Source organism: Neoarius graeffei, chromosome 7 (genome assembly GCF_027579695.1).
Source record: "Neoarius graeffei isolate fNeoGra1 chromosome 7, fNeoGra1.pri, whole genome shotgun sequence".
NCBI lineage: Eukaryota > Metazoa > Chordata > Actinopteri > Siluriformes > Ariidae > Neoarius > Neoarius graeffei.
The window spans coordinates 5,076,687-5,198,582 of NC_083575.1; the positions used below are offsets into that span (position 1 = coordinate 5,076,687).

A 121,896-nucleotide genomic window follows, 5' to 3' on the forward strand; every position below is an offset into this window, starting at 1 on the left:
TGGACCCACTCCGCGGTTCCTGCTGGCAAGCATGCAATGAACTGTTCCAGTACCGCCTGGTCGACAATCTCCTCGGCGTCGCGGTTGTCGGCCCTCAGCCACCGCCAGCAGACGTCCCGGAGTTGCTGGCCAAACGCAAACGGCCGGCCAACTTCCTCCAAGCGCAAAGCGCAGAAGCGCTGACGCTGCTGCTCAGGGGTGCGCCCCACACGCTGGAGGACGGCCCGGCGGAGGTCCACGTAGGCCAGCCGGTGGTCGGCAGGGAGCTGTAGAGTGGCCAGCTGCACCTCTCCCGTTAGCAGGGGGAGGAGGCGTGCTGCGCGCTGCTCCATCGGCCACCCCGAGGTCTCCGCGACTTGCTCGAAGAGCGTGATAAATGCCTCGGGGTCGTCCTGCGGGCCCATCTTGGTTAGGGTGGGGGGGGACGGGCCCGCAGTGGGAGCGCTGGTGGACCCCGCCGACGCGAGGAGGTGCTGGAACGCCTCACGATCTTCTTGCTGGGCCAGCACCAGGGCCTCGAACCGCTGTTCCTGTTCCTTTCGGAGGGTGACTAGCGCCTGGTGCTGGCTTTGCTGAGCCATGGCGAGGGCGTGGACCAGTTCGGCGAACGGGGAGGACTCCATGGGGCTGATCGGCTGCTGCGCTCCAGTCCCAGGTTTCAGCACCACTGTAACGGTTCGTAAGGGTGGGTGGAGCACAGAGGACGGCAGGACAGAGATCAGGTTCGAAAATAGGGCTTTTATTGCCACACTTTTCAGTGAACAACTTTAAACAACACAGACACACACACACGACCGGCGTCTGGTTCGGGAATGAGCTCCCTTTGCTCTCGCTCTCCCTCCTTAAGTAGGGCGCGGTCACTGGGAAGACACACAAACACAGGTTAATTGCCCTCAGGTGTAGTGATTCTGCCACTTACCTTCCCTGACTCCGCCCTCCTGTCACAGACAGGCGCTTGACCACGCCCCCACTGCCACAACATGATTATATATAAAATTTACTACATGTAACCTACTATTTTAATGAACATTCCTACTTAGCACTGCTGTTATATTTCAAGTAATTTTCTTTGGTGGAATGTAATATTGTCAGTGATGTCAACACTTGTCAAATAGAACTTTGTGTAATTTTTATGAACTATTTAATATTAATACATTTTATTTGCAAAATTTATATCAGTAATGCTGGTATTACTGATACAATGTACACTATATTGCCAAAAGTATTTGCTCACCTGCCTTGACTCACATATGAGCTTAAGTGACATCCCATTCCTAATCCATAGGGTTCAATATGACGTCGGGCCACCCTTTGCAGCTAGAACAACTTCAACTCTTCTGGGAAGGCTGTCCACAAGGTTTAGGAGTGTGTTTATGGGAATTTTTGACCATTCTTCCAGAAGCGCATTTGTGAGGTCACACATTGATGTTGGATGAGAAGGCCTGGTGTTGAGTTTATGTTCCCATTTTCATTTTGGTTTGATTGGTGACGCCTCTTTTTCTTTGATTTTGATGCGCTACCAGTGGAGGTTTGCGCCACGTGACCCTAATGAGATTTGTTTTCAGGTGAAATCATTCAATAAAACTGGTGAGCCCAAAGTGCGGGTGCTTCACTCAAAATGGAAAACGTGTCTTGTGTGTTGTCACGTTAGAACGCTGTGCAAAACAGCAACTCTGTTAACACCTGGCTCTCAGTCTCCGCTCTAATTCATCCCAAAGGTGTTCTATCGGGTTGAGGTCAGAACTCTGTGCAGGCCAGTCAAGTTCATCCACACCAGACTCTGTCATCCATGTCTTTATGGACCTTGCTTTGTGCACTGGTGCACAGTCATGTTGGAAGAGGAAGGGGCCAGCTCCAAACTGTAAAAACAGTCTGCATGCCTAGGTGCTTGATTTTATACACCTGTGGCCATGGAAGTGATTGGAACACCTGATTCCGATAATTTGGATGGGTTAGCAAATACTTTTGGCAATATAGTGTATATTAAATAATTAAAGTTTATAGTTCAATCATTCTCTTTAGTAGATAATTGTTTCCTTGACTGGACATCTCATCTCATTATCTCTAGCCGCTTTATCCTGTTCTACAGGGTCGCAGGCAAGCTGGAGCCTATCCCAGCTGACTACGGGCGAAAGGCGGGGTACACCCTGGACAAGTCGCCAGGTCATCACAGGGCTGACACATAGACACAGACAACCATTCACACTCACATTCACACCTACGGTCAATTTAGAGTCACCAGTTAACCTAACCTGCATGTCTTTGGACTGTGGGGGAAACCGGAGCACCCGGAGGAAACCCACGCGGACACGGGGAGAACATGCAAACTCCGCACAGAAAGGCCCTCGCCGGCCACGGGGCTCGAACCCGGACCTTCTTGCTGTGAGGCAACAGCACTAACCACTACACCACTGTGCCGCCCTTGACTGGACATATAGTCCTTTTTAATTCAGTTGTTTTCTCTGGGATCTAAAATTTATTTTTATTCAGTACATGCTTATTTGATCCCTTTAACTTGATGCAGTGTGATAAATATGCCTATTACAATAGGAGTGTATAATGTGGAATAAAACAATCGGTGCTTTGGATTATATATTGGAATTTTTTCTTGTGTATAAGGGCTCATGGGTGTATGTAAGAGAAAAGTACAGATTTTGTAAGGGCATGGGTAACTAAACGTTGACATGTATGTAAATACCAGCGTGACGGACTAGTGTCTGAAAGCGTTTTTTCATTTTACCAATGAGCTCACTATATAGTCCTCTATATAGTAATTCCCTATATAGGGAGTAGGGAGTAGTGAACGAGTGAGCAATTTTGGACACAGGGAACGTTGGCAGATGTTGGTCACTTTGATTTCCGCTATACGTTTTAAGCCTCGGTCACAACCGGCCGTACATGCTCCTACGGCCGGTCTACGTGCAAAAAATGCAAGAAATGCACGGAGGGCGCGCGTGAAACGCATGGAGGGCACACGTGTGACGTGCTGATTTTCGAGCCGTAGACTGGCCGCAGAGGTTCTTTGTCATGTCAAACAAACTCTACGGGCGCTTACGTTTTTTTCAGGTTGCAAGACAAACTTACGGCCAACGTGCGTCTTTCTCCATGAACAAAAAAAACGCAGCGATTTGGGAAACACCAAAAATCGCACTGCCAAAAAATCGTACGTCCGGTTGTGACCTAGACTTTACTTCTGTCCTACGATGTCTTGCACAGGTCTCAAGGAATCTCGTTTACAGCCATTGCTTTGACATATGGACTGATACATTACAGAGCATATTTCAAACTCTCAGAACTTGCCATAGCAGCGTCAAAATAGTGATAAAAAATGCATTCCTATATTTAATAAAATTAGATAAATAGAATTTTGATAAAAAAAATTTGCCTTCAGTTCTCCTTTAACTGTTGAGTCACCACCACCCCATTAAAATTAAATCCAAATTCATAATCAGAATTAACCCTCAGCATTCAAGAACAAACAGGAATTCTCAGACTGCACTGATAATTGACCTGTCTCGAAGTGCAGCGAGATTTCTCAAACTGATCTGGGAATTACAGAGCTGCAGCAAGGATTCTAGAAGTGCACAGGAGGAACTCGACAGCATTGCAGTGGAGATCCTAAAAATAAGCTGAGAATTCTAGAACTGCAACAGCAAGTCAAGAAATGCAGCGAGAATTCTGAAAGCGCACTTCGAAATATTGAGGTTTCTTGAAATGCAATTAGATTTAGAATTTAGATTCTGGTCACACAATAGCTCACGATGGGTTTGCGAATACTTGGCGATGAAAAATTGATCACATCGCTACCAATCATGTGATGCACGGCGAATGTTCTCAGAGTTGTTTTCTCAGTCCGTCTCCGCCACATGACTGGTCAAAAATATCGCGAAAAATTTCAGTGTATGCACTGAAATTTGGTGGCGATGTTTTCATTGGCAAACTAAGCACCAAATACTCGCAGATGGGTTTGGGAAAACTTCCTGAAGCTCTCCCTGAGCATCGCCATCAAAATGCCTCATTTTCATCACAAAGCGTCGTGAGCTGTAGTGTGACTGCAGCCTTACAAATCTGGAAGTGCAATCAGAATTTTGGAGTTGGCAACAGATTTCTGGAAATGCATCCAGAATAATGGAGGTGCAGTCCAAATTCTAGAAATGAGATGAGAATTCTGGTAATGCAGTTAAGAATCTGGAAGCGAAATGACTCTGGAGTTCTAGAAAGATTCTGGAAGTGCTATGAGAATTCAAACAATTCTAGATTATCAGAATGCAATTAGAATTCTGGAAGCTGCCACAATGGGAAGTGCAGTGGGAATTCTACACGTGACATGTAGAAGTGATACGAGACCTACACTGAGTCCACGATTCTTGGCCCATGATGAGAATTCTAGAACTGCACCGATAGTTCTAGCAGAACAGTGAGAATTCTAGAAGTGCACTGAGATTTCTCGAGCTGTATTGAGTGTTCCAGCTCTACCGACCGAGCTCTAATCATGAGAATGAAAGGGCACGTTATCTCAAAAAGAAGATGTGCCAATTGGCTGGACCAGGGATGAACGGTAGGGCATTAAATTTAACCAGCCACATGGTGCTCACTAAAAAGATTCTTCCTCACGAATGAATTTATTCTGACCGCTGCATGCTCCAACACTCATATAATTTCACATAATGGTCAGAAACACTCGATCTCTAGGGACATGGAAACAGGCGAGAGGATGATTAGGCATGTTTTAAGGACAGACTGCATTCATATTCAGTTCAGTGGGTGTCATTGGGGTTTTTTTTCCTGCTGTTGTTGTTTTTGCACATGGACTCCATCCAGGACAGGATTTCACAGTCTGAGTTGAAAGCTAATTCTGAGTGACGGCTCAGAAGAACTGCCTGAAGCTGCCCCTGCTTAGCTCTGCTGAATACACGCTTTAAACATTCAAAAGCCGGAAGACTTCTTCAGTGTTCCCTCCAGCAATTCTGTTACTGCATTTTTCTCTCAGAAAGGGTTCGAAGTAGAGACTTTCTCAGAGGATAAGAAGAGTGGCCCAGGTAGCAAGGCATGCTTTATATTCCTGACAGCTTCTCGGTGTTGAGATGAAAATAACTCGGAGTTTGTCCTACATACGAACACTTTATATTCATTTCAAAATATCGGGCTAAACGTGTTTTTCAGTGTACAGGACACTGTTTTAAAGGAGAACTGAAGGCAAATGTATCAAAATTCTATTTATCTCATTTTATTAAATATAGGAATGCATTTTGTCACTGCTATAGCAAGTTATGAGTGTTTGAAATATGCTCTGTAATATATGAATGAATGAACCCTTTATTTTCACTAGTCACAAGTACCAGCGAAATTGACCATCAACCTGTCCTTACATACACAGACAGAGGGGGAGTAGACAGGACAGGAAGACAGGGATGAAAAGAAAAAATACAGAGTAACATGAGAAGAGGGGAGGAGAAAAAAAGCAACCCCCACACTTTGCTCCTGTGAGGAGTACAGTGTGGGAAGATTAAAAAAAAACCTCAGCACATAAGCACAAAATAACACAAGTACACTTTACAACATGAAAACTCGGGACTTGAGGGGGGGAAGGGGGGCAATCAGGGGTGGGGGGAAAAGGGGGGTAGGGGGAGGGGAGGAAGTAGAGGTAACCCAGTGCAAGCAAGCAGCCGTCCACTCCTGCAGCCATGATGGCGCTGGTCACGCACCCGCTTATCACACTGGGGGGGGGGGTGTCCATATGCCAAAGCAATGGCCGTAAACGAGATTCGTTGAGACCTGTGCGAGACATCATAGGACGGAAGTAAAACGTACAGCGGAAATCAAAGTGACCAACATCTGCCAACGTTCCGTGTCCGAAATCGCTCACTCGTTCACTACTCCCTACTCACTATATAGAGAATTACAATATAGAGGACTATACAGTGAGCTCATTGGTAAAATGAAAAAACGCTTTCGGACACTTGTCCGTCACGCTGGTATTTACGTCATTACTGTCGCACAATTAAAACATGCCAGATCAGTCGGCTGGTGGGTTTCAAAATAATAAATACATGCATGTGTTTTTGTGATAAATCCATATTATACTGAGTGCATTTCCCACATTAATCAATACACAGTACCTGCAGCTTTCAGTTCTTTTAAATCAAGGCTGAATACTTTCTTTCTTCTTCGACGCTGCCTTTTATTAAATCACATTTGAGACTTTTAATTTGATTTCTTTCAGCGTGACCGCAATGCATGATGGGATATATTGCTTTGGTTAGTGACCATCGTTGTACTTTTCGTGATGCATTGTGGGATACTTTGAGTGCACTATACAGGGTGTAAATAATCCTCACTAAGGTTTTGGACAGCACTACAAAATGGCGTCCTCACTATATAGTGCCCTATATAGTGAGTAGCGAGTGATTTCGGACACAGGGGTTGTCAAAAGACGCGCGCGCCCTCTTTTGAATGCTGATGTAATCAAGCTGGAAGTTTTATTTGTTTTGATAGCAATCAGGAAAGTTTGAAAAAAGTAGGCAGCAATCGTCATTTAAACTCATTTTTGTGCAATATTTTGTTTGGAAAACAGTTTTCAAAATGGTGGCACTGACACCTGGCTGACACTTCACGTTTCGAAGTCTCGCACAAGTCTTGTGAAGATCACGCGGATAAGCGACACCTGCCGTGGACCAAACGAACTAAATTCAACATGGTGAAAAACCCAATAGGCCGATAAGTATAATGTTTAATTGCAGTTAGTTGCCAATATGAGTCACGATATACGGTTACTAAAACTGAAAACATAATTGAATAACATGTTAATTAAGAAATAAAGCAAGTTTAAAAATTACTTCAGTTCTCTTTTCACATATAAATTATAAAAAAGTGACTATTTCACTTTTCTGTCTTGTTTTCAGACATAATCTGAAACGTATCATGCTACAAAAACCAAACCAAACAGGTATGTGTATAATTCAGGCATAGTTTAACTCTTGCAAGCTGAAGTTTATCCAGAGTGCGATCAGAAACGTAACCTTCTGACTTTTGACTAAATTTAGATTCATTTTCAGATTAACTTCATGACACTTAATCCAGGCTGGAATAAAGATACTCCTTATTCCAATATCCTAGTAAGCTAATAATGTCGGAAATCAACACTCGCCTGTGATTCATTTGTGTATCTCTTGTGAAAATAATATTAGAATGAGTATTAGCCTGCTAGCTGTAAACACTTATCCCTTAGTTACTTTGCTAACTTAGACTTTTTTTTTTCAAAGATGTTCCATCTGTACAAGTAGGCTGGTGGTTTCCTAATGATTTAAAGAAAATATTAGAGAAATATTAATCTGATTATGATCACAGACGTCTCACAGCAGCATTGCCTCTCCACGCCACGCCGAGTTAGCTCACTAATGAGAGAGAAAACTGTTGTCCTGTTAAGTGATTCATTGATTGTGAGGACAGATCACTACAACATTACATTTTACCATACTGTCTTTTCCTCACACTTGTTGCTGTCAAAGCAAATGAAATGTTGAGTTTTACGCCACACTGACTGATGTCCTTTGAAACGATTGCACATGCAGGTTTCAGCCACCAGGGGGCTCTTTAACACAGCCTGTTTAAACCGGGAACCTTGTGCCTTTTTCAACAGTGTCGAAGGTCTGTGCACGTTTCTGCTTCGAATCTCTAACCGCTACTCTTTCACATCTCCTTCAACATATTTCTGATCGCAAAAAAAAAACAATCGCCACGATGCTCCGTAACCTTGCTTGTGTTTAAAGAGTTATATAAATGTACACGGTGTCTGGTTCGGTGTGAACAACCAAAGCCAGGATGATGAGAAATCTTCTTTACAGCAACACTGCGGGATCTCTGTGTAAAAGAGGCTGGTGAGGACGCAGTTTTGTTACAGCTTGTTCTCTTCTGCATTCGTCCTGCTAGCATGCTAGTTGCGCTAGTTGCCTTTTGGTTCGTCAGTAAATCAGTGAGTGAGCCTAAACGTTCAGAATAATTTGGACAGTGTTTTATTTTCGTAAAATATGAAGTAGCTTTTTCTTACAACATGCACAGCATCATTCAGAGAATACATTTGTTTTGACGTCATGTAAAACTCATGCACGTTTCATACAGAGACGTAAACTTTGCTTCTGTGGTTGCTATGGTTCTTTTTTCATTAAAATGCAGAAACCATTTTGTTTTTTTCTTACAATACATAGCATCATTTGCAGTTTTCCAAGACGCATCCTAAAGGCAATTGAAGTCAATCAAGAGACACAGACTTGTTCTTGTTTCATAAAATATGTCGCGTGTTGAATGCTTTACGACAGAATTCAGTCACTTAAGAAACTGATTCTTGCTACTGTTGGGTTTCTCATCTGCAGTGTTTTTTTTTAAGATACACTCCTCTTCTTCACCATCCTGCGCTCATCCGTTAGCGTCGCAATATGCGAGTCGCTTCTTGAAACCCTGAGCGTCTTGCGTTTGTCCATCCCCTGGCCGAGCGTCCCGTGCAGCTCCATGAGCTCGAGCTCGTGTCTGGCTGCAGTCTCGAGCACCTTCTGCTTGTTGTAGTAGACGACAAAGTTGTTGATGATGGGGTGGACAGGCAGCGCAATAGCTACTACACCGCACAGGAAGCTGAGTGCTGCATTGCACCTCCCCAGTGCAGTCTTCGGGTACACGTCTCCATAGCCCACTGTCGTCATAGTGATGATGGCCCACCAGAAGGAGTGTGGGATGCTGCGGAACATTGTCTCCGGGTGGCTGTGCTCCATTGTGTATCCAAGTGCCGAGAACACAAAAATTCCAACACCCATGTAGGTTAGCAAGAGCCCAAGCTCGGCGAAGCTCCGCCTTAGGGCGTACGTCAGAGTCTGAAGTCCAGATGAATGGCGTGCTAGTTTTAGTATGCGTGCTACGCGCATCACGCGTAATGCCTGCACGGCCCGTTGGACATCCGTGAGGTCCATCGCAGCGGTGGCACCAAGATGGGTCAGAGCCAGCACAATGTAAAAAGGCGCAATCGCAGCCAAGTCCACCATGTTGAGGAAGGACAGGACGAAACGTGTCTTTTCAGGAGCCGAGGCAAAACGTAGCCCGTATTCCAACGTGAACCAGCACACGCAGGCTGTCTCAATGGCGTCCAGAGTCGGGTGTTCGGCTACGTGGCCTTCTGCGTCTTGCACTTGCAGCTCTGGAAGTGTTGCCAGGCACATCACCAGCGAAGATGCCAGGACGAACAGGAACGACGCTACTGCGATGGCGCGTGCTACCCAGGACGACTCCGGTTTCTCCATGAGCCTCCAGAGAAACTTACGGATGCGTTCGGACCGGGTTGCCAAAGGCCCTCCGTCGATGTCCAGGTCGTCCAGGATGGCTTTGACCTTATCAGCGATTTCAGCCAGCTCTTCCTCCTTCTCACGCACGTTGCTTTTGCAGCACTCATCCAAGCAGCTCGAGTCGATCCTCCAGAACTCCATTTCCTTCATGAAGCACATGGGGCAAATCCCCTTCTTCATGTGCACCTCTCCGAAATAATACACCTCCACGATGCACTTGAACGAGTCCGGGTCACGGTCGAAGTAAAACTCGCCTTTGGACGGCTCGTAGTCGTCGCACAGCGCGGAGATGGCGTCGAATCCGCGCGTCGTGCAGCGCGCGAGCTCCGCGAGGCGACTCTCCGGGTAGCGGTCCAGCATGTCCCCGCGCAGCGCGAGCCTCACGCCGCCCACGTTCACGGCGATCTGCTTGTCCCCGCCGTCGCGGTACGCGGGCTTCGGTAACGTCCACATCGTCCGCGGTTTAGAACATGTCAGAGGGAAGAGCGGAGAGCTGCGCGCTCCGGGAAACTCAGCACCGGCGCTGCAGGATGCGGAGGAGCGCCTTCCGTCTCCGCGCGCGCGTTGGCACTGCGCTCCGTGCGCTCCACTCCACAGCGCGCGACTGGGACTCGGTGAATGTGCGCGCGCGCGCGCGTGTGTGTGTGGTCCGCCCCCTTGAGCCGAAGCCCCTCAGATCTCCTCCTCACAGAATTATGAAGCATTTTATAGAAAATCCTTTACATTTAAATATAGATTTGTAAATTTAGAGAACTGCTCACTAAAGCAACATGTTTATATTGAGGTTGCAGATGAGGTAGAAAATCCTTGGATATAATTCAGGGGCGGATCTAGAAAAATATTTATGGGGTGGCAAGAGGGGGGGCAGGAATTTTTGAGGGGTGGCAACGTATTACAGACGTATATATACTGAATTTAATCACAGTTATCACAGTTTGATGACAAATAGTATGTACACAGTACAAAAGGGCACGGGCTGCCATTTACAAACTCATACAGACAAACTTAATCTCATGCTTTTATTGTTCACGAAGAACACACATTCTCAGATGAGGTCTATACCGTTTCTGGACAGTTTTACACTGTATATGCAAAAGAACAGACACTAAAAAACAACAACAATAACACTGCTTCAAGTTCAGCATGATTTAAACCATTTACACCAGTGTCACATTTTATAGTTTTTTTTTCTCACGCTTTGTAAAGGCTCACCAGTGAGCATAACATGAACTTGTCATGCCTACAACAGCTGAATGCGGCGATTTCCATGTTGCTCAGCAAAACGCTTCACAAATTTATCAAGATCTAATGCTTTTGTGTGCTTTGATTCAATGCTGAGTACAGCCAAACTTGATAGTCTCTTTTCTGTCATAGTCGACCGCAAATAAGTCTTTATGACTTTATGTAGGATTCAAAGTAACTTTAAAAACGCACAATGGAATTCAACACGATATCACTTTAGATCCATGCATATATTTGAAATTTATGATATTGTATGTAATGCACACACATCTTGAAACATCGATAAAGGACATTTATTGTCAAACTCAAGAATTAATTCACAATAAAAAAAATTCAAAGTGACAGTTGGTCCATGTTCGGACCGTCATGCTGGAGATTCTGGGTCTGTGTCGTCCAGGGGTCTCAGCAGCAGTGACTGAGGGGGTCAGGAATCTGTCACGGAGGTGAGCTAGCCTGATGTGCTGATCCTGAACTGGCGTCGTGACTCGAGGCTGACCAGGGCGTGGACGATCCCTGGTGCTCCCTGTCTGTCTGTAACGCTGACTCAAACGGGAAATGGTCGAATGATGAACACCGAAGTGCCGGGCGACCTCTGTCTGTGTACTTCCGGCACGCAACATCCCGATGGCCTGTTCACGTTGATTTTGGCTTAGGCGTGGCATCTTCAATAATGGCAATTTTCCCATCATTTCCCCCGGGTATTTATAGGCAAGATTGTGTGTGTACAGTGTATGCAAAATTTGTTTGAAAATTAAAGCCTGTCCATGTCATTGACTACCCGAGTCATAGCTATTGTACGTTATTGAGTACAACTCCCTTAAATTCTGATTTGAGCACAGATTTGGAACTTATTCGGGCGGAACGAAGTTATTTTTCCATTGTGATATATTTCTTTTCTTCTTGAGATAAACTCAGCACGAATTCAGCAAGTTTTATCAATGTGCGTTTTTAAAGTTACTTAGTGTAACTTTACAATGTTTTCCTTGACAGACGTTGAATCAATATTAACTTTTGTGGCCGACTTTACACAAAACTAATGTCAGACCTAGCTAACATTACATGTATAGTTAGCTAAATAACGTTCTCCAACCTGATTTTTATCCTCTCAAAATCAGCATCGCAACTATACTAGCACTGTTCATTCATTATAATTTCATTTCTTGATAGATAGTTAATCAGCTTTTACCTCTTTCCTCGCGACTCCTGGCTCCCTCGCTTCATGCCTCTCAATTTTCCAAAACAACCAATCTCTGGCGTTATCTCGTGCTGCATTCGCCGCAGTCGGACATTGGAAATTTGCACATGTAAATGTCAAATTGGCCGTAATTTTTCTTTGAATTCGTCGCTGCCAACTGGAGTGGCAGCAGGGGTGGCAAGGCTTTCTTTTAGGGTGGCATTTGCCACCCTATGCCACCCCGGTAGATCCGCCCATGGATATAATAATAATAATAATAATAATAATAATAATAGACTTCATTGCATTTATTTAAAACAATAATACATCACAAGTGATGATTGATAATTATATTATTATGATAGATATTACTGAACTTTATTTATTCATCACCATTCTTGTTTTTCGTACTTTTCATGCACATTCACCTGTACAAAGCATGTTACATTTTTATCTGTATATTGTATAGTGGCTTTATTTTATTCTATTTTATGTTGTACAGTGTCTTTTTCTTTTCGCATGTCTGATAACTTGCTGCTGGAGCATAATTTCCCAGCTTTGGATCAATAAAGTAAATCTGTCTGTCTATCTTTAAGGCATGAACTTTTTACAGAATCTTCTTCTTCTTCTTCTTCTGGCTGCTCCTGATTAAGGGTCGTCACAGCAGATCTTTCATCTCCATTGCTCCCTGTCTACCACACCTGCCACTTTCATGTCCTCTCTCACCACATCCATGTATTTCCTCTTTGGCCTTCCTCGTTTTCGTTTGCCTGGCAGCTCCATCCTCAACATTCTCCTTCCAACATGCTCTGCATCTCAGTCTCATCTCTCTTAGCTTAATTCCCAAGCTCTCCACACGTGCTGTCCCTCTGATGTGCTCGTTCCTTATCCTGTCCAACCTCCCATCGCAAACCTTAACATCCTCAACTCCGCCACCTGTTTCCAATCCATACATCACAGCTGCTCTCACTGCTGTCTTATACATCTTACCTTTCACTTTTGCTGGGACTTTCCTATCACAAATGACTCCTGAAATCCTTCTCCAACTGCTCCACCCTGCCTGCTCTCTCTTTCTCACCTCACTATCGCAGCCCCCATTTTCCTGCACAGTTGACCCCAGGTACTTGAATTCACCAACTTTCTTTACGTCTGCTCCTTACATCTTTTTACAGAATAGATTTCAAAAATAATAAACAAACAAACATCAGCCACTTCCATGCAAGTTATGAATTTCAGAAACACAACAGCCGATGTGTCTTTAGTTTTTTTGTTTGTTTGGTTGGTTGGTTTTTTTGTGGACGTTTACACTTTTGATCCCATATGCACACTAAAAACTCACAGCTTGTTAAAAAAAAAAAATCCCCAAACTCACACACATCACAGAACTTAACGCTGAGTCCAGTGAGCGCTCCTTCAGCTCATCAGCTCAGGGTTGGTTTGTGTCTCCATCTAGTGGTGGCACACTGTAATTACAGAAGCCTATCTTTTTTTTTTATTCTGATGAAGCAGGCAAGCAAGTTCACATCACATCACACATCACATTATCTCTAGCCGCTTTATCCTTCTACAGGGTCGCAGGCAAGCTGGAGCCTATCCCAGCTGACTACGGGCGAAAGGCGGGGTACACCCTGGACAAGTCGCCAGGTCATCACAGGGCTGACACATAGACACAGACAACCATTCACACTCACATTCACACCTACGCTCAATTTAGAGTCACCAGTTAACCTAACCTGCATGTCTTTTGGGAAACCGGAGCACCCGGAGGAAACCCACGCGGACACGGGGAGAACATGCAAACTCCGCACAGAAAGGCCCTCGCCGGCCTGTGCGGCTCGAACCCAGGACCTTCTTGCTGTGAGGCGACAGCGCTAACCACTACACCACCGTGCCGCCCGGCAAGCAAGTTATTGAAGCAAAATAACTATTGTAATAATAAATCATCATAAATATCCTTCTGTTACAGGATACTAAAAGGTACAGGATGTATATCTCCTTCACCTTACAAAAAAAGGTTAGACTTTAAGGAACATTAATGTGCCTTGAAAGATTTTAAAAAAAAAACAATTACTACATGCACCTTCTCAGGGAAACTATATACACATTAAAGAAATAAGGTACAAAAAAAAGGACAGTTTGGTGCCTTTATTTCTGAGAGTGTACATTTTTCTGACATATTTGTACCTTTTAGTTTATTTGGGTATTTTTGGAAAAATGTAACTGAGCCCTGTCGGTAGTTTTTTGGATTGTGTGTGGTTTACATTTGAGATTGCTGTTTATGATGCTAAAGAATTATGCAAACATAGGGCACGTGACTTCCGTTTACCCACAGGAATGCGCTTCTCAGCTGATCCTCACGGATTCTGCCTGAATTTCTCACTGAAAAGCAGATCGAGAGAAATTAGCAGTGAGAAGTTTAAAAATAAAACAAAAATCCCCCTCAGGATTCACAATGAGGTCCAAAAGCCTTTCCTTTTTACATGTTATATTATCAGCAACATCTCGAGTGAAAAATAAACTCGAAAGTCTTGACATGAATCTCAGAATTTCTGGCTGCATCACAACTGCGCGCGAGTTGTACCTGAGGATATTCTCCACCAGAGGGCGCCAGATCTCCACCAGAGGCTTTCGAAAACTCATCAACCAGACAAATATGATCAGGAACAGAAGGGGTGGACACACTTCCTGAAAAGACACTGAGAGGAACTCGGCTGGTAAATTACTGGATTTAAAAATAAATAAATAAAAATCAAGAAAAAAAATCAAACGGAGTGCAGGAAGCTCACCGAAGCATATTATTTTTGCACAGCTCGAAACACGTTCCAAAAAAAGGTTGAAAAGTAGCAATCTGGCAACCCTGTCAACAATGACTCAAATTTCAGTTGTGATGATGCAGGCTAAAATCCTCATTGCATCAGATACTGTATCATCAATATCTGATGTAATGATTGTATTGCACCTCTGACCTTTGGGGTCATAGCCTCTTTACTGGCGTTCATTGTGTGTGTGTGTGTGTGTGTGTGTGTGTGTGTGTGTGTGTGTGTGTGATTTTTTTTTTCCCCAGAAAAGTCTCTCCTGTTGCCCAAAAGAGGAAGATCAGGAGTTTAGCAAAACTAAAGTGCTTTAGGGAAATAAAAGTTGAAATGTAAATCTTCCTTTCATTTCATGGCACTCTGATTTCTGTAAAACTGCTTTGTGAAAGTCTCTCCAAATAAAAACACTGAATTAGGTTTCCACAGATCAGTCTTCCCTCCTGTGGGCTGAAGTGACTCACCTTTCAAACAGGTTTAAAACAGCACGCGCACAAAACTACTGGAGGAAATGACGTCATCAGACTAGACTCAGAATCCGAATGAGAATGGAGTTGATTTCAGAGGCCGTTTTCACACACAGGGGACCTGCGTCAGTGGTTAGAGCTTCACAGTAAGTTACAAGAATTTAAAAATAGACCAAAGCAGTAAAATGAATAGATTCTTAAAAAGTAAGAATTTGAAATATACAAATTTGAAGAATAGACATTTTAAGGATGTGTATGGGTTGTTTTCACATGTCCAGGTGAAAGGATCATCATCATCATCATTGTAAAGATTGCTCGGACAGCCTGATAAATAAAGTGAACACACTCGTGTTAGTTTACAATATGGCGACCAAACAAACAGTAAACAAAAACACATCTGAGGACTGAAGCGTCTCCTGAACGTCAAAACGAAATAACGGGAAATGGTAAGGAAAGTGATTTGCGAATCCAAACGAAATAAATCAGAGGAATTTACAAACTCATCAAACTAAGTGATCACTGCAACCTGCCCTTCCATCACAGTGAAAGGTTCAAGAGCCACTTCTCTCATAGTCTTTCAGTAAAATTGGTTTGTGGTGGTTTGGGTCCCCAGTGTATCAGACCCACCTTCAGATGGTTTAACCCCATCATTGAACTGAACTAAGTTTGATCATAATTTTGCCTTCTAAGGCACCAATCATAGTAATTTCAGGTTTTTTTTTTTAAGAGTTAAGGATTGGAAATTATACAGCCCGTGGTCATAGATTAATTGGGGGCCATTTTGCCGTGACGCTAATGTCAACAAGGCTACTTTAAGTTAGTTTACAGAAGTTAAATAAAAACTCTAGAGCAGCGGCTACAATTATCTACACCTTAATTATCTTTTGGCCATTGCAAAAGTAGAAAAGACTTCAATACATAAATTGTGCATGAATAATTACTGAAACTTTCACTGTAAAAAAAAAAAAAAGTTGATTCACGATTACTTCGCGTATCAGATTACATGACACCGTTCCACAGTTATCGACACCTTTGTCCACAGTTATCGACATCCAGATGATTATTTAATTTTCCAAAAATTTGATATGGTAAGCCTGCAAGATGTGAGTGGCAGTAGAGAATTATTCCATTTGCTGCACAAAATTCTGTTGCAAGGGAGATGTGAGTGGACCGACTGTCCATCAACAAAGAGAATGACAGGAAACTGAATGTGTTTCTCCTTCACAAGCTTGAAAGAAATGCTTCAGAAATTCAAATAACAAATCACTGTCCATCCAACCATTGTCAGTACGACCATAAATGGCTTCTGGGAAATCCGACAAACCTATATTCCTGAATCTCTGGCCAGGGAAGACTATTAAAGGAGGCAAGTAATCCCCGAAGGCGTTGAAGCATGCCATAACTGTGATTTGACACGTTGTGTTGGAAACACCTTGGTACACATGTCGTGAGGATACAGATGTTAACACCCGATTACTTGTGATGCAAAGGAGAAATCCGCTCTCATCTGCATTAAAAATGCACCTGGGATTGTTAATAAGATTCTGAAAATCCAGTACCTCCTTCTCCAAAAATGAATTAAGGCCCTTGTACCAACTCTGAAGCATTTCAAAATTGACGGAGGCTCGTTCTCTCTCAAGAAGTTACGGAGCCTGTTCTGTTATGTCTGGATGTCTCTTGTGAAATGGGTAAAACCATCCTTTGCCTGGCAGATTGTTGGTAAATGGCGGTTTCCTCCCATCGATCTATAACAGTTGTAAATGTCACTTAATCCCACAGGGTGTCGATAATGGTGGACACCCGTGAAAGTCATCAGTATTATCGGCACCTCACGTGACTTCTCAAACGCGTGTTTAGATACAAAATGGCAACTGTCAAATGAAAGAGTAAGAAACAAAGTAGGTTTTGACGAGGAGATCATGAAATATCAGTGAATTTGAGAAGTAAAAACATGTCCATGATCTTTCCACCATGCTTACCTGTGATGATAATGTTCGGGTTTTCCAAAAAATTGCTGATCATGCTAAAAAAAATTTCCATCTCGGGTAACAAGCTGTGTCATCAGACGACAAGATCAAAGGGTGAGGCGGGTCTTCCGGTTGATTAATTAACCAATAATAACTGTTGGAACTGAAACTCACCTTTGTAAAAAAAAATTTTTATTGGTAAATCTGAAAAGGTGTCAATAATTATGGACTGTCAATAATTGTAGCTGCCACACTAGTCAAAAACTTCAAGTTTAAACTTTCCTTGGAAAAAAAAAAGCTTTGTTCTCTTTTGAAAAATGGGGCTAATACACTGGGGGTTATAACCACTGCATACTGGTAAAATCCTTTGCCCTTTCACACTTTATCACTTCACTGGGAACCCGGAAGAAACTTTTATCAGTTTCACAGTTTGTTTGATTCAAGCAGCCCAAAACAACACAAACGTAGGGCATTTTACCGACCATCAAGGGCACCCCAATGATAGTACCGCTTTGTGAACAGTGAGCTCAGCTGACCACCACTTCATGTCTTGCATATCTAATGAGGCGGATATGACGTCGGATGCAGCCCAGCAATTAGAGGTGCAATTAAACAGTGCCACTTCAGTGACAAGCAGAGGTGGACAGTATTGAAGTACATTTACTTGAGTATGGTACTTAAGTACACTTTTTGAGTATCTATACTTGAGTATTTTTTTGGAAATTTATGACTTTAACTTCACTATATTTGAAAGGCAAATGTCGTACTTTTTACTCCACTACATTTCTGTCAAGGTCCTCGTTACTATGAAGCAGCTTTGAAAGTGGATGGTTTTTTTTCTTTTTTTTTCTAAAATGTGATCGTTTTTTTTTTTTTTTGCAGGTGACACTGAGACAGCCGATCAGTAATCACTAGGGTCACGTCCATAGACTGTATAAAATCAAGATCAATGATTTCTCAGCAACATTATTTAACATGCTCAGTTGATGGCAGAATGGAAGGAGGCGGTTCTTCTGGGGAATGCACACACCCATGGCTATAGCTAGAACCCATGTTTCAGTTTTCTCAAAGGATAAAAGATTCGTTTTGTTTTAAATGTTTGTTTGCCAAAAACGAACCCCATCACGGCCTACAAAAACTCGCCGTCCAACCTGCGGAAGCATATTGAGGTCTGTAAACATTTTATTCCAAGAGAAAGCTAGCAACGAAGTTGTCTGTGCTTTTAGAGCTAGTGATAACATTGTAATAGCTATGCAGTCTGGTTAGTCAAATGACTTTCTTGTCAAAGACCAGACAGGAGAGGAGATCAAATGCACTCGAACCACAGTTTATTAATAACAGGGGAAAAGGGAGTTGGGAGAATGTGTGTGTGAAGTTCAGTGGCAGGAGGACTGAGAGGCAGGGATGGCTGGTGGGAGCATGGTGGTGACGTCTGAAGTCTCCCATCCAAGTACTGACCAGGCCTGACCCTGCTTAGCTTCTGAGATCAGACGGGATCAGGCATAGTCAGAGAGGTGTGGCTGTAGGCTAACAGCTCTTGGGTTTCAGGCAGTCTCCCAGCAAGCAGTCCCTCAGCAGGCAGGAGATAGAGAGCAGGCTGGAACACAGAGTCACAAATCAGGTAGCAAGAAAGGGGACAGAAATGCAGGGTCAGGTTACCAGGGCAGAAGAGTAGGGCTCCAGGCAGGGCTGCTCACACCAGGCAGATGGAGAGGCGGGCGAGCTGGAGATCAGGCGAAGGTACAGGAGAGGCAGGCAAGAGGCAGAGTCAACAGGACAGAAGGCAGATCAGGTTACCGGGGCTGGAGAGCAGACAGAGTCAGACGGAACAGAATATCTTCAGGAGTCAGAGTAGTAGGAACACAGAGCAGCTTATCACACTGAGAGTTGCAGACGATCTGACAAAGAAGCTTGGGAGAACTGCAGTATAAATACACACGGGGAAAGCAGGTGATCGGCAACAGCCAATGACAGTCACTGAAAGTAAATAAGAGGAAGTGAGTGTGGGCATGGCCGGTAATGCTGAGTGGAGATGTTACCTGAAGAGAGAAGCCCACAGGTAGGACCATGACAGAAACCCCCCCCCCCCCCCCCCCCCTCAAGGGACGGCTCCAGAAGTCCCTTGCCACAGATCCACAAAGACGGGCGGGAAGAGGGGGAATACCAGTGGAGGGTCAGAACTCCTCTGACCGGTCAGTGCCCAAGGCCTCAGGATCTGGTTCAGAATCGGACTTGGGGACAGTAGCGGTTGGCGCATCGTCATTCCGATAAGGACCCTTTGGTCGACCCCTCCGGTTGGCCGGCTGGTCCGGATGCAGGCGATGAAAGGTGCTGATGAGGGTACGGTCTACGATTCTCCCAGCAGGGACCCACATCCTCTCCTCAGGACCATAGCCCTCCCAATCCACCAGGTATTGGAGGCCCCTGCGCCGTGACTTCAGCAGTCGCCAGACGGAGTAGACTGGGCCACCATCAATGAGACGAGGAGGAGGAGAAGGTGCAGCTGGGACCAGCGGGCTTTCGTGCACTGGCTTAATCTTAGAGACGTGGAAGGTAGGGTGCACTCTCATTGACTTGGGCAGTCGGAGCCGGACAGCAGACTGGCTGATTATCCTCTGGATCGGGAATGGTCCGACGAACCGAGGTGCCAGCTTACGAGACTCCACCTGGAGGGGCAGGTCCTTGGCTGATAACCACACCTTCTGGCCCACCCGGTAGGTGGGCGCAGGCGTCCTCCGCCGGTTGGCTCCAGTAGAGTAGCTGGTGACTGACTTGAGGAGTGCAGCGCGGGCTTGAGACCAGGTGCGGCGGCATCGGCGTGCATAGGTGAGGGCGGCCGGGCAGGTGACCTCTCCCTCCTGGCTGGGGAATGGGGGGGTTGGTAGCCATACACGCAGTGGAATGGGGACAGCCCAGTGGCTGAGCTGGTGAGGGAGTTGTGAGAGTATTCCACCCACAGCAGGTGCTCGCACCAGGCTCTAGGGTTGCGTGACGCCATGCACCGAAGTGCCTTCTCCAACTCCTGGTTAGTCCGCTCTGACTGGCCGTTGGACTGGGGTCGGAATCCGGAGGTGAGGCTGGCGGTGGCCCTGAGTAGGTGACAGAACTCCTTCCAGAAAGAAGAGGCGAATTGCAGCCCCCGGTCTGAAATGATGTCCTTGGGCAGCCCATGGATGCGGAAGACATGCTGCAGGACGATCTGGGCAGTCTCTTTGGCCGACGGTAGTTTTGGGAGGGGAACAAAGTGTGCCATCTTGCTAAAGTGGTCCACGATGGTGAGTATGACCGTCATCCCGTTAGAAGGGGGCAGACCCGTAACAAAATCCAGGGAAATGTGGGACCAGGGTTGCATTGGCATGGGCAGGGGCTGGAGCAAACCAGCAGGAGGCCGGCTGGAGGGCTTATTTTGATTACAGGTAGGGCAGGCTCGGATGAAATCTCGCACATCCCTGCTCATAGTAGGCCACAAGAACCATTGGGCGAGCAGGTGGTAGGTGCGAGTGGAACCAGGGTGGCAGGCTAGACGGGAGTCGTGTCCCCATTGTATAACCTGGGATCGCAGGTCTTCAGGAACAAAGAGGCGACTAGCGGGGCATGCACTGGGGCTGGGTTGGTCACGGAGGGCTTCCCGCACTCATTCTTCAATGTCCCAGGTCAGAGCAGCAACGATACAGGGGTCAGGTAGGATGGGAGCCGGATCCTTGGAGGGGGCATCATCCTTCTGGAACTGGCGGGAGAGTGCGTCAGGCTTGGTGTTGCGAGATCCAGGCCGGTACGAAAGGGTGAAATTGAATCTGGTGAAAAAGAGAGCCCAGCAGGTCTGTCTGGGGTTGAGTCGTTTGGCGGTGCGGATGTATTCCAGATTCTTATGGTCTATCCAGACCAGGAATGGGACTACACACCCCTCCAGCCAGTGACGCCATTCCTCCAGGGCGAGCTTGACCGCCAGCAGTTCCCAGTTGCCTATGTCGTAATTGCGTTCGGCCGGCAATAGCCGGCGGGAGAAGAACGCACAGGGGTGGAGTTTGTTGTCATCCACTGACCTCTGTGAGAGCACTGCCCCGACTCCCACATCCGAGGCATCCACCTCTACAATGAATTGCCGCTCCGCATCTGGCATCCGGAGGACGGGAGCAGTGGTGAACCGAGCCTTGAGGGTGGCAAAGGCTTCGTTGGCAGCTGGAGTCCAGGCGAAGGGCTGTTTGGTGCTGGTCAAGGCGGTGAGGGGTGACACAATGGTGCTGTAATTACGAATGAATTTCCTGTAGAAATTTGCAAAGCCCAGGAACTGCTGAAGCTTCTTCCTGCTCTCTGGTACTGGCCATGAAGTCACTGCTGAGACTTTGGCAGGGTCCATCTGGATGCTCCCCTCTGCCACGATGTACCCCAGGAACCTCACAGACTTGGCATGAAACTCACACTTCTCTGCCTTGACGAAGAGGGAGTTTTCAAGGAGACAACGGAGCACTTACTGGACATGCTGGGTGTGTTCGGACAGGGTTTGGGAGAAGATCAGGATGTCGTCGAGGAAAACGAACACAAACTTGTTCAACATATCTCGCAGGACATCATTCACCAGAGCCTGGAATACCGCTGGCGTGTTGGTAATGCCAAACGGCATCACCCGGTATTCATAATGACCGGTGGGGGTGTTGAACGCGGTCTTCCACTTGTCTCCCTCCCTTATCCGAACCAGGTGGTAGGCATTCCGGAGATCGAGTTTGGTGAAGACCGTGGCTCCCTGGAGCAGCTCGAAGGTGGAGGTGAGCAGTGGGAGAGGGTATCAGTTATTGACGGTGATGTCGTTGAGACCCCTGTAATCGATGCAGGGGTGCAGGGATCCATCCTTCTTTCCCACGAAGAAGAACCCAGCGCCGGCAGGAGAGGAGGATGGACGGATGAGGCCGGCAGCCAGAGAGTCACTGATGTAGTCCTCCATCGCCTTCCTTTCCGGGGCAGACAGAGAGTAGAGACAGCCCTTGGGTGGTGCAGTGCCTGGGAGGAGATCAATGGCGCAGTCGTAGGGCCGGTGAGGAGGCAAGGAAGTGGCCTTGGCTTTGCTGAATACCTCCCGAAGGCTGTGATAACACACTGGGACATTAGTGAGGTCGGGGGCTGAGCTGGCAGGCGGAGTACGGGGGTATAGAGTGGCGGCTCATAAGCAGGTCCGGTGGCAGTCCTTGCCCCGTTCTCTTATCGCTCCAGTGGCCCAGTCGAGGTGAGGACTGTGCTGGCGGAGCCATGGATAGCCCAGGATGAGAGGTTGGCCGGGGGGACGGAGCAGGTGAAACTGGATGGTTTCGTGGTGGTTGCCTGACAGAGTCATCGGAACAGGGGCAGTGAGGCGGGTGACGGTGCCAAGGAGATGGCCATCCAGTGCCCTGGCTGGAACGGGAGAGGATAAGTGATGGCTTTGCAGACCCAACTGGCGTGCAAGCTCGGTGTCCATGATGTTAGCCTCGGCGCCAGAGTCAACCAGGACGGCCAGGGTGTGGGTGGAATCCGACAGACGAAGACAAACTTGGAGCATAGGTTTCTGGCTGGTTGAGGAATGGATGGTCATTGAGCTCAGCCAGGCCCCTCCTATGTCCGGTGAGCTCAGGCTTTTACTGGGCAAGAGGCAGCACGGTGACCGTCACCCCCACAGTACAGGCACAGATTGGAGGTGATCCGACGCTGGCGCTCTGCCGGGCTGAGGGAAGCACGGCCGATCTCCATGATCTCTGACTGGTCCAGAAGGCTCGGCGGAGAAACAGCAGGACACATAGAAGGGGCTGGGTTACTCCGTGCGCTGGTAACTGGCTGAGTCTGGCGGGCCCTCTCTCGTCGACGGGTCTGGACCCGGCGGTCAATGTGGATGGCCAGGGCAATGGCCTCATCGAGTGTCGATGGTTGTTCGTACGAGACCAATTCGTCCTTCATGTAGTCGGCCAGGCTGTGCAGAAAGGCGTCCACCAGCGCCTGCATGTTCCACTTGCTGCGCCGGGCCAAGGTCCGGAAATCGATCGAGTAGTCAGCCACTGTTCGTCTGCCTTGGCAAATACTCATCAGTCCTCTGGATGCCTCTACTGACGACGAGCCCAGGTCGAAGACCTTAGTCATCTCCGCTGCAAACAGGGAGAAGGAGGCACACGCCGGTGTCCGGCGTTCATACTCAGCAGTCCCCCACAGGCGGGCGCGGCCAGTCAGACGAGTGATGACGAAGGCCACCTTCGCCACCTCCGACGCGAAGGTTCTGGGCTGCAGGTCAAACAGCAACCAGCAGCTGGTCAGGAAAGCACAGACTTGGGAGGGGTCACCGTCAAAACGCTCCGGACTGCTGACCTTGGGTTCCGGGGCATCGAGTGCAGCAGGAGCACCTCCCGGAGCTGGCACGTCAGCGGCGGGTATGACAGGGGCTGATGCAACGAGGGGCGGTGGTGGTTGACTCGGAGGAGCAGGGGGTGCTAGGGTGGTGAGCAGCTGGAGTGCTTGGTCCAGTCGTTGTTGCTGGAGCTGCTGCTGATGACCAAGCTGGATCAGGGCTGCAATGTCAGCAGACATCCGACTGACATCTCCTTCGGGGTGCACTGCAGCCAGTCTAGGGCAGAGGATTCGGGCGCTGACTCCATGTCAGATCGTTCTGTCAAAGAACGGACAGGAGAGGAGATCAAATGCACTTGAACCACAGTTTATTAATAACAGGGGAAAAGGGAGTTGGGAGAATGTGTGTGAAGTTCAGTGGCAGAAGGACTGAGAGGCAGGGATGGCTGGTGGGAGCATGGTGGTGACGTCTGAAGTCTCCCATCTAAGTACTGACCAGGCCCAACCCTGCTTAGCTTCTGAGATCAGACAGGATCAGGCATAGTCAGAGAGGTGTGGCTGTAGGCTAACAGCTCTTGGGTTTCAGGCAGTCTCCCAGCAAGCAGTCCCTCAGCAGGCAGGAGATAGAGAGCAGGCTGGAACACAGAGTCACAAATCAGGTAGCAAGAAAGGGGACAGAAATGCAGGGTCAGGTTACCAGGGCAGAAGAGTAGGGCTCCAGGCAGGGCTGCTCACACCAGGCAGATGGAGAGGCAGGCGAGCAGCAGGGATGGGCGAGCTGGAGATCAGGCGAAGGTACAGGAGAGGCAGGCAAGAGGCAGAGTCAACAGGACAGAAGGCAGATCAGGTTACCGGGGCTGGAGAGCAGACAGAGTCAGATGGAACAGAATATCTTCAGGAGTCAGAGTAGTAGGAACACAGAGCAGGTTATCACGCTGAGAGTTGCAGACGATCTGACAAAGAAGCTTGGGAGAACTGTAGTATAAATACACACGGGGGAAAGCAGGTGATCGGCAACAGCCAATGACAGTCACTGAAAGTAAATAAGAGGAAGTGAGTGTGGGCGTGGCCGGTAATGCTGAGTGGAGATGTTACCTGAAGAGAGAAGCCCACAGGTAGGACCATGACATTTCTATGGTTTTGCCTGCTAAGCTGCCATCGCCTTGTCCACGGCTAACGTTAACAAACAGCTAGTTAACTTGCGCACTGTTAGTTAGCATGTAAAAATGGAGTTACGCTAACATTAATAATGTTAACTTATCTGAAGTCCTTTCAGAAATATGTTTTAGTATAATCTTGCCAAATAAACAATGTAGAAATCTTTCTTTTCTAGTAACGTTAACTACACAATATGATTTCAAGTTTGAAAAGAGTTTGCTAGCAATGTCAGGTGGAGTTTCATTGACTAGCTAGCTTAATGTTAAACCACCATGATGGCACAGCATGTGTTCATTTTGTGAATTCACATTTCTGTCTTTGGTAACGGCATTAGGTTTTGTAAGTCTCATCTCATCTCATTATCTCTAGCCACTTTATCCTGTTCTACAGGGTCGCAGGCAAGCTGGAGCCTATCCCAGCTGACTACAGGCGAAAGGCGGAGTACACCCTGGACAAGTCACCAGGTCATCACAGGGCGGTTTTGTAAGTGTTGTGGCAATAATACAACAATGCGTTGACAGAAAATCTACTTTTAATACTTAAGTATTTTTAAAAGCAACTGCTTCAGTACTTTAACTTAAGTAAATTTATGAAAAATTAAAAAAAAATTTAACAAAAAATAAAAAACTTTCACTTGTATTGGAGTAACATTTGACCAGTGGAATCTGGGCTTTGACTTAAGTAATGAAGTTAGGTACTTTGTCCACCTCTGGTGACAACAGTCCCTTTATTTCTGAGAGTGTATCAGGACAATGTTGGATAGACAATACACCAAATATACACCAAACACTTTCAGCAAATTTCTCCAAATGGACATGATGAATTTTCCTGCAACCCCAAGCTTTGAGCACTCTGCATTTTTATTCCAGATTTTTTGGGTCACTGTGGTGGAAGCCAATATTTACCATGACAGTGCATGAAGTGTTGCTTTAAAACTTTACTCTAAAAATTAATTACAGTCCATTTGCGTGTCTTAGTGGACTATTTTTAAAGGCACATTGTATCTAAATAAATAATAAAATGGTAGGGCAGGTTACTGTTTAGAGTTTTTTTTTTTCTCAGAGTGTAGTAAGGTCTATTATTGAATAATACAGTTCTTGTTTTTTGACAAATGTTTTACTGGGGACTTCAGTGCTCACGTGGGCAATGGCAGTGAGACCTGGAGGGGTGTGACTGGGAGGAAGGGCCTGCCTGATCTGAACCCGAGTGGTGTTCAGTTGTTGGACTTTTGTGCCATGCACGGTTTGGCCATAACGAACACCATGTTTGAGCATAAGGGTGTCCATAAGTGCACATGACACGAGGACACCCTAGGCTGCAGATCGATGATTGACTTTGTAGTTGTTTCATTGTATGTCTTAGACACTCAGGTGAAGAGAGGGGCAGAGCTGTCAACTGATCACTACCTGGTGGCAAGCTGGATCAGATGGCGGGGGAGGAGGCTGGACAGACCGGGCAGGCCCAAACGAGTAGTGAGGGTATACTGGGAACGTCGGGCGGAGGCTCCCGTCCGTCGGCTCTTCAAGTGTCACATCCGGCAGAGCTTCAAATGCATACCGGGGGAGGATGGGGACATTGAGTCTGAGTGGACCATGTTCTGCACCTCCATCGCTGAGGCGGCCATGCAGAACTGTGGCTGCAAGGTTGTTGGTGCCTGTCGTGGCGGTAATCCCCAAACCTGATGGTGGACACCTGTGGTGAGGGGAGCAGTCAAGCTGAAGGAGTCCTATCGTGCTTGGTTAGCCTGTGGGTCTCCAGAGGCAGCTGACGGATACCGACGGGCCAAGCGGAATGTGGCTCTGGCAGTCACTGTAGCAAAAACTCGGGTGTGGGAGGAGTTCGGAGAGGCCATGGAAAGTGACTTTCAGTCAGCCTCAAAGAGATTCTGGCAAACCGTCTGGTGGTTCAGGAAAGGAAAACAGTGCTCTGTCCCTACTGTTTACAGTGAGGATGGAGTGCTGTTGACTTCAACTGGGGACATCATCCAACGGTGGAAGGAATACTTTGAGGATCTCCTCAATCCCAACTTCATGTTGTCCGAGGAGGACGCAGAGTCTGAGGGTGGTTGGGAGGACTCACCTATCACAGGGGCTGAGGTTGCCGAGGTGGTTAAAAAGCTCCTCAGTGGCCGGGCTCTGGGGGTGGATGAGATTCGTCCTGAGTTCCTGAAGGCACTGGATGTTGTTGGGCTGTTTTGGCTGACACGCCTCTTCAACATTGCATGGAGGTCAGGGAAAGTGCCTCTGGATTGGCAGACTGGGGTGGTGGTCCCCCTTTTTAAAAAGGGAGACCGGAGAGTGTGTTCCAACTATAGATAGTTTTCACTGACGTCACGGCATTCCAGGGAACGCCCTCCAGCCGCCATCTTGTACGGCAAACAAAACGGACCATCGCCATTACCGGCTACATTATCTCGGACGAATTTATGAAGTTATATAGTCAGTTTTCTAAAATAAAGATCAATGTCGGCAAAATCAAGCAAACGGAAGGATACATTGGACGACATCTCACGACAACGGTATGCAGCCAAACTGGCCTTGATTGGGGGAATTGACCCCTACGAAGTGGACAAAGATGCATTTTCAAGTGACTATGCAGGGCTGCCATCCATATTGTACCCTGATATTGTGAACTATTTCGTGAATAGTAAAAGTGCCTACACACTTGACGACCTCAAAGCATACAAGTCGCTGGAGTCATACAATTATTTTGTCTGTGGCTGGGTCCATGAAGTCCACCATATAAAAACAAGTGACAGTCGTGTCCTAATTACAGCCAAGGTATGTAAAAATTGGAATTTTAGAGCTCTCAACACTGCATATAAATATGTGTGTGTGTATAATATCGAGTTGATTTAAGACAAATTTTACATCCATTAGTGGTATTACAGTACCATGTCAGTGTAAACTTTGTAATATAATTAACTGGTTTGTAGGCTTGTTACATTTTGTGTTTGTTATGATAAATATGACAATTTATAGGCCAGTAGTAATCATATGTTTGCAGCCTTGTACCGAGCGATATTAAGTGTACATTACAATGTAAACGTACACTCAGTGGTTCCAGTTAGGCATTCTCCAGAGATTGTTTACACGATGTTTTGGTTTCCAAAAACAAACTTAAACACAATTGATTGTTTATTTAAACAACTTACCACTTATAAAATGATTGGAGCAGACTTTGCTGTGTTTGGAAGGCTGATAATCCTTGCGGTGGATTCTCGCAAGCCATAGATTTCTCCTTTGTATGCTGAGTTTCTTTGTTTGCTCGCCTTCGTGCTCCCGTGCAGTGGGAATTCCATAAAAGCTCCACTTGATGTCATCATCTGACCTATTACGACAGCCGTGAATAGTGAATACAACAGGTGTGCACCATTACTAGCTTTAAATAGCCTGCTTGGGTTCTTTTGAAGACTTTGTACTCGTGCATTACAATGTGTGCTCAGTGACCCATACGGTAAGCTTGACCCACAAGATGGCCACCACTAGGGAATCCCTGACTCTGTGACGTCATGTGAAAACTATGTATAGGGGGATCACACTTCTCAGCCTCCCTGGGAAAGCCTATGCTAGGGTGCTGGAGAGGAGAGTCCGGTCGATAGTCGAACCTTTGATTCAGGAGGAACAATGCGGTTTTCGGCCTGGTCGTGGAACACTGGACCAGCTCTTTACCCTTGCAAGGGTACTGGAGGGTGCATGGGAGTTTGTCCAATCGGTCTACATGTGTTTTGTGGACCTGGAGAAGGCTTACGACCGTGTCCCTCGTGGTGCCCTGTGGGGGGTGCTTCGGGAGTATGGGGTTCAGGGCCCACTACTGCAGGCCATTCGGTCCCTGTATGACCGGAGCAGGAGTTTGGTTCCTGTATGACCGGAGCAGGAGTTTGGTTCGCGTTGCCGGCAGTAAGTTGGACTCGTTCCCAATGCATGTTGGACTCCGCCAAGGCTGTCCTTTGTCACCGGTTCTGTTCATAACTTTTATGGACAGAATTTCTAGGCACAGCCAAGGGGCACAGGGTGTCTGGTTTGGTGGCATCAGGATCACGTCTCTGCTTTTTGCAGATGATGTGGTCCTGTTGGCTTCATCAATCTGTGACTTACAGCATGTGCTGAGATGGCTTGCAGCCGAGTGCGAAGCGGCTGGGATGAGGATCAGCTCCTCCAAGTCCGTGGTCATGGTGCTCAGCCGGAAACAGGTGGAGTGCCTACTCCAGGTCAGGGGGGAGTTGCTACCTAAAGTGGAGGAGTTTAAGTATCTCAGGGTTTTGTTCACGAGTGAGGGTCAGGGAGAGCGGGAGTTGGACAGAAGGATCAGGGCAGCATCAGCAGTGATGCGGACACTTAACCGGTCTGTTGTGGTAAAGAGAGAGCTGAGCCAAAAGGCAAAGCTCTCAACTTACTTGTCCATCTACATTCCCACTCTCACCTATGGTCACGAGCTATGGGTAGTGACCAAAAGAATAAGATTGCGGATACAAGCAGTAGAAATGGAGTTTTCTCCGCAGGGTGGCTGGGCTCTCCCTTAGAGACAGGGTGAGAAGCTTGGTTACTCGGGAGAGACTTGGAGTAGAACCGCTGCTCCTCCACATCGAAAGGAGTCAGTTGAGGTGGTTTGGGCACAGTGCTGCCGGATTGGGCGGTTTTAAGTGCATTTTGGCGGGTTTTGAACATATTTTGGGCTGGAAAACGTCAACAGTATCTGGCAACACTGTTTGGGCACTTTGTTAGGATGCCCCTTGGATGCCTCCCAAGGGAGGTTTTCTGGGCATTCTTCACCGGGAGGAGACCCCGGGACAGACCCAGGACACGCTGGAGAGATTACATCTCTTGGCTGGCCTGGGAACGCCTCGGTATTCCCCCAGAAGGGCTAGTGGAGGTGGCTGGGGAGAGGGAAGTCTGGGCTGCTCTGCTTAGGCTGCTACCCCCGCAGCCCGGATCCAGATAGGCGGTAGAAGATGGATGGGATGGTTATATACACAGTTGCAATCAGAAATATTCAACCCTCCAAAGATTTTAAGGATTTATCAAAGTTTTTCAAAGAGCAAGATTCTGCTTTGGATGACTTCTTTATGAGTTGAGTGATACGTAAAATCAACACAGAAAATGCATGATGTAGTATGTGTGTGTAACAGTACATTTTAAGATAGCCATGTCACAATTATTCAACCCCTATATAATATTGTTGTTTTTAAAGCTTTCTGACAGTTTTTATGGCCTAAAGTGGAGTTTAAATATAATGAAGCCTTTGGGAACTCTATGATGATCCTTCATTTGCTTCTGCTGTGATGCATATATAAACCCTGCCCATGAAAGTATTCAAGGTCAGTTGCAAATATGGGAAGCACAAAGGAGCTTCCACAAAAGCTGAGAGAGGAGGAGATTATTTCATCACACCTAAAGGGCCTTGGGTATAAGAAGATTTCCAAAAAATTAACATTCCAAGAGACACCACTGGGAGCATTATAAGGAAGTTTAAAACTTGGGCTACATCCACACGACAATTAGAGGTCTGCGCGGGTCAGATTTTTCAGTCCCGCTCCCTCCCGCGCCCGCATTGTGCAGTCCCACTCCCGCCCGCGCCCGCAAAGAATTATGATTTTCAGTCCCGCTCCTGCCCGCGCCCACAAAAAAATTATGATTTTCAGTCCCGCTCCCGCCCACGCCTGCCATATTTTGTCCCGCTCCCGCCCGCAAATCCCGCATGATGCAGACGTTCACGTTATTTCTCAGGAAAGTTCTTGTCTTGACACAGTGTGATGGTGCCCCACCCCCTACTTTGAGTGGATTTCAGCATAAATATCTACAGCTCATGTTATTATTTACCTTGTTTTGGAATTCAGCATGTACTCTCTCTAATAACAATAATAATAATTTGTGCTGTCAAACAATTAAAATATTTAATCACGAATCACACATTTTTATCATATGAGAAACCATTGCAATTCTCTGATCAGCATATAAAAGTGAATAGACTTGCTTTGTAGCAATGGTGGTTTTTTTTGTTTGTTTTTTATTGCAAAGCAGAGCTAGTAAGAGAAGTGAATTGATTTACTGCTTGAGTTAGTCTATAACTTTAGTCAGAGAGACATGTTACACAGTGACTGTAGGCTTGACTCAATGCTATCCCAGAAATCCTTCCCGTAATATGCAAATTTGGCCGCCTCTGATTGGACAGCCAAATTTGCATATTACAGGAAGGATTTCTGGGATAGCATTGAGTCAAGCCTACTGTCACTGTGTAACATGTCTCTCTGACTAAAGTTGTAGACTAACGCAACAAGTTAAATCACTTCACTCATGGTTCTCTTGCTAGCTGGGTGTGAACTGCGAGTCATTAGAATGATCAAAGGATTTCCCGTTAGGGTGATCAATGGTAAGCTTAAGATGCTGTTCCACTGGCAATCTGACTCTCTTAACAAATTTAGGCATCTTAAAATGTTTTTATTAATGCCAATTAAAATATCCAGCACAAATTATATATGATAAACATAAATTAATAATTTATACATTTTATTTCAAACACATTTTTAGTTAGCGGGACTGCAGCTTATCACCGCTCCCACCCGCGCTGCATATGTGCACTCCCGCTCCCGCGCGCATATGTGCACTTCCGGTCCCGCCCGCGCCCGCAATGAGCTTTCAAAATTTGTCCCGCGCCGCACTGCTTTGCGGCGGGTCCCGCGAGTCCCACGGGACTCCCGCGGGAGTGCAGGGCTTTAACGACAATGGCAACGAGATTTTTTTTTTTTTAAAATATCGCGTCCACATGGGCAACGGATCAGTAAAATTTCAGGTACATATGGCAACGCAACGCTTGCCGAAAACGATGCAATACACATGCCACACCTCTATGTGCGCTGTAAGACGGTCCCATCGGAGACACCAGAACAATAGAAGACGTAGATACATGCGCATAAACCCCTTCTTCTGTAGCATCAACCACATAAAGTTTTGATTATTAATCAGTAGCGTAAAACGAAAGACATGGAAAGAGGAATGAATGGGGGTAGATGGAAGCCGGTACGCCAACATTCTGATATCCTCCAGAATTCTTTTATGGTCCAGAATAAATTGAATGCTACACATTGATGGATTACTTTGTTCTTCTACGCCCTTTTTGAGGAATGTATTGTCGGACTTAAACCAACATCTGAAGAGGTGAGATCGCTCCTTTTTTTTTTCCTATTTTTGCTGGCGGGATTGTTTTTGGAAAGCGCACGGGCGGTGCGCGGTTTGGTTATACTCAGTATTTCCGCAGTGTTTGGACTAAAGACTCTGCCCTAAGGGCTATTCTCTCACTCTCTCTCTCTCTCTCTCTCACTTTGCACCATTACACAGTAAATATTCACAGTGAAAATATTTTGTAAGCGCGTTTCATGAACCAAGTTATAGGATTTGTTGACAACTCGCATCGAGTTCGTTACACTTCTACCCGGCGTGAAGCACTGACAGTCATGTGGTTGTGACGTCATCATAAACAAATCCGTTCTACTCATCCAGACGACTTCGCAACGGTGCCGTTGCCAGATTTTTCCCACTCTGGAACCCGTTCTCAAAAGATTTCGTTTTGGGGCACCCAAAACGCTGGTGCCGTGTGGACGCCAGGCCAAAACGATAAACAATTTTATCAGATTCACCTGAATCCGTTGCCGTGTGGACAGGGCCTTATGGAACAGCTGCAAACCTGCCTGGCCGTGGAAGAAAGCCCAAAATTTCATCAAGGGCCCTTAGCCACTAAGTCAGGACAACTAAGAAAAAAACTCATGTGAGTGCAAGACACCTACAGGATGACATGATGAAGGCTGGTACAAGTGTTTCAGTGGCAACTATAAGACGTGCACTGAATAAACAAGGATTTCATGGCCTGACTCCAAGACACACTCGACTCTTGACCACAAGGAACGTCAAAAGTCGACTAGAATATGCCAGGAGGAATTTGGATAAGACTACAGAGTTTTGGGAGACAGTTCTATAGACTGATAAAACCAAACTGGAACTGTTTGGACATATGGACCAGCGGTATGTCTGGCGTGCGAAAGGCCAGGCTTATGACCAGAAGAATACCATCCCCACAGTCAAGCATGGAGGTGGGTCAGTGATGATGTGGGGCTGTTTTTCTGCGGCAGGAACTGGCAATCTTGATCATGTACCTGGTATCATGGATTCCCAGAAATACCAGGCCATTTTAAAGAGGAACGTGATGCCTTCTGTTGACAAATTCAAACTTGGTGATCAATGGACTTTCCAGCAAGGCAATGATTCCAAGCACACCTCCAAGTCAACCAAAGCTTGGTTAAGAAAAAGACCCTGGAGTGGCCTTCTCAGTCACCAGATTTAAATCCGATTGAAAATCTTTGTTGGGATTTAAAGAAGGCAGTTGCAGCACAGAAGCCATCAAACATCACTGAGCAAGAGGCTTTTGCATGTGAATAATGGGCAAAGATCCCAATCAAGAAGTGTAAGAAGCTTGTCAGCACTTACCGAAAACGTTTGTTAGAAGTTATAAAAGCTAAAGGATGCTCCACAAAGTACTGAAGGCTGGGGGTTGAATCATAGTGCACATGTGAACACTCTGAGGTCCTGGACCTGTCAGACACTCTGTGGCAGTCTGATAAACCTTGACATTTTTAAGTAGTTCATCTAACTAAAAACATCCATGCAAAAGTGGCACACATGGTTATATTCTGGACACCCTCAGCAATAATAATAATATGAGAGTAAAGTGAATGTAATGAAATTTGTTTTTATTTAAATTAAGTGCAAACACAACCTTACAAAAAACTATTTTCAGAGTCTTCAAACCTTGAAAAAAACACACACACAAATATATTTGCACAATACTTTTGAAATCTGAATCTTGTAAACATAGGTGTTGGCTACATAAAAGTAAGAACAGCATTCAGAAATGTTATGTAGTTTCAATACTAATTGTAGAAACTTCAGACTACCTTTGTTTTCTCCAAAGCCAGTTGCCCTTTCAAATGAATGTTGATGAGGTAGGTGTAATTCACAGACCCTCCAGGATTTCGCGATGTTGCGATTTGCAACTTCAACGCAAATTCAACCAATCCCCACAAATTCAGGGCGATCTTGCAATTATATCCAATCACCGCAACTTTCCCGCAAATTTGACCAATCGTTGGCATCGTCTTGAGGTGACGTCGACAAACTACCTTCCGCCTTACTTCCGTGTATACGTTCAAGAGAAGCAGTATGTATGCAGTGTTGCCAGATTGGGCAGTTTCCCACCTAATTGGGCGGTTTTAAGTGCATTTTGGTGGGTTTTGAACATATTTTGGGCTGGAAAACGTCAGCAGTATCTGGCAACATTGCATGATGTGCGAGTCAGTGTTTATGTAGGCTTAAATTCTGTTACTGAAAGTATGTTATTTTTACAGTGAAGGACTGTGCACTTTACATTTTTGTTTACTTAATACAAGAAATTAATGGATGCCAACATTTTTGCCAAAATGGTATTTTATTTTCCATTGTTTGGCAGCTTCAGCATCATACAGTGAGATTCTGTTCAAATTGTTTTTTTTCTTCTCTGAAGCCTGAGCCATTTATTTTATTAGTTTATAATTATTGTTTAATTTAGGCCGAATCCCATTTCACCCCTTGGACCAACCCTTTAGCCCTTCCCCTCCATTTTGCGTGTTCACGTGAAGGGGTAGGGGTATCCCAATCCCAGTTAACGCGGAGGGGTAGGGGAAGGGGGAGGGCTTCTGTACCCCTCCAAACGGAGATTTTCCTGGAGCTGACTCCGAACGAAGGGGTTTGAGTGATTTCCCACAATGCCATGCGGATTTCAGCGAGATTTCATGCGGATTTCAGAAAGATGGCGGTTCCTGCGGCGAAAGATTGTCATAAATGTATTTTCTCCATTATTTACGTGTTTTAAGTTGTTATCCAGAGGAAACACGCCGCTTGATTCGCTTTCGAGCTGAGAATGAGCAGCGATTTCTGAAATCCAAGCTGCTGCTAAAAAGCTTTGGGAGTGAGTATTGTTTTCGGTTGCTTTACTGCGTACGTTTTGTTCTGTTATTCTCGCTTTTATTGTTTACATGAGTGTTCTGACACCTCATTCTGTCGGATGTGGTGCACGAAGCGCCAAAGATATCCCATTCAGTGGTGTTAGTTAACAAATCACACCCTGCCAGCAGAGATTTCTGTTCTGGCTCTGACTGTAGCGGCTGGTCGCAGCCAATGACGCATTTGGTCGCGTTTTGCTAACGTAAACGCTGACGGAGGTACGCGATGACGTATGCGATCATTGAAGGGCTATCCCAATACGTAAGGGTTGAATTTCAAGCCCTATCCCTTGTAGCTCAGTTTCAAGGGGAAGGGCCAAGGGGAAGGCGGAGGGGAAGGCGGAGGGGTAGGGGTAGAAATTAGAATTGGGATTGGGCCTTAGTCTTCAGGAGAGACTGCCTGCACACAGTACTAGTATTAATAGGTTTTTTTTTCTTACATGAAAGCTGAGGCATTTATATTTTAAGGTAACTTCATGTTGTGCTGTGAGGTTCTACGCACATTAACTTTTGAACCAACAGGTGCATTTGGGTAAGTAAAGCCTATTTTTCTGCATTTTTGTAGTCATGCTAATCTTTTATATTGGTAAAGTTGTTTGTAGGACCATTTCTCAGTGTCTTTTTGTTTTTTTAATCAATAGTTTTTCAGTAATAACTTAATATTTAACATATCACTCAATTTTAATCACAAAAAGAGAAAATCGCAACAATTTCTCGCAACTTTCACTTCCTCCCGCAATGTAATCGCAACAAAAACCTAAAAAACACCGCAACTTTCATCACAATTTTTTGAAACCCCCCCGCAACATCAGACATTTTAGCCCGTAACAATCACAAAAAAGGCCCGCGAAATCCTGGGGGGGACTGAATTCACCTGTAATCCCCCCTCCCCCCGTCACTGTCAATAGTCTATTTGTCAAAGACAAAGACCCTGGCCCTGGCCACTGTACCTCCCTGCCCCCACACCTCTCTTCTTGGAAAGTTACTGCAAAGAAAAGAAGCCCTAAAAGCCAAAGCTGTCACAGATTAAATATTCTGGCTTCTTCTAAATCTTATGATAAATATGTCCTCTTCAACTGTAAGATAATTAAATGTTCAATAGCTAATGATCATCCCTGGATTGTGGCTCTCTGCTGTCAGTCCTCATCGCAGTCCTCATCTGGATGCCAAGCATCATAACAGTTCCTCTCAGGTTGAAGGCAAGGGAAAACATCACGTTTTGCACTTCCACAGGGTTTTTGTTTTCCTTCCCTGCAACCTGCAGTACACACAGGCCCTGCAACCATCACGGCCCCTATTCCCATTTGTATTCAGCTCAATCCCACAAACTGGCTTGTGAGCCTTGCCAACTTTCTTCACAGGAGCCTTTGGGGCCTCAAAATGCAGTGGTGACACTGATGTTCCATGCACTTAACACATGAATAGCTGAGGGGTGTGTCGTTAAGAGGCTGCTGCTGGCTGAAGTACTGAAATTCGTAAGATGTGTTTTTATTCTCTTTACAAAGTGCTAAAGATAAAGTTTGTTTTAAAGATTTTTTTTTTGAAAACTAGAAGATTCAATGTTTCTAGCACAAAAACTCATGGAGCTTTAGATGTGTGTTTACGAACAGTCCTAAAAGTCCCCGGGGGGGGGGGGGGGGGGGGGGGGGGGTGTCAGTGACCTGAGTGTTAAAAGATTTACATTTTCATTTGAACTTCAAAGTTAAGTAAAATTCTGTTGTCAAAATAACTTATTTCCATCCATCCATTATCTGTAGCCGCTTAAACTGTTCTACAGGGTTGCAGGTAAGCTGGAGCATGTCCCAGCTGACTATGGGTGAGAGGTGGGGTACACCCTGGACAAGTATAACTCATGTGTCAATAAATATTTTTTATTTAATGAGGTTTTTTGTCATTAACTTTCATCCACATCATCATAATAATAATAATAATAATAATAATACCTTATTTCTAGAGCGCACCTATATACAGTACTCTAAGGCGCTTTCCAATAAAATTCAAATTCCTAAAAATCATGCAAATATATCATATGTATTATATTGTAATTAAATTATTATTCACTAAATAAAAATGTTTTGAATCCTTTTTTAAACGAATTTAAATTGGTTTCAAAACAAAAAGTTTCTGGTAAGTCATTCCAGAGTTTTGGAGATGAGAAACTAAATGTTCTTCCCCCAAATGATTTCTTCTTTATGCTTGGAATATTAAGATAGGAACGAGAGCGGATGGGAAGAACTTTGTCGGGACGCTTGTGAATCCGTTCTGTAAGGTAGGAAGTAGAGCCCTGCACTCCCGCGGGAGTCCCGCGGGACCCGCCGCAAAGCAGTGCGGCCGCGGGACAAATTTTGAAAGCTCATTGCGGGTGCGGGCGGGACCGGAAGTGCACATATGCGCGCGGGAGCGGGAGTGCACATATGTGGCACGGGTGGGAGCCGTGATAAGCTGCAGTCCCGCTAACTAAAAATGTGTTTGAAATAAAATGTATAAATTATTAATTTATGTCTATCATATATAATTTGTGCTGGATATTTTATTTGGCATTAACAAAAACATTAAGATACCCAAGTTTGCAGAGAGAGTTCGATTACCAGAGGAATAGCATCTTAAATTTGCCACTCTAATGACTCACAGTTCACACCCAGCTAGCAAGAGAACCGCGAGTGAAGTGATTTACGGCTTGCGTTAGTCTACAACTTTAGTCAGAGAGACAGGTTACACAGTGACGGTAGGCTTGACTCAATGCTATCCCAGAAATCCTTCCTGTAATATGCAAATTTGGCTGTCCAATCAGAGGCGGCCAAATTTGCATATTACAGGAAGGATTTCTGGGCAAAGTTGTAGACTAACTCAAGCAGTAAATCAATTCACTTTTCTTACTAGCTCTGCTTTGCAATAAAAAAAAAACAAAAAACACACCACATCATTGGTACAAAGCAAGCCATTCACTTTTTTATGCTGATCAAAGAATTACAATGGTTTCTCATATGATAATGTGTGATTCGCGCTTAAATATTATAATCGTTTGACAGCACTTATTATTATTATTATTAGAGACAGTACATGCTGAATTCCGAAACAAGGTAAATAATAACAACGTGAGCTGTAGATATTTATGCTGAAATCCACTCAAAGTAGGGGGCGGGGCACCATCACGCTGTGTCAAGATAAGAACTTTCCTGAGAAATAACACGAACGTCTGCATCATGCGGGATTTGCGGGTGGGAGCGGGACAAAATATGGCAGGCGTGGGCGGGAGCGGGACTGAAAATCGTAATTTTTTTGTGGGCGCAGGCGGGAGCGGGACTGAAAATCATAATTCTTTGCGGGCGCGGACAGGAGTGGGACTGCACAATGCGGGCGCGGGCGGGAGCGGGACTGAAAAATCCGACCCACGCAGACCTCTAGTAGGAAGGAGCGATACCATGAATGCACTTAAAGGTCAGCAGTAGAATCTTGAACTCTATCCTTCTTCTGAGGCCAATTTTACATTAGACTGTATCTGTCTCGTTTTCTTCGCGGATGCACTGTCCGTTTACATTAAACCGCCTGGAAACGCCGGGAAACGGGAATCCGCCAGCGTCCACGTATTCAATCCAGATCGTGTCAGCTAGACCCCGAAGCCGCCACCAGGCGCCGCTAAAACCGCCATTTAGAATTTGAGCCGCCGACAGCCAATAATTTTGTAAGCCAATTTGAGCCGCTATCTAATAAAATTTGGCTGAGCCACTAAGAATTGTGTACATCAAATAATGGGTTTATCCACATCATGAGCTACAAGAAAAGTGACACAAACATGATCAACTGTACACACTAGTAGTAACACAATAGAGACGTATAGGCATACACTGTAGAGATTTAGAACTGATATCACAGCACAGAGAGCCACCACAAGCTTGCCGTTGTGACTACCTGTCTGGCTTCCCGCCCCTCACACCGTTACCACGATACACTGGGGAACCCGGGAACCCACCCAGAGCATCAATCGACTCCGATATCGACGAGATGGCTGCATTCTTTGCCGCTGCTGAGGGAAAGTGTAACGGTATTTTTTGTTTGTTTGTTTCACATACTTCGAGATTGATAAAAAAAAAAAGTACTCCACCACTCTACTTTCATCATAGTAAGATAGCTGCCAGTCCTTCACTGGTCATTGCTAGTGAGAGTAGATAGCTAGATGCCTTCCTCGAACAATCCAGATTAGCTTATTATTAGCATTGAACTACAATCTTGCTCGATTTATATTTACAATGAAGTAAGAGACAAGGGGACCTGTGGTAATTTGCTATTTATTCCCCCCATTTGTTTGATCCGTTCGGCCGGATATATGCCACACAGTGACGTCCAGTATCAGCCATTTGTAGCCATAAACATTTTGGTGGCTGCAGCAGCCATTAAGGTTTTGGCTGAGTCAGCTAGCCAGCCAATAATTTCATCAGCCAGCCATTATCCTGAAAACAAACGGCTTCGGGGTCTAGTGTCAGCTCCGGTGCTGTGTAAACATTGAGAATACGCGGATACGCGGATACGCTGTGCTGAGCTCTAGCTGGCGTCGTCATTGGACAACGTCACTGTGACATCCACCTTCCTGATTCGCTGGCGTTGGTCATGTGACGCGACTGCTGAAAAACGGCGCGGACTTCCGCCTTGTATCACCTTTCATTAAAGAGTATAAAAGTATGAAAATACTGCAAATACTGATGCAAATACTGCCCATTGTGTAGTTATGATTGTCTTTAGGCTTGCCATCCTTCCACTTGCAAGTGGTAAGTGATATGCGCTGGGATCACACACACAGCGGCTCAGTCCCGAATCACAGCTCGTGCGCTCCACTCGCGCGCTCTGTGAGCTGCACAGGGCCGGAGTGCGCACCCTCCAGAGGGCACTCGCTGTTCAGGTCGGAGTGATTTGGAGCGCAGGATGCCTGCAGAGCCGAGCGTATCCATGTATTGGTGTTGCTGTGTGCACGCAAATCGTGTATTAGTGTTGCTGTGTGCACACTAATCGTTTTAAAAACGTTAATCTGATGATCCGCTGATACGGTCTAATGTAAACCCCACCTGAGTGATAGCCAGTGCAGTTTGTGCATAATGGGGGTGATATGATCGTACTTTCGGGATCCTGTTATTAACCTTGTGGCAGTCCTCTGGACAGATAAGCTCTTGAGGGTATAGTCCGGTAAACCAAAAATGATAGCGTTGCAATAGTTCAGTTTCGTTGTAATGATTGAGTGGACCATGATCTTGGCAGCATCTTCCGTAATGCACCTTCTGATCTTAAACATGTTTTGAAGCTTGTCCAAACCTCCTTTTGCCACATTATGGATGTGATTTTTAAGGCACATATTACTGTCAAGCTCCACACCAAAGAGAGTAGTTGAGTTTGATGTCAAAACAGATTGAGTTCCTATGTATAATTTTTACCCAACACAAGTTTATAGAAGAGCCCAAAAAGTGTAATCTGGCAACACCAGATAATGTCCTCATATAAGGACACTGAAGTCTCAGAAGTGGACCTATACACTGGCGGCTCGTTAATAGGGGCGATTTGGGCGACGCACTCCCAAACAGGGAGGGAGTTTTTTTTTTATCTACTCCTACTACCAACAGTAATGTCATTGTCCAATCAGGCTAAGGTCGTGCCTGGTGTAGCCACGCCCTTTTGGGGCGATTTCTGTCAGGTTCAGATTTGCCCCAAAATCTCCCATTGACACTAATGGTACGTACGTTTTTTTCGAAAATCCTGCTCCCAATGCATTTTCTATTAGGTTTTATGTGCTCGCACAAACAGCGTGCTTACGTCATACGCCTGTTGCGCCGCGCAAGTGTTGCCAGATTGGTTTTAAGTGCATTTTGGCGGGTTTTGAACATAATTTTGGGCTGGAAAACGCAACTTGCGCGGGAAATGTGTGAACATTCTATGAAGATGGCGGCGAGTGTTGAGTGCAACAATACGATAGCGTCTCTGAAAGAAGTTCCCTTTAGTCGTCGTACCAATGAGGAGAAAACGGCAATCAAACAGCGAGGACCTCCTAGACCGAATTTAAACATCAAGCAAGTGTCTACGAAGGGGGAGAAGACCTACTCAAGAGGTTTTAACAAGAACTGGTACCACCGGAAAACTTGGCTAGCTGGCTGTGATGTAGTCAATGCTCTTTTTTGCTACCCTTGCGTTCTCTTCCACCCTGGAAGTAGCACAGCAGACGGTACAGTGGTATCTGATATTTGAATTTACTAGGCAAAAGTTTGTGTGTGTGTGTGTGTGTGTGTGTGTGTGTGTGTGTGTGTGTGTGTTACCAATGGCAGTTTAACATTGCCATGTTTTTGTTTTACCAATGGCAGTTTAACATTGCCATGCTTGGAATATTTCAGTAGCTTCAAGTTCTCTCTGACTTGGTGTAAATTAAGCATATTTTCAGTTTTTATATATTGTACAGTATGTGTTCATTGGAGCCAGCAGCACCTTACCTTTTTTCCAACTTGTTAAGCCAAGTTGCACTGACTACAAAACCTTGTGTAACCTTGTGTGTATATAGCTAAATAACTAAAGCCTTTTGTGTTCATTGACATGCTTGTAATACTTTAAATTTCCTTTTAAGGCATGGCTTTCTGGAGGAATTCTTGGGGAAAAAAACTGCAGAATTTATTTAGAATTATTTGTTATTAAAATGGTGCAATTCCATAAAAAAAAAAAAAAAAACACATAATTAAGCTGCACATGTTTGTTTGATGGTTATGCTTTTCTTCATCTTTTTCAAAACTTAAATAAGCACTTGTTTTGGATTTATATCCTGCCACTTTAATTGTATTCTTTAGAATTGAAGAAATTAGAATATGTTTATAATTAAGAATTTGTGTCTACTTATTATAGAATACTGGAATAACATGAGAAAATGAGTAATGTAATATTAATTGATTGTGATGCCAAATGTTTTGCTTTGAAGGCTTCACAATGAATCTTCCTTAGTTTTAGCCTGGCAAGCCAGACTAATGCCGCTTTTCCACTACAAACGCGGCTGAGTCGGGCTGAGCCGTGCCGTGCTGAGTCGGGCTGAGCGGGGCTGTTGGAGTTGCATTTCGACTACAACCGCGCTGAACCGTGCTGGCTGGAAGTGGGTGGACACATTGGGTGGAGTTAGCGAAAGTGGGTGGACGTCAGGTGATGTCGTTAAGCAGCGCAAACAGTGACATCAGTGATCTTTTAAGCGGTAGTCTCACGACCCGAATAGTAAACAATAAACATGGAGGATATGGAGTCGTTAGTGTTGCTGGTCTTGGTGCTGTGGCTTGTTGTCACCAACAACGCCAACAGATACTGGCAAGAGCGTGTAGATGAGGCGAGGCGCATAAGGCTTCAGAAATTCTCGTAATTCGTAATTCTTCTCCTTCCGGGTTTGCGGTGTTTACAGATCCCAGTGTGCTCGCGGGGCGTGTGTGGGCATGTGAGGACACTCCTCCTCACCAATCAGTGCACAGGGGAGTGTCTGCTCACGCCCCCAGCCTCACTCAGCTCGGTTTGGCTCGCTTCAGCCCCACTCCAAAACCGTGCGAGTTTTAGGGGCTAAGCAGGGCTGAAGCGAGCTGAGTCGTGCTGGTTTTTGGTAGTCGAAACGCGAGCCGTGTCGGGCTGAAGTGAGCTGAAGCGAGCTGAGGTGAGCTGAAAAAGGGTAGTGGAAAAGGGCCATAAATGTGAATATTTGCCACTCGTAGGCAAAAATATTTTTGGCCGCTAGGCGGGTGGGTCTAGTTTACTAGGCTACCATATGGCCCTTTTCCACTACCCTTTTTCAGCTCACTTCAGCCCGACACGGCTCGCGTTTCGACTACCAAAAACCAGCATGACTCAGCTCGTTTCAGCCCTGCTTAGCCCCTAAAACTCGCACCGTTTTGGAGTGGGGCTGAAGCAAGCCAAGCCGTGCTGAGTGAGGTTGGGGGCGTGAGCAGACACTCCCCTGTGCACTGATTGGTGAGGAGGAGTGTCCTCACATGCCCACACACGCCCCGCGAGCGCGCTAGGATCTGTAAACACCGCAAACCCGGAAGAATTACGAATTATGAGAATTTCTGAAGCCTTATGCGCCTCGCCTCATCTATACGCGCTTGCCAGTATCTGTCCGCGTTGTCGGTGACAACAAGCCACAGCACCAAGACCAGCAACACTAACGACTCCATGTCCTCCATGTTTATTGTTTACTATCCGGGTCGTGAGACTACCGCCTACCGCTTAAAAGCTCACTGAATCAGTGACATACAGAGCATCGTGGACGAGTTCGCGGAGCGCAAGGCTCGTCGTATGCCCTTCAAATAATGCGCGCAGTAGGCTATTGATGTTTTATTATGAGCCATGTACAGTATGTCACCTAATGTTTTTTTGTTTCTGAGTTACATGTTCCTTTGAAGGACTTAATGTACAAACTAACATAGTTGCACCCCGTAGTGTTGAAATTGGTAAACACAGTGCATTCAGTGAGGTTTGCACCGCCCTCCTTTTATTTCTGACTCTTCCTGTCACCGTTGCAACCTCTGAGCGCTCATTCGTATGCCCTTCAAATAATGTGCGCAGTATAGCCTATTGATGTTTTATTATGAGCCATGTACAGTATCCTAATGTTTTTTTGTTTCTGAGTTACATGTTCGTTTGAAGGACTTGATGTACTAAATAACATAGTTGCACCCGGTAGTGTTGAAATTGGTAAACACCGCAGTTGCGGACATTTTGTAGCCTAAAATGATGTTATGATAAGCTTTAATAAAGGGCCCGGTCATTTGCCCCGCCCCCGGCCCGGCTCTGACTTGTTCCGCCACTGTCACTGATGTCACTGTTTGCGCTGCTTAACGACATCACCTGACGTCCACCCACTTTCGCTAACTCCACCCAATGTGTCCACCCACTTCCAGCCAGCACGGTTCAGCGCGGTTGTAGTCGAAATGCAACTCCAACAGCCCCGCTCAGCCCGACTCAGCTCGACTCAGCACGGCACGGCTCAGCCGCGTTTGTAGTGGAAAAGCGGCATTAGTTTGCCACCTTTAACTTGTTTAGTGTTGCCACCTAGTGGAGAGAAGAGATATTGTCTATATTGATATCTGAATTTCATCTCATATCTCATTATCTCTAGCCGCTTTATCCTTCTACAGGGTCACAGGCAAGCTGGAGCCTATCCCAGCTGACTACGGGCGAAAGGCGGGGTACACCCTGGACAAGTCGCCAGGTCATCACAGGGCTGACACATAGACACAGACAACCATTCACACTCACATTCACACCTACGCTCAATTTAGAGTCACCAGTTAACCTAACCTGCATGTCTTTGGACTGTGGGGGAAACCGGAGCACCCGGAGGAAACCCACGCGGACACGGGGAGAACATGCAAACTCTGCACAGAAAGGCCCTCGCCGGCCACGGGGCTCGAACCCAGGACCTTCTTGCTGTGAGGCGACAGCGCTAACCACTACACCACCGTGCCGCCCATATCTGAATTTACCAGGCAAAAACAAGTTCGGCCAATTGATTTGCTACCTAGGTCAATTTACTTAAGTCCTGTGGACATTTACGGTCCGTGTAGACATAACGGGGGAAAATTGCCCCCCCTGAAAAAAAATTCAGGAGCCGCCACTGGACCTATATATAGGCTCGGCCTACATAATAATAATAATACGGTTCTGTCCTCAGATTTTCTCCCACAAGCCTCTTTCTCGTAAAAGATCCCAAAATGGCAGCACTGGGGAAGGCAGTGAGCTTGGACTCGTGTGTGTGTGTGTGTTCCGGTTTGCCCGACAGAGATCCGCATAAAGCTGCGCTCGAACGGAAATTTCCAGCGCCGTGAAACGGACCTCTGGTTCACCCGCGTGAAGCAGGCGGGTGCTAAGCCACGCCCAGTCTGAACAAACCCACGTGTTCGGGGCTTCTGATTGGTCGTGCTGAAGGCGCGTCTTCGGGCCCGTCGGAAATCTATAAATAACCGCGGGGAAGCGAGGACAGTGGTGAACTCCGGGTCCGGTGTGGAGGAGCTCAGCGCTTTATAATCGGATTTCATTATTATTTTCACTCCGTCGGTGAATTCACAGGACAAAGCGCGCGCCTCATGAATATGAATGAAGCCGAGATGATCCATCTGTAGAGAGGAGGAGGAGTGACCCACCCACCCACAGACTCTCACACTTTCGGCATCAGTTCGAGACCCTCGCCAGGGTTAGAGGTCCGAGGTTAGAGCTCGGCGTTGTGGATCTGATTGACTGACTGACTGTGTTGTTTGTTTCTCCCCCCCCGCCGGTCAGGTGCCCGTGATGGCAGTGAGAGGGCCGCTGGCGCGCGTGTTCCGGTCGGCGCTGAGCTCGTGCTGCCCGCAGAGCCGCGCTCATCTGTCCGTGGCCGTTATCGGAGCGCCTTTCTCCAAAGGGCAGGTAAGGAAGAACCGAGCGCGCCTGCGGGTCAATAAACCAATAAATCCACTCCGGAAATGTGATGTGATGAATTTGTGTCCTTCAGAAAAGGAGAGGAGTGGAGCTCGGACCCAAAGCCATCAGAGATGCGGGACTGGTGGAGAGACTGACCAGCTTGGGTGAGTCCGAACAAAATGAAACAATTAAAAAAAAAAAAAAGCAAACAAACCCGAAATCAAAGAGTTGACATGTCGTGGAAGACTTTGATGGTGTCTCTGAGGGCACGTGCGCGCCGGTGCGTCACCTCCACTCAGCATGCGTCATTATTTCCGATTATTCCTGCACGGAGGGGAGGGGGTCTTTAATTTAATTTAATTTTAGTGCTTCAACAAACTGCCAAGTAAAACCCAATGTGGTGTCCAGGGACACAGACCAGAACTTGTTGGCCCTAAACCAGGAGGCTAAACACGGATATTATTAGATTTGATTAGATTCACTTTATTCATCCCACATCGGGGAAATTCACGTGTTACAGTAGCAAGAAAATGTCAAACGGATAACAAATAAAACTGAAATAAAAATTAGACAAACGAAGGATTAAATACAGAGGGCTATTTGCATTATCTACTGTGAAAAAGTATAGAAATATTGCCTTATTGAGAGGCTCGGAAAAAATTGCACATTACAGGTAGAAATAATAATAATAATAATAATAATGTTTGAAAAGCGTTTCCACTAAAGTAATGAAGTTGTTAAATGTTCTGCAGTGCATGTATTCATGTGGGACCGCCATATTTAACTTCTCAAACGTGGCTCAGCTCAGGATGCGGTGTGTGAGAGAGAGAGAGAGAGAGCGCATCTGTCGCCTATGCGTCATAGCGCGGTTGCCAGATCTTGCTGTTTCAGCCTTGCTTTTAGTTGATTATTTTAAAGAGGAAGGCTATGTTAGGGTTATGACGCAATATGTTTCCATATAAAGTGAAGGTATATTTGAGTTCTTTAAGATACAAACGATGTAAAAGTAACCTAATCCTGCAGCTCCTCAAACAAGTAGTCTGCATTCCAATCTCTCAGGCAGGAAATTGGGCAGGGCTGGATGGCTGGCAAGTTTGAGAGTCATTATCTATCTATCTATCTATCTATCTATCTATCTATTATATACTACCGTTCAAAAGTTTGAGGTCACTTTGAAATGTCCTTATTTTTGAAAGAAAAGCACTGTTCTTTTCAATGACGATCACTTTAAACTAATCAGAAATCCACTCTATACATTGCTAATGTGGTAAATGACTATTCTAGCTGCAAATGTCTGGTTTTTGGTGCAATATCTCCATAGGTGTATAGAGGCCCATTTCCAGCAACTCTCACTCCAGTGTTCTAATGGTACAATGTGTTTGCTCATTGCCTCAGAAGGCTAATGGATGATTAGAAAACCCTTGTACAATCATGTTAGCACAGCTGAAAACAGTTTAGCTCTTTAGAGAAGCTATAAAACTGACCTTCCTTTGAGCAGATTGAGTTTCTGGAGCATCACATTTGTGGGGTCGATTAAATGCTCAAAATGGCCAGAAGAATGTCTTGACTATATTTTCTATTCATTTTACGACTTATGGTGGGAAATAAAAGTGTGACTTTTCATGGAAAACACAAAATTGTCTGGGTGACCCCAAACTTTTGAACGGTTGTGTGTGTGTATAATATATATATATATACACACACACACACACACACACACAGGTAGTCGTCGACTTACGACCTATCAACTTTACGACCGTCTGGTTATGACTGGTAAGTGTTTCCCAGCTGAGCGTATGACAGTTTCCGCCCCAGCTCCCGGCAGCGCCTCTCGCCGCGTACAACAGTTTCCGCCCCAGCTCCCGGCACATGCACAGTCTCTCTCGTGCTCCCTCGCGCACTCCGTCATACAGTTTCCGCCCCAGCTCCTGGTTTATGAAACGAGCAAATGCTTCCGCCAGCCCGAGCGCTGCAATAGCTGATGATGACGTAGACGACCCACAGCCAAGCACCAGTGATGCCATCGGTCACTAAATTTTGTATTTTGCTATGTTTAACATTTGTATTTTGGTATGTTTCAAACTAAAATGTTTTCTATTTTTCACACCTGTATTTCATATTTTTTGTTTTGCACATATTAAACGAATTGTACTGTACGCAGTGTAGTATGCAGTGTTTGACTTAAACCAAATAATGAGCCAAGGTAATGAAATAAGAAAATGTTGATAAAATAAGACTTTAAGATCATTACAATATATCATTACACATCACAATATACTTACGTTCATTTAACATAGGCCAACTTACAACCTGATCGGTTTACGACCGGTCAGTCGTAACCAAACGCAGTCGTAAGTCGACGACTACCTGTATATCTATCCATCAGCCAGAACTCTTTCACTGTTTAAAACAGACAAATGCAGACTGTTAGCACAGTGGAAATATTTTGTGACTTTTGGCTGTAGTCTATATCTAATTTAACAATGGTCCAAAATTACCTTTTTGAGTAAAGATACACAAACACGAACATTTTCAGGTAAAGAATCTAGACTAAAAGTCCAAAAGGTGGAGCTGTCACGGTTCTCCCTCTGCTCCAAGCTCAGGGTTAGTTTAGCAGTGAATGATTAGTTGTTGACTACTGTCGTGTGACACCCCTCTTTAGTAATACATTACAAAACTGCCCCACTTTTGAGAACCATTGTTCTGGATCCTCTAACTAAAGCTCAAAATGATGCACTTTTGAATGAAGAACACCCTGTTGAGAGATCCTTACACAGCCCTCGACTCCCTTTGACCTTTGCATTTATTTGCAACGCGTTCATTTTCACAGCTGAAACATGGCACTGAAATTCAAATCTATTCCTGTCTGGATGGACTTGGAAAAAATCAGGAACACGACCCCACCCCTTACTCCTTCAGACTCTGTTTACCTCATTACTGTCATCAGCGCCATTGGCTTTTGCAATGTGAATATTTGTGGCCTGATCTTCTGGAGGATAAGAGCGTTAAAAGAACTTAACTTTACTGTTAGGGTGTTTCAGGATGACTCATGTTTCTCGTGTTGTGGAATCAGAGCCAAGAAGCTGCCTTACGCCGTGTTGCATGCAAGAGTGTGCGTTGTTTAAAGACGGAAGGTATTTGAAGATTGGCACACCTATCTTTTAATTTTTTCCTAGACACAGACAGGGTTTATGGCTTGGGACTACTTTAAATGATGCTTGCACATGATCTTCCCCTGTGTAGAATGTAAGTCATTTCAAATCAGAGGGAGATCCTTTTGCATGTTCAGCTCTTCAACTAGCCTTAAGTTTAGCAAGTTAATTCATGAAATGAGACATTTGGGTTCCAATTTATATCAGATCTTAAATTATAGGTTCAAATCCAAACAGCCCTTCATTTGTGGCCAGTTCCTAAGTTCACCTGCAGAATGTGCAAGTCACTGTTGTCCGTGTGCCAGCAAGGAAAGGGATAAACATTGCGTCGTGCCTGTAATCCAGTAGCACAGGCTATCTTGAGCGTGTGCTGCTTTTTTTCCATGGTGGCATGATCTGCTTTCGACCTCATTTAAAGGGAACAGAGTGACTTAAATCAAGCTTTTATTCTTACATAGGTGTCATTAACACTGCAAATTTGCACAATATGAAGCAAAAAAAAAAAGGAGTCTTGTCACTTTGAGGCTGAATGCTCAGGAATACACTCGAAGGCAGATAGGGGCACAGTGGTGTGTACTATTGTGTATTAGATCTGTTTACAACACACATGGCAAGGATACACATGCAGCCAAAACCTTTAAGGATTCAAATTTTATACGCTTCGTTACACAAAACTACTTTTCGCTGCAGAAATGACAGCAAGAAAACAATTTGGAATAAGTAAATTCAGCTGCTCTGTCTCCCGGTCTATTTCCAGATATTTTTACATTCCAAGCTTGTTTTATTCGAATGAAAATCACACTAATTGTAATTGGTATCAACGCCACACAGACTGTCACTAAATCACAAGTGTGAGCTGGAAGAGGAATTGTGGTAATCACCGTGGTGAACACTGACACAATCAACCAGTGGTGTTATTTTTCTGGGGAGATCAGAATGTCCTCATCAGTCTTACTAGAAGTTACGATTTGTCTGTCATTAGATATGACGGTGATTGGGCAGTAAACATGTTGAGCCAGCGCCATACATTTCCAATCCATCTGAACTTTCAACTAGCAAGATTTCAAGTATGCTCATCACTCTGATGCCTTAACCATGGCTCTGGCATTCGAGTCTATTCCTGTCCAGACAGAAAAGGAATGTGGTGGCATGAGAGGGGGGTGGGGCGCCAGTCAAGATCGGACGAGTAATATGAAACCGGCACCCGAACCTATGTAACCCTGTTCGAATTGGATGCGATGTATCAAATGCAACACCCAACACATCCCGTTTACACCACACGCCCCGATCCATCATTTTGCTCTTTACCTCATTCCTGTTCCACTCATTAAGACTTGGCCGGTGGCCACCTGGCTTCCAGAGGAATTCTGAACAGAACCTGAGTGGTGCATTATGGGAAAAAGGGGTGGATGGAAAATGCAAAGGCAGGCAGTCCCCAGAAACAAGCTCAAATAACACTTCTCTAGATGCCAGTGAGGAGGGAAGGGATAGGAATGCGTGTGTGTGCTTGGTCAGAGGTTGTGTACAGGGGAAGGTATTTATTTTTAAACTAGCTCAAGGTCTCAATGCAAGTGATAAGCTGCTGCGATCAACTGTGTGTTACGCTGATCACTGCACTGAATGTTCCAAGGTTTCATGCATCTTTTTTTTTTTCTTCAGAAAATGCCGTGCATGATTTCGGAGACCTGAGTTTTGAACACCTGAAAGAGGACGACCGATTCATGAACATTCCCTTCCCACGAACGGTGGGACAAGCCAATCAGATTTTGTCGGATGCCATGAGCAGAGCAGTGGGGGCGGGGCATACAGCTGTCATGCTGGGAGGCGATCACAGGTACCTTAACAATCCTTAATCTCACCTCATAATTAATAATAATAATAACAACAAAAATATCTCCTTTAAATTGAGGTTGGGTTTCTCACTCGAGTCATGCACACGAGTTTTTCTTCTGCTCAAACACACCCGGTTGAGCTCATCAGCTAATTATTAGCCAGGTCAAAGTTGGTGTGTTAGACCAAGGAAAACAAACATGGACAGGCTGTGTAGTATCAGTGATGGTCGGGGACGTAATTTACAAGGAACAGTCAGTCGACTTTTTTTGTCATTGAAATTTTTATTTTGTTTTTACATAGCAATTACAGAAAGAAGACATAACATACAAAAACACATATCGGCGGCAGCAACACAGAACATGACATATCTCCCCAATAATCCATTCATAGGCACATTAAAGCACATACATACTACATACTCACAATAAGTATACAACACACCTCAAGTTCTTTAAGAGTTCACTCCAACACTATAATCAAAATGCACCCATACATGGCTAGCTTTACTTGGTTCCTTCTGTACCCTTGAAATCATGGCTTCAAAAGCAGCTGTCTCTGACATAAGTTGAAGCCATTCTTTTATTTCTGGTCTATAAGGACTCTTCCATTTTCGTAGAATAATCCTAGCCGCTACCAGAAAGCCTGTCATCACAAGTCTGCCTTCAGCTTTTGGTAGACCCACTGGCATCAAGGATTTATCTCCTAGCAGGCAGAATTGTGCGGACTCTGGCAAAGGTTGACCAAGCCAGTCCTCAAATTTTTTCAATATTGCCTTCCAGAAGGGCATTATTAGGGGGCAATCCCACAGTGCATGTAGAAGTGTACCCACCTCTTTCTTGCACTTCCAACACTTACTGTCCTTTATTAAACCCATTCGAAATAGCTTACTTGGTGTAAAATAATACCTATGCACAATTTTATAATGAATAAATTTGTTTCTAGCATCCCTTGTAGCTCTTCCAACATTTAAAATAATGTTTTTCCACACCTCCTCATTAATGTCTGTATCAAGATCTTTCTGCCACATAATCCTTAAGTTTTCACACATTCCCATTTGAATTGTTGACATTTTACTATAGAAAACAGATGCAGAGTGCACATGTAAAATAGGTGGAGCATTAAAAAACTGTTGCACTACATTATCCTCTTTCTTTTCTCTTTCCAAACCAAAAACAGATCCAACAGAACTTCTCAATTGTAGGTACCTCCAAAAATCCCCTTTATCATTTAAGTTGAATTGTTGTTTGAGATCCTCAAAAGACAGAAATGTCTGATCTCTATATAGATCCTGAACAATACGTACACCCTTCCCCAACCAAGTTGGCCATAAGAATACCTTTTTACCTATGCAGATAGATGGATTATTCCATATAGAAGAGTAGCTTTGTTTATATTGTGAAATCCCCAAAATTTTATGCACTCTTGCCCACGCCCATCGTGAATGATCTAAAATTAAATTACCCCCTCCTGCCTGAGTTTTCTGTGACAAATATTCTATTACACTAGATGGGCCCACAAGCCCCTCTTCAATCTTAGCCCACCCTGGCTTGGAGTCACCCATACCCCAATATCTTGCCAGCTTATTCATTTCAAAAGCAATATTATATAATTCCATGTTTGGAAGGGCCATCCCACCAACATCACGTGAGGCAAATAGTTTTTGAAGCTTGATTCTGGGCCTTTTCCCATTCCATAGAAATTCTGTAATTAACTTATTATACTGTTTGAAAGTGGCATTTGGAATATGTACTGGTATCATCATGGAAATGTAGTTAAATTGTGAGGAGACTATCATTTTAATTACATTAATCTTCCCCCATAACGTGAGGTTAATTACCCTCCACTTTTCCAAATTCAACTTTATCATCTTAAGTAAAGGGGACATATTCATGTCAATTATATTAGCCAGATCAGGGCACAGTTTAATACCTAAATATTTCATTCCAGTTTGGATCCACTTAAACTGGAACGTTGTCATTATGCTCTGACTGCATCCTTTAGATATTGGCATGCACTCAGATTTTTCCCAATTTATTGTATAGCCTGATAATGCTGAGAAAGACTCTATTGTAGATAAAACATTAGGAATCGACTGTAAAGGGTCCTCTAAAAGTAACAAAATATCGTCTGCATAAAGAAATATTTTATGTTCTTCTCCGCCATGCAAGATCCCTTTGATAGCACTCTCACCCCTAATTGCTGTTGCCAATGGTTCCAAAAATAGTGTAAAGAGCAACGGACTGAGGGGATCTCCTTGTTTTGTACCCCTTGATAAATGGAAAAAGGATGATATTATTCCATTTGTTATTACTGCAGCTCTTGGATCAGAATAAATAATATTTATCCATTTGATAAAATCTTCCCCACATCCAAATTTTCTTAGGGTGTAGTGTAGAAAGCCCCACTCTACCCTATCAAACGCCTTCTGGGCATCTAATGATATGGCCGCTATTGCATTGTTGTTTTTATGATTAAGCTGCATCAGATGCAATACACGTCTTACATTATCAGAGGATGATCTCCCTTTAATAAAACCTACCTGGTCAGAATGTATTAACTGTGGCAAGAGGTTTTCTAATCTGGTTGCCAGGACCTTTGTTAAGATTTTACAGTCCACATTAATGAGACTAACCGGTCTATAGCTAGCTGGATCAACAGGATCTTTATCTTTTTTGGCAATTAAGGATATTAAAGCTTCGTTGAATGTATTTGGTAATTTGCCAACTGAAAAAGACTCCTCATAAACCTCTGTCAAAATAGGTGCAAGAAGGTCACTAAATCTCTTATAGTACTCTGCGGGAAAACCATCCAAACCAGGTGACTTTCCAGCACTCATTGATTTAATTGCCTTTTTAACTTCCTCCACTGAAATAGGGCTATCTAGTAACTCCTTGTCATTGTTTAATATTTTTGGGAGGCTGATCTTAGAGAAAAAGGCATCATATTCCTTCGATTCAGGATTAATCTCTGATGTATATAACTGGTTATAGAAACTTGCAAAAATGTTATTAATATCCATTGCTTTAGTCATTAATTCCCCTTTCTTGTTTTTAATTGCTGGTATAGCATAGCTTGCTTCTTTCTGACGCAACTGTCTAGCCAGCAACTTGCCGGCTTTTTCCCCACTCTCATAATATGTTGTTTTAAGTTTGAATAGAGCATATTCTGCCTTTCTATTGTATATATCATTTATTTGAAATTTGAGGTCACAGATTTCCTTCAGCAATACATCATCATGTTTCCCCGCCAGTTTCTTCTCTAAATCTTTAAGTTGATTTTCTAAATCCTTAAGTTTGTTTCTTTGTTCTCTTTTCTTCGCACTGCACTGAGCTATGATCCTCCCTCTAATATATGCTTTAGAACTCTCCCACACCGTTCCTATTCTATCTACTGAGCCTATATTTTCAGAGAAAAAAGTGCTAAGATCCTCTTCAAGCTGGCTACAGAACACAGGATCCTGAAACATAGAAACATTCAATCTCCACCTACTCCCTCTCTTACCCTCTGATCCAATCAATACTCCTAAATGTACTGCTGCATGATCAGTCAAGGCTATCGGCCCTATGGAGCAGTCTGTGACATTATTAACCAATTCTTTGCTAATTAAAAAATAATCTATCCTGGATTGTGATTTATGTTTATGGGAGTAAAATGTATATTCTTTATCCTTCGGATTAACAAGCCTCCATATATCTGTCAGACCCATATCCTCCATCATAAGACCAATAGCCATTCTATCTTTTGGAATAATATTAGAAAAGGTGGTTTTATCCAGAGCTCCATCCAAAACTTGGTTGAAATCCCCACCTATTATTATAGGACCCCCACTATCATTACCCACTAAATCATTAATTTTATGAAAGATGGATTTTCTTCATTTGGTGCATAAATATTACATATAGTAACTTGTGCTCCATTGATTTTAGCTTGTATGTATATGACCCTCCCCTCATCATCCTTTTGCTGCTTAATAATAACACAATTAAGATTTTTATGTACCAAAATGGCAACTCCATGTTTTTTACTACTATATGAGCTATGGAATATTTGGCCCACCCAATCTCTTTTCAGTTTTGCAGCCTCTGATTCAACCATATGTGTCTCCTGAATAAGGGCTATTTGGACTTGTTGTGATTTAAGATATGATAAACATTTTTTTCTTTTAATGGGGTTGTGTAAACCATTCACGTTCCAGGATACTATCCTAACACAGTTATTCATTAGTGTTCTTTTTAACAATTAAGCTTAATACCATTGACTTGAGATGTATGAAAGCTGTGTGCCATAGAAAGTAAAATATATAAACAATAAGGGGAGTGCTGCCAAGCTGCCGATCAAAACAAAACACACATTCTGTCAAAAACCTTTCAGAACAAAAAACATAAAATGTAAACCCAATACCACCCCTGTGATACCCCCCACAAAACAGGCCCATGAGGTACGCTAAGATGATCAACAATAATCCCCTCCCCTCCCATTACCCTCCAAACCCATAATAATATCGTTGAAATGTTAAATATTCCCTTGTTGCTGACCTAGTCAGTAGAACTTTTATTCTGATATCACATTTTCGGACAATACTATCCTGATATTCAGCAAGCCATGTTGTAGTAGGCACTTCAAATCAATTGTCCACTCATATACTCACGTCTAAAAGTCTTAAGGAACAAAATGGCAAACGGCCACAGCGCAAAACGTAACAAATCCTTTCTTCTTTTCGGAATTTAGTTATTCATCTGTTGACTCACGACCATTGGACACCTCCTCCTCCACATCTTGCTGTCCCGTCTGACTGTCCAGAAAGTCCATCGCCTTTCTGTCGTCCGTGAACTTCACTTTTTTTCCTCGCCAGGTGAAGCGCATCTCTGCGGGGAAGCCCAGTGTAAACCGCACGTCCAGTCTGTGTAGCCGACTTTTAACATCCTTAAACTTTCTCCTCTTTGCTGCCGTTTCTTTTGTCATGTCAGGGAAAAATGACAACTTGCAGCCTTTCCATATTACATCTTCCTTGTCTTTATATTTCTTCTTCGCAGCCATCAACACTCTCTCCCTCTCCAAGTAGCTCAGAAAGCGAATGATGATAGGTCTTGGTGAGAGATTGTCGGTGTTCTCTGACATAGTAGTCGGGACTCGGTGCACTCGCTGCAGCTGACCTCTGTCCAGTTCAATCCCAAGGGCCTCGGAGATGATAGTTCTCACGCAGTCTGACGGCTTGTTACCTTCCAGTTTTTCCTTCAGCCCGATGAGCCTTAAATTTTGGCGCCTGTCACGATTTGCTGCATCTTCCACTGCATAGCGTAACTCCTCGCAGGTTTTAGAACTCGTACTTGCCTCTTGGCGTAACTGAACGTTTTCGTCCTCAAGTTGGGAAATGCGGCTCTCCGCTTCCTCAAGTCGCTGCATAACACTGTCCATGTCCGTCCGAAGCACAACATTGTTTTCTTTTATGTCGGATATTTCAGTCTGGAGTGTCGTCAAAAGTTTCCCAACTCTTCCCATTTCCTTCATAGCTTTCTCCAGTGACTGCTGCATGGATGCTAGCACACTTTCTCCGTCCCCCTTGCTAGCTCCAGCCATTGATGTTAGCTTACTAGCCGCTGGTATGGCCGGGTTTTGTTTAGCCGCTGTTCTCGTCGACATTGTACATTAAATCCCGTCTTATAACAACTTTTGACTGATCAGCAGTACATTATAAGTCACTACTCAACGATGAAACGCATAATATATCGAATTTCAGGGTAAAATCGGTGGGTCTATGGGAGAGCTCCTTCTATGCGACCATCCTGCTCAATGATCCCACGAGACTCCACAGTCAGTCGACTTTGTGGTACTGAAAGTTTTCCATTAGTACAGCTTGTTCCAGCTTAATGCAATAAAGGAAAAACCTTGTTGCGTTCAGCTCAGAGGGCCAACAGGAAGTTTTGAAAGCTGCATCTTAAGGGTGTTTCTCTCTTCGAACTCTGTATATTGGTCCAAATTTTGCATGCACTTGAAAAAAAAAAAAAAAACAGATCTCGAGTCATGTTTGTGCACATCAGAGGAAGTGCCATAATTTCACCAGGAGGAAGTTTTCAGAAAAGAGAACTCATCATGAGACGCGTTCAGAGGAGGATCATCAGGTCTTTGCAGCGCTATGACTTAACTGTACATTTGTTTCATAGCAGGTATCGACTTGTAACAATGCAAACCAAATTACAGTTCCTGAGTAATCTCACCCTTTATCCACATCCTGGGATTAAACTGCCTGCTAAGCAGTTACACAAATGGCAGCTCAGAGTTCAAGTTTCTTGCTGGTGATCAGAAGGTTGCAAGTTCAAATCCTAATGCAGAATAAACACTTTAATAAGTGAAAATCACATTTAAAGGACTTGAACTTGTTCCTGTTCAGGTAAATGATTAGAATGTATTCTGATACAGAAACGAATCAAGGTACCTGGAACGTAAAAGGTTCATGACGTTCGACTTGAAAGTGGTTTTGCGTGACAGCATCAGTAATGCAGCGATGTTGAAAGGATTCCATACAATGTGCCCCAACTCCCTCCATTATCCTCCACATCTTTCACTATTTGAACGTTCTCTGCTTTAATCCCACTAATGTACCTGTCTCACCCTTTGCAGCTTGGCCATTGGCTCAGTTTCAGGCCACGCCCAGCAACGTCCAGATCTTTGTTTGATTTGGGTCGATGCCCATGCAGACATCAACACTCCCATGACCTCACCATCTGGAAACCTCCATGGCCAGCCAGTCGCGTTCTTGCTCAAAGAGCTGCAAGACAAGGTGGGGCTTTGCATATTTCCTGCAGTGTAAATCCAGACTAGTGCTGAGTGGGTTAATCTAAGATTTGGGTCATGAAGCGCTGTCCAGTAAACAAGAACACTGAAATGAACGAGGGTCCGGGACATAACGGAACTGTTTGTTCTCATTTGTCTTTGACTGAAAGGCTGAAAACTTGTCCTTTAAACAGTAACCTCTCTTAACCTCGTCTTTCATGTTTTTGCACGTAGATGCCAGTGGTTCCTGGTTTCTCCTGGATGAAACCAATTCTCTCAGCTCGAGACCTGGTGTACATCGGCCTGAGAGACGTGGACCCGGGCGAGCAGTAAGTAGTGGAGGGATAAAATATCAAGTGTTGTTGTCTTAACCAGCTGCTCTCCTATAAACAACAATGGAATATAGGGACAGCGGAAGGTCAACGCCCCTTTTAACTTTCGGATTAAAATATCCAACTCCAAAAATATCTTCTAGTTATTGCCAGAAGTGGATTTACTCAGTGATCCAATTACAATTAATTTACAACAGCTTCAAGAAGAGCGACCAAGCAACAAGTGGATTTCTTGGACAAAATGCAGATATACAATGTACAGCAAAATAGAAATGAAGACTGCTTTAAGCATCTCTTGGCGGCGTAATGGGAAAATAACTGTCCTTTTCGTATATTGTATAACGTAGATGCTTTTCTAAAGTGTATTGTGACCAGGTTGTCAGATGGAAGAAACACCATGCATCTTACATCTGGGTGGACCACCGATAGGTCATCCGACCATGAGGTGCCAGATGTTAATTAGGTTCCTGACGACAGGTCTGGATAGTCAAGCATTCCAACTCACAATGCTCCAGCATAAAAGTATTACGTAGTAATAATAATAATCATGGCGGCACGGTGGTGTAGTGGTTAGCGCTGTCGCCTCACAGCAAGAAGGTCCTGGGTTCGAGCCCCGGGGCCAGCGAGGGCCTTTCTGTGTGGAGTTTGCATGTTCTTCCCGTGTCCGCATGGGTTTCCTCCGGGTGCTCCGGTTTCCCCCACAGTCCAAAGACATGCAGGTTAGGTTAACTGGTGACTCTAAATTGAGCGTAGGTGTGAATGTGAGTGTGAATGGTTGTCTGTGTCTATGCGTCAGCCCTGTGATGACCTGGCGACTTGTCCAGGGTGTACCCCGCCTTTCGCCCGTAGTCAGCTGGGATAGGCTCCAGCTTGCCCGCGACCCTGTAGAACAGGATAAAGCAGCTAGAGATAATGAGATGAGATCATAATAAATTACTATCACCCCCCAACCAGACAGGCTTTTCAAATTTTCGGCGCACAGCAACGAGCTACCATAAACAATTCAATGTTGAGTCTCCAATCAGACATAACAATGCCTGATAAAAATAGATCTATGTTCAGAATATCAGACCGACCTGATTATGCAGTCTTTTAGTTCTATTTTCACCGGAAATAAACCCTATCTCACGGTCACTCAGAGAACTGAGAAGTCAAGTCAACACCATTTCATTTAAAAAAAAAAAAAGACCACAAGGCCATGATTGTAAAACAGGAACACCACTCACTTTTTTTTTCTTTGAAGAGTTGTTCAAAGCTCATGGTCAAAAAAAAGGTCTCGACACTGCCACAGCCATCCGGGGGCAGGCATCCGAGAGGTGGTGCCACTCTGTGTGGGAGGGATCTTATTACTCTCTCACCTGTCAGTCAAGGCAGCACGAACCAACCAGATTGTTCACATTTTGGAGGAAGCACAGGCTCACCTTTGTGGTCAGTACCCATCAGGGAGCACAAGTTAGTGGTAAATGACCAAATTCTGAGAAAATCAAGTTAAAAATGGTCTGAACAACAACAACTCTGACTCTGTGGAGAAGCAGCGATCTGGTCAGGGCAATGATGGAACTCAGTCACTGCCTTTCGGCTGGTTTCATGTTCAGATCTAAAGTTGTTTATTGGTAACAAGGTGTAAAGTCAGTGAAAGAATAAGCACACAATCCCAGCTGACCTGTACAGACTGGTTTCCAGCTCACTACAGACAGACATGTTGGTGAAAGGAACGTCCGCCTTTGAAATGACGTTAACAGTTCTTTTTAATAGCAGGTCATAAGGCAGTTCTGGCCCAGAAAGTATATATATTTTTTTATTTATAATCTGTCATGACATGTTTGTTTGTCCCCTGTTCTCTCAGTGTTATTCTGAAGAACCTGGGCATCCAGTGCTTCACCATGCGGGACATCGACAGAATGGGGATGCAGAGGGTTATGGAAGTTACACTCGATCATCTGCTGGCAAGGTGCACATATTTACACACACTTATTTTCCTGGAGTACAAGATGCTAGTCAGTCAGGTCATGTGATGCTTTGTGACATCTTTAATGCTCCTGTCGATATAGTGGCCTAGCTAGCAAAAACAGGGGAAAAAATAAAATAAACGCACTTTACTTTTACTATAACCCAGTGCGACTGTCCCCTCACTAGTAAGCTAAGCTGCCTAGAATGTAGCTAGGTATCTAGCTGTTAGCATTTAAACTCAGTATGACCGTGTAAGAGTTTGCTAGTTAGGTTACCAGTTTTGTGGCTATTTATCAAACTATTATCATGTAAAAACTCAATATTAAATTAATGAACATAAATTCAAAACATTTGCTGCAAAATAAGCATCAAAAGATATATATACTTAAACTCCATATAGCGGCTAGCTACTTATTAGCTAGCTGTTCACATTTAAAGGAGAACTGAAGGCAAATTTTTTTATCATCAAAATTCTATTTCTCATTTTATTAAATATAGGAATGTATTTTTTAATCGCCATTTTGTCGCTGCTATAGCAAGCTCTGAGTGTTTGAAATCTGCTCTGTAATATATCAGTCCATATGTCAAAGCAATGGCCGTAAACGAGATGCGTTGAGACCTGTGCGAGACATCGTAGGACGGAAGTAAAACGTACAGCGCAAATCAAAGTGACCAACATCTGCCAACGTCGTCAAAAGACGCGCGCGCCCTCTTTCGAATGCTGACATAATCAAGCCGGAATTTTTGTTTGTTTTGATAGCAATCAGGAAAGTTTGAAGAAAAGTAGGCAGTAATCGTCATTTAAACTCGTTTTTGTGCAATATTTCATTTGGAAAACAGTTTTCAAAATGGCAGCACTGACACTTCACATTTTCGAAGTCTTGTGAAGATCACGCGGACAAGCGACGCCTACCGTGGACCAAACAAACTAAATTCAACATGACGAAAAACCGAATAGGCCGATAAGTATAATATTTAATTGCCGACACTAGTCACGATATAAGGTTACTAAAACTGAAAATGTAATTGAATAACATGTTAATTAAGAAATAAAGCAAGTTTGAAAATGACTTCAGTTCTCCTTTAAATATGAACTGTTTGGGCGACGCAAAATTACCGGATAGTTTGCTCTTCACGAATGCAAGTAACACCGGAAACTACTTTGTGCATGCATGTGAGGTATTAATGTATACTACCGTTCAAAAGTTTGGGGTCACTTTGAAACGTCCTTATTTTTGAAAGAAAAGCACTGTTCTTTTCAATGCAGATCACTTTAAACTAATCAGAAATCCACTCTATACATTGCTAATGTGGTAAATGACTATTCTAGCTGCAAATGTCTGGTTTTTGGTGCAATATCTCCATAGGTGTATAGAGGCCCATTTCCAGCAACTCTCACTCCAGTGTTCTAATGGTACAATGTGTTTTCTCATTGCCTCAGAAGGCTAATGGATGATTAGAAAACCCTTGTACAATCATGTTAGCACAGCTGAAAACAGTTGAGCTCTTTATGCCGCTTTTCCACTACAAACGCGGCTGAGTCGGGCTGAGCCGTGCCGTGCTGAGCCGTGCCGTGCTGAGTTGGGCTGAGTCGAGCTGAGCGGGGCTGTTGGAGTTGCATTTCGACTACAACCGCGCTGAACCGTGCTGGCTGGAAGTGGGTGGACACATTGGGTGGAGTTAGCGAAAGTGGGTGGACGTCAGGTGATGTCGTTAAGCAGCGCAAACAGTGACATCAGTGAGCTTTTAAGCGGTAGTCTCACGACCCGGATAGTAAACAATAAACATGGAGGACATGGAGTCGTTAGTGTTGCTGGTCTTGGTTCTGTGGCTTGTCACCGACAACGCTTACAGATACTGGCAAGAGCGTATAGATGAGGCGAGGCGCATAAGGCTTCAGAAATTCTCGTAATTCGTAATTATTCTCCTTCTTCCGGGTTTACGGTGTTTACAGATCCCAGCGCGCTCGCGGGGTGTGTGTGGGCATGTGAGGACACTCCTCCTCACCAATCAGTGCACAGGGGAGTGTCTGCTCACGCCCCCAGCCTCACTCGGCACGGTTTGGCTCGCTTCAGCCCCACTCCAAAACGGTGCGAGTTTTAGGGGCTAAGCAGGGCTGAAGCGAGCCGAGTCGTGCTGGTTTTTGGTAGTCGAAACGCAAGCCGTGTCGGGCTGAAGCGAGCTGAAAAAGGGTAGTGGAAAAGGGCCATAAGAGAAGCTATAAAACTGACCTTCCTTTGAGCAGATTGAGTTTCTGGAGCATCACATTTGTGGGGTCGATTAAATGCTCAAAATGGCCAGAAAAATGTCTTGACTATATTTTCTATTCATTTTACAACTTATGGTGGGAAATAAAAGTGTGACTTTTCATGGAAAACACAAAATTGTCTGGGTGACCCCAAACTTTTGAACGGTAGTGTATAAAAAGAAAAAATCATGAAGAAACCCTTTTTTTTTTTTGGTGGTTATTTTAGCAATTTGAAACCATTTAATGTGATTTTGTGGTTTTCTCATGTGCTCTCTTTGGATTAGAATGATACTCTTGCGAGGTCACGTCAACAAATATGTCAGAGTTACTAAAGTCCAGTTGTATCAGAAAATCTGTTAATGCTGGTTTGTTATTATGGAGTAGTGTTTGGCTCCACAGTTTATCATGCTGACTATTCAAAAAAAAAAAAAGGCGGCTTTTCACACGGGCACTAACTGTATCAAAGGGACGTGGTTTTATTTTTGAAGTTTTTTTGTTTTTTTTGAGGGGGGCAACACTAAATTACCTGTAATTCCCTTGGACAGGAAGCAGCGCCCCATCCACCTGAGCTTTGACATTGATGCGTTCGACCCCACTCTGGCTCCGGCTACAGGAACTCCAGTGAATGGAGGACTGACCTACAGAGAGGGAATGTACATCACAGAGGAGATCCATAACACAGGTAACACACACACACACACACACACCCCTTCATAAAGACAGAAATGCTGAATCAATTCTAAAGGATCTGATTTCAAGAATAAAAATGCCATGAATATTAAACATGAACAAACTAAATGTATGAGAAATATGAGTTACTGAAGTATATTTCTCAATAATACCCAAGTCAGTAAACAAAAATAAACTGCATATTATACTGAAATATTAAAGAAAAATTTAAACAAGGCTAATTTTCTATATATATATATATATATATATATATATATATATATATATATATATATATATGCATGATTCAAATTAATTTTCCTGAATATCTTTAAATATTTTAACAGAAATGTAATTAGGACTTTATTACATATACCGTGTTTATGCAGTGTTCTATTTAAATCATATCGGCTGGCTGTTTTTCGTGAGATCAGATATATTCCATTCAGCTAGCATGATATTGAACAAGTCATAGATGAGTAGCTGAATAGAATATATCTGATACCACAAAAAAGCCAGCCTTTATTATTATTATTACACATACACCATTCTTTTTGGGTGTTCAACACATCTTTCTCTTTCAAAATTCTCTCAATCTGTATTTAATGAAGCAAACCTGGTGGCCATGTTTGTTTACAAATTGTCACAATCACTCGTTAGCGCAGACATTTTGTATCTTTGACGTGCGATGTTGTCTTGACAACCATGCAATATCGCAAACCATATTCAACACTCATTTTCCATTGGGTAGAGTGATGTAATACACATAGGATACACGATATGCTAACAATATTGCATACCATCAGTCAAATAAATGGAACCTGCTAGAAGGGAATAGAACACATTTTTATTCCATCGAAAAAGTGTCCTGGATGTATAATGATTGTTAGAATTATACATTAGAAATCTTTTTTTTTTTAATTTCAGAAATTAAAATACAGGATTATCTGCGATTCTGTTTTGAACATAATTTAGAAATATTTAATCATGTCACATTTCTCTGTTCAATCTTCTAAAAAAACGGATAAATAAACGAAAGCACGGCTGCATTTCGTCATTCTGTAGGTTTGCTGTCTGCGATGGACCTGGTGGAGGTGAATCCGGCGCTGGGTGCGAGCTCCGAGGCCGTGGAGGCCACCGCCGGTCTTGCCGTGGACGTCATCGCTTCGTCTCTGGGTCAGACGCGTGAGCTCCAGGACACCGAACAACTCGGCCTGTAGAGCCACGACGACTCGGACTCGGAACTGAAACGCAAATCTGCTTGGCATTCCAAAGTTTAAACCTAGACACGTATGAACTAAAGAAAATTAAACACTGAACAAGACAGAAACTACGAGTTTAAACCCTTTGGAGAGAGTGAACTACAAGTGCTTGGAGTGAGAAGAGTGGAAGGAGGGAGAGTGAGAGTGGTTCCCCCTCACACGGAAAATGCACACGAAAATTATAGCAACATGACTAACGCCAACTAAGACTGAAGGCTTGTAAATACTCTACTACTTTGTTTCAAAGGACTGTTAACTGATTTTATGCAGAAAGCTGAATTTTTAATCTACCTACTGACTGTTTAAAAAAAAAAAATCATGAATTTTCTTCCATGTGAGACTCTCACTCGACATGGCTACATTTAACAGTCGAATGTTTGTTTCATCATAAATAAATGAGTTAATTTCAGAGTTTGTCACAGGAGTGTGTATTTGAGAAGGTTGTTCTGATGTGTAATTAGATAGCGAGAGACGTGAACTCTGCCCTGCTGCTCAGGTTTCTCTTCACTGCTCCGGACAAAAGTCTCTGCCTCAAATGAACAGTTACTGAAGATGAGCAAAGGCAAAATGGAGGAAAGGCGTCAAGGTTGTTTTACCACAAAAACCATTGTGAAGCTCTTTGGACAAAGGGGCTTATGTTTTGTTCCCTTCTAAACTTGTGCCAAGCAACAATTAGAAAATGAGGCAGAAGTGTAGCAGTGTGATGCTACTTAAATTTTTTTTTTAATTCATGAATGACCAAATCACACTACAGTCCTGCCTTCCTTTATCAGCTCACAAGACCAACGTTCAGGACTTCACAGGTCAAAACTCGAGGTACGAGGCAAAAAGAAGTGTGATCAGAAGCAATGGTGTGTCTGGCTTCCTGCTTCCTGTGCTGTAAATCTGATTTTCTGCCAGGAAAATTTATTTCCGTTTGATTTTGAGCAGGGGCGACACAGTGGTTAGCGCTGGGGTGCCTTTCACCCATAGTCAGCTGGGATAGGCTCCAGCTTGCCTGCGAGCCTATAGAACAGGATAAAGCGGCTAGAGATGAGATGAGATTTTGATCAAGTAAACAGGTTTAAAAACATCTAGCAAGTTCTACAGCTCAATTGTAAGAGTTAGAACCCTGAGGGAGGCTCACACTGCAGGCTTACATCATGGTGTTTAAAGTATTCCTCAAGTCATTATGAATGCAACACACAACGAAAAAACAATTCCTGTTTATGCATTCTCACATACACACCAAACAGTGAGTTTGCCAGAGGCTATGGTCTCCAAAGTGTAATTTACAGCTGGAGAAAGTGGGTGTGGCAGCAGCCTGTTGGCAAAACATTGGGCCAGGCCTGTTGCAAACAAGCTAGAGCCAAAACCAGTTCTTCAAAGATATGCTATAACAAAGAAACCTGAGGAGTTGCTCAATCAAGCCTGTTTGGACACACCCATTTCCTCCATCAGACTCAGAATTTGACAGCAAGCAAACGTACGAGACACCAAGTCAACCAGAGAGGTCAGGAGCTAACAGCAGCCCGATCTAGGAGCAAATGCACAACACTCATTCCATTGACACTTTCTGAACAAATCAACACACGATTTGTTGGTTACATTCATCAACTAAACAAAGACACCATTAAAAGGACGCTTTAATACTGTATCCTGAAAGGCAAATACAAAGTGTTTCTATTAAATAGGTCAGGTTTAAGAGGTCAAAGGTCAGTTCTATTGCAGTGTTAACAGCAAGTCAGTTTAACGCCACTTCTTATCCAGGCGTTCGTATGGATGCTGATTTTTCACAGATTTGCACCACATCGAAGAAAAAGGAGTCTTAAAAGCTGTGCAAGAAGTAGTTCCTCAGAACCGCTGTGAACCAACCAACATGATGTGGGACACAGAAGGTGCTGGAACACATCAGCAGAAAAAGGCCGCCGTGTCTGTCTCACTACTTCTTCAGAGAGAAAGGAAAGACCAGGAGCGCTCCGTCTCAGTGCCGGAAGAACTTGAGGTAGACCACACCTCCCAGTATGGCCAACTCCATGACGATGATGATCCCCAGCAACAGCTTGTTGGTAATCAATCTGTCAGAAGACCAGAAGCTCATGTGAGTAATGTGCACATGGACAAGGCCATATGGTGGCTCAGCTGTTGTGTGTGAGAGAGATGGAGCTCACCTGCGAGACATGGTGCGTAAAATCTTCCTGCTGCGGCTCAGATTCTCTCCAGTGTGAACCAGCTGAAGGAGATGATTTAAAAAATGTTCAATTCTGAGCACTCCACACATCAACCTATTAGTGTATTACTGCTTATTAAATGACAATGTATACAATTAACAGTTTTTAAAAAACGCTACTAATATTAATCTCTGCATAACCCGATAACACATACATACGTATTATATTTATATACACACACGCATATTTTATTATCTCATCTCATTATCTCTAGCCGCTTTATCCTTCTACAGGGTCGCAGAGGCAAGCTGGAGCCTATCCCAGCTGACTACGGGCGAGAGGCGGGGTACACCCTGGACAAGTCGCCAGGTCATCACAGGGCTGACACATAGACACAGACAACCATTCACACTCACATTCACACCTACGCTCAATTTAGAGTCACCAGTTAACCTAACCTGCATGTCTTTGGACTGTGGGGGAAACCAGAGCACCCGGAGGAAACCCACACGGACACGGAGAGAACATGCAAACTCCGCACAGAAAGGCCCTCGCCGGCCACGGGGCTCGAACCCGGACCTTCTTGCTGTGAGGTGACAGCGCTAACCACTACACCACCGCGCATATTTTATTTTTATATATATATATATATATATATATATATATATATATATATATATATATATATATATATATATATATATTTTTATTATCTATATATATATATATATATATATATATATATATATATATATATATATATATATATATAGCGGCACGGTGGTGTAGTGGTTAGCACTGTCGCCTCACTGCAAGAAGATCCGGGTTCAAGCCCCGTGGCCGGCGAGGGCCTTTCTGTGCGGAGTTTGCATGTTCTCCCCGTTGAGCGTAGGTGTGAATGTGAGTGTGAATGGTTGTCTGTGTCTATGTGTCAGCCCTGTGATGACCTGGCGACTTGTCCAGGGTGTACCCCGCCTTTCGCCCGTAGTCAGCTGGGATAGGCTCCAGCTTGCCTGCGACCCTGTAGAAGGATAAAGCGGCTAGAGATAATGATATATATATATATATATATATATATATATATATATATATATATATATATAAATAAACACGTCCTGCTAAGACTCTCACCCTGTCTCGGGTGCGGTCGAGCTGCTCTCTCTGCTGTCCGAGCTCCTCGATGATATCTGTACCGATCTGCTCGCTTTCCACGGCGATGTGGTGGCTGCGTGTGATGCTCTGTGTGGCGTTGTTCAGCGACTCCGAGCCCTGGATCAGTAACGCTCGCTGAGCCTGCTGCTCCGTCTGAACACACACAAAATGATTCTTCATGACAAGCTGACCCCTAACAGAAAAAAAAACACGTTCTTGGCATGCTGGCAACGACAAATCTTTGTTTTCTTTTATGGCACATGACGACCCAAAAAGTGCACGGAGATGGCAACAAATCAATATCGGGCTGAAACCAGTTGGAAAAATAGTGTGGAACTGATATCAGAAAACACATTGGATATCGAAAAGAACTGGGAATATTTCCACATCAAGAGACTTGACCCATTTCCCTTTTCTTAGGATTGGTTTTATTATATTTACAATGAAAGTCAAGTGTTTGTACAGCGCTTTTAACAATAAAAATTGTCCCAAAGCAGCTTTACAGAATCTGAATGACCCAAGACATGAGCCAATTTTATCCCTAATCTGTCACCAATGATGAAGCCTGTGGCGACGGTGGCAAGGAAAAACTCCCTCAGACGACACAAGGAAGAAACCTCGAGAGGAACCAGACCCAAAAGGGAACCCATCCTCACCTGGACAACAGACATGACTAACATTAACAGTTTTAACAAGAAGTCACTTTCACTGATGTTATAAACTCATTAATGGAAACTTGAGTACAAAACTGTTCATGATAACTGCAGTTCTAAAGTTAGCAAGTCATCTGTAGTCCTCAGCCATAGACACATTACTGTAAGTGTCCAGAGCGTCCTCCAAGTGTGACTTTCAACTGTCCATATAGAGCCGCCCTCCACAGGAGCGATGTGATGAGACTCCAGCCAGACATAAGACACCAGGATGGATCAGGCAGGTTTGAGGAGCAGAAAGGGTGATATATGAGAAAGATTTTAACTCTACTCAAACATCCTGTTCCTGTACTCACGCTGCGTTCGTTCTGAGCGGCGTAGATGCCGTGCCCCGCATCTCCCATCCGCACGGAGAAGCCGAATCCGGTGTCTGTGGTGTGCACTTGGCGCTGCAGCTTCCCCAGGTCTCTGTGGTACAGCCGTACTTTGGAGGACATGGCGCTCCTGAAGGAGGACGGGGCACTGAGAAGCTCCTGCTCCATCTCCTGCAGCTGGGAGAGAGATGAGAATGAGATTAATCTGATCAACAAAATCACTGAACAAGTGGTTAAAATTTACATCCCACAGCCTTTAATGATGCTCTGCTGCCCCCTAGTGACCGGTGAGAGATATGGCAACACTCACTCTGAAAAACGTCTATTAGGATAAATTGCAAAAGTTGATCATATTTGGATGAGGATTTTAAAATACTAAACTGATACAAAATTCACACAACATATAACGAAAATATGTCAGAAAGGAAGAACTGGGATAATGTTAGCCATCTTGCTTGAAAGAATTACTTGAGGTTCATCATCCATTTCTTCCTTCACCCGAAAAAAAAAAAAAAAAAAAAAAAAAAACCACACAAACAGTTCCACAAAACCACAGATGCATAATACATTAATGTGCTCTTGTTTCTATAGTAACAGTTCATTTACAAGGACTTGACGCACCATAAACCTAATACTGTGGTTACCAAATATGGTGGTGAGTTTTCTGGAAGGTCATGCATTTAACATCTAGAGAAGTGGAAGGAATCTCCAGTGTCAGCCAGATCTAACTTGAACTGGAACTAAGCGGACATCTTCAGGACACAGGAGTTTGTTCATTTTGATTTCTGTCTTAACTTCAAAACAGACAGAAAAAGAGAAGCTGGTAACCAAAAGTCACCATCACAAGTGAGAACAGGAACTAAGGAGTTTTGCTGATGTTCCACAACATTAAATGGAAGTGATGCATGAAATTTCTATGCCAAGATAATTAAATAAATCAGGATTAGTGTTATCAGATTATTTTCATCGAACAGCACCGTATGAAGTGGTCACCTGATTGTGGTGTGACTGCTCTGAAAGACAATTAATGAGATTTGTGTTTGGGCTCATTCCCACATCATACGACTGACTCTAACCCCTGACGATAATAACAGATCAGCATGTTATTGCCAACCAATAAAACGATGTTTGTTTCTTTATTTAATTTATTGCCATTTTAGCATCTGTGGCTATTTTATGGCCAAAGCAGGCTAAAATAAATATTACACAATTTAAATAAATAAATAAATAAATAAATAAATCAAACAAGTTGGGGGTTTTTTTTTACACATCAATACAAGTTAGAAAGTTTAAAACTTTTAAAGGTGGGACCTTAAAAGAGATGTTTACAGCATTATCTTCTTGATAAAACGGCTGCCGTTTAATTCTCAGGACAGAACATGATAAAATGTGCTTAATTGATAAAGGCCTGTGGCAAAAATGACACAGTGGAAGTTCACCTCCAGTCAACAACAACAAAAACAAACAAACAAAAAAAAAACGTGAGTCTACGTAGAATGTCCAATTCTACATCTAGTAGGCCTATAGACTACCTGATAAAACAATGCCCCAGCATGAACACAGTCCTTATTGCATACGAAACATTACTTACCAGCTCCTGTGCCTCTCCATGACGCTCATCAAACACTCGCACCTGCTTCTTCTTCTCCTCTGGGAGCAAATGAAGAAATAATTTTAAAAATTAAAAGAATGTTGTTGGGTATGGATGAATAATTCAGTATTATGAAGCAGGGCAGTGAGTACCGAGGGAGGAAAAGTGGGGAAAAAGAAAACAGTCTACATTTATTACACCAGGTAACTGTTGATTCATTTTCTATAACAGCAGCTCGGACAATTACTATACCGTGTAAAGCTAATCATTGATATAAAGAGGTTTTTATGGAAGGGAAAACATCCAATGAAATAAACTCAGATCCTGATAAGAGACATGCATAATCCATGACTACCTATTAAAGAAATCAACAACATTTATTGAAAGAGTTTTAGTTTTTCTGCTCATGTGTTCTGTAGCAGCGGTCTGCTATACTACAACTGACCAATCAGAATCAAGTATTCAACAACTGTGTAATAATTCATTTTTAAGGAAGGAGACTCCAGTATCAGAGGTCTATAACCATCAAGCTGCAACCTTCAGTGGCTTGATAGCATCTTCAAGGACAGGAGTCGGAGTTTTCTCCAACACAACAAGCTGCAATTTTTGTTTGTCTGATTAACAGAGAGATTAATTGATTAGAGTTGCTACTACACAAGTAACCAGCTTGTCTCACGGACCTTCCACAACACTAAAAGGATAATCTGTAATCAGATCAACAGTATAATAAACATCGCACTATAACCACATCAATGATGAGCACATACCTGAAACCGAAAATAAACCATAATCGTAAGAAATAAGACGAAGGCACGAATAAGACAGCAAAGTAATGGCAATAAACGAACCAGAATTCACATTGTACTTTCTTAAACATTAAAACTGTGTGAAATCAGCGTTTCTGTTTGAGACAGATTGAATATTTACCGCCTTGGGAGCAAATCACTCGGTCAGAGATCAACTTCAGCTCGTCATACAAAGCTTTGTACATGTCATGAAGCTTCTCAAACTCCTCCGACGACATTCTGCCGAGTTCAGACCCGACTATAAAACCTGCAAAGTGGCGAAAATTATCAGCTCCAGCCGTTAAACACAAACATTAACCAGAAACAGCCGATTGTCAATAGCAGCACTATCACAACATCCGGGAGGAAGTGGGCCTCTTCCGAGATTCCTATAGGTGTCCGATCCAGTGCCTGTCTGAAAATTATTACCTAAACACATTTTAAACTAAAAAAAAATCTCACGATACCAACAATTAAGCAACATATAAGGTATGCACATAATTTCACATTTCAATATAAAGGAAGGAACCCTGCATAACTTACACAGAAAAAATAATCAAACAACGCTTAGCCGTATCGCAATGCATTGTGGGTTGTGTAGTTTTCAAGTAAGTCAACTTTATTGTCAAACATGCTCGACATACAGCACAGATGAAATTTCAGTCCTCTTTGACCCACGGTGCAAACAGGCAATGCAATAAATAAAAATAGAATAATTGAAAAAACAAACAATATAAACAGTATAAACGCTCTAGATAAGAACTAAACATAGACTAAACACTCAAACAATATAAACAGTGTAAACAATTATAAGAACTAGACATAGACTAAACACTCAGACAAGCAATATAAACAGTATAAACACTATAAGAACTAGACAAAGACTAAACACTCATAGACAATATAAACAGTATAAACACTAGATAAGAACTAAACATAGACTAAACACTCAAACAATATAAACAGTGTAAACACTAGATAAGAACTAGACAAAGACTAAACACTCAGACAAACAATATAAACAGTATAAACACTAGATAAGAACTAGACAAAGACTAAACACTCAAACAGACAATATAAACAGTATAAACACTAGATAAGAACTAAACATAGACTAAACACTCAAACAATATAAACAGTGTAAACACTAGATAAGAACTAGACAAAGACTAAACACTCAGACAAACAATATAAACAGTATAAACACTAGATAAGAACTAGACAAAGACTAAACACTCAAACAGACAATATAAACAGTATAAACACTCTAGATAAGAACTAGACAGACTAAACACTCAGACAAACAATATAAACAGTATAAACACTATATAAGAACTAGACAAAGACTAAACACTCATAAACAGACAATATAAACAGTATAAACACTAGATAAGAACTAGACAGACTAAACACTCAAACAATATAAACAGTGTAAACACTAGATAAGAACTAGACAAAGACTAAACACTCAGACAAACAATATAAACAGTATAAACACTAGATAAGAACTAGACAAAGACTAAACACTCAGACAATATAAACAGTATAAACACTAGATAAGAACTAGACAGACTAAACACTCAAACAATATAAACAGTGTAAACACTAGATAAGAACTAGACGTAGACTAAACACTCATATATACATACATACACACGTAAATTGGTGCAAATAAACAGTCAAAACAGTTTTGTGGGGGATTTTTGTTTGTTTGCTTTGTAACATTGGGATGGAATCTTATTTATGTATGAGTTCTAAATTTGACCCTGCATCCATAATCTGTCGTGTGTTGCTTTAATCAGCTGCTCTGAGTGATGTTTGACGTTTTATACGTGTTGCAGTGACATAACGGCTAAAGAAAACTACATTTCCCACAAACACCCGCCCTACGTCAGCGAGTTCGCGTGCGGATCAATATTAATTCGCGAGTGCGGATCTGACTTCTGTTATTTGCTTTAATATGCAGTTTATTCATATAATCCACGTCTTGAGCGAGTAGTTTTATTTATATCCTGCTGGAGCTACGAATCCCCGGATAAAACCTCGCTTTCTGATTCGCCATTTTGACTCCGCGCTGCCTTGAAGGAAAACTGCAATTCCCATGATGCTCTGGGTGCTCAGCGAGTGGGAGGTTAAATCTTAAACGGCACGCAGCATCGTCACAGATTCATCCCTGTAAGTCCTCACGGTTTCAACAGCACAAGCACTACATCATTTTTATTTTATTTTTAATTTCCGCCATGATGATAATGATGATGGTGATGAGTGTGGTGGTGGGCTCCGGGGTCGTGGCGTTAATCCTGAGACTGATGTCGCCTTATATCAGGTAGGTGCGCTGTTATGATCTGACACAGAGCTGGGAATATTTAATAATGTCAATAAATCAAGGGCTCGGGCACGAGGAATTGTATTGAAATGCATCTTAATGTGGGGAGAGAGAATGAATGAATGACCGACCATTCATGATGTCCTGATGAATGTATATGAGCAGAAATACTCCCGATTATTTAAATGTTTATTACACACACACAACAATTGACTTTTAAAATTCAATGTCAGTGATTTATATTTTTATACATTTATTGAGTGAATTTCTTGAATTATCATAGTAACCGCCCCCGCTGAATAAAAAAATGAGCCACTTTGGAAACCGACCAATAACAGCTCTCCGAGGGCGGGGCGAATTATGCATGCGTGGCCTAATTATGCATACCGCAACGTGATTGGCTGTTCAGGAGGCACGCTATCGAACGATCAAGAGGCAACTGTGGAATGAACGGGGGGGGGGGGGGCATTAATTAATTAATTAATTAATTAATTAATTAATTAATTAATTAAATCAACTCAACAAACCCTCTCTCATACAAAGATCCCCGAATATAGAAACTGGTTTTATAAGTCATTTAGTCCTCTAGAATTGATTACATTTTACACAGCGATGAACAAAATCTGAAATAATATTCCAAAACCATTGTGTTGTTCCTCATTCCTGTTGCAGAAGATAGCCTCCGGATCAGAGTTCATCATGTTATGAACCCAAGTTTGACCTTTTTAAAGGAAACTCTCACCTTGAAACACATGAAATATCTTTTATATCGAAATATTTCTGATGTTTGTGCTGTAGGGCGGCACGATGGTGTAGTGGTTAGCACTGTCGCCTCACAGCAAGAAGGTCCGGGTTCGAGCCCCGTGGCCGGCGAGGGCCTTTCTGTGCGGAGTTTGCATGTTCTCCCCATGTCCGTGTGGGTTTCCTTCGGGTGCTCCGGTTTCCCCCACAGTCCAAAGACATGCAGGTTAGGTTAACTGGTGACTCTAAATTGAGCGTAGGTGTGAATGTGAGTGTGAATGGTTGTCTGTGTCTATGTGTCAGCCCTGTGATGACCTGGCGACTTGTCCAGGGTGTACCCCGCCTTTCGCCCGTAGTCAGCTGGGATAGGCTCCAGCTTGCCTGCGACCCTGTAGAACAGGACAAAGCGGCTAGAGATAACGAGATGAGTTTGTGCTGTATTTTCATTAGTCCTCCGACAGTAGAGAGGGACACGGCTAGTGACTGCTGGGATCCAGGCGACATGATATTTTTATCTTTGAAAACGGTCAGCTTAAGCATTCAAAGTGCCATAAATTCTTGCCATGTCTTGGTTCGAGAGACTGGCATCACAAGTTTGACCATGACCCCAATCATCGTTCACGTCCTTGCATATTATCAGGGACGAGGGTCAAGAAATTGTCCGTCGTGGCTCTCGAGGAACATGTTGTAGGAGTGGTCAAACTAGGTGAGAAAATGCAAAATTCTGACACGCCACTTTTTTGTCAGTGTCATGGAGCAACCCGGACCTAACATTGGTTATGTCGCACTTCAAGGCCTGTTTGTCGTTCCTGATCTTCATATTCAAGCCTGACACAGGAAATTTGTCAGCCATGACTAAAGTACTGCTACACCGCTCTCTTTAGACAGAGTGAAGTGAAAATAGGCCACCGACAAGTTTAAAACAACTAAAGTGAACTCTGTATGAATTACAAAATAAATCTTGGACACGACTGAAGATCATGTTTTTTTCATTAAATTTTCTTCATGACTTTTTTTTAAAGGACCCATGGCATGGTGGTTTGTTGATGCTTTAAATGGGCTCGTGGAGGTTTCCGGATGTTATATCCACAGCCTTTCTCGAAATGAACCCTCGGCACGTAGATATAGCCTCCTGGGAGAAAGCCCCATTTCAGCCCTTTTCCCAGTGTGTCGTTTTGCTAATGAGAAGCATGGAGGCGGGGAAGGGTAGAGGGTGGGGGCGTTCTCCCTCGGACTCCTTTCGTAAACTCAACGTGACACAGAGAACAGAGAGTGTTCGGAGTGGTAGTTTACGAACGTTTAATACCCTAGGCTTGAACACGCACTCCATAACCAAAGAGGATAGAAGCAGCAACTACAGCAACATGTCGCTTATCCAACAGAAGACATGCATTGCGGAGCAATAGTCAAACATAAGCTCATAAGTTATAGTCAATTTCCAGACTAAACTCAGTTTAACAGAGCATGCTGCATGCTTTTTGGTTTTGTAGCGCAGAGTACCTGGCTAACTGCAGGAAGCGGTTAGCTGCACAGCTAATGTAGCCATTGCAAGGCTAACGCACCGATTTTAAAACACGGCAAAACGACTTAACAGTTATACACTTACTTGTTCGGTGTTTGTGGCTGATGCGGCAGGGATGCTTGGTACGAACCCAGGCTTCAGTGACAGTTGATGTGCAAAACCTGCCCTGTACTGTCCCAAGTTGTGGAAACATTCATCAGGAAAATGCTTCCGACAAACATACACCGTCTTAGGTAGACTCGACGGCGTATTATTGGAGTAAATAAAATTAAGCCACTGCGTCTTCAGGGGCTCTGCCGTCGGCAGTAAAAACAGACTCCTTTCTGTGTTGTCACATCCATGTACAGTGCAATTTCCATGTTTCGCTCGCTTAGGTGGTGCCATGTTGTTGTGTCCTCTATGGTCTCCTCACTACAAAGTTGAAGTGACGTATCTATGGTGGCAACTTTTGAGCTGGGCGGGCAATCCATACAGTGGGTGGGAATCCAGAGGGGGGGCGTGGGGATCATCTCCCTTGCTGACGTAGTAAAGGGAAGAGCCTATCAACGCGCCATTTTGACGCGCCATTCTCAAATGTTGACAAAGGGTGGGCATAGTTTGGTTTACACATTATGACATTTCTAGCCACTGGGGTGACTTAAGAAGGTCAGAGGAACTCATTTTAACGTTAAAAAAAACTCAGAAAGTGAAAATTTCATGCCATGGGACCTTTAATGATGCTAAATATTGAGAGGTGTTTCAGGGCATAGTGACATTCCATACATCATACGCAGCAGGACAAGATCTGTATGGATACCGATTATACACAAGACCCATTATATGACCTTGTGCTCCATTTTGTGTGTGTGAAGGAAATATGCAGCAGGTGGAGTGTGCGTGTCCACGGCCCGTCTGGATGGGAAGACAGCGCTGATTACAGGAGCGAACACAGGGATCGGGAAAGAGACAGCGCTGGACCTGGCTGCACGGGGTGAAAGACACATTAATGAAACGTTCATCTAATATATAACTGACAACCAATTAACAATGTTCATGTCCAAACACAGAAGGAAACTTTACTGTAAAACATGGCACTGCTCTCCTGCCGGGTCAGATTTCTTGTGTCATTGTGAACTGAAGAAAATACTATGTGAACAAAAGTTACTTATTGCAGCTTTAATGGAAAAAAGTTAGTCTAAATTTAACATTCAGATGAGGTCTGCATTGGAGCATAATGACCAAAGTCGCAAAATAGGCTGTCTAATTTCAGTTTTTAAATTTACGCTTCATCATCTCATGACACATCATGATGACCATAAGTTGCTAGTTTTATTTTATTTATGCATTCTTAGATACCGGAGTTTCACCCACTAGTTTTGAATTGTATTATGTAAAAGACTTGAGGGTCTCCGCTGCTTTTAAACTGTGAAGCTGAGACGAAGATTAAAGAACTTTCCTGCTCAAATATAAGATGATGTAGAGATGTATTAACAAAGATTTTGGATAAGAGAGACTTCCATTACTGTTTCGCTGCTTGTAGCTTCACTGCCATGTCTGAGATGATTGAATGCATTCAGAAGAATGCAAAGTTGTTGTCCGTCCCCCCAAAAAAAAAAAAAAATTCTGTAAAAATCCTCACAGTATTTGATTTAAAAAAATTTATTATTTAAAATCCATGCAGGTGCGCGGGTGATTCTGGCCTGTCGGGATGTGGAGAAAGGTGAGGAGGCAGCAGCGGAGATCCGCACACGTGTGGGTGGTGCACAGGTGGAGGTGCGAGAACTCGACCTGGCGGATACCTACTCAATACGAGCATTTGCACAGAGATTCCTCCAAGGTGTCTGTGGGCACGCACACACACACGCACACACCTGAACCTTGATCAGACTTAAAAAATACATCATTATTATGGAGAAAACCAGACTGAATTAGCCTGGCAAGCCAGACTAAATGTGAATATTTAGTCTGGCCTCGATCCGTAGACATTTCCGATGGGTGTAGGAGGAACAACCCGCTGTCTTTCAAACTGTCTCTGTGCGTATAGGCCAACGCTCTGACCAATCAGTGCAACAGTGACTGTGACGTAGTCAGAGCGCGCAGTGGGGGAGGCCTTGAAATAAATAATTTTTCAAAAATGCGTATTAATTAATAAACAGGTTCTAGATATTAAGAGGTTTGGAGATAATGACCACAAGTTTGGAGTCTTTACCACATACTTAACATACACACTCTTATTTTTTTCCAAGTGTTTTTCAAGTGTTTGCTTAAACTGTTTTTGAGAGTTTTTATTTAGTGGTGTTTGGTGAAATAATTTCCCTTAAATTTAAAATAACGGGAAAATAAGAAACAATCAAAAAGTAATGTTTCAAAGCTGTTTATTAATTCTTCGTACTGCACAAACTAGCCCCATCCTTTTGGCTACGAGCGGAGCCAGCTGGTAGATCAGACTTTTGCCATAGCCGGTCGGCAAAACAGCGAAAACGTCCTTCTTGAAAAGGAATGAGCGGAGAGCCTCTTCCTGCTCATGTTTCAACCAAAACTCCAAGTCTAATTCTTCTAAAACTGATTCCAAAGCGGAGTCAAACGCGCGCTGTTCACTAGCCGTAGCCATCTTTCCTGTTGTGCTTTCTCCAGCGTCGCGCAGCCTTGTCGTCACTCCTGCAAAAGCCCGCCCAAAGAATCCAAACAAAAACCTTGCGTTGTGATTGGCGGGCACGATTTGATGCCCGGGGTGTTTTTGTTTATATGGTGCGAGGCTAGACCCACTCGCTAGGCAAAAATGTTTTTGGCCGCTAGGCGGGTGGGTCTAGTTTACTAGGCTAAGACTGAATATCAAAGTCTGATATTATGCCATGTAACATACTGTTTTACTATTAGCAGTGTGGAATTTCTCAGAATGCACTGCAGTCTAGTTTGATTATAACCACAACACTGAAATGTTATATTCACTCGTACCTGTAGTTCAGGTTTTATGTAGCTTTGACAGACGAGCTAATTCGTGCATTAATTAGTTTGTACCATTTCCAAATCAGGGCGGCACGGTGGTGTAGTGGTTAGCGCTGTCGCCTCACAGCAAGAAGGTCCTGGGTTCCAGCCCCGGGGCCGGCGAGGGCCTTTCTGTGCGGAGTTTGCATGTTCTCCCCGTGTCCGCGTGGGTTTCCTCCGGGTGCTCCAGTTTCCCCCACAGTCCAAAGACATGCAGGTTAGGTTAACTGGTGACTCTAAATTGAGCGTAGGTGTGAATGTGAGTGTGAACGGTTGTCTATGTGTCAGCCCTGTGATGACCTGGCGACTTGTCCAGGGTGAACCCCGCCTTTCGCCCGTAGTCAGCTGGGATAGGCTCCAGCTTGCCTGCGACCCTGTAGAAGGATAAAGCGGCTAGAGATAATGAGATGAGATTTCCAAATCAGTGAACTCCTTGCATTGTTCCAATATTATATGGCGGTTACTGTTTTCTGTAAAGCGTATGTGACGTATGGAAAAATTGACCTCAAATCCTCTCTTCACACAGAGGTGAGTCACCTGCACATCTTAATCAACAACGCCGGAGTGATGATGTGTCCTTACATGAAGACTGCAGACGGCTTCGAGATGCACCTGGGAGTCAATCACCTCGGTGAGGGAGCTTTCTAGCTGATTAGAAGATATTAAACAGAATGATGAGCCGGCCCAATAATCTGGGATTACAGTGGTGCTTGAAAGTTTGTGAGCCCTTTAGAATTTTCTATATTTCTGCATAAACATGACCTAAAACATCATCAGATTTTTACACAAGTCTTAAAAGTAGATAAAGAGAACCCAGTTAAACAAATGAGACAAAAATATTATACTTGGTCATTTATTTATTGAGGAAAATCATCCAATATTACATATGTGAGTGGCAAAAGTATGTGAACCTCTAGGATTAGCAGTTAATTTGAAGGTGAAATTAGAGTCAGGTGTTTTCAATCAATGGGATGACAATCAGGTGTGAGTGGGCACCCTGTTTTATTTAAAGAACAGGGATCTATCAAAGTCTGAACTTCACAACACGTTTGTGGAAGTGTATCATGGCACGAACAAAGGAGATTTCTGAGGACCTCAGAAAAAGTGTTGTTGATGCTCATCAGGCTGGAAAAGGTTACAAAACCATCTCTAAAGAGTTTGGACTCCACCAACCCACAGTCAGACAGATTGTGTACAAATGGAGGAAATTCAAGACCATTGTTACCCTCCCCAGGAGTGGTCGACCAACAAAGATCACTCCAAGAGCAAGGTGTGTAATAGTCAGCGAGGTCACAAAGGACCCCAGGGTAACTTCTAAGCAACTGAAAGCCTCTCTCACATTGGCTAATGTTAATGTTCATGAGTCCACCATCAGGAGAACACTGAACAACAATGGTGTGCATGGCAGGGTTGCAAGGAGAAAGCCACTGCTCTCCAAAAACATTGCTGCTCATCTGCAGTTTGCTAAAGATCATGTGGACAAGCCAGAAGGCTATTGGAAAAATGTTTTGTGGACGGATAAGACAAAAATAGAACTCTTTGGTTTAAATGAGAAGTGTTATGGTTGGAGAAAGGAAAACACTGCATTCCAGCATAAGAACCTTATCCCATCTGTGAAACATGGTGGTGGTAGTATCATGGTTTGGACCAGTTTTGCTGCATCTGGGCCAGGACGGCTTGCCATCATTGATGGAACAATGAATTCTGAATTATACCAGCGAATTCTAAAGCAAAATGTCAGGAAATCTGTCCATGAACTGAATCTCAAGAGAAGGTGGGTCATGCAGCAAGACAACGACCCTAAGCACACAAGTCATTCTCCCAAAGATTGGTTAAAGAAGAATAAAGTGAATGTTTTGGAATGGCCAAGTCAAAGTCCTGACCTTAATCCAATCGAAATGTTGTGGAAAGACCTGAAGCGAGCAGTTCATGTGAGGAAACCCACCAACATCCCAGAGTTGAAGCTGTTTTGTACGGAGGAACGGGCTAAAATTCCTCCAAGCCGGTGTGCAGGACTGATCAACAGTTACCGCAAACGTTTTGTGCAGCAATAACTGCAACTAAGGGGTCACACCAGATACTGAAAGCAAAGGTTCACATACTTTTGCCACTCACAGATATGTAATATTGGATCATTTTCCTCAATAAATAAATGACCAAGTATAATTCTGTCTCATTTGTTTAACTGGGTTCTCTTTATCTACTTTTAGGACTTGTGTGAAAATCTGTTAAGTCATATTTATGCAGAAATATAGAAAATTCTAAAGGGTTCACAAACTTTCAAGCACCACGCTATACTCGTATAAGTTAATTATTGCATTTCCAAATAACTTCAACCTGTATTTTATTAACCATGACTGCATGTAAAATAAATGCCAATCAATCAATCAGTATGCACTGATCTTAGGTCACTTCCTCTTAACGTTCCTGCTGATCGGTGTGTTGAAGCGCAGCGCACCGTCCCGCATCGTCGTCGTTTCGTCTCTGGCGCATTATTTCGGCTGGATTCGATTCCATGACCTGCACAGTCAGGGGAGCTACAACAGCGGCCTGGCCTACTGCCAGAGCAAACTGGCTAACGTGCTGTTCACTCGGGAGCTCGCGCGCAAGCTAACAGGTACAAATGAGGCTTCACATCATAACATGGGACAGGGGAACAATTTACTGAGCTGGTTGCAAAACTGACACTGGAGGCTCCTTCCATAATAGTGTCCTTACAGCAAACTATCAGAGAAAAAAAAAAACATTTTTGTATTTAATGTGACATTCCTTTGAGTGAACAGTTACTATAGAAACGATAAAGCATTAGCAGTAGTGCATTAATACAAAGCTGTGACTTGCAGCGGTGCTACTGTCAGAGCCGACCAATCAGAATGCAGCCTGCAACAGTGGGTTTTTTTGTTTTTATTATTGCTCCATACCAAATGCTGACTCCATCCTCCCCAGGGTTGAATGTGACGGTGAACTCTGTGCACCCGGGGACAGTGATGTCCGATTTGGTGCGTCACTCTACGGTGATGTCTCTGATGTTCGCGTTGTTCTCCGTATTCCTGAAAACACCGCAAGAGGGAGCGCAGACCTCCATCTACTGCGCAGTGGCTGAGGAACTGCACTCCATCATGGGAAAACACTTCAGGTAGGATGTACATGACATGCTGCATACCCTGCTTTCAAAATTATAGGCACCCCATAGTTTTTAAAGGTATTTGAAACCAAGTATTTTTATACCCATTATGTGTCTTTGTGACTGGATAAAAAGAAGCGTTCTTTATTTTGTACAACCACTTGTCTGTTCTCTTTTTAAAGGCTAGGAATAATTCATAAAACCTAAGTGATTGGATGAGTCTTGTTTGAAAAATATTGGACCATAAATCCGTTCCCTTTTTCAGTGACTGTGCTCCAGCCTCCGTCGCTCCTCAGGGCCGCTGTGATGAAACCGCTCGGAGGCTGTGGGATGTCAGCTGCGACCTCCTCGGGATCGAATGGGACTGAGATCGCGCTTCTCTCCGTCACTCAGACGAGACACCCATTCTGTTCCAACACACTTACTCCCACTTTAAGCTTATGTAAGACACTGGACCTGGGATCCCAGTGTCGTTTCATTTGTAGGGCGAGGGAAAATTTGAGTTTAATTTCTTCATTAGAAATTTGAACATTGTTTTACGTCACACACATTTCACCTCCTATCCACTGCAGCTGCCGAGAATGGTACTGTTTTATACAGAAGTAAACTTTTTTTTACTACTGTTACATTCATGATGAGAATTTAAATATATACTGTGTAATGTATGGAAAAACGTACGATTGGCCACATTTTCCTACTTTTCTTATATGAAAGGTCATATGATGACCAGTTGTGGTCTGATCACATTTAACTATTTTCATAAAGATGTAAAGTGTGAAAGATTTTATAGCTGTTTTCAGTTGACTGAAAGTCTTGCAGAATACACACACACACGTATTCTGGTCGTGCTGTAATTGTGGGGACCAGATGTTCTCAAAAGCACATTAAATGTAACAAATTTGCTTGTTAATTGACCTATCTAATGTGGAAATAGAAAATGGCTGCATGAGGAGAAAATATCTTAGTAAGATTGGAAGTTGCACTTCGTTAGGGTCCAGGCCCAGGGTGTTGGCAACTTTTTCTTTGAATTTCTCTCATTCAGGGGTCAAACCTGACTGTTTTGTCAGGATTCTTCTGGTCCTTTTCCTTCTTCTTCACTAGAGAGACATCAGCCCAAAATCAAACAGTTAAATATTGTGTGGGTTTTTTGTTTTGTTTGTAGGGTGTACTCACGCTAGGTGACCCATACCGAGCATGTTTGACTCCCAAACTCTGGTTCCTTTGATGAGTAAGCTTGCCGCATAGCGTACTGTGCTCTGGCCCGGTTGGAAGAGATGAACTCAGGCACTGTACGCATCAGTGTGATCACTATCCACGTCTAAGTATGGAGCGCAAATCCTAGGGCATGCGCTTTTCAATTCATTCCAGAATACCTGGATTACTCACAGGTCTTGTTTTCACCTTATTGATGAATACAAATTGTCATCAGCAGTATTTGTAAAAATCATCTTACGCATACAGCACGATTTACTGAACATTGCTGCATTGCCTAATTTCTAAATGTGTACAGAATGTGAGAGGCCTGTGTGTCACCGACCCCAAAATGACTCCAAGTAAGCCACAGTGGAAAAATCAATCAGTCTTTTTTTTTTTAAATTCTATTACACAACGCAAGCGTGCTTTTCGTTAGCATAAAAAGTTAAGCGTAATGTGAGCGTAGGTCAAGGGGGAGTGGAGGGACCATCATAGTCAAGTATGGTACAAGGCAAGTGTCCCTAGTGTGAGTAGGCCCTTACTTTGAATCACTGCCTTACACTAAACAGGAAAGTCTTATTGATTATACATTTCCAACAGCAATGATTTTGAGCAACTTTGCATAAGATGTAAAACCCTAATTCAGTAACTTTCAACTAATCCTTGCAATTTTGTCAGAATCTCAAATGGAGTGTAACCATCAAAGGTGAGAAAATATTTAAAAAAAAAAAAAACATTTGCAAAGGAATTAAAACAACTAACTGCTTTGATTGGTTCAAAATATGTCTTGGGGGTGGTGGTCAATTGGGGGCGCTAAACATTCAAGTAACCATTTTACCAGAACTCTCTGATTAGTTGCATTTTGGATGCTGACACTGGTCGAGTAGGTTTTTATGGACAATGTGATTTTTTTATTATTATTATTATTATTTGGTTGGGGGGGGGGGGGGGGGGGTGATTGGACAAGCAGGCAACCAATCACATTTGACAGGCTATGTTATTATTATAAAATCATGAAATGAATAAATGATACCATTGGTGAGATTTTTGCTCAACTGTGACCCAATGTCATTTGTGCATACCCTAAAATCAAACGGCAATAAGAAGGGGAGGGAATTCATCGTTGGGCAGGATTTAATTCCATGTACTACGACTGATGCATGTAAATACAATCTTATTTATTCTGTGCAAAGGACAGTGTAAACATGAAATGTTATTATCAGTCATCAGTGTTTCCATTGATCACGTACACATTATTTCCCTTTAAGTACTGAATTACTCAATTAACCTATTGATGAAAGTTATGAAAGGCAAGCAGGAGAAAAGAAAACAATTAAATGTAAAGTTGTAGATTCTGCATCACAGAAACTAGTTTGGAAACTTGTCCGAGAAGACGCAACAGGTAACGTCATTATCACACATCTCTCACCGCACACGAGTCAACACAGAACAACGACAAGTATTCACACACACCCCAAATTAATGTAACAAACTCATCCAATGTGAATCATTTCAGAGAGCTTCACAGTCCGTATTGCTTATTCAACAGATATGTGGGTTTTTTTTAGCATTATAACATTTCATAAGTGCTTTAAACATCTGTGCTGTTCACAGAATTCCCTTATCGTCTTTTTATTTCTCACACCCTCACTCAGAGGAAATGCATATCCAGCAGTATGGCCACAGTAAAATTACAATAATAAGGTTTTCTATATTAGTTAAACAACAGCACTGCAACCGCCTCTCAAGGGAATCAATATTTTAACCTTTCAAGAAATGTTCAAACTGTGAAGCGTCTTTGTAGACCCCAAACCAGTGGCCATGTCTTCAGGCGTGTCCTTGACATATATCTATCAGGATGCTAGTCATGTTCACTCATGCTAGCCAGATGGAATAGGACATAAAATCCTGACAGAAATCTTGTCAGATTAGCACAAGTTAGCCTACTCTAGCAAGAATATAACTGAAACTCCTGTCAGGTGAGCTCATGTTAGCTTGCTTGGGGGGGACCCTAAAAATCCTGGTCAGAAAAGCTTATGTTAACTTCCTGGATAGAATAAGACTTAAATTGCAGGCAGAAATCTTGTCAGATTAGCACAAGTTAGCCTGATAGCTTGAATATGGCTTAAACTACTGTCAGCTAAGCTTATGTTAGCTCGCTAGCAAGAAAAGGACTTAAAATCCTGTCAGATTAGTACATTCTAGCTTGCTATATGTAATATAACTTAACTGACAATGACAATTATAATTGACAATGTTAATTAACTGTATGAATACGATCTAGAAATCCTATCAGAATAAGCACATTTTAGCTTGCTAGTGAGAATATGACCAAGTTTTGACGTATCCTGGCAGATACGGTTGGGCTATTTTAGCCAGACGGTATATGACAAAATCCTGTGAGAAATCCTGTAAGATTAGTGCAACTTCATATTAGTTTGCTAGCTTGAATACGATTTAAAATCCTGTCAGATTAGCACAAATTAGCCCGATAGCTTAAATATGGCTTAACCTATTGTCAGTTAAGCTTATGTTAGCAAGAAAAGGATTTAAAATCCTGGTCAGATTAGTACATTCTAGCTTGCTATATAATTTAAAGTTGACAGTGTTAGCTAGCTGTATGAATATGATGTAGAAATCCTGTCAAAATAAGCACCATTTAGCTTGCTAGTGAGAATATGACCAAGTTTTGGCAGAAATCCTGTCAGATACGGTTGGGCTATTTTAGCCAGACAGTATATGACAAAATCCTGTAAGATTAGTGCAACTTCATATTAGTCTGCTAGCGAGAATATGATTTGAAATCCTGTCAGATTAGCACAAATTAGCCTGCGAGCCAGAACATGACAAAATCCTGCCAGAAATCTGGTCTTCAAAACTCAGATTTAACAATTCTCTCAGAAATCTCGTCAGATTAGCGATGTGTTAGCTGGACAAAATATGACAAAAATTCTGTCAGAAATCCTGTCAGGTTAGCTCATGTAATCCAACTGACTAAAATATGACGATTGAAATTCCCTTGGTTACCTCATGCTAGGTAGCAACATAGAATATGATTTTTAAAAACCTTTCATGAATCTTGTAAGATTAGCACATTTGCTTGCAAGCCAGAATATTTCTTAAAAGGTCAGAAATCCTTTGCTCACGTTTGCTAGCTGACAAAATCTATCCCCATGTCTGAATCGAGGACCCTCCTTGATACTCTACAAATAACACTATCGAAAATGGTTTATAAAACTGCCAAACTTCCTAAATAGTGCACTTCATTGTAATTAAGGTTGACGATACATGAATGCAAACGACTCCGACAGACTTCATGTGGTCTGAATGCAGAACCTTAGAACCTACGACTCAAATGAGTAGAATATGAAAAATGTGCATGGTTTAATACATATTAACCCGATACACAGTGAAGAAACAAAGTAGAATCAGTAAGGAACGATAAAGAAGCACACCATTATCTGAGGTAGGAAATTAAGATGAGGCCAATACTGGATGTTTCTAAAAAGATGCGCACAACCTCAGTCATTACAGGAATACACAGCGTTTCCCCTCACGTCAGTTATTTATGATCAACCAAGACCTTCGCCAACATTAGCCGACTTTAGCTTCTTTAGTGAACTATGAGGCTATTGCGCCAAGTCATGGAAGTTTATCAGCTTTGTAGAGTTGTACAGTGCTCATGTGGATTTTGAGATTGTATAAATAAAAAGACAGTGCGGTGCTAAAAACAGTCGTAGCCACGTCAGACTCAATTATGAGCTGTAGCCGAAAGTGTATAAAACAAACAAAAATAGATTATGTAATAATGTAGTTCACATTTCTCTAAGTTTTTTAATACTAACTTTTTTCAGGAAACCTTATGTAGAAAATGGTTCTCTGAAGCAGGTGTGTAATGATTTACTTTTGCAATTTGAAAGACGGTAAATTAGTGCCTACTAGCTTCTCTTACTCGTTCGCGATATGAGCCTCAGTGCTCCAGTCTTGGGCTGACAGACTCAATTTGGGGGTAGTTGGGGAAACTGTATCCATTTTATTTTGGGCTGGACTATTCATTTAATATCACATCCATCTGTTTAAGAACGCCGCAGTAAAATTGTGAGTGGTTTTGAATATACAATTTGATGCCACATTTGTTCTGTACTGGCTTTTCCATTACTCTGTAGTGAATAGTCCTGCACCTGCAACATTGCTCTTAAGGCAAAACAACTCCAGGCTGGTTATGGATATAACCCTTGAGACCCGTGACATGATCATGTGACCTGTGATTCATTTCCAGCATTTCACAAACCCACGACCGCCCAAACAGAGCAGAGCTTTGTGTCCCAGTCGGTCTTTTGAAGCTACAGTCCATCATTAAGCCGCAGACGCTACCTGTTGTTGCTGCGCCGTTTCCGTGACGCTGGCTCCTGGTGTTCTGCGAGCCACTGACGGCAGATCTCTTTCATGATGGAGTCACTCGAGACCTCAGCAGCCTGGAGAACATCCTGTACGTGCAAACACGCCTTCACAGGGTCCAGCTTGACCGCTAGGAGATACGCCGCCCTCAGCTTACTGCACATCAAGTACCCTTTTATCTACACACACACACACACACACGAGTATTTGTATTAGGTGGTATTATTAAAACGGTACCAAAATTTAAATAAAAAGGAGAAAACTACATAAATGGAAGAAAGATTACTTTATTTTCTGTGGATTTGGACTCCAAAATCAGAGAGTCCAACTCTTTGGCCTGAAAGAGATCAGATTAAACAGAAGCTTTTATTTAGGTCCATGGCAATATATCGGTATAACGGTACATTGTTAATCTTCTGCTTTACTGACAAAAATAATGTGTGTGACCCATTTTTTGAAAGGTATAAATTACAAAAAAAATTTTGAAAAAATGTAAACTTATGATGATGTTTATCCATTGCGTTTTCATCTGGCAAATATATGCTGTTTATCATAAAACACCCCAGGATTGAGGATCATATTTTTGTTTATTTCCAGGATCCTGTCCAGAACCACCAACGTAGGAGGCAGAGCACTGATCTATAATTAACTGCCCGACATCCAGAATATTCCACAGGGAATTATAAGAAATGATTATGGATTTCTACTCACGTCAGCAGGGGTTTTGTCTGAGGCTGAGACGCAGCTGAGTACGATGGAGTCGCAGTCATGTTTGGTGGCGGCGCCCGACTCGCTCACACACTTCAGCAGCTGGCGAATGGCCTGGTACTCACGCAGGCACACCAAACGCTGACCAACACGCATGTACACAGCCAAAGCGTCTAACTGAAAATCCTGACAAACAGACAGCCAGCGTATGCTCAAATACAGATCTTAGTATTGGACTTGGCTGCATGTCATACAGTACAGTAGATGTGAATCATATCATCTTACCTGTATGACTCGATAAGCAATGCCAAACCCCTCCTCAATGTTTTTGCCCCCCATCATCACCTACAGAGAGACAACACATACACTTCGCAAAGGTTCACGTAATTCTTCGACAGAATATCTGACGTCACCATGTGCGAACATCAATCCCATGCACAGAAACACGCCAACAATGAAGATCTAAAACAATATCAAAACTATTGCTTTACAACAAATCTATAACCACATCAACCTTAGTCTTGTTCCATACTGCTCTTCACTTGTTCCAACCAGAACGTTCCTGAATAAGAAATAATTAAAAAAAAAAAAAAAACGTGGGCAGCTCACCCTGCAGGCCACATCCACCTTCATCGGATTTCCTCCAAAAAGAGTGGGTGGGGCACTGGTGCCTTTAGGGGTGGGGCTTGTGGTGGCTCTAGAGGAGGAGGTGCTTTCACATCGATGTAGAAAACGTGTCACTTCCAGCTGCAGCATGATGGTGTTCATGTGTCTAACCGAAATACAACACAACAGTCCACGTTAGTCATCGTATAACCAAACGTGAATAAATGAAAGCCGATGAAGACAAACGATTCCTGATTTTGCCGATATCCTAATCCACTTGAGATATCTGACCTGGAGACTTCGTTAGAGCTCATTCTTTTCCTGAAGGAGGAGGATGATGATAATGCTGATGATGACGACGACGAAGAGAAGGTTTTGCGGCGGTTCTGTTGCTCCTGTAGGAAGGCCCTCAGGTGCTCTTTGGCGCGGATCAGCCAACGCTGCTGCTCGCCCAGCTGCACGTAGGAGTGAGCGCCATGTGTGAAGAAGCGGATACACGTCATAGCCGCTCGCACGTGGTCCTGAACGGGCACATTTACAAAATGATGCAACAGTTTTATTAATGCTATTTTCCTTAGACTTCAGAAGTGCAAAATAAGATAATCATTTTACATTATTGGCTTTACGATCAGTTTGGAATATAGGCCGTGTTCGTCTAAAACGCTTTACTAGTTCGACTTTCAACTCAGAAAGTTCCACTTCGATCCAAATGCATGTTCAGTACCATCATGAACTGCTGTAGTTGGTACAGGGTGTGGTAATGACCCTTGCGCTGGAGCATTTGGCATGCTGATATCAGGTATCGCCCCCAGCTCTCCAAACTAGCATCCAGAGTCTCCAGGAGCCCCTGCAGGACGCCCAATCGGCCTCGTTCCAAACATGGTTGGAGTATGCCCTCCAGAAACACCTCTTCTGGACACTCCTGCAGAGCATCGAGACAACCAGACACTCCAAAATCAACACTAATGGTGTTAATGTGTTCTTATGAACAACTGTTACGCTCGATAATCCACAGAGAAACATCATAAACTAGTTTGAAACAGCAAACTAGGCTGCCATGTCGGTATGGAATGTCAAAAATAGTGCGGTACCACATTTGCACAGCAAACACGGCAGTATTTTAGATGGTGTGTACTGTGGGTGTCACCTTGCTGAGCAGGTATGTGAGTGCATCCTTCAGGCAATCGTGACGCAGATAGAAGGAGATGAGGCTCAGGTGTGTGCCGTAGCTCATCAGATAGTACACACACTCCTGATGGTGTCCACAGCGCTGTGCTCGGGTCTCCATCCGATCCACCGGTGCCATATCGCGCAGAGCCTCCTCCAGCTCAGTCAAGGATGCCAGGATAGAATCATTCACTGCCTGTGACAAAAACGAACACACAGTAATATGAATATTTATTCTATCCACATTCACTGGATATGAGCAATCACATGCTCTGATTGGCGACTCTACTACTAGGCTATCAGCTCATATACTGTGAGTAGAGAAAAACAAAACGGTGGAGCACATCAAGTCAGATATATCACTTCGTGATCAAATATTTTATAGTTCTTCCCCCTCCAAAAAAAACCTCCTGTTTTACACTCCAGCCCAGTCGGTGGCAGTAATGCACCTTTAAGTTGGTTTACCAACCGCCAAAAAATCCTAAAGAAGGAGAAAATGGCGGCACGTGTTACTGAACCAACCAAGGACAAAATAAAAAGTCTACTCGAAAACAATCCCCCCCCCAAAAAAAGGCAAAAGAATATGGAATGAAAGTATCGGATGGTAAGAACGTATCTTTTATTTTTCAAGAATTATTATTATTTTAGCATTTTTCCACAAACTGCTCCTGTTATTTCGCCACTTTGTTTACATTCTTTTAATACACGGGGCCAAATTACTCAATTCTGATTGGTCAATCAAGAAGGGCTTTTTTCCTTAACACAGGGCCGTATTTCTGAAATGCTATTGGCTAGTTCGTTGGAATGCGTAGAAAGTCAAACAAGTCCAAAAGCCTGACGAAACATGATGATATTCTGTGGAAATGCGGTCCTCGTGTCAGAATTGAGTAATTTGGCCCTGTGTATTATAAACAAGTAATCGTATGGTTCCTCGTAAATTTAAGGATCAATTTCACTTGTGATTTCAAAGTTTTGAAATTTTCAAAACTTCGAAATCACTCATGAAATTAATCCTTAATTTTACTCAGCCCCATATGAGTACCTATACTAAGCGGAAATTATTTTGTCAGACGTTTTGTATAAAAGTTATTTATCAAACTTGCAAAAAAAATGTTCCATTTCTCAAAATTCAGTGAATGTGGATGGAATAAAACAGTTATTCCACTCACTCAATCTCACCGTACATGACTCATAGACAACCTCAGTGCTATCAGGGATGAGAGTGGGTGGTCACCAAAAAAGCAGAAAACAAGATGGCGCCCGAAGCCGGGGGTCTGGGAGGGATACCCCCCCAGGAATTTTTGAAAAATAAGGCCTTACAAACCACTTTTTCTACAATCTGAGCTGTAGTAGATAAAAAAAATCTGTTGTCTTTTTATATATTTACATGAAAATATGTTTCAAATCAATAGGAGTATTGTTTGAATTCAAAATAAAATCACACTCTACATTCAAGGGTATGGTTATAATTTATGATCAACAAAAATGACAAACTAAATTCACATTAAACGTAAGTTTTATTGATTATCAAAATGTTCATGTATTAAATAAAATTTCTTAGGGTGACTGACCTTTTCTCCCTATGTCCTCATTAGTTGCATATGATTTCAAAGTCTTTTGAAATATTTAAGTTTTCAAAACTGTCAGCATTAATTCAGATTTACTGACCATCAAATACATGTTCAATGTATTAAATCAAACGAATGCTAAGTTTATGGGATAATGTCTATGTACACTTTATACAATTATTTATAGTTCACAGTCACTTCTCATTTTCATTTAATCATTTCGACTTCTTCTTCAACCTTTTGGCCAAAGACAAAAGCTAGTCAGTCCTCTCTCTGTTTTTTATACCAGCATCGATTTCACGTACCCTCGCTTCGTCTCGCTTGTCAATTGTATTCGGCATTTTGAATAAAAAAGCCGATACGAAAGAGAAACGTATTTTTGAAGCGCAGCGACGATGAACATGTGCAAGTTTCGATAAAATAGAACAGATGCGGGTACTTTTGTAAGAACTGTTATGATTGGCTTTTGTTCTCTCCCACACTCTTGTAAGAACTGTTATAATTGGCTATCATGCTCTCGCCAGCGATGTTTTGGCCAATTACATTGTAGAGAACACGCATTATACCGCAAGACTTAGCGAGACTAAAGATGGCGAAAATGTAAACATGTAACATCGTCGTACGCTTGTATCACGAAGGAACATACCCCAACCCCCCTCAATGAAAATGAAAATTAAAAAAAAAACAGATTTGGCATAATATCGATTTTTGCTCAGGAAAAGCGGAAAACTCTCATCCCTGGCTATGCACCTCATTGGCTATCAGCTCATGTACGACTCGATTTCGTGGGATAACTGTTAAATAGCATGTTTATTCACAATCAATGGTGACACGTTTAAACAACATAATTAGACAAATGCAACCTGGCTAAACAATTTATTTAATTTGGATTTTAAGGGGGGGGGGTTTAACCATCAAGTGCCCCCTTAATTGTCGTCATCACTGAAGATGATGAAACTAGTTACGAATTTTTAAGGGGCAATTACTTTTCTCACTACAAATAAATAAATAAATAAATAAATAAATGTACTTTGATCCCTTTATCAGAAATGCATTTATGTGATGACAATAAAGAATCAGGAAGGATGGATGATTGTGATCCGTTTAACCCATTAATCACATTCTGTTACATTCGAGAACAAATCAGTATATGACGAATGAATGTTTAAAATGCACCATGTCACCAGACATCTGAATATCTCTAAGGCTACGTTTACACTAGACCGTATCTGTCTCGTTTTCTTCGCGGATGCACTGTCCGTTTACATTAAACCGCCTGGAAACGCCTGGAAACGGGAATCCGCCAGCGTCCACGTATTCAATCCAGATCGTGTCTGGTCCGGTGCTGTGTAAACATTCAAAATACGCGGATACGCTTTGCTGAGCTCTAGCTGGCGTCTCATTGGACAACGTCACTGTGACGGTCCACCTTCCTGATTCGCTGGCGTTGGTCATGTGACGCGACTGCTGAAAAACGGCATGGACTTCCGCCTTGTATCACCTTTCATTAAAGAGTATAAAAGTATGAAAATACTGCAAATACTGATGCAAATACTGCCCATTGTGTAGTTACGATTGTCTTTAGGCTTCCCATCCTTCCACTTGCAAGTGGTAAGTGATATGCACTGGGATCTCACACACAGCGGCTCAGTCCCAAATCGTGGCTTGTGCACTTCACTCGCGCGCTGTGTGAGCTGCGCAGGGCCGGAGTGCGCACCCTCCAGAGGGCACTCGCTGTTCAGGGCGGAGTGATTTGGAGCACAGGATGCCTGCGGAGCCGAGCGTATTCGCGTATTGGCGTTGCTGGGTGCACGGCTAACGGTTTTAGTGTAAACGCGAATCGTTTTAAGAACGTTAATCTGATGATCCGCTGATTCGACGTAATGTAAACGTAGCCTAAGCCTGTATGCCGACTCAGATGTTTGAGCCGAGCCGATTCTGTCCTCACCGCACTCGGAGCGAGTCGGACGGTCGACTCCAGGTGCTGGATGATCTCCTGCAGCAGTCGCGACCCCAGGTTCAGCTGGTTTCTGTCCACTGGAGCTTTCAGGCAGCGAGCAAACTTCTCCCGGGCTGCAGTCAGACACCTGGCCTTCAGGAGCGCCATGCCCCATGCATGCCACACACCGCTCGGATCCAGACCGCTTTTAGTGGACACCTGAGATGGGGACAGAGGTGAGAACAAAAACATAAAAAAAAAATAAAAAAAAACCCACACCTCACTGAGGACCAGAGTTCGATACATCTGATGGATGAATATAAAAAACATCAAAAAATGTGGAATCCTAAAACTCTTTAAGAGTGACGTAAACCTGCTCACCTCCACAGCCAGCTGATAATACTCTGCCTCGAGCAGCTGGTTCCTCAGACGCATCACTGCCGTCATTTCTAAAATGTCATCCAGAGACGGGATGTACTTATAGTTAGCACGGACCAGGATTTTCAGCACGTCCACCTTACTGATGTAGCTGTAAGCACAGAGAGAAATGAAACACGGAACGGAGCAACACATCGGTGTATCTGTGAGAACTGGAGAATGTACGAGTGTGGGTGTGGCCTGACCTGTCACACAGAGCCAGGTCCTGGCTGCGTCCAGCTCGAACAAACATCAGCTTGGCGCTGAACATGAGCTGCTGCATGATGTCGGTCAGGAGACGAGCGTCCACCTCGGGATTGGTCAGTTTGGACGAGATTGAGCAGCAGTGACTAATCAGCTGGTGACCACAGGCGGCATGGTCACTGTGAAGATTGAGGATGGACACACACAGAGAGGCACTGGGTGCCTGAGAGAGAGACAGACTTTGGGATCAGATTATTTTTATGCAACACAAAGCTTCATTAGCATTAGATAATCAGAAAGAAAGAGAAAGTCAGGTATACAGACAGACAGATGGAGGCAAGCATGGACCTGTTCATAGTAGAACTCGCTGTGTAGCTGCTGGTTCTCCTCTGGATTGGGACTGAGTCTGTACTGCCTCTGAGGAACCTCAGGGAGACACAGGACGCCGTCTAGCATTTCCTCAGCCGAGGCCGGACTCCCTGCTACTGGACACAAAGTATGTTCCACATTTTCAGATCACTCTTCTTATCGAGCTTTATTCACCGATTACACTGATCTTATCAGACAGCATTTAAAATGGTCAATTTTCATTTTGTTGATCCGAATCAAGACAATTTCTCTTTTTTATGGGAAAAAAAAAATGCAATAATTTAGACTTGTAGTCAAAATGTCACGACATTTTCCTCAATTAACAAGACGAACTCAGACTCAAAACATTCGAGACATCTAAATGATATAAATTCCTAAATTAAAAAAGTTAATTATTAGTTCTTTACACCTACTAGTACATACATTTTAACAAAGTCACCTATATCAATATTAAAGCTAGACTGCCTTTCAGGTTTTTCAAGTGTAGGTCATAAAAAGAATTTTCCCCGACACCCAATTATTTTTGTTTAGTGGACCGAAAGCTACTGAATTCGAGTCACAGACTTGCAATTTTATTAGGTTTTTTAAAATAGAACAAATTAATGAATTTATCTCCACATGGCCCTAAATTCCCCACTATTTTTTCCTGTTTCACCATGACCCAATTCAAGATACTACGTCACGCATCACATAGTGGGCTTTCCCCAGTCACGCAAGGCATTGTAGGACAGAAATTTGAAACAGGAGAGAAAAACGGAGGACGTGAGTGTGCGAATGAAACATGAAAGACTGACTACAGTAACAGAAAGAAAGCAAGAAGAAAAGACGTTATGTTCTATACGAAGGAAAGGAAACGCAGGATCAAACTAATAAATATCGACGCTCAGCGAGCACCTCGGTGTGATCAACTGTTCGTTTAGCGTCAGAATGATGGAACTGTCAGTGCACGCTCAAAGGGAAACCTGCGCATGCGTACACTCACGGACTTCCTCCGTCTGCTTGACTGCGCAAAGCGAGCGATTTCATGCGCATTATTTGCTAGGGAATCCCCTCAAATTAAATAACTTCCCAGCCACAGAATGGCCTGATATTTTGTGAAATATTACAGAAATAAACAGATATCGCAATGACCACATTTCAGACGGAACTAAATTTCACCGATTTTATGAAATCGAAAGGCCGTCTAGCTTTAAAATATATGCACTGGGTGACTCTCTTAAAATATATGTATTTGTGTCGCCTATACTTGCTTGTGCATATATTTTAATAGAGTCACTATTATATCTTATAATCGTTTGATATACAACCCCGATTCCAAAAAAGTTGGGACAAAGTACAAATTGTAAATAAAAACGGAATGCAATGATGTGGAAGTTTCAAAATTCCATATTTTATTCAGAATAGAACATAGATGACATATCAAATGTTTAAACTGAGAAAATGCATCATTTAAAGAGAAAAATTAGGTGATTTTAAATTTCATGACAGCAACACATCTCAAAAAAGTTGGGAAAAGGCCATGTTTCCCACTGTGAGACATCCCCTTTTCTCTTTACAACAGTCTGTAAACGTCTGGGGACTGAGGAGACAAGTTGCTCAAGTTTAGGGATAGGAATGTTAACCCATTCTTGTCTAATGTAGGATTCTAGTTGCTCAACTGTCTTAGGTCTTTTTTGTCGTATCTTCCGTTTTATGATGCGCCAAATGTTTTCTATGGGTGAAAGATCTGGACTGCAGCCTGGCTAGTTCAGTACCCGGACCCTTCTTCTACGCAGCCATGATGCTGTAATTGATGCAGTATGTGGTTTGGCATTGTCATGTTGGAAAATGCAAGGTCTTCCCTGAAAGAGACGTCGTCTGGACGGGAGCATATGTTGCTCTAGAACCTGGATATACCTTTCAGCACTGATGGTGTCTTTCCAGATGTGTAAGCTGCCCATGCCACATGCACTAATGCAACCCCATACCATCAGAGAAGCAGGCTTCTGAACTGAGCGCTGATAACAACTGGGGTCGTCCTTCTCCTCTTTAGTCCGAATGACACGGCGTCCCTGATTTCCATAAAGAACTTCACATTTTGACTCGTCTGACCACAGAACAGTTTTCCACTTTGCCACAGTCCATTTTAAATGAGCCTTGGCCCAGAGAAGACGTCTGCGCTTCTGGATCATGTTTAGATACGGCTTCTTCTTTGAACTATAGAGTTTTAGCTGGCAACGGCGGATGGCACGGTGAATTGTGTTCACAGATAATGTTCTCTGGAAATATTCCTGAGCCCATTTTGTGATTTCCAATACAGAACCATGCCTGTATGTGATGCAGTGCCGTCTAAGGGCTCGAAGATCACGGGCACCCAGTATGGTTTTCCGGCCTTGACCCTTACGCACAGAGATTCTTCCAGATTCTCTGAATCTTTTGATGATATTATGCACTGTAGATGATGATATGTTCAAACTCTTTGCAATTTTACACTGTCGAACTCCTTTCTGATATTGCTCCACTATTTGTTGGCGCAGAATTAGGGGGATTGGTGATCCTCTTCCCATCTTTACTTCTGAGAGCCGCTGCCACTCCAAGATGCTCTTTTTATACCCAGTCATGTTAATGACCTATTGCCAATTGACCTAATGAGTTGCAATTTGGTCCTCCAGCTGTTCCTTTTTTGTACCTTTAACTTTTCCAGCCTCTTATTGCCCCGTCCCAACTTTTTTGAGATGTGTTGCTGTCATGAAATTTCAAATGAGCCAATATTTGGCATGAAATTTCAAAATGTCTCACTTTCGACATTTGATATGTTGTCTATGTTCTATTGTGAATACAATATCAGTTTTTGAGATTTGTAAATTATTGCATTCCGTTTTTATTTACAATTTGTACTTTGTCCCAACTTTTTTGGAATCGGGGTTGTATCTCATACTGTAAACGATTGTCATTATTTTATTCATTATAATTTTGTATCGGGGTGCCTGGGAGAACAGCTATGCTAAAGTGTATAAATAAAGCTTATTATTATTATGAACGTGTCAGAAATGGTCAGTATGGTGAAACATTTTGGACTGAATGTGATACCTTCTGCCTGCTCCAGCTCTTCATCCGAACTGCAAAAACATGACAGTGTGAGAAAAGTGTGTACAGAATATCATGTAGTACAATGTACCCTTTGATACTGTACAGCTACTCTGAGAGCTAACTTGCGTATACATGTAGGAGGGTGTGTGTGAGAGCACATGCTTACGCTGCATGGAAGAAGCTGTAGCACTGGTCACACACTCTCACAGGCTCGTCATTCCCCTCCACCACCATCTTCCTGCTGGAGCAGGCGTGACACACCAAGCGGCCACAGCGTCTACAGTGATGCCGCCGGTTAAACTGACAAACAGAGACAATAGCTGCGTTTAAGAGCTAAAGTTTGCCGTATTACAGCCAAACAAGTGGCTTCAAACTGTTACTCCAGAGACGTGTTTTTGTGGCACACATTATCTGGTGAAATAAAAACACATTTAAAAAAAAAAAAAAGGGAAGCACTTTTTTCTTGAGGCCTCACCATGGTGAATCTCTCTCTCTGACAGACCATACAGATGTGTCTCTGGTGGTCAGGAATCCAGTCTTTACGCTCCGGTGTTTTCTCTGGAGGGGTAAACATGGATGAGGGGCGGGGCTTCTTCCCACCCAAACCTCTGTCTTGGTCATGGGCGGCGCTAGATGGAGTATGCATGGGAGTGCCACCTGTACAGAGGACCAACAGCAAAGGTTAGGTTTCAGCGACGACACATTTGGAGCATTACATTTCATTTTGGCCTGAATCTGTCTTATGATGGGCCGGGTCTGGGATCATCTTGACAACAGACCACGCCGCTTGGTGATCAGAGAAAACAGCTAATGGCCACAATAGTCATTTTGTGAAATGGCTGACATTTTAGAGACTTTGTAACTGGAGTTGCATAGCATTGCAAAAACAGCAGACCTGCTGAAGGAGGCGGTGTACGGCTGGGAGAAGACGAGGCACTTTCCTGAACGGGACACTGCAGCAGCCCGTCCTGCAAGCTGATCACAGAGTCTAAAAACACAAACAGGGAATAAATTGATCCAGACCATATTTTCTTTCACGGTAATGACAAAACCTTAAAATTAATAAAGTCTCAATGGCTTAATAACGAGATCATTTGGGACAAGTGGAACATAATTAGGGTTTCTCAGACGATCGCACTTCATGTCCGGAAAGTTTCTGCCCTCACCGCTGCGTGTCTTCTCTCGGGGGGCGTAGGGGAAGTCCAGAGCTTTTTTTGCATACTCAGCCAGCAGCGTATCGATGTCCAGGTTGGTGATTCCTGCTTCCTGAGCTGGTAAAAGGTTCCGGAGGGTCGAGAGAGCAACTGACACCCAGTCTACCTTCAAGTTCATCAACAGCTGCTCCAGCATGAGCAGAGGATCTGCCAGCAGCTGGAAGTAATCCTGCCGAGAAGCTTCTGGAAGAGTCAATAACACCTGGGGAAGCCAAGTTAGGAGATACAATAATAAATTATATGTTTTATACAACTAGCATGCTAAAACTAACTCTATTTTCATAGTAAAGGAGGTGTGGCCTCTGTGCTTGTCACAGTTAAGGGGGTGTGGCCTCCCAGTCCTTAAAGGAACAGTCCACCGTACTTCCATAATGAAATATGCTCTTATCTGAATTGAGACGAGCTGCTCCGTACCTATCCAAGCTTTGCGTGACCTCCCAGTCAGTCAGACGCGCTGTCACTCCTGTTAGCAATGTAGCTAGGCTCAGTATGGCCAATGGTATTTTTGGGGCTGTAGTTAGATGCGACCAAACTCTTTTTTTTTTTTAAAGATTTTTTTTGGGCTTTTTTCACCTTTATTGGATAGGACAGTGTAGAGACAGGACAGGAAATGAGTGGGAGAGAGAGACGGGGAGGGATCGGGAAATGACCTCAGGTCGGAATCGAACCCAGGTCCCCAGATTTATGGTATGGTCGTGGCTCAGGTGGCTAAGGCGCCACACCATAAATCTGGGGACCTGGGTTCGATTCTGACCCGAGGTCATTTCCCGATCCCTCCCCGTCTCTCTCTCCCACTCATTTCCTGTCCTGTCTCTACACTGTCCTATCCAATAAAGGTGAAAAAAGCCCAAAAAAAATATTTAAAAAAAAAAAGTTTGGTCGCATCTAACTACAGCCCCAAAAAAATACCATTGGCCATACTGAGCCTAGCTACATTGCTAACAGGAGTGACTGGGAGGTCACGCAAAGCTCGGAGAGGTACGGAGCAGCTCGTCTCAATTCAGATAAGAGCATATTTCATTATGGAAGTACGGTGGACTGTTCCTTTAATGCTCTCACGGTTTTTTTTTAAGCTGAAATTGTTTGCAAAACACTGAATCAACTCAAAATCATCTTGACTCAAATGACATATTAAGTCTCGTAACATTACATCTCCTCAGAAAGAAAGATGCACACTCTTGGTTCATGTGCACACGTACTATATAAACATGCGCGTGCGAGCACACACACACACCTTAGAGCCCAAGTGCAGGGCATGTATGTGGTGTCTACATGCTGGAGTCATCCGGCTCTGAAAGTGCAGCGTGAGGTAATCAGACAGGAAGTGGCAGGCGGCCAATCCGGGCCTCTGATCTAGTGCACGCTCGCTAACCTCCAGCGAATCAGAGAGGCCCTCAAGGAGCTAGAGCCAGGGAAAGAGGGAGAACATACATTACTTTACAGGGTTTTATGAATAATTCATCCTGCAAGTTAAATCCTCTGCCTCAGAGGTTTCTGTCAGAACATTTGTGCACACCTGGAAGGCGTCCTCAGTTCGGCCGTTCTCCAGAAGATGGAGCAGATGTTCAGTCTGGAGCTGCAGTTTAGACTGCTCCGATACGGGATACAGCTGCACCCACTGGGCACACAAATCAAACTCCTGGTAACACACAATGAATCAGTAGACTGAGCAAAGGCCGCTTTAATTGAGCACAGAGGTGCACAGAGAACTGTCTGCAAATCAACATTTATTTAACCTCGTTTATGAAGTACCGACAGACTGACCCGTGTCTGGAGCAAAAGTGAGAACATGGGCTCGGGGTTTCTGCTCGACTCCTCCTTCAACTCCTGCCACGTCTGCCATTCCAGTGGAGGCTGTAGGCTCAGCATCTACACAACACGCACACTTTAGAAGTGCATCTCATGTTGAATGGAACAACAAATAAGATCACATCGATGCCACTACAGTGTCTTGCAAAAGTATTCATCCCCCTTGGTGTTTGTCCTGTTTTGTCGCATTACAAGCTGGAATTAAATGGATTTTTGTGGAGTTCGCTCCATTTGATTTACACAACATGCCTACCACTTTAAAGGTGCATAATGGTTTTTTTTTATTGCAACACAAACAATTAAGATGAAAAAACAGAAATCTGGAGTGTCCATAAGTATTCATCCCCTTTCATATGAAACCCCTAAATAAGAGCTGGTCCAACCAATTCACTTCATAAGTCACATAATTAGTTGGTTAAGATCCACCTGTGTGCAATCAAAGTGTTGCATGATCGGTCACATGATGTCTGTATAAATCAGCCTGTTCTGGAAGGACCCTGACTCTGCAACACGACTAAGCAAGCAACATGACAACCAAGGAGCCTCCAAACAGGTCAGAGACGAAAGTTGTGGAGAAAGTATAGATCAGGGTTGGGTTATAAAAAAATATCCCAAACTTTGAATATCCCAGGGAGCTCCATGAAATCCATTCTAGTAAAATGGAAAGAATATGGCACCACTACAAACCTGACAAGAGAAGGCCGCCCACCAAAACTCACAGACCGGGCAAGGAGGGCATTAATCAGAGATGCAACAAAGACACCAACGATGAAGGAGCTGCAAAGATCCACAGCGGAGATGGGAGGATCTGTCCATAGGACCACTTTAAGCCGTACACTCCACAGAGTGGGGCTTTATGGAAGAGTGTCCAGAAAGAAAAAAATAATAATAATAATATTTCTGAAGAAAACACATTTGGAGTTTGCCCAACAGCATGTGGCAGACTCTCCAAACACATGGAAGATGATTCTCTGATCAAATTAGACTAAAATCGAACTTTTTGGCCATCCTGGGAAATGCCATGTGTGGCGCAAACCCAACACCCTGAGAACACCATTCCTACAGTGAAGCATGGTGGTGGCAGCATCATGCTGTGGGGATGTTTTTCGTCTGCAGGGATGGGAAAGCTGGTCAGGACTGAAGGAAAGATGGATGGCACTAAATACAGGGCAATTCTGGAGGAAAACCCGTTTGAGTCGGCCAGAGGTTTGAGACTGAGACGAAGGTTAAGGGTCTAGCAGGACAACAACCCTAAACATACTGCTAAAGCGACACTGGAGTGGTTTAAAGGGAAACATTTAAATATCTTGGAATGGCCTAATCAAAGCCCAGGCCTCAATCCAATTGAGAATCTGTAACGTAACTTGAAGATTGCTGTACACCAACGCAACCCATCTAACTTGAAGGAGTTGGAGCAGTTTTGCCTTGAGGAATGGGCAAAAATTCCAGGGGCTAGATGTGCTAAGCTAATAGAGACATACCCCAAGAGACTTGCAGCTGGAATTGCAGCAAAAGGTGGCTCGACACCTCAACAATGTTGTATTGTTTTTTGGGGGGTGTTAATATCTATGCACACTCCAGATTTCTGTTTTTTCATCTTATTATTGTTTGTGTGTCACAATAAAACAATTTGCACCTTTAAAGTTGTAGGCTTGCTGTGTAAATCAAAAATGGTGCTAACCCTCCAAAAATCCATTTTAATTCCAGCTTGTAATGCTACAAAAACAGAACAAAACACCAAGGGGGATGAATACTTTTGCAAGACACTGCATGTTCCCTTTAGAGCAAACTCAAGTGATTCTGGAGGAGGTTAGCAGAACCTCAAACTCCACACAGATGCAAATCATGCTTAGGTCTTCAATACAAAGCCCACTCCCAAAAGACACACACACTTTACTTGGGTAAAATTCTGCTGAGTGACTGCGAGTAAATATGTGTCACAATCCAGTGAAACCACCACCACCATCCACCCCACACACACACACCCTGTTGTACATGTCAAGTTCGTGTTTTTTCTGCCGCAGCTGTGGTGCGAGTGCGTGATCCGGGCTCGAGTCACTGAGGCAGAACTGCAGTAGCTCCAGGCAGCTGTGAAGAGGCCATCGCTCCAGACCCTGCAGCACCACACGGGCTCGCAGCTCCCAGTCCTTCACCCGGAACAGCTGCTCTGTACTGCACTCTCCTGCGCGTGCACAGAAATTTGAAGACACACATTAACGCTTATAAAGAATAATAGCTGTGTCTTATAGCTGGGTTTCAGTCACGTGACTTTTCTTAGCGGTTTTACCGGAAGTGAAATAGCTGGTGGTCTAAACGGCTGCCGTAGTGCAAACAACTAGCGATAACTTATCAGAGTACGCTTGTAATCTAGAAGCCACTGCTCGCTTTAGATATATTCAGATTACTATGTGCGATGGAATCGACCCCTACAGTCTGGGAAAGAAGGATTTGTCGTATGATCTCGAAAACTACCCTTCAGTCGAGTTCCCCGACATCTCGAACTATCTGGTGTTGCAGACGTCCTTCTACACCGCAAAACGGATGAAAGCGTGGAAGAGTATGGAGGCTTACAACTTTTTTGTATGACCTCGGGATCAAGTCGCTGCCGAATGAATCCTGTTTTATTTTTGCCTGTGCAAGTATGTTTTTTTTTCTTTTAAGCTTTTCGTTCACGTCTTTACAACGAAGCGCTGCAAGTTGAAGTGTAGACAAACAACAGTTTGCTTGATTCTCACTTGTGTTGGCTCTTATCTCTCAGGTAAATCATTCACAAAGATCATCAGAAACCCTTTTAAAGACCTGGATCTTAGTTAAGCAAGACGGAGAAGTGATCACGGCGCATTGTAACTGTACGGCTGGGGAAGAATTTTGTCGCGACCTTCACGCATATGGACTTTGTGAGGAGTAAAGAAAGAAACAGCTGGGGACTTTAGCGTTTCATGACTAAAAAATTCCCGTAAGATAACGACACATAGCAAGAAAAGTACTTGGAAAACACGAAGGACAGAGCTGAGAGGGAAATACAAACCTTTCACCAAGCGATCACTGCAAACTCGAGCATGCTTCGACTCTGCTCCCTTCGATTTCAGTCAGTTTCAAAAGCCACCTTTCTCGACGTCTTTTTGTGAAATCCTGTGTTCGTTCATCCTTTTTTATTAGCTCACGGGGAACCCTGAAGAATTTTTTTTCATCAGTTTCACGGTTTGATGGATTCGAACAACGCAAGCGTAAGGCATTTTTCATGCGAGTGAGCAATGAACTTTCTCCGTACAAACGCTTTGTCAACGGAGCTTTGGTAGACCACCAGCTAAAGTTTTGAATAACTAACGAGGTGGATGTGACGTCACGTGAAACCCAGCAATACAGCACTCTTACGCCTGTATCTCTCACATTTAACACTGTTTTCCAAGTATCAGAAATAATAGAACACTATGAACTGCCTGACATCAGCTTCCACAGGATGTCAGTGAGCGAAAATCAATTCATTTTTATTTGCATCACACTTATCAAGTGAGATCCTCTCTTTTTGTCACCTAATGGAAGTCGCTCTCCTAAAGTGTTTGCCGAAATGACCGATAGATATGCTGCATGTGTAATAACTGTCTAATTAAATATAAATACAAAAGTACGACTGTTAACTCCTTACACGTGAATAATCTCCAGTAGACCCTTTAAAAAGTCGCTCTCTTTCTGAATCTCATATGGAGTTCTATCAGGCATATGACGGGTTACAGAGGATCTCATTTTACACACTTCTACATGTTCCCCTCCATCTGAAATGCCTCTCATTAGTTTGAACACCATCCTGAATGAATAGATAAAAAGGTCGTACCCTCCAGGGTGGTGCAGGCGAGCAGTTTGTCCCGTAGCGCCACCTTCTGGCTGCAGTTTTGTGCATAAAGCTCCAGCAGGCTCAGAGCTCGGGTGAGGTCTCTGGTGCTCAGAGCCTGCTGGAAAGCTTCGGCCACCATCCCCTGTCCCGTTCCATCCTGAGACCTAGAGAAGAGCACGGCCACTGTGCCCGACTTCCTGCTCAGAGCTGCTCCAATGCCATCCTCGGTCTCCGGAGACGACCCCAGCACGGGCGCTGCCATGTCCACCAGGAAGGCCTTGAAGATAGGGAAGGACGTGAGCAAAGCTTCAGCCTCTTTGGAGATCTGCTCCAAGTCCAGCGGAGCTTCTTTACGTGTAGCGCTTCGAAAATACAAAGGCAGTCCAGGCCACGAGGAGGACGGAACACGGGTGATCTCCACCCGACTCACGCCGAGCAACGCAAGGACAGCGACGAGCGGAGAGCGGGATTTCAGGAACGACAGCGCAGAGGGCGTGAGGAGGAAAGAAGATGTAGAGGAGAAGGATGGTGACGATGATGCCGACGATGAAGTTGAAGACGAGCATAAAGACAAAGACGGAGAAGGAGGAGACGTGGAGAGAATCGGAGAGACGCTGGTTTCAACCGACGCCTCGGATTCCGAGCTGGGTTCAGAGGCTGGAGGCGGTTCAGAAAGGTCAGCGGTGAGAGTTCGCTCCTGAGCGTGCTGATGGAGGAGAGAAGCGATGCTGGACGGGCAGAAAGCTCCTCCTTCGGCTCCTGCACCCTTCAGGGAGGGAGGGAACCAGAGAGGGAGCGGATCACAGCAACGCTGCACGATGACTTGCTGGACGTTTACCTGCAGACCCTCCTGATGCAGCAGAGACAGCAACCTTAAAAAATAAAATAAAACAAAAATCACACACACACCATGGAAGTAAGACTCACACTGATTTTATACTTCTTTCAGAGAATAAAATAAATTTTAAAGAAAAAAAAAACCCAAAAATGATCAAATGAATATAAAACCAACAGAAAAATTATATTAGAAAATTATTTTTTTTAAAATAATCAATGCAAGGTCATTTTATTCTGGGTATTCGGTCTGTGTGTTTTTTTTTTTTTAAATTTGTTTGTACACATTTTAGTGTATTAGTTAACTAGTTTCATGTTTGTTTGCAGTGTAGTTTATTAATGGTCAGTAACATTTATTAGTTTACTTTTTTTTTTTTAACAATTTTCTGTTTTGCAGCACTTTGCCTGCTGCAAAGTAAATGCGATGTGTATATATTGTACCTGTCGGGTGTGACCTGTCTGTCAAAGAGCAGGTGTGAGAGGAGCTGTTGAGGTGACTGCAGTAGCACGAGCAGAGGATTCCCCAGTTTCACAGCCACACTCTGATCTGAGAGAACACACACACACACACACACACACGAACATCAATGTTCTCATTTTATGAAGAATTTCTCCTCACTCAGTTTCTAATGAAAGATCCTATGATTATTACGAAACGCTTTCTAATAATCAAATGTTCTGCAATGAAAGCCTCACCTTCAGAGCTCAGGCTGCGCACCAGCACTGACGCCAGCATGTTTATATAATTCAGGAAGCTGCGCGTGTAATCTGGCCAATTACAGCTGGTGCTGTCCATCTCCAAAGGGCACAGCTGGTCCAATGAGCACAGCAGCTGTTTCATCGCAGAGCAGACAGGGTGCGAGTCGAGCTCGGACTGCTTCAGGCCCGCCTGCTCCAACAGAGACGCCAGGACGGAGCTGGCCGACTGACTCTCACCTACAGCAGACAACCAGAGTGAATACCGGCCAACAATATATTGCTCGTGTTACAAGATGGGATTTTTTTTTCGTCAGGTTTAGTCTTTTAGTCCCGTTAGTGGTGCTGGAGATCGGTGCTGTACTGTTCCCTGAGCTGAAATTAAACAAACAATTAGGTTCTAATCTTAATACATCTCTCCACCCTGGAAAATTTGTCTTTGATATTCTGATGAACAAAAAAAAAAAGTCATTATTGAGGTTTTTCACCCACATGACCAAGTCATGTGATGCTGCCATTTTGGACGTCACGGCTCGAATCAGTTTGAATGCGAGGAAGGCGACAAACGAAAAACATAAAAGAAAAAGGAGCGAGATGCAGAAAACACCTTCACTATCCAGCGACGTAGGGCATTTACAGGGCGAGCAGAGGGAGAGGTATTTGCAAAAATTGAGGTTAGCAGGCTTAGAGAACGACGTTTACCTGCTTCCACCAGGATTGTTCACTGACGTACGGAAGTACACGAAGCCCTCGTCTTTACCTGACTTCGGCCCACATGATCTGTATACCTATGTCGTTAAAAACCCATCGCCATACACAGGTATTGATCTGAAAGCGTATAAGAGTTTGGATGCCTACAAATATTTTGTGTCAGGCTGGGTAACATGCCTACATCAGCGGGTCGTCCCTGGAGCCGGTGGTCGCCATCTTATTACAGCTAAGGTTTGTTCACATTTTCATTTACTTTCGGTCCTCAGGATAAACAAAATGTTATTAAATGTCATTGAAATAACTTCTTAGTCTGTTGAGACATGGCCCGTTATAAATTTGCTGTTACCAGGCAATGACCAAGAACTGTATTATTAGGGTCGGTGTCTGTGTTGTAGCAGTGTACTAGCAGCTAGCTGTTAGCACTAGCTAATGTCAACAACATAGTAGCTAGTATGTTACTGTAGCAATGTTTACGTTCAGTCATTTGGATGACTGTTAAAACCTTTCAGTCTCAAGTTTTTTCCTTTACTGTATTTACTAGTTTACTGTAATTATGATCCGGCAGCTATTTACACCGGATCCAGTGTAAATAGCTGCCGGAGCCGACGTCCGAGCTTGCCGGAGCTAGCGCGCTCGGGCAGGCTGGGAGCTAGCGCGCTCGGGCAGGCTGGGAGCTAGCGCGCTCGGGCAGGCTGGGACGTCGGCTCCGGCAGCTATTTACACTGGATCCGGTGTAAATAGCTGCCGGATCAGCTAGTAAATACAGTAAAGGAAAAACTTGAGACTGAAAGGTTTTAACATTCATCCAAATGACTGAACGTAAACATTGCTACAGTAACATACTAGCTACTGTTGTTGGCATTAGCTAGCTTGACCTTCAAAATGGCGGACACCGGGGTGTCACGTGACCCTGTGACGTCAGGTGAAAAACCTCAATATATAGCAATGTTTACCAAAGAGCAGAAGGCGCAAAAAAAAAAAAAAAAAAAAAAAAATCACATTCTTACCGGCCATTTCGATGGCGGCGGTCAGAGTCTGCAGTATGACCTCGAGGCGCTGGATGAGCGTGAGCCTGGTGGCGATGGCCTCCTCTGTGACAGACAAGTGACTGCAGAGCAGGACTTCCTGAGCACTGCAGCCGAAAGGAGGCACGACTCCGCCCTCGTCTCTGTTCGAGTCTTTTTACAGAGAAAGAGAGAGAAGTTGACGGGCAGTATCGCTGCATTAGAACACCTCTGTGTTGTCGTCCCATTTATGAGCATGTTTCTTCGATGGATATCTCAAGCCTGAATCCACTGCTGTTGACAACAACAACAAAAAAAAGAGGAGTAATACAGTATGAATGCCTGTGTACCTGATTTGAGTGGCCCTTTGCTGGTCGTTGTTCTGCTGAGTATTTTACTGATCTGCTGCAGCACAGATGGAAAACCCCGAATACCTTCAGGATGACGAACGTCTTGGTCCAACGTGATGCCTGCAGGTGAAAAAACAGACATAATAAACAAGGTCGATGTATTGAAGGAGGCGTGGCCCCTGTGCTTTTCAGTTTCAGTAACGGAGGCGTCCAACATGTCCGCTCCCTTTTCAGAACTAATACTTACCCAAAGACTTTGGTCAATCAGCTTTTTTCTGTACCTCATACTCGAACACACACACACGCCTACCTCGTCTCTCCAGTGAAGTGTGTAGTCTCCGCTCAGCAGTCTCCAGAAGCTGGCGCGAGCTCTTCCACAACTGGCATTGGCAACATGCCAGGTCAAAAGCAGCCATGGCAGCTGGATTGAGCTCCTCCAGCAGGGGGCGCAGGGGGTCTGAGGGGTCAGAGAGAGGATGGGAGAGCCAGTAGTTCTCCTCCAGACAGACCAGAGGGCGAGAGGGAGAGCTCAGGAGGCGATCAGCGACGTCGGAGATGGAGTAGAACGCCATGCCTGAAGGAAGGAAGGAGGGAGGGAGGGAGCGAGCGTGTTCGAGGCATGAAGGGTCAAAACATTACACCAAATCCCTGATTCTGAGTCGCATCATCACGGTGCACTCGTACCTGCTGCGGCTGCGTTGCCGATGCTCTGGAGAGTGATTCTGCTGCTGCTGCCCAGACGGCTCCGTCCCGGTCCCGTCACCCCGACTGACCCCAGACCCTCAGTGGAAGACGATAACGAAGAAAGGGACTGGCTCTCGATCTTCTGCTCAACCTGAGCGAGCTCAGACAGAACCTCATGGTACAGCTCCATGAAGAGAAGCTCCCCGCAGCATGGTGCTTTCTCCAGCCCGAACATCAGCATCACCTACAAACACACACAGCATCAAAATACCGCACAAAACATGTTACTTCCTACAGTAGTGGTCTACATAGTGTTGCTGCAGAGAGAAGAGCGAGTCGTGAACCTGATGAGCCTCCATGTAGTTCCCTCTGCGTATGCAGGAGATCAGGAGAGACTCAGGCGGGGAGAGCATAGAGGGAACAAGCCAGCTGTGAGGTCCTCCACAAACACACACTTCATACTCCACATGCACTGGCACCGTGCCACTACTGCCATCTGGCAAACCGACATGGAAAACACACTGAGGGAAACTCAGCATTTTTAACTGTCAAAATTATAATATACATCTGAAAGTATCAAAAACTGAGAATAAAAAGTTGAATTTTTTCCCCAAAACATTCCTAAAAAATAAAAATATCATGCCCTTAAATATCCTATACACCGGCTTACTCCAGAGTCCCACAATTAACCAGATAAAGTGCTTGCTTTTTACCTGCAGTCTTAAATTATACCTTAAACATTTTTATTCATTTTTTCAAATAACTAAACGCAAATGGAAATTCAGAAATTCACAGCTAAAAGCCGTAAACTATTCAGGTAAAAAAATTAAAAAATGTTATAAAAGTTGTACACTGATTTAGGTTAAAGAGGAAGGATTACAACATGCTGTTGTTTTGGAGTTAAACTCATGAATCATGTATCTGTGACTCCAACCTGAGGTACTGGTGCTGATCTCTCCGTTCTGTCGTTCGGAGGTCTTGCGTCGCTCAGGGCGATGACGATGGGATCGCTTCTTCTTCCCGACCCGAGAAACACCGCTGCTGTTGCTCCGCCTCAGAGAGAGAATCGAGTTCATGACTGGGGAGGGCAGAGGCGGACCACCTACACACACACACACACACACACACTTTACTGTTGCCAAAATAAAGTCTTGTTTTTCAATTTAAATTTCTTATCCATAAATCTAAGTGAGGCCAAATTTTAAATGGTTATCTATTCACTATAGGGGCTTTTCCACTACCAACGCGGCTGAGTTGGGCTGAGCCATGCGGTGCTGAGTTGGGCTGAGTCGAGCTGAGTGGGGCTGTTGGAGTTGCATTTCGACTACAACCGCGCTGAACCGTGCTGGCTGGAAGTGGGTAGACGTCACGTGATGTCGTTAGGCGGCGCAAACAGTGACATCAGTGACCTTTTAAGCGGTAGTCTCACGACCCGGATCGTAAACAATAAACATGGAGGACATGGAGTCGTTAGTGTTGCTGGTCTTGGTGCTGTGGCTTGTTGGCTTCCATCTTCTAGTTTTCTGATCATCTTCTTCTTCGTCGTAATTCTTCTTCTTCCGGGTTTACAGATCCCAGCGTGCTCGCGGGGCGTGTGTGGGCATGTGAGGACACTCCTCCTCACCAATCAATGCACAGGGGAGTGTCTCCTCACGCCCCTAGCCCCACTCGGCTCGGTTGGGCTCACTTCAGCACCACTCCAAAACCGTGCGAGTTTTGGGTGCTGAGTAGGGCTGAAGTGAGCTCAGTCGTGCTGCTCTGAGGTAGTCGAAACGCGAGCCGTGTTTGGCTGAAGTGAGCTGAAAAAGGGTAGTGGAAAAGGCCCATATGTTTGCTCACTACTTGGGGCATAACAAAACAACTCTTGAAAGCTTGTTGGTTTTTGTAAAGGAGGCGTGGCCTATGTGCTTGCCAGTCTGAGAAAAGGAGGAGTGGCCTCCGTATCAGTGGCCTTTTTACTTGTATGTTCCAGGAAGCTACATTTTACACCGAAACATCACCAAATATTTATGCTCAGCTGATTCAGACTGGCGTTTTACGGATCAGATTGTTGTTCATGGACTGAATTGAGCATCATGTGATTTCTGGACAAACCTGTACTGGGCAAAATGATCAGAACATAAAAGCCTCTAAAATGAATAGAAGAAGACAACAATGCACGTATTATCTCTCGGAAACCTAAATAAATTTCACATGACTCACTGTTTGCCTTCTCCTGATTGGTGGTGACGATCTGCAGCCTCCACTGAGCCTCAGCCGTGTGTTTGGAGAGCCTCTGTAGCCGAGAGCTGAATGTCTCCGCTGTAACCGAGCAGCCCAGACTCTCAGCCAGCTCCGCCTCGGCCTCCAGCGCCCTCCCGAGGGCACACATTCCCTCCAGTCCCTCTCTGATGAGCCGCAGGACTCCCTCCATCGCAACGGTGTCCAGCAAGAAGCCACGGCAGCCTGACGTCCTCTGAGCAGACTTCCCAGTCGCAGCGCTCTCGCCCTTCTCTTCTCGCGATTCTCGTTCACTGACCTCTTCATTGCTCCTGCTCGGTTTGTTCTCCTTGTCCAAGTGATTCGGCTCAGCAAAGTCAGAATAGGACAAGAAAAGTAGTGAGAAGATGTTCTCCAGGAGCTCCAGGCGAAACATTGTAGGAACCGCTTCCAAGTAGAGCTGACACTCCGAGAGGTAATGCTGAAACAGGGACGAGGGACCTGCGGAGAGAAGTTAGAATTCATCTCATTTGTAAGCGTTGCCATGGTAATGCAAATGTCCAGGGGACGTACAGTGCTGCATTACAGGAGCATGTCTACATTTTAAGTCGATCCGAATCAGCATCTTCGTCACTGATCACTATTTACTGTACACACCTTCAGGCTGTTCCTTATGGGGTACCTGCGCCGAGCCTCCGACACGCATGTTCACACACACAGCGTAGATGGCGTATTTCATGGCGCAGAAGCCCCTGAACATGGTGATGTTGCGCTGGACACAGCTGCTCCGAGCCTCTCCAGACAAGGAGTCTCCTGAAGCACAGAATAAAATATACAGCATGATACTGAGGGTTTTATTCCTGTTATACCACAGCAGTTACGATGAATACAAATTTGTATTTGCAGACTTCAGCTTTCTCTGATATACAACCCCGATTCCAAAAAAGTTGGGACAAAGTACAAATTGTAAATAAAAACGGAATGCAATAATTTACAAATCTCAAAAACTGATATTGTATTCACAATAGAACATAGACAACATATCAAATGTCGAAAGTGAGACATTTTGAAATTTCATGCCAAATATTGGCTCATTTGAAATTTCATGACAGCAACACATCTCAAAAAAGTTGGGACAGGGGCAATAAGAGGCTGGAAAAGTTAAAGGTACAAAAAAGGAACAGCTGGAGGACCAAATTGCAACTCATTAAGCCAATTAGCAATAGGTCATTAACATGACTGGGTATAAAAAGAGCATCTTGGAGTGGCAGCGGCTCTCAGAAGTAAAGATGGGAAGAGGATCACCAATCCCCCTAATTCTGCGCCGACAAATAGTGAAGCAATATCAGAAAGGAGTTTGACAGTGTAAAATTGCAGAGTTTGAACATATCATCATCTACAGTGCATAATATCATCAAAAGATTCAGAGAATCTGGAAGAATCTCTGTGCGTAAGGGCCAAGGCCGGAAAACCATACTGGGTGCCCGTGATCTTCGGGCCCTTAGACGGCACTGCATCACATACAGGCATGCTTCTGTATTGGAAATCACAAAATGGGCTCAGGAATATTTCCAGAGAACATTATCTGTGAACACAATTCACCGTGCCATCCGCCGTCGCCAGCTAAAACTCTATAGTTCAAAGAAGCCGTATCTAAACATGATCCAGAAGCGCAGACGTCTTCTCTGGGCCAAGGCTCATTTAAAATGGACTGTGGCAAAGTGGAAACTGTTCTGTGGTCAGATGAATCAAAATTTGAAGTTCTTTATGGAAATCAGGGACGCCGTGTCATTCGGACTAAAGAGGAGAAGGACGACCCAAGTTGTTATCAGCGCTCAGTTCAGAAGCCTGCATCTCTGATGGTATGGGGTTGCATTAGTGCGTGTGGCATGGGCAGCTTACACATCTGGAAAGACACCATCAATGCTGAAAGGTATATCCAGGTTCTAGAGCAACATATGCTCCCGTCCAGACGACGTCTCTTTCAGGGAAGACCTTGCATTTTCCAACATGACAATGCCAAACCACATACTGCATCAATTACAGCATCATGGCTGCGTAGAAGAAGGGTCCGGGTACTGAACTGGCCAGCCTGCAGTCCAGATCTTTCACCCATAGAAAACATTTGGCGCATCATAAAACGGAAGATACGACAAAAAAGACCTAAGACAGTTGAGCAACTAGAATCCTACATTAGACAAGAATGGGTTAACATTCCTATCCCTAAACTTGAGCAACTTGTCTCCTCAGTCCCCAGACGTTTACAGACTGTTGTAAAGAGAAAAGGGGATGTCTCACAGTGGGAAACATGGCCTTGTCCCAACTTTTTTGAGATGTGTTGTTGTCATGAAATTTAAAATCACCTAATTTTTCTCTTTAAATGATACATTTTCTCAGTTTAAACATTTGATATGTCATCTATGTTCTATTCTGAATAAAATATGGAATTTTGAAACTTCCACATCATTGCATTCCATTTTTATTTACAATTTGTACTTTGTCCCAACTTTTTTGGAATCGGGGTTGTACTAGTAACTGGCATGCATGCGTGCGCGTGTGTGTGTGTGTGTATGTGTTACCTGCGGCCTGCAGCAGCTCCAGCACTCTGTGCTCTTCATACTTGGCCAGAGGTGTGAGTGAGTGCAGCACATAGAGAGCAGAGTGATGATCCAGATTGTGCAGCTGAGACAGCAAGGCCTCATGGGAGATCTCACTGCTCACACACGGAAATCAAATACTGTTTCAGACATTTTTTTTTTTATCAAGTCAGAAATTGTATTTAAAAAAAATACGTTTGAAAAAATTCTCAACGCATAAATCTGAATTTGAATATTAATTTGAGCGGGAATCTCCCCTACATTCTGCGCTTGACTCATTTTCTGACAAATCGTGCGCGCGCACACATGCTGTGGTTAAGAGAATGAATCAGGTGACTGGACGCTGTTCAGAAATGCGTAAAATGTTTACTTCATTTATTTGTGTTGAACTTCAATCATGGAGCCGCAGGCCTGAAATTCAGGTTCAGGTCAATCAGTCACAGAACCAAGAGTTAAAGGTGCACATTGTGTGTGTGTGAGAGAGAGAGAGAGAGAGAGAGAGAGAGAGAGAGAGAGAGAGAGAGACACTCACTGGTTGTTTTCGGCACACCACTCTAACACCTTTAACTGAGAGGAGAGGACGTTTGCAAAATCGCTGAGGACGGTTTCTTTGGCCTACACACACACACACACACACACAGAGTGGTTCAAGTGACAAAAACATGACACTAGACACATGGTCAGGGTTTTTTGTTTTTGCTTCCCCCCCCAACAGATGGATTTCCAAAGAAAAACACTCAAGGTGTTGACTGCTCATCCAGTGAGCCCTCAACTGCTCATCTTTTTTGGATAAAAGCGTCTGCCGAATGAATAAACATACACAAACGTACATTATGGCAGTCCACCTTAAATTTACACAGGCTACAACCACGAGTACAGAAATGTCTAAAAACATATTGATCGTAGTGTTTCACCACAACACCTAAAAAAAAAAAAAAAAAAAGATAAAGCATGTTATCTGCTTCCTGCTTTACACACCCTCATTGAATTCCTCTCACAATTCCAAAGCGCAGCACAAATTTACAAAATCCTGGTTAAAGCGAGACGGCCTTTCGATTTCATAAAATCAGTGAAATTTAGTTCCGTCTGAAATGTGGTCATTGCGATATATGTTTATTTCTGTAATATTTCACAAAATATCAGGCCATTCTGTGGCTGGGAAGTTATTTAATTTGAGGGGATTAAAGCAAATAATGTGCATGAAATCGCTCGCTTGGCGCAGTCAAGCAGACGGAGGAAGTCCGTGTGCGCATGCGCAGATTTACCTTCTTCTTCTTTTGGGTTTTACGGCAGCTGGCATCCACAGTGTTGCATTACTGCCATCGACAGGTTTATATTTGAGCGTGCACTGACAGTTCCATCATTCTGTCGCTAAACGAACAGCTGATCACACCGAGGTGCTCGCTGAGCGCCCATATTTATTAGTTTGGTCCTGCATTTCCTTTCCTTCGTATAGAACATAACGTCTTTTCTTCTCGCTTTCTTTCTGTTACTGTAGTCGATCTTTCACGTTTCATTCACACACTCACGTCCTCCATTGTTCTCTCCTGTTTCAAATTTGTATCCCACAATGCCTTGCGTGACTGGGGAAAGCACACCACGTGATGCATCACATAGTATCTTGAATCAGGTCATGGTGAAGCAGGAAAAAAAAAAAAAATAGTGTGGAATTTAGGGCCACGTGGAGATAAATTCATTAATTGTTCTATTTTAAAAATTAATAAAACAAAGTCCGTGATTCGAATTCAGTAGCTTTCGGTCACTAAACAAAAATAATTGGGTGTCGGGAAAATTCTTTTTATGACCTACACTTGAAAACCAGCTTTAAACCAGAAAAATTCTACTTTATAGTGCAGAGAAAAGTCACACACACAGGTTTGAGCCTGCTCAGCATTCAGATACATGACCCAGAGCACGGGAGGAGGGTAACTGCTTTACTGGATTGTGTAACACATCTTTCTGGAAGCATCTGCATTCAGGTTTTCCATCATATTTTTTGATAATTTAAAGGTCGTTATTTCCCAACCTGTTGCTGGTGCAGAATCCTGAGGAGCTCCTGGGCGGAGTCAAGACTCTGGCAGTGTTTCCATCCCAGCAAAAGAAGGAGGCGGGACAGCGGATGAAACTCCACCCCAAGTAACACCTCCAGTTTTGAAAACTCCTCCTTCTTGATGAGATCAAGCCCCGTGACCTACAAACAAAACCAGAAAAGACGACAGATGACTGATGTAACAGAAAATGTGTTTAAAAAAAAGGACAAAACATGAATAGAATTAGCACATAATACCATTTTTATTGATAAAACTTTACAATGTTTACCTCACTCAAAGCTGAGAAGCAGTTTTAATACTGCATATTGATATTACGCAGTGGCTGTTTGGAACATGTTTACTAAAATGGAATATGCTTTTCGTCCCCGAAAAGAAAATCGAGACACCAAAGAAGGAAGTTCCTTTACCTCCAGAAGCTCAATCTGCTCAAGCATCAGATAAACCAGCTCCAAGAAACACACAGATAAAAGTTTGAGACAGTAGGTGGATCATATGCTGATAAAGCTAAGAGACCTTAAAGTGCCATTCCACCATTGGATGTATTCTTTGGCATAAAATACAATATATTTTATGACAACATGACTAGACAGAGAAATCTTTTAGCTTCAAAATGATATATCAAACATCATTTTTTGACAACGACAAGTATATTAATTTTGCGACCAAAGTCACCTACCCTTTTAATTTCCGCGCGGTAGTGAAACGTGATGTCATCGGCAGGTTCCCCTTCTTGTGTACCACGTGTCGGTCTATTTTTAGACCAGGAAACCCCCAAAATGAGAGAGAGTCATTTCTCCTCGTATATGGGGGCCAAAAAAATTGTGAAAAATTGAGTTAATCTTTCAGTTAGCTAGATTTATTGGTATTAGCTAGATTTATTGGTATTATTTTTATCGCGTTCTATCCGCCATTGCTGATAATATGTGCCACGTCACACGTCACGTGGTACACAAGAAGAGGAACCTGCCGATGACATCACGCGCGGAAATTAAAAGGGTAGGTGACTTTGGTCGCAAAATTAATATACTTGTCGTTGTCAAAAAATTATGTTTGATATCATTTTGAAGCTAAAAGATTTCTCTATCTAGTGATACCATTTATATATATATATATATATATATATATATATATGTTGTCAAAATATATTGTATTTTATGCCAAAGAATACATCCAATGGTGGAATGGCACTTTAAGCTCAAGGCTCTTAACTATAAAAAGAGTAGAATATCTCTACTATGTCTAATATCAGTAATATCTGTTTACTGCAAATTTGTTAGCTAGCTCAGGAGAGCTATCCAGGGTTGACGGCGAGGACGTAGAGCAGTTCCCACCCAACCATTCAAACACATTCACATTTATGGGCAATTTAGAGGCACCAGTTAACCGAGCCGCATGTCTTTCCGGAGCACCCGGAGGAAACCCGGGCAGAACATGCAAACTCCACAGAGAAAGGCCCCCCGTCATGAAAGGTCGTGAGGTTCAAACCCGAAACCTTCTTGCCGTAAGGCGACAGTACAAACCACAGCACCACTGTACCACCCAGTTGTCTCTGCTGATAACTTGAGGATTGCCACTCCTCTATGATTGCTTATTTTGCTATTTGGTCATTTTCATTTTACTTTGCTCATCTTTAAATAATAAACTAAAACCTCGAGAGAGGGCGATTCATATACCTTCTGTCTGGCTTGAGTTTGGTTTCTCTCATCCCCCAAGACCTCATGGACCTGCTCCAGAAAACTCAAAGATAAGACTCTACTCCCTGTTCCAAGTACTCTACTTACTCTTTGAGGCTTCTCGGCACAAAAGGGAGAGTCGAGGAGGGAGAGTGAACAAGTGAATGAAGGAGAGTGGGAGAGCGGATGAGTGGACGAGGGTTGAGGATTCTTACCAGAACCTGCTCCAGAAAGTGCTTTCCACTACTCAAACACTCAAAGTAGATGGATTTCCAAGCTGCATTACGGTCACCATGACAACACAGGGCAAGCATGAGTCTCTCTGCTTCAGGTAAGTCCACTGACAAAACACACACACATTACTTCAGTCCACTGTGTGGTCATGTGCACGTTTTGGAGATCTTAGCACAAACACAACCGTCACGTGTGAAGGCCAGACATTATCTGTGTGTGTGTGTGTGTGTGTGTGTGTGTGTGTGTGTGTGTATATATAATGGAACAAAATGACCATAGATTCTCACTTCCCCAAAATTGAAATTTCAGAACTAACAAACTAAAGAGGGAAATATGAATTATGTCCTGCCTAATCAAGTCAGCGCTGTGTGTGTGTGTTTTCGCCCCGTCTCCCTCACCCTGTGTGTGTGTTGCGTCTTGGAGCAGGCTGTCCCTGCTGAGCCGCAGAGCTGTGGTACAGTAGCGCATCAGCAGAGTGTGATTCTGAGGTCGGAGCAGACGTCCCATCACTCTCTCCTCACTCAGAGGCCCCGCCCTTGCCCTCCATAGCCCCACCCACAACTGCTCCAGCTCTGCCGCTGCACACGGCACAAGAGCCAGAGCGCCGCACACCTCCTCTGCCCATCCCTCGCTCTTCTTGCCCTCCTTCCCCTCCATGAGGTCCATGAGATGTTGGAGAAAGACACTGGATGCATTTGTGTGTTTCAGGAAGCAGAGCAGGGCATGGGTCAGACGCGGGCTGCGCTCAGAGAGGAGGGAGCGGATGCAGGAGAGAGCGGCATCACTCAAAGGAGGAACGGAGGACGAGTCCTTCCGCTCGACACGCTCGGACTCCAGGAAGGCCTGATGCAGCTCCTGAGGAAGCGAGAGACACCAAAAAAAAAAAAAAACCGTTAAAACCTACAGGGAAATAATTCTGAGGTCTCAGAGAAGGAGGTGTGGCTTTTGTGCCAGTCATGCTCAATGAAGGAGGCGTGGCCTAGGAGTTTCTCATGCTCATTGAAGGCGTGGCCTATGAAAATCTCATGCTCCATGGAAGGAGGTGTATAATCTTTCAATGCACAGTGAAGGTGTGGTTTATAAGCCTGTCATGCTCAATGAAAGCGACACGGTCTCTGTGCCTATTAGTGATGGAGGTGTGGCCTCTATACCAGTCAGTCTCACTGAAGGAGGCGTGGCCTCCATGGGTGTCAAGGTCACTGGAGGAAACTAAACAAGCAAAGTAAGCTGGCATTTTTGTTCCCTCTCTTTGTAAAGAACAGAGGTTTTTTTCCCCAATTATGAGCATTATAGGAAGTGAGAGGTTTACCTTTAGTACAGAATGAGGCACTTCCTCTCCCAGTTCCTCTAAAATCAGCAGGAATGCCAGTTCTCTCCGGACTGAGAGAGACACCTGCAGGACAGGTGGGAGCCATGATATGAATTATCCAATGTCCAGAAACTCATTTGAGATATTTTTATTTTAAAGTGTATTTCACCTTGTCTTTTGAGTGTTTCTCCAGCACCTGCAGCCAGAACCAAGCAAGCCTGTGAGGACTTCCTGCTGTCTCCCATCTACAAAACCACATGGTGAAGGTAAAGGTGAAATCCAAAGCCACGCCCACAAACCACCTGCACATACTGCCTGAATGCGAACGCAGAAGTTGGAGCTTTCTGAAATTGAGTTTTATCACAGCTCTCAGAATATGAGGAAACACTACTCACGCAAGTTGATATGGTTGTGCAATAAGTGCAGCAACGACGTCATCAGGATGCAATGGCACATCTCCAGCAGCCTGACTGAGCTGTCGGACACAAGCGGCGGCCAGTTCCCACTCGCCATGCCGTAAACACAGAGTGAAAAAAACATACAGGTCCTGCACGGAGCTCTCCTTCTCACGGCCGAACGGATGCATGACGGCACGCTTTCCCAGGTGTGTGTCAGTGGTTATCCAGACAAACAGAACTACTCATCTACAGCAGACGCAAAATATGCGTAAAATGACACTTCACAAAGCACTTCTCAGCCGATGATATCAGAAACAGGTGTGGTTTCTACTTTATTTGAACCCTTTACAGTGTCCCCCAACAGACCCGCTTTTCTTGAAACTACAAAAGCCAAGGATGTCGTTTTTTAGATGTAAAGGACGTGGCGTAGAGCAGCACTGTTCTGAGCCCATTTCTGGGCCAGAAAAACAAAATTCAACCGTAAAGAAACTCAAGATACATTGAATAGTCATAATGTAAATCAGAGTTGCTCTGAGCCACCTTTAAAATGAGAGGATTAGTACAGATCTACTGACACTTTGAAAAATGACAGGTCACACAGTGCTTTAAATTATTTTTAAAACATTCAAATACTGATTTACCTGAACAGATGTCATGGTACAATCAGAGATGGCGATCAGTTCGACAGATTCGTTCGTAAATAAGAAGGAAAATAAAGGAAGAACACGACAGAGAGCAGCTTTCAACAGGTTCAGTGATGAAAAGTTGCTTATGTTTCTGTGATAAAGTCTGACAGGTGACCACTCAGACCTCACACGGCATTCAGCCCACAAAATAACAGAAATACTAACAGACAGACAATAGTAGATATAAATATTACATTTATTTACTATAACTTTCATGTCTTGTATTGTCATAGCACGTTATACAACTGTTTCCAGTGCAGCAGCATCCAAAGTTTTACTTAAAAAACTGCGAATAAAACCAGGATTTTAAGAGCCCCAGGTGATAATAGTGACCCTGGAGGAAAGTTTATCATCTCAGAGTTTTATTCATTATCGCATAATCCTGTAAAACACAGCACTTACGGTTTGTTTTTGTCCAGAAGCGGGTCGGCTCTGTGGAGACACAGCACAGCTACTTCCACCGCCCTGTGGGCTGCGCCGCCGCCATGACAGTTGTGTCATGTGACCTCATCAGCTGATTCAGGAAGTGACGTACAGTCGTCAGATTTGACTCTATTCTTTGAGATTTATTTGTTTATTTATTTATTTATCGATTTAATGAAGTTGCGCTGCATTTTTGACAGAAAATATTTCAACCTAAATGTTTTATTGTGTTTTTTTTTCCGTTTTGGAGGATATAACGTTTTGATTTCGTCAATTTCTTCTGAAACTTGATGTTGGCCTGAAAAGAAATAGAAAGATAAAAAAGATGTGCTAATTTATTATCATACTTTATTCTTTTACATTCTATACATACATCTTTTAAATGTGTTTGCTTTACCTGTTCCAATATCTTTTGTTTTAAAGGTGTTTTTTTTTTTTTTTTAATTGAGATGAAGACTGCATATTAAATACAACCCTGATTCCAAAAAAGTTGGGACAAAGTACAAATTGTAAATAAAAACGGAATGCAATAATTTACAAATCTCCAAAACTGATATTGTATTCACAATAGAACATAGACAACATATCAAATATCGAAAGTGAGACATTTTGAAATTTCATGCCAAATATTGGCTCATTTGAAATTTCATGACAGCAACACATCTCAAAAAAGTTGGGACAGGGGCAATAAGAGGCTGGAAAAGTTAAAGGTACAAAAAAGGAACAGCTGGAGGACCAAACTGCAACTCATTAGGGCAATTGGCAATAGGTCATTAACATGACCGGGTATAAAAAGAGCATCTTGGAGTGGCAGCGGCTCTCAGAAGTAAAGATGGGAAGAGGATCACCAATCCCCCTAATTCTGCGCCGACAAATAGTGGAGCAATATCAGAAAGGAGTTCGACAGTGTAAAATTGCAAAGAGTTTGAACATATCATCAGCTACAGTGCATAATATCATCAAAAGATTCAGAGAATCTGGAAGAATCTCTGTGCATAAGGGTCAAGGCCGGAAAACCATACTGGGTGCCCGTGATCTTCAGGCCCTTAGACGGCACTGCATCACATACAGGCATGCTTCTGTATTGGAAATCACAAAATGGGCTCAGGAATATTTCCAGAGAACATTATCTGTGAACACAATTCACCGTGCCATCCGCCGTTGCCAGCTAAAACTCTATAGTTCAAAGAAGAAGCCGTATCTAAACATGATCCAGAAGCGCAGACGTCTTCTCTGGGCCAAGGCTCATTTAAAATGGACTGTGGCAAAGTGGAAAACTGTTCTGTGGTCAGACAAATCAAAATTTGAAGTTCTTTATGGAAATCAGGGACGCCGTGTCATTCGGACTAAAGAGGAGAAGGACGACCCGAGTTGTTATCAGCGCTCAGTTCAGAAGCCTGCATCTCTGATGGTATGGGGTTGCATTAGTGCGTGTGGCATGGGCAGCTTACACATCTGGAAAGACACCATCAATGCTGAAAGGTATATCCAGGTTCTAGAGCAACATATGCTCCCATCCAGAAAACGTCTCTTTCAGGGAAGACCTTGCATTTTCCGACATGACAATGCCAAACCACATACTGCATCAATTACAGCATCATGGCTGCATAGAAGAAGGGTCCGGGTACTGAACTGGCCAGCCTGCAGTCCAGATTTTTCACCCATAGAAAACATTTGGCGCATCATAAAACGGAAGATACGACAAAAAAGACCGAAGACAGTTGAGCAACTAGAATCCTATATTAGACAAGAATGGGTTAACATTCCTATCCCTAAACTTGAGCAACTTGTCTCCTCAGTCCCCAGACGTTTACAGACTGTTGTAAAGAGAAAAGGGGATGTCTCACAGTGGGAAACATGGCCTTGTCCCAACTTTTTTGAGATGTGTTGTTGTCATGAAATTTAAAATCACCTAATTTTTCTCTTTAAATGATACATTTTCTCAGTTTAAACATTTGATATGTCATCTATGTTCAATTCTGAATAAAATATGGAATTTTAAAACTTCCACGCCATTGCATTCCGTTTTTATTTACAATTTGTACTTTGTCCCAACTTTTTTGGAATCGGGGTTGTATAATGTTTGAAAAAAATACATCGACAAAATATATGATGGTTATAATTTGTGATGCTATTCACCCAGTGTATTATTTTATTATTTTATTTAATCATCATCATCATCGTCGGGCGGTACGGTGGTGTAGTGGTTAGCGCTGTCGCCTCACAGCAAGAAGGTCCGGGTTCGAACCCCATGGCCGGCGAGGGCCTTTCTGTGTGGAGTTTGCATGTTCTCCCCGTGTCCACATGGGTTTCCTCCGGGTGCTCCGGTTTCCCCCACAGTCCAAAGGCATGCAGGTTAGGTTAACTGGTGACTCTAAATTGAGCGTAGGTGTGAATGTGAGTGTGAATGGTTGTCTGTGTCTATGTGTGAGCCCTGTGATGACCTGGCGACTTGTCCAGGGTGTACCCCGCCTTTCACCCATAGTCAGCTGGGATAGGCTCCAGCTTGCCTGCGACCCTGTAGAACAGGATAAAGCGGCTAGAGAGATGAGATCATGAGATCACAGTCCAAAGACATGCAGGTTAGGCTAACTGGTGACTCTAAATTGACCGTAGGTGTGAATGTGAGTGTGAATGGTTGTCTGTCTATGTGTCCGCATGGGTTTCCTCCGGGTGCTCCGGTTTCCCCCACAGTTTTCCCCCACAGGTTAGGTTAACTGGTGACTCTAAATTGAGCGTAGGTGTGAATGTGAGTGTGAATGGTTGTCTGTGTCTATGTGTCAGCCCTGTGATGGTCTGACAACTTGTCCAGGGTGTACCCCGCCTTTCGCCTGTAGTCAGCTGGGATAGGCTCCAGCTTGCCTGCGACCCCCTGAGATAATAATAATAATAATAACACAGTTATTTAAACCGGGGCGGCACGGTGGTGTAGTGGTTAGCGCTGTCGCCTCACAGCAAGAAGGTCCTGGGTTCGAGCCCCAGGGCCGGCGAGGGCCTTTCTGTGTGGAGTTTGCATGTTCTCCCCGTGTCCGCGTGGGTTTCCTCCGGGTGCTCCGGTTTCCCCCACAGTCCAAAGACATGCAGGTTAGGT

The 121,896-nt window shown here is 43.7% G+C and overlaps 4 protein-coding genes across 5 annotated transcripts; 1 reads left to right on the top strand and 3 right to left on the bottom strand.

Annotated features, from left to right (window-relative positions):
* Window positions 1-8,256: 8,256 nt before the first annotated feature.
* kcnf1b (potassium voltage-gated channel, subfamily F, member 1b) lies at window positions 8,257-9,913 on the bottom strand. The gene has a single exon (XM_060924571.1). The coding sequence runs from the start codon at window positions 9,777-9,779 to the stop codon at window positions 8,379-8,381; it is 1,401 nt and encodes a 466-aa protein (XP_060780554.1). The 5' UTR covers window positions 9,780-9,913; the 3' UTR covers window positions 8,257-8,378.
* Window positions 9,914-44,426: 34,513 nt separating this feature from the next.
* Window positions 44,427-63,492, top strand: arg2 (arginase 2). Its single transcript, XM_060925189.1, is given in 9 exon segments — window positions 44,427-44,872; window positions 44,958-45,030; window positions 49,678-49,852; window positions 56,470-56,629; window positions 56,857-56,951; window positions 58,801-58,905; window positions 61,698-61,834; window positions 62,887-63,015; window positions 63,018-63,492. Coding segments are annotated over 9 exon segments (1,113 nt in total). The 5' UTR covers window positions 44,427-44,755; the 3' UTR covers window positions 63,140-63,492.
* Window positions 63,493-64,690: 1,198 nt separating this feature from the next.
* Window positions 64,691-70,157, bottom strand: vti1b (vesicle transport through interaction with t-SNAREs 1B). The gene is made up of 6 exons (XM_060925190.1): window positions 69,928-70,157; window positions 69,001-69,059; window positions 67,392-67,586; window positions 66,365-66,538; window positions 65,234-65,295; window positions 64,691-65,140 (listed from the first exon to the last, which is right to left on the bottom strand). Exons 1-6 carry the CDS (start codon window positions 70,022-70,024, stop codon window positions 65,047-65,049), a joined length of 681 nt encoding a protein of 226 aa, XP_060781173.1. The 5' UTR covers window positions 70,025-70,157; the 3' UTR covers window positions 64,691-65,046.
* A 4,909-nt stretch (window positions 70,158-75,066) lies between these two features.
* On the bottom strand, window positions 75,067-118,872 carry zfyve26 (zinc finger, FYVE domain containing 26). Of its 2 annotated transcripts, none has more exons than XM_060925188.1 (42): window positions 118,785-118,872; window positions 117,694-117,942; window positions 117,468-117,543; window positions 117,299-117,382; window positions 116,388-116,844; window positions 115,971-116,095; window positions 114,058-114,222; window positions 112,564-112,646; window positions 112,014-112,147; window positions 110,092-110,247; window positions 109,438-109,935; window positions 108,170-108,337; window positions 107,580-107,731; window positions 107,236-107,479; window positions 106,862-107,125; window positions 106,552-106,671; window positions 106,205-106,375; window positions 104,487-104,726; window positions 104,232-104,337; window positions 102,957-103,828; window positions 101,110-101,306; window positions 99,080-99,184; window positions 98,832-98,954; window positions 98,550-98,717; window positions 97,268-97,517; window positions 96,997-97,089; window positions 96,577-96,758; window positions 96,268-96,401; window positions 96,102-96,130; window positions 93,012-93,145; window positions 92,666-92,886; window positions 92,424-92,571; window positions 92,052-92,261; window positions 88,516-88,731; window positions 88,093-88,290; window positions 87,660-87,889; window positions 87,372-87,534; window positions 87,048-87,107; window positions 86,766-86,948; window positions 86,341-86,391; window positions 86,031-86,233; window positions 75,067-75,335 (listed from the first exon to the last, which is right to left on the bottom strand). In XM_060925188.1, exons 2-42 carry the CDS (start codon window positions 117,882-117,884, stop codon window positions 75,113-75,115), a joined length of 7,827 nt encoding a protein of 2,608 aa, XP_060781171.1. In that variant the 5' UTR covers window positions 117,885-117,942; window positions 118,785-118,872; the 3' UTR covers window positions 75,067-75,112. The 2 variants fall into 2 exon arrangements, with proteins under 2 accessions (XP_060781171.1, XP_060781169.1); XM_060925186.1 differs by having other exon boundaries at window positions 93,012-93,148.
* Between the last annotated feature and the right edge of the window lie 3,024 nt (window positions 118,873-121,896).

Bases quoted from the DNA above. Each gene is read 5' to 3' on its own strand.
- kcnf1b (XM_060924571.1), bottom strand. From the start codon at position 9,779: ATGTGGACGTTACCGAAGCCCGCGTACCGCGACGGCGGGGACAAGCAG.
- zfyve26 (XM_060925186.1), bottom strand. From the start codon at position 117,884: ATGCATCCGTTCGGCCGTGAGAAGGAGAGCTCCGTGCAGGACCTGTAT. The intron at 117,383-117,467 runs GTGAAATACACT...CCTGTCCTGCAG, and splicing joins AGAAACACTCAAAAGACAAG to GTGTCTCTCTCAGTCCGGAG. The intron at 101,307-102,956 runs GTACGACCTTTT...GTGCACGCGCAG, and splicing joins CGCCTGCACCACCCTGGAGG to GAGAGTGCAGTACAGAGCAG.
- vti1b (XM_060925190.1), bottom strand. From the start codon at position 70,024: ATGTCGTCGGAGGAGTTTGAGAAGCTTCATGACATGTACAAAGCTTTG. The intron at 69,060-69,927 runs GTAAATATTCAA...ATTTGCTCCCAG, and splicing joins AGTGATTTGCTCCCAAGGCG to AGGAGAAGAAGAAGCAGGTG. The intron at 65,141-65,233 runs GTGAGCTCCATC...GTCTTCTGACAG, and splicing joins TTACGCACCATGTCTCGCAG to ATTGATTACCAACAAGCTGT.